The 144,179-nt window shown below is 37.4% G+C and overlaps 9 protein-coding genes and 1 non-coding gene across 14 annotated transcripts; 6 read left to right on the plus strand and 4 right to left on the minus strand.

Moving 5' to 3' along the window:
* The first annotated feature begins 473 nt into the window (after positions 1-473).
* LOC107784814 (uncharacterized) lies at positions 474-4,044 on the plus strand. Its single transcript, XM_016605996.2, has 6 exons — positions 474-937; positions 1,026-1,062; positions 1,745-1,981; positions 2,068-2,115; positions 2,914-3,362; positions 3,725-4,044. Exons 1-6 carry the CDS (start codon positions 606-608, stop codon positions 3,798-3,800), a joined length of 1,179 nt encoding a protein of 392 aa, XP_016461482.1. The 5' UTR covers positions 474-605; the 3' UTR covers positions 3,801-4,044.
* Positions 4,045-20,126: 16,082 nt separating this feature from the next.
* LOC142178021 (uncharacterized) lies at positions 20,127-26,489 on the plus strand. Its single transcript, XM_075247338.1, has 7 exons — positions 20,127-20,145; positions 20,253-20,858; positions 20,984-21,853; positions 21,969-22,170; positions 25,620-25,755; positions 26,004-26,103; positions 26,227-26,489. Exons 1-7 carry the CDS (start codon positions 20,127-20,129, stop codon positions 26,487-26,489), a joined length of 2,196 nt encoding a protein of 731 aa, XP_075103439.1.
* Positions 26,490-31,384: 4,895 nt separating this feature from the next.
* LOC107784813 (uncharacterized) lies at positions 31,385-32,185 on the minus strand. The gene has a single exon (XM_016605995.1). It carries the CDS (start codon positions 32,183-32,185, stop codon positions 31,385-31,387), a length of 801 nt encoding a protein of 266 aa, XP_016461481.1.
* Positions 32,186-60,078: 27,893 nt separating this feature from the next.
* On the plus strand, positions 60,079-67,915 carry LOC107784815 (heat shock protein 90-5, chloroplastic). Its single transcript, XM_016605998.2, has 19 exons — positions 60,079-60,547; positions 61,101-61,174; positions 61,559-61,684; positions 61,754-61,847; positions 61,962-62,045; positions 62,134-62,277; positions 62,609-62,725; positions 63,316-63,360; positions 63,474-63,554; positions 63,684-63,788; positions 63,885-64,025; positions 64,999-65,091; positions 65,259-65,336; positions 65,441-65,695; positions 66,048-66,150; positions 66,364-66,538; positions 66,652-66,757; positions 67,333-67,422; positions 67,522-67,915. Exons 1-19 carry the CDS (start codon positions 60,269-60,271, stop codon positions 67,726-67,728), a joined length of 2,397 nt encoding a protein of 798 aa, XP_016461484.1. The 5' UTR covers positions 60,079-60,268; the 3' UTR covers positions 67,729-67,915.
* Positions 67,916-81,638: 13,723 nt separating this feature from the next.
* Positions 81,639-97,810, plus strand: LOC107784816 (DNA-directed RNA polymerase 1B, mitochondrial). Of its 2 annotated transcripts, NM_001325389.1 has the most exon segments (19): positions 81,645-82,698; positions 87,207-87,416; positions 87,549-87,676; positions 87,837-87,903; positions 88,019-88,077; positions 88,600-88,717; positions 88,871-88,984; positions 89,085-89,216; positions 89,304-89,720; positions 92,586-92,636; positions 92,778-92,848; positions 93,469-93,553; positions 93,746-93,898; positions 94,634-94,708; positions 95,829-95,918; positions 96,033-96,080; positions 96,431-96,545; positions 96,654-96,757; positions 96,987-97,804. In NM_001325389.1, coding segments are annotated over 19 exon segments (3,009 nt in total). In that variant the 5' UTR covers positions 81,645-81,837; the 3' UTR covers positions 97,098-97,804.
* Positions 97,811-97,978: 168 nt separating this feature from the next.
* Positions 97,979-98,086, minus strand: LOC142178765 (U6 spliceosomal RNA). The gene has a single exon (XR_012707019.1). It is a non-coding gene; the product is annotated as a U6 spliceosomal RNA (small nuclear RNA).
* Positions 98,087-100,614: 2,528 nt separating this feature from the next.
* Positions 100,615-104,789, plus strand: LOC107784817 (putative U-box domain-containing protein 42). Its single transcript, XM_016606000.2, has 4 exons — positions 100,615-100,755; positions 101,254-102,408; positions 102,603-102,912; positions 103,081-104,789. The coding sequence occupies exons 1-4, from the start codon at positions 100,717-100,719 to the stop codon at positions 104,673-104,675; spliced, it is 3,099 nt and encodes a 1,032-aa protein (XP_016461486.1). The 5' UTR covers positions 100,615-100,716; the 3' UTR covers positions 104,676-104,789.
* A 1,726-nt stretch (positions 104,790-106,515) lies between these two features.
* On the plus strand, positions 106,516-109,667 carry LOC107784819 (uncharacterized). Its single transcript, XM_016606002.2, has 5 exons — positions 106,516-107,097; positions 107,418-108,040; positions 108,438-108,546; positions 108,621-108,941; positions 109,027-109,667. The coding sequence occupies exons 1-5, from the start codon at positions 106,945-106,947 to the stop codon at positions 109,078-109,080; spliced, it is 1,260 nt and encodes a 419-aa protein (XP_016461488.1). The 5' UTR covers positions 106,516-106,944; the 3' UTR covers positions 109,081-109,667.
* LOC107784818 (putative pentatricopeptide repeat-containing protein At1g68930) lies at positions 107,908-112,473 on the minus strand. Of its 2 annotated transcripts, none has more exons than XM_075248267.1 (2): positions 109,677-112,473; positions 107,908-108,036 (listed from the first exon to the last, which is right to left on the minus strand). In XM_075248267.1, the coding sequence occupies exon 1, from the start codon at positions 112,330-112,332 to the stop codon at positions 110,101-110,103; it is 2,232 nt and encodes a 743-aa protein (XP_075104368.1). In that variant the 5' UTR covers positions 112,333-112,473; the 3' UTR covers positions 107,908-108,036; positions 109,677-110,100. The 2 variants fall into 2 exon arrangements, with proteins under 2 accessions (XP_075104368.1, XP_016461487.2); XM_016606001.2 differs by having other exon boundaries at positions 107,921-108,059.
* A 9,299-nt stretch (positions 112,474-121,772) lies between these two features.
* Positions 121,773-125,496, minus strand: LOC107830397 (transcription factor bHLH49). Of its 3 annotated transcripts, none has more exons than XM_016657942.2 (9): positions 125,221-125,376; positions 123,938-124,759; positions 123,651-123,860; positions 123,500-123,565; positions 123,327-123,395; positions 122,893-122,964; positions 122,608-122,796; positions 122,349-122,436; positions 121,773-122,267 (listed from the first exon to the last, which is right to left on the minus strand). In XM_016657942.2, exons 2-9 carry the CDS (start codon positions 124,727-124,729, stop codon positions 122,230-122,232), a joined length of 1,524 nt encoding a protein of 507 aa, XP_016513428.2. In that variant the 5' UTR covers positions 124,730-124,759; positions 125,221-125,376; the 3' UTR covers positions 121,773-122,229. The 3 variants fall into 3 exon arrangements, with proteins under 3 accessions (XP_016513428.2, XP_016513427.2, XP_016513426.2); XM_016657941.2 differs by having other exon boundaries at positions 123,938-124,774; XM_016657940.2 differs by having other exon boundaries at positions 123,938-125,496.
* Between the last annotated feature and the right edge of the window lie 18,683 nt (positions 125,497-144,179).

Raw genomic sequence — 144,179 nt, forward strand, 5'->3', positions numbered from 1 at the left:
TCGGTTTTTAAAATTGGAAACCAAAATCAAACCAAACCGAAAAAGTATCGATTTTAGTCAGTTTGGTTCGATTTTTCGAGTTCTTATGAACACCCCTATATGGAAGAAATCGTCTCACATTTTTGTGTCTGCGCTTGGATTCGAACCTAATTTTTCACGATTACATTCACTTTATCGACTGTTAGGATATACCCTTATATACTTAAATTTTTTAGTTATTGATAACTCAAAAAGAATATAAAAAACTTGCAGATTTGAAAAGTTCTGATTTAAACTAATATTTCTGGTGAGAATCAAACATACAACCACTTTATCACAAGTCCTCAAAACTAATCCACTTAAATTAATTTGAGATTTTCATCAAAGTAGCTTTAACCATTTTATTAGTGTTATTATGTTTTTGTTTAGCACACTTTTAAAGGTAGTGTCTTTTTAAGGACATCTCTGCTCTTTAGTCCACTTCTCCATTTGACATTCTAGTCTGCAAAAACCAGCCAATTTCCCCTTATAACATGACAAGAACAAATATATCAAATTCCAAAATGATCCATATATGTTCTTGAAAATCCTTTCAACATAATATCTATTGTTCTTTTCTTCATTATATGAACAAAAAAGACTTAGAAAATCTTGTAAAAATGGGTGGCGCAGCTTCAACAATTGCAGCAAAGCTAGCATTTTTCCCACCAGAGCCATCATATCAAGTTGACTTAGATGAGCAAACACAAAAGCTAAAACTCTTAGGTGTTCCTCAAAGTGAAAAGGGTGAAGTTTCAATTCTGCAAACAAAGAGAGGTCACTATATTTTTGCAGTTTTTGTAAGAAACAAAGCTGCAACTTTGACACTTCTTTATTCTCATGGTAATGCTGCTGATATTGGCCAAATGTTCCAGTTTTTCGTCGAACTTAGCGTTCGATTACGCATTAATATCATGGGGTAATTAGATCACATTCTTGTTAATTCCTCTGGTCTTTTTAGTTATTTTCTTGATTCATCTTTAAGCTGAATGTATTGATTTTTGCAGATATGATTATGCTGGATATGGAAGGTCTAATGGAGAGGTAAGCATTTTCATTTTTGTACATGTTATGCCTTATTTTATGAGCTGGAAGTATAATAAATCAAACTACATTTTGAACTTTACAACCAGACTTAGCCACTATAATATATTAACACTAAGTTTGATTAGTGGTAATCACGTTTATGTCAATGAAACATATGATTCAATCACTCCATTCCTTTCACTTTTTATTTTCTTTGGGAGGTTAACTAATTCTTGGACGGATTTAATTTATATACAATGATAAGTAATTTAATTTCTTATACTTGTTGTCTTTTTACTTTAATTTTCTTGTTATTTTGCTTTTGTTGGTATTGTTTCGTGTTACTGTTTCTTTTTCATGGTTATACACTATTGTTTTCTTTTCTACAATGTTTTCACTATGTTTTTAGTGAGCCGAAGGTCTCTCAGAAATAGTCTTTCTACCTTCACAAGGTAAGGGTAAGGTTTCGTACACACTGCCCTCCCCAGACCATATTTGTGGGATTATACTGTGTTTGTTATTTGTTGATAGCATAAAGAGCGTAATTTTACTTGTTGTCGCAGGTTGTTTATATTATTTTCGAGTTAACTAGTTTCACTTATTGTAAAAGTTACTCGTATTTATCTTTTAGATGGGTTGTAATAATTCATTTATACTGCTAATTTATTTATTTATTTGGTGTTTGCTTTTGTATACCTAGCCAAGTGAGCAAAATACATATGCTGATATAGAAGCTGCATACAAATGTTTAAAAGAGATTTATGAAGTAAAGGAGGAAGACATTATATTATATGGACAATCAATTGGAAGTGGTCCAACTCTTGAATTGGCCACAAAATTGCCTCAAATTAAGGCTGTAATTCTGCAAAGTGCAATACTTTCTGGACTTCGAGTTATGTACCGTATAAAGTATTCTCTTTGGCTTGACATATACAAGGTTAGTCAAATTCAGTTCAAGATTTATTTAAATTTCCTAATTTATGTGTTAAAGTAACAGTTTTTTTCTCTCTCTGTTTTCTGCAGAATATTGACAAAATCCCATATGTCAGTTGTCCCATTCTTGTGATTCACGTAAGTTTCCAAACACTCAACTAGTATAATAGAATTACTATTTTCGGGGAGTCTTGGCGTAACCGGTAAAGTTACTGCAAAAATACAGGGTAACATTGTGTACAATAGACCCTTGTGATTCTGTCTTTCCTTAGATCCGCGCATAGCAAAAGCTTAGTGCAAACTTTTTTTTATTTTCGGTTCCAAATATTAGTCGTTTTGATACTGTGAAATTTTAGAATATTTGACGATTTAAAAAAACTTTAGAAGACAGATAGACGGATGGACTATCAATTATTCTGGTTTTTGTGGCATGCCTTAGGCACACAGACTTTGATTAGTTTTTAGAATAATAATTAGTTTAAACATCTTAATCAGCTGGCACACAATATTTAGTGGGATTAAGTAGGCTTAAGAGTTATGACTAAAAAAAAAGGCAGTGCGGTGTACTAAACTCTCGTTATGTACGGGGTTCGGGGAAGGGTCGTACCACAAGGGTCTATTGTACGCAGTCTTACCCTGCATGAAACTGTTTCCACGACTCGAACTTGTGACATCCTGGTCACATGGTAGCAATTTATCACTTACGATAAGGCTCCCCTTCAGACTTATGACTAATTCATGAATAACTGCATTTCTACAAGAGGCTGCTTCCACCGCTCGAACACGTGACCTCTTGGTCAAATGATAACAACTTTACCACCTACGCGGATGCTCCCTTCAGGCTTATACTAAATAATGGATAAGATTTTGTTGACTGTCTCCCATTTATTTTGTATTTGCATATAATAAATTCTTAGAAGATACATACCATTGCAGGGAACAGAAGATGAAGTTGTTGATATTTCACATGGTAAAAAGCTTTGGGAGCTCAGTAAAATGAAGTATGAACCCTTATGGGTAAATGGAGGAAATCACTGTGACTTACAAGTCTTTCCTCAGTTCTTTACTCATCTCAAGAAGTTCATAACTTCAGTGGAAAGACAATCAGATTGCCAAACTATTGAGGAAAGTATAATTGACTTAAATTATACTCTTGATATTACAAATGAAATTAAGTGCAGACCAAGTATTGAAGAGGTAGAGAAGTCAAGAATCAGTACTGAACAGAAACAGATCATAGCAATAAGGCCTAGCACAGACAAAAGAGTACTAAAGCCAAGAATTAGTGTTGACAAGAGGGAAAAACCAAGAAAAAGCATGGATTACTTTGGCAAAGCAAGAATTAGCACTGATCTAGCTGAGAGAGGGAGGAACAGCATCGACCGGTAAAGAATTTTTACACTATCAACGTATTTTAACAGATATTACTTGAATCCTTCAAAAATATCATGGGGTGTGTTTTGGATCCTCCAAAAATTATTCATCTTTGGAGGATCCGACACAGGTGCAGTGGCAATTTTTGAGGTTCCGAGCAACATATTTGTTAACATGTTGTAGCAATTGACCTGCCTTATTTTTCATGTTAACTGATCCCACTTATTATAGATGATTATCCGCAGTAATCTTTTAGGTGATCTGATTGTATAAAAAAAATTTACACCGTAAACACTTTTTAACTTATTGTGTTACAATATGATTAGCAATATCATCATGCTGTATTTTGACTATTGATTTTGAATAATTGCAGGTTTGGAGATATGATGAGATCAGTAGCATATTGCAATATTGACTGTTTGAAGCAGACACTATCTGAGGAGGACTAATACAATCAAAGTCTTTAAATTGTTAATCCTATTAGTGTCTGTAAAAGCAATTCTTTTGTTGTTCTTTCCCTTTGTTTGAATTTCTGATAATCCTTGTGTAATGTGAGTGGCACAATACAAGAAAAGGAAAAGGGAAAAAAGAAGAAGAGATCTGTAAAGGAAAGAATGTTGAAATTGAAGCCATTTTCATAATGTATGGTCTACATTGAATATTATTTCATTACCTACATGTTTGTGATTTGAATATGTCTTCTTTATTCAAAATTTAGTACTGGTCCCTACATTTGCAGTCCATATTTCAAGATTGTTAATTCTTTTAGAAACATTCTTCACATTCTTTATAATGCAAATGATTTCTGGACCCCCATTACATGATTTTTGTTCTAAACTTTGTTTTCGAAGATTAGAAAATCTAAAATAAAGAAGCAAAAGCAAGATAAAGTGATTAAAGAACCAGTAAATGAGCTTCTTAATTATAAATAGAAGAAGAATATGCTTTTACACTCCAGAATTTGCTCTTTTAAAAGGGGCCACAGAGATCATGATTTCTTTGTTGGGGAATGGGTTGGGGACAACCTAAATGGAGTAACACCTTTACTATCCATTGACAAACAAAAAGCATAGGACAGAACTTATCAATGCAATATTCCAAAATCTTGTTTTATAACAAACATTTGACCATGATTTTGATTTGATAGCTTGGTTAGCATTTCCGAGGATAAGGATGTACCCCATGCTATACTGATCATATCACTATTCCCTTGCATAATTCTTAGTAGCTAATGAGTTAAAGAAGTTTAAATAAAGCATACAATCAAGAGTTTTTAAGGCAAAGACCAAGAATTTTTCTTGGTAGTTCAACTATAGAATAGCAGTGGCGGATCCAATCATGAGTTGTGTAGAATCCTCTGATTTGAGGTCTAATTCTATATATATGTGCTAAAAATAATAGTAATAGATAGGTCTATTTTGTATATATTCTGCATAATAACAGACTATTTAGTATATTTTTATATAATGACAGTCTATTGCATATAAATTGTACAATGACAGTTTATTTTGTATATTTTTGTATAGTGGCAATCTATTTTGTATAGTGACAGTCTATTGTTAATTGATTGTATATACATTTCAGAATTCACTCTCTCAATTTAGAACTTGCAACGTCTAAATTTGATCCGCCACGGCGAACAAGGCAACACAAGTACACAACAATTCAAATTTATGACCACTATCATTTTCAACTAGCTGATCTATTCTTGATTGGTAAAAATGGGGGGTTTAATTAATCAATGTTTCACTCATTTGTAAACAAACTTGGAAGAGTATTGATTTCTTATAGTAGGAGTGAGTATTCAACTGCTATGGTCACCACTAAATTTTACTGCTATAGTACACTATTTGAATGTTAGAGTCTGATAAGTTATGTGTCATGCTATGTTTTGATGATCTGACAAACTTAATGTTAAGAACCATATGGGAAACTTGTTCCACATCCTCTGAGTACTCAAAGATCAACAAGTTTCAAATATGGGACATGCTCCAACTTTCAGAGTCCAAGAAACACCAGAGGGAAAAGATCGACATCAGTTCCCTTGCTGACAGTAACAATAACTCCCCACAGCTGTAAAGTGACTGCAATTGTTCCTCTGCACACACGCTGATGTCGTCTAAATTCACACCACTGATTAGGATTGTGAAGCGGTCGATGCAATTATAATTACCCAACTTTGAGTCGGGGTCGATTCCTCAGAGAGCTTATATTGGATTAGGTATATACTTAGACTAAGTGTATGACGTGCCTAAAATGCACTTCCACATACTTGGTTGTTTCTTTCTACTTCTAAAATTTATGCTATTGTTTGTAAATGTAAAGCTATAGAATGATATTTTTGGTGTTGTTGTTTTTCAAGTTTATAAAAGATCTAGGGTTGTGACTTCCACCTAGGTGGTTACCTAACGGGTTATGGGATTTAGGGCATGTTTCGTTGGTCGGGGTGTAATATACCAATCAACACGCGATTACTCACTCGATACCTTTCGGTAGTTAGAATGATTTTGCCCAATTTGACTTTCTCAAGTCCAAATGTGTAGTTCACAAAACTGTTGATATATGCTCAAGTCGGGTCTTACTATCTCTAGATTCAACCCTTTAACTGGGGCTATCAATTTCTTGAGTTCACCCCAATTTCTTGTTAGCCAAGTTTTCCTAGATTTAGTCTCTCTTTCTCAAGTAGAGACTAAGTCAATTAGGCATAAATCAATGTTTGCAACCATTAATTCCTAAATTCAAGCAAGAACTAGGCTAAATATCATACACCCAACCTTAAACAAGTCTTAAATCAAACACCCATTAGGTACCCATACTAGGTTTGGGTCAAAACTTTAGCTAGAGATTTAGCTACTCATAGGCAAAAATGAAGAAACTAAGGAAGAAAATAAGATTAAACTCATAATAAATAATAAAGGGATAAAAATCCAATGTTAAAATGATAAACTAATACAAAGTTTCCCAAAGTAGTAAAGGAAAAACAACTATCTACTTTCTGGAGTTCAAAAATTGACCTAAATTTGACAAAAAGAACTATTAATACACAGCTGAAATTATCAGACAAAATTGCCCATGCAGAGGTTCTGACGCCGCACAATTCTGTGTACGGTCTTCACTTTGAAGTTGGGCTTGACATGATGGACTTATGCGGCCGCACAATTCTGGGTTGCGGCCGCAAGTCTTCAGATTATGTGGACCGCACATTTCTGAGTGCGGGCGCACTCTTGAATTTGAGCTTCGTATGAGGGATTTCTGCGGACCGCATATTTCTAAGTGCAACCGCACTCTTGAATTCTGCGGCCGCACAATAATAGTATGGTCTACACTTCTTCATGGACTCAGAACTCCATCTCTCTGAACCTCTCTTCTGCGGCCGCACAATAATTATGCAGTCCGCACTTTGCAAAGGCATTCTGTCAGAGGTCCTTCATAGTCTGTGGCCGCACTCAATATTGTCTGGTCCGCACTTTACTCTTTTTGCTTGGTTTTAGTCCTTGTCCAAAAATACTCCTTCTTGAGTTGAATTTCATCGTTTTGGCACTTTTTCTAATGCTCCTGCAAGTAAGTACATTTTATCAGTTTTCGGGAATACCTTTAAGTATTTTTTTAACTAAAACTAAAGTAAAAGAGTGCAAATAAGTAGTTAAAATCTCTACTTATCAACTCCCCCAAACTTAAGCTTTTGCTTGTCCTCAAGCAAATAAGGTAATTCCCACCTCCACAAGAAAAAAGCTATTTCAGCTGGCCTAAGTTGCATCAAACACACATCAATTGAGACCAACAATTATCCACACACTCATGAATTATCAACAAGGCATGGTTTTGAATGTTAAAGCACAAATAGCTCTAATGTGACACTTGAGCATCAAAAGTTGACTTTACTCATCAAGAAAGTTCGCACTTTCATGTAGATCACTGTGGATCCCAAACTCCTCCTCTTATACTCTCTGTAAGCTCATATCACTCAAGAACATAGCACTCAATTCAATGATTCATGAAAGGTTCGCTCATTGCTCTCAAAAGAATGTCACAAGTACGGCTCTAAGTACCATATGTTTGCCCCACATGTAGATCACCACTAATGTAAGCTTACTCATCTTGAAATCACGTAGGGATTTTTCGGCATGTAATGAAGGCTTTTGAACTAAGGAGGGAAATGTTGGAATGGAACGGGTTCATCTTTCCTGTAGCACTCCATTTTCTCTTTTTGGCTCATACTCTGCCGACTCTTTGAGTAATTTTCTTTTTCCTTAGAGAAAATAGAGAGACTTGACATCATTCTTTCTTGATCATGATATTCATATTATCCTTCTTTGTTTTCTCCATGCTTTGCATTTTTGCTTTCTTTTGAATCATTTCAACCCTTCAAATTATTTACTTTCTTTTTGTGCTTTTCTTTTGTTCTTTCTTTCTTTTTCTTTGCCTTTCCTTTTTTTCATTTCTTCTCTCTTCTTGTTCCTTGATACCACTTTCAAACTCCTCATCTCTCCCCCAAACTTATGTTTTCGCCATTTGTTTCTCATGAGTGCTAAGGAAAGCTCGGGTGCCAATAGAAGGTCACTATAAAATGTGTAAAGGCTTGTAACATGGTTATCGAATGAAAAAAAAGGCTTTAGGCTCAAAAAGGTTGACTAAGAATAGCATCATTAGTGGGCCATGGAAGGTTTCATAACGGGTCAATGAGAGCCTACAATCACTTCTCAATCCAAGAAAATTTAGAATTTCGCCTAGAAACACATTCGGGGCAAGTTCTAGACCATTCGCACAGGTACTTGGACTTGTAACAAAATATCTCACCTCTCACACAACCGGATTGTTAAAGAGGATAGAGTCGAGGGCCCACAACAACCGTATTCAAGATTGAAGATTGTTAATGGTTCAACTAAACCACCTGATAATTGCCTAAGTCAATACAAGAGTCACAAGGTCACTGACTAGATCCATTTCTTTCCAAAAGCTTGTTTTTAACCATAAGCGTGTAGTTAAGTGTGTTGGTACCAAGTGAAGCATGCTTGACCCTTTTTTATTCATTAACACTACTGTTTCTACCTAAACATAAAAAACAGACTCAATCCCTTAAGAAGGTTCTCACGCCATCCATCGTTGGGAAGAGCCACCCGGTTCACACAGAACCCACCTTTGGAAAGAACCGTGGCATTAAGAAAAACAAAGGCTTATTGCTCACTTAAACATAAAAAGAAGATACTGAATCAAAAAAGAAGCTATTAACATAAATAAGAAGCTAGACTACTAAGAAAACAAAATAAAGAAGCTATGAAATAAGCTACTGAAAGTAAGACAAATGAATATACAAACCGAGGGGAATAAAATATATACATCAAAAGAGAGGGAGGAATATATACATAATGAAAGAAAAAATAAACCAACCAATGTCATTGTCAATGTCATCAAATCAAACCAACCAAAATAGACCACCCCCCTGAATAAAAATAAGCATTGTCCCCAATGCTTAGCAAAATCAAAATAAAGGGAGGGTAGAGAGTAAATAAAACTCCCTATGTGGTCTCAGGGTGCATGGCAGCATCACCACCCTCGGACTCCTACAACTGGATCTCATCATCCTCTGCTCGAGGAACAACGGGGTTGGTGGACATCTAAAGCACCTCCTCGGCAATATGGACAACAAGGTCTGGCTCGTCAGACTGGCTAGCTGGTGCCTCTATTGATGGTGTTGCTGGTGATGTTGATACTGATGGATCTGTCTCCATTAGTAGGTCAAATGGTAAATCACCAGCTGTTGCAATCTTTGCCACTTCCTTTCTCAATCTCTCCACTGATTTCTTCGAGGCCTCGGATTTTCTCATCCTCTTCACCTGTTTGCCCAGCTCCTCAATAGCTCCCACATGTGCCACCAGTGTACCCATAATTGTCTTCTGGTTCTCTAGGATCTTCTTTAATGTTTCCTCCACTGAGAGAGGAACCTGTGGTGCTGCTGCTGTAGAAGACTATGTTGCAACAATACTGGATATGTCAGACAGCTTTGAAGTAGTTGTCTGCATCTAGTTGTTGAGACTCGCCAATGTCTGGGAGACTCACAGAGCAGCGAGTGGATATGTGGATGAGGCAGTCACTGGTACTGATGATGATGGTCTAGAAGATGGGGGTGGTGGCATGGAAGCTGTCTCGGTGGAAGGACCAGCCGTTGTGGAAGGCATGGGAGCTGTAGATGGCTCAGCAGTAGAATTTGTAACCACCATCGATGGCTCATCAGACTGGCCAACGGTGGCAGTTGCCTTACCCTTGAACTTTGGGTTTCCCGGACCTTGCAAGGAGTACCATGAAAAAGGCTTCTTGGACCGCACTTTTGTATCAAAACTCCTCTGCTCCACCTTTGCATCTGTGAGATATTCTGTGAGGGTGTTGGGATATAGGTAAGAGCTTTCACCTTTCCAGACAACCACTGATATATTGGCTGACATGATGGCACCCACATTGATTGGGTACCCGACCATGATAGATGCCACCAAAATTGCTCGGGGAATCATAAGATTGTTCTCATTCCAGTTTGGGTCAATACGGCTGCACACAAAACTTTTCCACCTCTTTGCTTCAAAGTTGAGGGTGGCCCATGCAATGGGAACCCCTGCTGTGATCCACGATGGTGGTGGTCGTGGAGGAGCCAAAATCTCTGCTAACCAAGGGCGAGTTTCATCACCCATAGCAAGCTTCTCCAAGTACTGGATTGCCTCTACCTCCTCGAATCCCATGTAAGTGTTCAAAGTGCTTGGGTCGAATCTGAGTTTCAAATTTCTCACTTTGGTCACTTTGGTACCCTTCTCGATGTGTTCCACATTGGCATAAAACTCCCGTACCAAGTGCTCTTTGGTATACATAACACTCTTGGTGAAACACATCCACCCCTTGCGCTCTCTGAACTGCTTAAGGACATTTGGGTTGTATTTATCCAATTCCTTCAGCAAGAATTATCGCTCGAGTGTGATCTATCTCTGAGGCCACCACTCTCTAAACATTATGAAGGCAGTCAAACTCACGAACCTATCTTCCCATGTTTCCTTTTTCTTCGAACTCCCTAGGCCGCCCACTCTAGTGTCACCTCCCCTACCATCATCAGGAACATCATCATCATCATCTACTGCAACCGGCACAGAGGGAGTGTGTGTAGAGGAAGGCTCTAAACCATGGCTACCGATATCGGAACCCTCAGAAGAACTTGTTGTGGTGGAGGGTTCGTTGCGCAGTTGGTATCTCCCAGTGAATTATGGTGGTTGGGACTGGGCCTCAGGCTGTACCTCCACTGAGTGACCCTCAGAGGCTTCCCTAGATGGGACATACGATCTTGATTCTGAGGGCTCTGTGGACCTACCTCTCCCAGTGGCCGGCTTTTTGGCTATTGCTTTTCATTGCACTCCCAGAGGTTGAGTGCCATTTCCTCGACCTCGGGAGTGTTCACCCCTCCCTTTAGATGTACCACCTCTGCCTCGTGATCGAACCATTGTCTGTAATACGAAGCATATAAGTCAGTTTAAGTTCAAAAGCATGTTAATAGTTGGAGGAAATTAGTGTACAAAAGAGACAGTGCAGACCGCAGAATATTGAGTGCGGTCGCAGACTGCCTTGTACAGACCGCACAATTTAAAAGTGTGGTCGCACATGCTGAAGTGCGGACCGCAAAATTTTGAGTGCGGCTGCACAAAGCCAGGTTCAGACTACTAGTTCTCTGAAGTTCCTAAGTGCGGTCGCACATATTTTTTCGAAGACCGCACAATATTTATGCGGACCGCACAATTTTGAGTGCGGCCGCACAAAACTAGGTTCAGACTACTGGTTCTCTGAAGTTCCAAAGTGATGTCGCACACAGTTTTCCGCGGATCGCACAATTTTTCTGCGGACCGCACAATTCTAAGTGCGGACTACACTTTTCATGTATCACATTTTGCCCTAACTAGATCTGCGGACCGCACAATTTTGTGTGCGGCCGCACAATCAAAAATAAAACGGCACTAACTTAGGTTTTGCAATTTTTTTGCACAATTTAAACATGGTATTTGCAAATTAAACACGATGAATGATCTACCGCTTCCCCAATGAGCACACATGAACTTACCCACATTCAAGCACACATGAAGAACATTTGACATTTTAGGCCTAAAAATAACTATACTAATTAAGAACAAAAACTAAAAAAAAAATTAAAAAATCTAAACATGAATTGAACATACCAGTGATGAAGGATGCAGGTAAGAATCTACACTGATGAAATGAAATTGGATTGTGAGGTACTTTTGTGCACTGTGCTTGCTTAGGTCTGAAAAGTTCAGAGTGTGTAAAGTTGTGAATAGTGCAATGAGGTCTTTTTTATAGGTTGACCAAAGTCAGTCAAAATTGAAGCTGAGTGCGGCCGCACAATTTTGAGTGCGGTCCGCACTCTTTACCTGAACCTTGTCGAAGTTTTGCAGTTCGCACAAAAGTGAGTGCGGCCGCAGAAATTTGTGCGGTTCGCACAATTTTGTGTGCGGCCGCAGAATGGCCTTTTCTCTGCACTTCAAAAACTTCAGAGAGTTGGATTTTTTTTGGGTCTCCAGTTGTGCAGCCGCAGATTCTTCTCTGTTGTGGCATACAAAATTGTGCGGTCCTCCTTTTTCAACACTTGGCCAATTTTTTTCGAATACAATACACGCAATGCACACTCATTCATGCAATTCACTTCAAAACCAGTTAGTTCAATACAAAATCTATCTAAAGAAGAAAATAACAAAATGGAAAAACATGGGTTGCCTCCCAAGAAGCGCTTGATTTAACGTCGCGGCACGACGAAGATTACCATCAATCACTTGCCAAGATAATGCTTTACCCCGGTGACCATTGACTCTAAACACTTCATCATTTTTGTTCTTCAAATCTAATACACCAAAGGGTGTCACATTCACAACCTCAAACATACCACTCTACTTAGACTTCAACTTTCCGGGAACATTCGTAACCGAGAATTGAACAATAACACAAGATCACCTTCTTTGAACTCCTTGTTCCGGATATACTTTCCATGGAGGTACTTCATTTTGTCCTTATATAAGGACGAACTTGTATAAGCATGGTATCGGAATTTTTCAAGCTTATTCAATTGTGCTACCCTTAAATTGGCGACGACATCCCATTCAAGATTAAGCTTCTTCAATGCCCACATAGCCTTGTGCTCAAGTTCTACGAGCAGGTGACAAGCTTTCTCGAACACTAATCGGTATGGAGACATACCAATCGGTGTTTTGTAAGCCGTCCTATAAGCTCAAAGAGCATCATCAAGTTTCTTTGACCAATCCGTCAGGTTGGCATTTACTGTCTTTGACAAAATACTCTTGATCTCCCGGTTGGAGACTTCCACTTGCCCGCTTGCTTGAGGATGATAGGGGGTCAAGACTTTGTGAGTGACACCATTCTTGGTGAGTAAGGTATCAAAAGCTTTGTTGCAAAAGTGCGATCCTCCATCACTAATAATGGACCTTGGAGTACCGAATCTTGTGAAGATGTTCTTTTTTTAAAATGACACCACACTTCAAGCTTCATTGTTGGGTAAAGCCACTGTTTCAACCCACTTTGATACATAATCCACAGCTACCAAAATGTAAGTTCTCCCACAAGAGCTCACGAACGGACCCATAAAATCAATGCCCCACATATCAAAGATGTCAAACTCCAAGATGGTGGTGAGGGGCATCTCATTGTTCTTAGAAATCCCACCGGCCCTTTGACATTCATCACAACGCTTGACGATATTGCTAGCATCCTTGTAAAGAGCAGGCCAATAGAATCCACAACTCAACACTTTTGTTACCATTCTAGCTCTACCATGGTGACCACCATATGGTGAAGAGTGGCAAGCCTCAAGAATTTCCACTTATTTTTCTTCCGATACACATCATCGAATCACACTATCGGTACAAATCTGGAAGAGATACGACTCATCCCAAAAATAGTCAAGGCAATCCTGTTTGAGCTTCTTCCTTTGGTTTGAAGAGAACTCATTCGGTACAATACCACTCACAAGATAATTTGCTAAGTCGTCGAACCATGGCATCCCGATCATTGAAATGGCTAGAAGTTGCTCGTCGGGGAAGGAATCATTTATCTCAAGGTCTCCATGTGGCCTCCCCTCCTCCTCCAAATGAGACAAGTGGTCCGCCACATGGTTTTTACTACCCTTGCGGTCTTGAATCTCTAGATAAAACTATTGCAATAGAAGCACCCACCACATTAACCTTGCCTTTGAATCCTTTTTGCTTATTAATTACCGAAGCGCCGCATGATCGGTGTGGACAATCACCTTTGTACCCATCAAGTATGGGCGGAACTTCTCCATAGCAAAGACAATAACAAGTAGCTCTTTTTTGGTCGTTGTGTAGTTGACTTGGGCATCATTCATGGTCTTGCTAGCATAATAGACAGGATGGAAGATTTTTTTGATACGTTGCCCCAAAACTGCTCCAACCGCCACATCACTTGCATCACACATGAGCTCGAAAGGCAAGCTCCAATCAGGTGCGGTGATAATAGGAGTAGTAGTCAATTTGAACTTGAGCAATTCGAATGCCTTCATGCACTCCTCATTGAAATAGAACTTGGCATCCTTCTCCAATAGTTTACACAAGGGGTTCACCACTTTGGAAAAATCCTTGATGAATCGGCGATAGAACCCCGCATGACCCAAGAAGCTCCTCACTCCCTTCACGGATGTAGGGGTGAGAGTTTAGAGATCACCTATATTTTGGCCTTGTCAACCTCAATACTATGCTTTGAAATTTTGTGGCTGAGGACAATTCCTTCCTCGACCAGGAAGTGGCATTTCTCCCAATTCAAAACCAAGTTTGTCTCCCCACATCTTGCCAATACTTTATCCAATTTGTCCAAGCAATCATCAAAAGAATTTTCGACCACAGAAAAGTCATACATGAAGACCTCAAGAGAATCCTCCACCATGTCGGTAAAGATAGCCATCATACACCGTTGAAAAGTCATTGGTGCATTGCATAACCCAAATGCCATTCGCGAGAATGCGAAAGTACCATAAGGACAAGTGAAAGTAGTCTTCTTTTGGTCCTCCGAAGCAATAAGAATTTGATTGTAGCCGAAATATATATCAAGGAAACAGTAGAAAGCTCGGCCGGCCAACCCATCAAGCATTTGATCAAGGAATAGGAGTGGGAAATGATCTTTCCGAGTGACTTTGTTGAGCTTCCGATAGTCCATACACACTCTTTACCTGGTCACCGTTCTTATGGGGATCAACTCGTTCTTGTCATTTGTGACCATAGTCATGCCCCCTTTCTTTGGGACACATTGCACCAGAGAGGTCCACGAGTTATCGGAAATGGGGTAAACAACCCCGACATCCAACCATTTTATGATCTCCTTCTTTACCACCTCTTGTATTGCTTCATTTAATCTTATTTGATGTTCAACATAGGGTTTGGCATCCTCCTCTAAAATAATCTTATGCATGCAAAGGGCGGGGCTTATACCCCGAATGTCCGCCAATGTCCATCCTAGCTTTCTTCCTCTTTTGTAGCATCGCCAAAGTAGAGTCTACCTGTGCGTTGGTCAAATAAGAGGAAAGAATAACCGGTAAAGTAGAACATGGCCCAAGGAATTAATACCTGAGATATGGAGGCAATGGCTTTAACTCCAAAGTGGGAGGCTCCTCGATTGAGGGTTTTGTTGGAGGAGTCTTCCTGTTCTCAAGATCTAAGGACAATTTTCGAGGTTCATAAGTGTACGACCCCATTCCTTGTAGTGCATTTACACATTTCACATAGCATTCCTTCTCATCATCATCATGATTAAGCAATACGGCCTCCTAAAGTATCATCAACATTCATCATAGCACTAGCATCATCAACAATCACCTCGGTCACTAAGTCCGTAAACGAAAAAACTTCATTGCTATTCGGTTGCCTCATAGATTTGCATACATGGAAAACCACTTTTCATTACCCACCCGAAAGGTGAGCTCACCGGCTTCCACATCAACAAGAGCCTTCCCCGTAGCAAGGAAAGGTCTACCCAAGATAATAGTCACCTCATAGTCCACTTCGCAATCAAGAATCACAAAGTCCGCCGGGAGGATGAACTTATCAACACGAACCAACACATCATCAATAATACCCAACAGTCTCTTCATAGTACGATCCTCCATTTGTAACCTCATATATGTGGGTCTTGGTTACCCAATTCCCAAAGTTTTGAACACCGAGTAGGGCATCAAGTTGATACTCGCCCCTAGATCACATAGAGCTTTGGCAAAGTTGGCGCTTCCAATAGTGCAAGGGATTGTGAAAGCGTCGGGATCTTCCAATTTCGGAGCCATTGAGTTCACAATAGCACTCACTTGATGTGTCATCTTGATAGTCTCACAATTCATTGATCTTTTCTTTGTCACCAAACCCTTCATGAAATTTGCATAGCCGTGCATTTGTTCCAATGCCTCAACCAATGGCACATTAATGGATAAGCTCTTCATCATGTCAATAAACTTCTTGAATTGGTTCTCGCTATTTTGTTTGGCGAGCCTTTGAGGGTATGGAGGAGGAGGCCTTGGCATTGGTGCCTTGACCTTTGGCACTACCGGTTCCGGTATGTCAATCATGTGTTCCCTAGACGGGTTCACTTTTTCTTGAGTCTCCTCCACATTTTAATCAATACCAATTCTCACTTCTTCATTAGCTTGAACCACATTTCTTGGAATTTCATCTTCTTGAATCACTACATCATCATCCACAATTATTCTTCGGTTTGAGGTTGTTGCCTCCCATCTTTTGCACTCCATGTGGTTACGGGCATGGCATGTCTCGTGTTGTTCCTACCCTTCGTATTCACCATAGTGTCACTAGGTAGTTCCCCCTTAGGACGAGTGTTTAAAGCTTGCGAGATTTGCCCTAATTGAACCTCCAAATTGCGAATTGAAATATTGTGAGAGGCTAGTTGAGCATCAGAGTCAACATTTTTCTCCATCTTTTGCTTGAACATATTTTCAATCCGTCCCATCTCATTATTGGAAGAGCTAGAACCATGAGACATATAAGGAGGTGGGTTGCTTGGTTGTTGATACATCGGGGGCCTTTGAAAGCCCGACCCCTGATTCCCTTGGTTATTATTCCAACCCCATTGGTTATTGCCTCCCCAATATCCTTGATTGTTGCCACCCCAATTGCCTTGGTTGCCTTGATTATTCCAATTACCTTGATTGTTGTTACCACCACTCTAATTGCCTTGGTGGTTTTGATTGTTCCTATTTTCTTGACTTCCTTGAGATCGTCATTGTTGTTGATTCGGGACTTGAGAGTTATTTCTTTGCCCTTGGTAGTTGTTCACATATTGCACATCTTCTTCTTGCTCATTGTATGATTCATCTTGGTCAATCCCACTATCATCTTGCACAAATTATTCCACACGGTTTTGCACTTATTGACCATTTTGTTTTCGCTTGTTCACCATCATGTTGACACATTCCATTGCATTTACTTGCTAAGGACCTTGAACTTGTCGAAGTTGAGCTTTGTCTAATTGATTCATTGTTGTGGTCAACTCGGCAATTGCTTTCCCATGACCATGCAATTCTTTGTGTAGGTGAATCACATTTGGATCACCTTGAGGAACATTAGCTCTACTTTGCCATGCCGATGAAGTATCCGCCATTTCATATAAAATCTCACAAGCTTCGGCATATGGTGTTGTCATGAAATTTCCACTGGCAAGTTGGTTGACCACGCATTTATTAGTAATATTGATAACCCTATAGAAGGTTTGTTGAATCATAGCCTCAGTCATATTATTATTCGGGCACTCTTTCACCATAGTACGGTACCTCTCCCAAATCTCGTGCAAAGGCTCATTGGGTTCTTGCTTGAATGTTAGAATCTCGTCTCGAAGAGTAGCCATGAAAAGAACTTGGCAATGAATTTTTTCACCAATTCATCCCATGTATGGATATAATAGTTTGACAATATTTCTAACCAATCCAAGGCTTTCCCGTGTAGAGAGAAGGGAAATAGCCTCAACCTTAGAGCATCCTCGGAGACATTGGTCTGTTTACTCCCCCAGCAAGTGTACACAAACCCCTTCAAGTGTTTGTATGCATTTTGACTCGGAGCCCCGGTGAAGAATCCTCGTTGCTCTAGCAATGTGAGCATAACATTGGTGATTTGGATGTTGCCCCGCCCTAATGCGGGGTGGGATTATGGCACTTGCGTATCCTTCGTTTGGCAACACCCGGTGTGGAGCCGCTCTTGGTGGAGGTGGGGGAGGTACGAGAATATTTTATGAGGCAGTCAGCCTCGCCTATTTGCTTGAGGTTGAGAGCCATTTTTATTCCTACAATCGATTCACAAAAAGGTTAGTAACTTGGAAGGAAGAGAATACAAGTCATACACAAAACCAAATATATAGCTAAATCCGTTTTTTAGCTCTCCGGCAACAGTGCCAAAAATTGATGTCACCCAAATTCACACCACTTATTGGGATTGTGAATCGGTCGATGCAATTATAATTACCCAATTTTGAGTCGGGGTCGATTCCTCAGACAGCTTATATTGGATTAGGTATATACTAAGACTAGGTGTATAACGTGCTTAAAATGCACTTCCACATACTTGGTTGTTTCTTTCTACTTCTAAAATTTATGCTATTGTTTGTAAATGTAAAGCTATAGAATGATATTTTTGGTGGTGTTATTTTTCAAGTTAATAAAAGATCTAGGGTTGTGACTTCTACCTAGGTGGTTACCTAACGGGTTGTGGGCTTTAGGGTATGTTTCGTTGGTCGGGGTGTAATATAACAATCAACATGTGATTACCCACTCGATACCTCTCGGTAGTTAGAGTGGTTTTGCCCAATTTGGCTTTCTCAAGGCCAAATGGGTAACTCACAAAATCGTTGATATATGCAAACTCACAAAACCATTGATATATGCTCAAGTCGGGCCTTACTATCTCTAGATTCAACCATTTAATTGGGGCTATCAATTTCTTGAGTTCACCCCAATTTCTTGTTAGCCAACTTTTCCTAGACTTAGTCTCTCTTTCTCAAGTATAGACTAAGTCAATTAGGCATGAATTAATGTTTGCAACCATTAATTCCTAAATTTAAGGAACAACTAGGATAAATATCATACACCCAACCTTAAACAAGCCCTAAATCAAACACCTATTAGGTACCCACACTAGGGTTGGGTCATAACCCTATCTAGAGATTTAGCTACTCATAGGCAAAAATGAAGAAACTAAGGAAGAAAATAAGATTAAACTCATAAAAGATGATAAAGGGATAAAAATCCAATGCTAAAATGATAAACTAATATAAAGTTTCCCAAAGCAGTAAAGGGAAAACGGCTATCTACTTTCTAGAGTTCAAAACTTGACCTAAATTTGACAAAAAGAAATATTTATACACAGCTAAAATTATCGGACAAAATTACCCCTACGGAGGGCTCGACAGTATGGACTTCTGCGGCCGCACAATTCTGGGTTGCGGCCACACGTCTTCAGATTCTGCGGACCGCACATTTCTGAGTGCGGGAGCACTCTTGAATTTGAGCTTGACATGAGGGACTTGTGCGGACCGCACATTTCTGAATGCAGCCGCACTCTTGAATTCTGCGGCCGCATAATAGTGCGGTCCGCACTTCTTCATGGACTCAGTACTCCATCTCTCTAAACCTCTCTTCTACGGCCGCACAATAATTGTACGATCCGCACTTTGCAAAGGCATTCTGTCAGAGGTCCTTCATAGTCTGCGGACGCACTCAATATTGTGCGATCCACACTTTACTATTTTTGCTTAGTTTTAGTCCTTGTCCAAAAATACTCCTTCTTGAGGTGAATTTCATCATTTTTGGCTCTTTTTCCAATGCTCCTGCAAGTAAGCACATTTTATCAGTTTTCGGGAATACCTTTAAGTATTTTTTAGCTAAATCTAAAGTAAAAGAGTGCAAATAAGAAGTCAAAATCCCTACTTATCAACACGCAACAATGCAAACAGTGGAGCAGTCACTTTATAGGGAATGTCTTTGTACCAAGCATGTTTGCATCATTCAAGTAATGTCACTTATGTAATATTAACATGAAGCAAAGCAAAAAATAATACACTTGCACACTCAGAATCGATCAAGCTCTCTCTTAAGTGTATTGCCAACTTGCAAGTGACATTCAAGGCATCAAGAACAAAGAGCAACATAACGAAGGACCAGTTTCCTGCATTGAGTCATCCTATGTCCTTAGTTATGTAGCACCTTTGTCAAAACAATTTACTTATCATTCCTACTTAGCTTAGTTCGAAGCATTGTGTAGGAAACCCTTGTAAAATCATAAATCATACGTTTGTGTCTTGGCTAGAGATAGTCGAGTTGTAAGCTTTGTAATAAAGTTAGTACAAAGGGGCTTATAATAGAGTTGTTACAAGTTAGTGAGGGATTAAGAGGTTAATTCCTAGGTTACAACAGTTTGTAATATGAAGTTTGCTCAGTAGTGAAGTTGAAATCCTACAAGGGTAGGTCGTAGTTTTTAATCCCGAGAGCTGGGAGTTTTTCACGTAAAACTCTACTGTGTCATTTACTTACTGTTCTGTGCGTGCATTCTGTGGAAACTGGTAGAGAACCTAGTTCTCTATATAGTTTGGTGGACCCTTAGTTTCTATCAATTGGTATCAGAGAAGGTTCTTTCTAGTAGGCTAACACCTAGAAAGGATCCTCATGGCTGCTCCACCAAACTTTGAAGAAGGTCAATCAACCTACAGACCAACACGATTTAATGGCCAATACTATGGATGGTGGAATACAAGGATGCATGATTTTATCATGGCTAAAGGCTAAAATATTTGGGATGTCATATGCGATGGTCCTTTTGTTCCTATGAAGACCATTGGAGAGCCATAAGGGTCAGTTCCCAAGACGAGGAATAAATACAACGATGCTGACAAAAAAGTGATAGAGAAGAACTTCCGAGCCAAAAAGATCCTCGTCTTTGGTATTGCACCAGACAAATACAACTGGTTTTCTGCCTACCAATCTTCCAAGGAGATTTGGGAAGCTCTCCAAACAGCATACGGAAGGACTACTCAAGTCAAACAGTCAAAGATTGATATTCTAACCAGTGAGTATGAGCTATTCAGGATGAAAGACGATGAGTCCATTCACGAAATGCACACTCGCTTCACTTTTATCATCAATGAGATCCATTCTCTAGGAGAAATCATTCCAAGAAAATCTCTTGTCAGAAAAATACTCAACGTATTACATGGATCCTGGGAAAGCAAAGTAAATGTTATCACAGAGGCAAAGGATCTACAGAAGCTGACCATTGATGAACTCATTGTCAATCTGAAAACTTATGAAATTAAGAAGAACAAGGATAATGAGAGAATAGATCCCAAAAGGGAGAATAACCTGGTCCTCAAGACATACAAAAATGACACAAGTGGTGAGGATGCTGATATGGCTTACTTGACAAAGAGATTTCAGAAAATGGTTCGCAGAAATGGAGGTATTCCAAAAAGGGGTAGCTCTAGCAAGCCAAGGGGATATGACCTATGTCATACGTGTGGGAAGCCAGGACATTTCATCAAGGGTTGCCCCTCCTCAAGCAATATCAGTACAAACATAACACAGACAAAGCAACTAAAAGGAACCCGGTTCCTAACAAACGATTCAAGAGAAAAGATGTCGCTCACAATGTTGTGAAGCAAGCTCTGGCTGCATGGGGAAACTTCTCCAGTGAATCTGGAGAGGATGATGAACAAAGTGATAGCTCCATGATGGCAGTAAAGAGTGAAGCAGTTAAATATGACTATATCTTTGCCCTGATGGTAAAATCGGACGATGATGAATATGAGGTAAACTTTCTGGACAGTCAAAGAAATTTGAAGTCCTACTCTCAGAAAAGACATATATCTTTGGCAAATATTGTAATTGATGCTTATCATAATCTTATAAAGGATAAAAATGCACTAATTGTGGAATTAGGAGAAGTTGAACATGAGAGAGATGACTTATTAGTAGTAGTCGTGGACCTAAAGGAAACAACTATGAAACTAAAAAGGGGAGGTAGGCATGAGATCAACCAAAAGGGAAAAGGAGTTGCAAGTGAGGCACACATTAAGCTTGAAAATGAACTCCAAACTGTGAAATCTATTATGTGTGTAGAACTTGAAAGAAATAGGCAACTTCAAGAAGACCTAGGCAGAGTTAAAAGTGACCTTGAAAAATCTCTAAAGTGGACCTGGTCCTCTAATGCAATTGCCGCCATGTATACAAGCAATGGTGGGAACAGGCAGGGAGTCGGATTCCAAAGGGAAAAAACTCCCTACAATCCACATAGCAAGTATGTTACTGTCCCTGATAACTGGTTTTGCACTCACTGTGGCAACACTGGTCACTTTAAAGAAAATTGTAAGGCTAGAATTCAGTCCCAACAGAAAAATAAGGTGTTTGTTGAAAAGGTAACTACTGCTAAGGAACCTGGTCCCTCAACTAAAAAATGTTTATTGCCTGCCTGGACAAGAAGAAGTCTGATTCACCCTTTTCCTCACTACAAGGGACCCAAACTTGTTTGGGTTCCTAAATCTAACCCTTGATTTTCTTATGCCGGGAGCAGTGAAAGAAAGCAGCCAAAAATGGTACATAGATAGTGGTTGCTCCAAATATATGACTGAAAGCACAAATAATTTCCTTTCACTCAAAGCCCTACAAGGAGTGTCCTTTGGAAATGGTAAAAAGGGATTCATTCTGGGAGTTGGAAGGATTGGGAAGTCTCTTGCTCACTCAATTGAAAATATGTACTATGTGAACAGATTGAAGTACAGACTACTGAGTGTTTCTGTAATGATCCGATCGGTCATTTTACATATTATAACCCTATTTCCCCACTTAGTGCTCAATTTATGTGTTACGGCTATTTTATGACGTGTCGGGGTAGTTGGTTCGGGTTCGGAAGGAATTCGAAGTGAAATGAGACACTTAGTCTCATAATTAAAAGTTTTAGTTAGAAAAGTTGACCGGATATGGACCTACGTGTAAAAGACCTCGGATGTGAATTTTTATGATTCCAATAGCTCCGTATGATGATTTTGGACTTAGGAGAGTGTCCGAAAAATTAATTGGAGGTCCATGGTAGAATTAGGCTTGAAATGCCGAAAGTTGAAATTTTGGAAAGTTTGACCGGGGGTAACTTTTTGATATCGAGGTCGGAATCCGATTCTGGAAATTGGGATAGGTCCGTAATGTGAAATGTGACTTTTGTGCAAAATTTGAATTCATTTCGGATTGATTTGATGTGTTTCAGCACAAGATACAGAATATGAAAGTTAAAAGTTCATAGATTTTGATTTAAGGTACGATTCAACGTTTTGATGTTATTTGATGTGATTTGAGACCTCGAGTAGGTCCGTGTTATGTTATGGAACGTGTTTGTATATTTGGTTGAGGTCCCGAGGGGATTGAGTGTATTTTTGGGTCATTGGTTGAGAGATTAATAAAGTTAAGAAATTTGGGAGTTTGTCCATGTTAATATCAGGTCAAGATGACCTCTTTTCAGTGTTTTTAGTGCGCGAACAGATCCGTAGCATGTTTTATGATTGAAATGCATATATGGTTTGTGTCCGGGAGGTTCCGGATGAGTTTTGAGCGAGTCCGGACATTTCGGCACTCTAATATTGTTCTGCCACTTTCGGAGATACGGACCGCGCATTTTTGGGCGCTGAGGGAAAGGAGGGATGCGGACAGTGCATTTTTGGGCGCTGAGGCGAAGGTGGGACGCAAAATTTCGCGGCCGCGCTCAAAATTTCACGGAGCGCGCAATTCTGTCCTTGGCCGCGCTCCGGGAAGTTCTGCAGATCCGCTGGTCCGATTTCGAAAGCCTATATCTTTTGATCTACAAGGACTTTTGAGATGATTTAAAAACGAAAGTTGTAGCCCCTCATGTCTAGTTTCCAGAAAAGTAAAGAAGTCATCATTTGGATATCTTTAGAGAATATTATGGCTAAAATACTAAAGCCTGGCAGTACAGCCCCAAGAATTTCGCGGACCGCACCATTTTTTCACGACAGCGAAACCTGGGGCGTGGCCGCGCGTGGAATTTCGTGGACCGCGCATGGTGAGTTCAGATAATGGGCTATATAATCGAGGTTTAGGTTATTATTTTATTTTTTGACTTTGAGAGCTCGGTTGGAGATGATTTTTCGTGGTGGGGTTTTCAAGAAATTCATCAGGATAAGTGATTTTAACTCAGATTTGGTTAATATACATGAATACATCAATGCTTTCATCACCTGATTAGTACTTTGAGAGGGAAATTTGGGGGAAATTGTAGAAATTTCATAAAATGAATTTTTGGGAGTTGAACACCGATCCGTAGTCGGATTTGAGTGAAATTAGTATGGTTAAACTCGTAATTGAATGGGTTGTCGGATTTTGTAACTTTTGTCGAGTTCCGAGACGTGGGCCCCACAGGCAATTTTTGAGCTAAATTTCGGATTTTTATGAAAAATTAGCATTTTCTTATGGAATTAATTCTAATGAATTTTATTGACCGAAATGAATTAAGTGTGACTAGATTCGAGGCATTTAGAGGCCGATTTGTGAGGCAAGGGCATAGCAGAATAAAGAATTTCACACTCTGAGGTAAGTAACAGTTTTAAATCTAGTCCTGAGAGTATGAAACCCCGGAATTGGTATCATGTGATTACTTTGGAGGTGACGCACATGCCAGGTGACGGGCGTGTGTGCGTGCACCGAGGGAATTGTGACTTGATTCGTCCCGTGAGACCTTAAAGTTGAATAACTTGTTGTTAGCTATGTGCTCTCTATGTGTTCTGAAAATTTGACTAGAAAACATGTTTAGACTATATATTGGTAATGTTGGTAATGTTGGGACCCACAGAGGTTGCGTACTTGTCGAATTACCTGCTAAATGCTATATGTACTCAGTCTCGATTTTTACTTCCACATTTTATCTCAGTCTCTATTGTTCATTATTGATGCATCATATCATTGTTGTTTGGGCTGATTTTCATGATTTCTGAGAGCCCGAGAGACTGGAGAGATTTATGACTGAGCAAGGCCGAGGGCCTGATTGTGAGATTATTATACTATAGCACGTGAGTTGGTCGTGCATCACGTGAGTTGGCCGTGCAGATCCTTATATTATACTATAGCACGTGAGTTGGCCGTGTGGGTCCTTATATTATACTATAACACGTGAGTTGGTCGTGCGGATCCTTATATTATACTATAGCACATGAGTTGGCCGTGCAACACGTGAGTCAGCCGTGCGAATCCAGATATCTATATTATGGCACGTGAGTTGTCCGTGCAGCACGTGAGTTGTCCGTGCAGATTATAGCGCTTGGGCTGTAGGAACCCCTCCGGAGTCTGTACACCCCCAGTGAGCGCGTGTACCCATTGATTGTGAGTGTTGAGGGCTGAGAGTCGAGTGATGAGTTTAGTGACTGTTACTTGAGAGGTTGACTTGCTTTGCATTTGTTGTTGCACTTGGTTGCTATCTGTCATTATTGTAAAATCTCTGAAAGATTTTATATTCGGATTAAATGAACTTGAACTGTTTAAAATTGATTTGACTTAAACTGCCGGATTTGAAAGCATGTCTATTCTTTGCTGGAATTACTGAAAGTGAACTATAACTGTGTAGCTCTTCATTATCTTCAGTTCCTTAGTTATTATTGTTACTTGCTGAGTTGGTTGTACTCATACTATACCCTGCACTTCGTGTGTAGATTCAGGTGTTCCCGGACATAGAGGGTGTTGATCCTTACACGCGGTTGATTTTCAGGAGATTTTGAGGTAGCTGCCGTGTTTCGCAAACCTTGTCTCTCATTCTTTATTTTCTTGTTTACTGTATTTGGTCTCAGACTATTATAGACCATATTTTTCAGACTTGTATTCATATTAGATGCTCATGTAGTTAGTGACACCAAGTTTAGGGAAGTGTTCGTATCAGTATTTTTGGGATTATGTATTGTATTTAAAATATTATATTTTCAGACTTAAAAAAGAATTTGTGGTTCATTGAGATTTTGGGCTTGCCTAGTATTGAGATATGCATCATCACGACGGGTGGGTTTTGGGTCGTGATAGTTTCCTAAATCTGTGACAAGGGAAACAAAATGGAATTTGTGTAAAAAATATGCACGGTCACAAATCTTGTGACTGGTGAGGTGGTTCTTGTGGCTAAAAGATACAAAAACATTTATGTTGCTGATTTTGAGTCCTTGCAAAATGGGGATCTCAGTTGTTTGAGCGATGTTGATGATGATGCTGAACTGTGGCACAAAAGATTGGGTCATGCAAGTTTTACGTTGCTCAACAAATTGGTCAAGAAGGACCTGGTGTGTGGCCTACCCAAGTCAAGCTTGAAGGATCACAAGGTGTGTGATGCATGTATAAAAGAAAAACAAGTCAGATCATCCTTCAAATCCAAAAGGAAGTTAGTACCTCAAGGCTGCTTGATCTCCTTCATATATATCTGTGTGGACCTATGGGGGTGCCAAATAGAGGAGGAAAAAAGTACATTTTTGTTATAGTGGACGATTATTCCAGATTCACATGGACAATGTTTCTTAGAAATAAGGATGAAACCTTTCAAGTATTTGCTACATTTGTGAAAAAGATCCAGGTGAAGATGAGCCATAATGTAGTATGTATAAGGTCTGATCACGACACAGAATTTGACAATGCCAAATTTGACGAATTCTGTGCTGAAAATGGCATTACTCGTAATTTTTCAGCTCCAAGAACACCTCAACAAAATGGTGTTGTGGAGAAAAAAAATAGGACTCTTGAAGACATGGCAAGAACAATGTTGATTGACAGTGGCATTGCAAAAACATTCTGGGCAGAAGCAATCAACACTACATGCTACTTGGTGAATAAGTGCATGATCAGGTCTCTACTTAACAAAACCCCGTATAAACTATTGAACGGGAGGAAACCCAAGGTGACACATTTAAGGACATTTGGCTGCAAATATTTTGATCTCAACAATGGCAAGGAAGCACTTGAAGAATTCGGTGCCAAAAGTGATGAAGGAATCTTTCTGGGCTATTCATCACAAAGCAAAGCTTACAAAGTGTACAATAAGAGAACTCAATGTGTTGAGTAAAGCATACATGCGATCTTTGGAAAAGATTCACATGATAAGTTGATCAAGACGGAGAACAATCAGTTGTTCCTGGTGAAGTCATAGACATGGCAAATGGTAAGCCTGACCTGATGAGTCAAGTCAAGGAATCAAATGATGATGGTGTATATGTATATCCAACTGATGCGTAAGAAGTTGGTTCCGCAATCACAACAACTGAACTTGAGAACAGAGTTGTTGATGTTGTCCAAAGAACCCCACATACTGAGCTGAGAAGCGGAACCAAGGATCACGTTCAGAAATACCTAGACCCACTCAAAATGAGATTTAGGTGTCTAACTGGAAGCACAAAAGTTCACACCCTCTTGAAAATGTGATCTATCCTCTTAACTCAGGGATTCAAACGAGGTCAAAGTCAAGAAATGCGCTTGCCTTCTCATCCTTTCTTTCTCAAATTGAGCCCAAAAATATCAAGGAAGCATTGAAAGATGATGACTGGATTACGGCGATGCAAAAAGACCTCCATCAATTTGAGAGGAACAATACATGGCACCTGGATCCTCGACCTAGTGATAGAACTGTTATAGGAACCAAATGGGTATTCAAAAACAAGCTTGATGAGGTTAGGAACACAACAAGGAACAAGGCAAGGCTGGTAGTTCAAGGGTACAATCAAGAAGAAGTGATTGACTATGATGAAACTTTTGCCCAGTTGCTCGAATGGAGGCCATCAGAACCCTTATTGCATTTGCTTCTCATATGGAATTTAAATTGTTCTAAATGGATGTCAAAAGTGCGTTACTGAATGGCTTTCTAAAAGAAGAAGTCTTCGTCAAGAAACCTCTTGACTTCGAATGTCATGAGCATCCTGAGCATGTGTTTTAAATTAGACAAGGACTTATATGGGATGAAGCAAGCTCCTCGCACATGGTATGAAATGCTGTCCAAATTTCTCCTAGAAAATGGTTTTACAAGAGGAAAAATTGGCAACATCTCATTTCTGAAAAAACGGGGGAGGAATCTGTGCAAGTTTATGTTGACGACATCATCTTAGGTACAACAAATGATTCTGTGTGTGAGGAGTTTGCAAAGCTCATGGGAAGTGAGTTTAAAATGAGCATGATGTGGGAATTGAATTTCTTCTTAGGCCTGCAAGTCAAGCAAACTCCTAAGGGCATAATGATAAGTCAGCAGAAGTACATCAAAGAGCTTCTGAAGAGATTTGAAATGGAAAGCTCAAAACTCATTGACACTCCTATTGCCACTGCCACTCGACTGGATATGGATGAACATGGTTCCCCTGTGAACAAGACCATATACAGAGGTATCATTGGGTCACTCTTGTATCTCACAGCAAGCAGACCAGATATTGTTTTTAGTGTGGGACTATGTGCCAGGTTTTAATCAAATCCAAAGGAATCTCATCTGAAGGCTGCCAAGAGAATCGTGAGGTATCTAAAGGGAACGCAAGACCTAGTTCTCTACTACCCCTCAGGAGACAACTTCGACTTGATCGGGTATGCTGATACTGATTATACTGGTTATCTAGTGGACAGGAAAAGCACTTCCGGCATGGCACACTTTCTGGGTTTGTGTCTAATTTCATGGGGTACAAGAAAATAAAATTCAATGGCTCTTTCAAGTGTATAAGCTGAATATGTGGCGGTTGCCTCTTGCTGTGCTCAACTGCTGTGGATCAAGCAACAACTAGAAGATTTTGGTGTGTTTCTGATTGTGTGCCGTTACCATGTGACAACACCAGTGCTATCAATATGGAAAAGAACCTAGTTCAACATAAGATAAGAAATCACATTGATGTGTGACATCATTTTCTTAGAGACAATAATGAAAAAGGGCTTATCTGCAAGAAGTTCTGTAACACAAAAGATCAAACCGCACACATCTACACAAAAGCACTAAGCAGAGAGCACTTTGAAAAGAATCATTTTGCACTAGGGTTGATAAAATCAAGCTGAGTACCTGGTCCCTCGATGATTGGCTATGAAAGAAATATACAGGTGAAATTTCTAAAAAGTGTTTTCTGACAAGGTCTAACTCATTTCTATACTGTTACAGGTAGACATGCATGACGATTACAGAGCAATTAAGGAGCTAATGTATTTCATCTTTGCAAAAGGATGAGGATCATATTTACAAAATCTATCAAGGAATCTAGTTCCTGTGACACAAGTTAGTAGTTCCTTTTGTACTCTCACGCACAACTTTTTAAACGACTAAAAATGGTGCCGTGTCATTAAATTGTTAGCTTCTTTTTTGGGTAACCCAAGCATCCTACCCATTACAAAACGACCTGTCTACCCAAAAAATCAATACTCATTCCCAACCGACCCCTCACCCTCTTTTAATAAATCAAACTCGGTCACTCTCACAATTGTTCACATCAAAAGCTAAAATTTCCCTTTTTCTCCCAACAACCAAACACTCTCTTCTTTCATAAACTCTTATTACACCCTATAATGTCTGAGAATATCGAAGCCTCAAATGTCCCCAGTATCCTCCCCACTGTATCTTCATCTCTTGAAGTACCAGTGACAGAGTCTACGCACTTTACGCCACCCAATCCAAACCCTAAGCAAGATTCCCAACCACCCACTGCCTCTTCTCCACCCCAATCAAGTTCTGATTCTCATCGAAGTTGAAAAACTTCAAATCCCAAGAGGTTTGTGGCTATGATCTCTCCATCTGCCTCACCAGAAAAAATGGTTGAGGGGGAAAACGTAGAGGGAGAAGAATATCATGAAGTTTCCAGTTTGCGTTTAGAAGAGTGTTCTGAGGCACAACAAAGTGTGGTTATCACAATGACTACCCCAAGTCTCAATTTGAATGTTGCATATCTGACATGTAATAATTTTTTTGTGCCTTCCGAGTTTCCTTTGGTGTTAGAAGAATAAGAGGCCATAGAAAGTATGTTGTCAATAACTGCTGAGAGGTGTATGGATAGTTTCTATGAAGGTGTGTCTGAAACCAATAGGTCTCAGGGGGAAGGTTAGAGTCTACAAGAAAAGGGTAGGGAATTGATGCCTATCAAAAATTTGGCACCTGAAAGTACTATTTGGGAACCACTCGAGGGATCTGATCCTTCCGCCCATGAGGAGCCCTCTCCTCCTACTTGGGATGAAACCCTCATGTTCATCAAAAAAACAAACCCAGGTCAGTACTGATCTCGCTCCCTCTCCTCATTTCTATGCTGAACCATTGGCCATTGTTACTCCGAGATGAGACCTCTGTCTGAGGAGGAGAATGAGGGTAGTGAAGAAGACTATGATAATGTTGCTCTTTCAAGCTTTATTAGTGCTAGGAGTAGCAGTGCAACTCCCAAAACACCCACTCCTAAAAGTCTTACTACTAGGCTGTAACAGAAGGAGGCTCTTGAGTCAGCTCTGAAGAAAAATAAGAAATAAAAGAATAGTAGAAGGTTGGTGAAGGGTGGAAAGTTAGTACATGAAGAGGGTGGTGCCTACAGCTCTTATTGTGGACATTGATGATGAAGTGGATGAGGAACCCAGTCCCTTAATCCAAATCCTCCAAGAAACCTGCGGTTCAAAATTCTGGAAAAGAGTCATCTGTGAAAGTGATGGAAGTTAGTAATGTTGAAATGGGCGAGTTTGGAGAAAAAGTGGATGAGGGGTCTGGTAAGAACGTGTCTGAGAAATCTATGTCTGAGAAGCCTACAGAGTAAGCTAAAAGTGTGAGAAAATCAGTAAAACGGAAGGGTAGTGCCAATGAGGGACCTGGTTCCTTAAAAAAGGACCAAGGTGAGGGTGGCTAAGAATGAAGGAAGGGAAAACCTGAGAAATCAGAAAGTGTTGTGGGGCAGAACATTTGCCCCTGATATTCTCGCCATGGCAGGAATTCGCCAACAATTTACTTATAATTTCTACTTAACTTAGTTAGAAGCATTGTGTAGGAAACCCTTGTAAAATCATAAACCATACGTTTGTGTCTTGGCTAGAGTTAGTCAAGTTGTAAGCTTTGTAATAAAGTTATTACAAAGGGACTTGTAATAGAGTTGTACAAGTTAGTGAGGGATTAAGAAGTTAATTCCTAGGTTACAACAGTTTGTAATCTGAAGTTTGCTTAGTAGTGAAGTTGAAATCCTATAAGGATAGGTCGTGGTTTTTAATCCCGTGAGCTGGGAGTTTTCCACGTAAAACTCTATTGTGTTATTTACATACTGGTGTGTGCGTGTGTTCTGTGGAAACTGGTAGAGAACGTGGTTCTCTATATAGTTTGATGGACTCTTAGTGTCTGGTTGTCCAGGATCTTCTTTAATATTTCCTCCACTGAGAGGAACCTGTGGTGCTGTTACTGTAGAAGACTGTGCTGCAACAACACTGGATATGTCAGGTAGCTTTGAAGTAGTGGTCTGCATCCAGTTTTTGAGACTTGCCAATGTCTGGGAGACTCACAGAGCAGCGAGTGGATATGTGGATGAGGCAGGCACTGGTACTGATGATGATGGTCTAGAAGATGAGGGTGGTGGCATGGAAGCTGTCTCGGTGGAAGGACCGGCCGCTGTGGAAAGCATGGGAGCTGCAGATGGCTCAGCAGTAGAATCTGTAACCACCAATGATGGCTCATCAGACTGGCCAACGGTGGCAGTTGCTTTACCCTTGAACTTTGGGTTTCCCGGACCTTGCAAGAAGTACCATGAAAAAGGCTTCTTGGCCCGCACTTTTGTATCAAAACTCCTCGGCTCCACCTTTGCAAAGAGGCGGATCCAGGATTTAGGGATTACGGGTGCCGACCTAATCGATGTGATCAACTCGAGCATCGATTCGGGACTTCGGGGTATATAGACAAATAGATCAAACGAAAGAAAATATAATAACTATAACTAATTGACGCAAAGCATAAAACTTCTAACAATATTTTTAGTATCATATACAATCTATTTAAAATTGTCCTCGACGAGCTTTCAGATTTTGAAAACGATCAATAATGACATCATTACTTACATTTGTAAATACATCACGCTCTATGTAACAAATTAAACAATCATTTAAATATTGATCACCCATGTTGTTCCTCTCTTCATTCTTTATTTGCTTCATGGATGAGAATGCTCTCTCCACAGTTGCGGTAGCAACAGGTAAAATCAGAGTTAACTTCACAAGTAAATAAACATATGAATAAGTCTCCACAAGATTTGTCTCAACCAATGCTTTTGCCAAATCACTAATTCCTTGCAAGTTGGAGAACTTGGGATTGCCAACTCGCATATGAATTATGAAAGTATCTAGTTGATAACTCAAGTCTCGAATGTGTATTTCATCAAACTCATTTGGGTAACATTTTGCTAAAGTCATTATTCTACCTTTATCAAAATTAGCAAAAGAATTGGCTTGATTCAAACTAGCCATCCCAAGAAGCAAATCGCTACTCACTACATCAAAACGGTCATTAAGTTCTTGAAGTTGCACATCAATTACAACATAAAAGATATCAACACGCAAGTGGTGTGAATAACAAATACCAGAAGACTTACGCTTCGACTTTCCAGGAAAATAGGATTCATCCATCTTGGGAATCATAATATCATGCATATGACAAAATGAGAAAATATCATCTAGCAAAGATTCCCATCCAGTTTCCCTCATATCTTGCAATCTTTTCTTTGTAATATTAAGAAACTCCACGGCATAAACAATATCTTGATCTCTCTTTTGTAGGATCTTGTTCAACTCGTTTGACATTGCCAAAACTTTCAACATCAAGTGAAGTATAAAAATAAATTTGAATGTTATTATCTCACTCAAAAGATATTTTGCTTGATTTCTCTCATTTGAGGTAGAACCTTCATGTTCAATCACTTCAAGCACACGAATAATAGATGAGAAAATAATAATAAAGTTATCTAATGTTTTGAAATGTAATCCCCAACGAGTATCACCTGGTCATTGAAGCCTGCGTTCTTGATTTAGTCCTCGCCCGGTATGAATTTCACCGGACTCAAGTAATTGCTCCAGTTTTTTAGCTTGAAGATGGCGAAGCAAATCTCCGCGCTTAAAATATAATCCAATGACATTCAACACATTAGTAATATGACAAAAGAAGTATTCGACATCCAAATGCTTTTTAGACATAGCTACAAGTGTTAATTGCAATTGATGAGCAAAGCAATGAATGTAATATGTCGATGAGCTGTCTTTCATAATCAAAGTCTTAAGACCACTTATCTCTCCCCTCATGTTACTAGCTCCATCATAACCTTGTCCACGTATTTGAGACGGACTTAGTAAGTGGTCCGAAAGCAAAGAGTAGATTGCTTCCTTCAATGAGCATGTCGATGCATCACTAACATGGACAAGACCAACAAATCGCTCTACCACTTCACCATTTTTATCAACATAACGCAAAACAAGAGCCATTGTTCTTTGTGTGAGATATCTTTGGACTCATCAACTAATATACCAAAATAATCTCCATTCAAGTCTCCAATTATAGCCTTTAATGTTTCTTTTACACAAGCATTGATAATATCCTTTTGGATCATAGGGCAAGTCAAAGTATCATTTTGTGGAGCATTTTCTAATATTACTTTTCCCACATCCGGATGCTTGTCCCCATGCCATCGTAAGAATCCTAGAAAGAGGCCTTGATTTATCGAAGATTCAATTTCATCATGGCCCTTAAAAGGCAATCCATACAACAATAGGAGTCTTGCCACATCAATTTATGCTTCTAAACGCATTCGATACTCATTTTTCAACTTCTCGGAGTGCTTATCAAAAACAACTTGAATTGATTGATGGTGATTTGATAAATCTAGCATCTTCTTGAAACATTTATCATGGGCACTATTAACATCACCAACATGTAAACGCAATCTTTCAAGACCCTTATTCTAAACCCTAAAATCATTTTTTGTATAAAATTCACCCGCACTTCCATGAATAAATTCATTTTTGAACAAATAACAACATAAGCAAAATGTAAAATTGACCATTGAACCAACTTGGAACAAATTGACACATTCTTCCTCCTATTTGAGTTTTGGGAAATTGATGCTTGGAAGGTTGACAGGGACCATGTTGAATGTAATATTTTCTTACTTTATCTCGTATTCTAGGGTTATAGTCAGCAATAGGTATTCTTTCTCCTAGATCGTCTTTAAGTGACCCCAAATCGAGTTCATTTATAAGATAGGAATGATTGGCATTCGCTTGGATCAAGGATTGACAACTAGGACTTGGTTGAGAATGGTCCAACCTCGTGACAAATTTATCAATCTCAATCAATTCCTATAAAATAGAAGTTCATTCCAGTGAGAAATATAGAACGATTTCTACCAAGTCATACCATCAATAAGTTTAGAAATTTTAAATTCTACAGTGAAACCATTTAAGAGGCATTTGATTTTCAAACACAACCAAAGAAATACATAACAAAAAAATCAAAATAGTAACAATAAATTTTAGCAAGAACACTAATATCCAACTAAATACAAAACAAAAACATAGCAAGAACATATATTTGATGGGGAAAAAATAGCCACATAGGGTTAAGAAATAAACATGAGGAGGTGAGGATTGAGGAAACATTACAATGGTGGGCGTAGTGCAATGACTAGTGACTAGTGAGCAATGAATGTATGAAGCATCAAGCATCCGCAAAGGTAAAGAAAAATAAATGCTTACAGTAACAGTCTAACAGAGAAGCAAGAAGCAGAAGCAGTGGCGTGAATGAAGGTTGAAGCAGCGAGAATTGGAGAAAGGGAAAGGGGAAAGTGGACTTGGGGAATTGGGGCATGGTTTTACCTTTAATTATAAGAGAATATTCTATAAAGAGCACTTTTATTATTATTTTATCTTATTTGTTTATACTTAAAATAACAAACAAACAAACAGAAAAGTAAAACATTTACTATAAAATATAGAAGAGTGTGTTGTGTAGTGTACTAAATTTTCTTAAACAAACAAACAGAAAAGTAAAACATTTACTATAAAATATAGAAGAGTTTGCTGTGTAGTGTACTTAATTTCCTTAAATTGCAACTGAATGTAAGCCAAAAATTTATTTGCTCCCCTGGATTCGAACTCTTGCCCTGCTGAACGAAAAGGCAGACCTTTGCCACTGGCACTTTTGCCACTTTTGTTCTACGGGTGGCACTTTAAATATATATCCTATGTCTTATACATATTTACATATATACATAAGGTTTTTGCCGAAGCTTGCGGGTGGCGTACCACCCCGAACCGTGTACATAGATCCTCCCCTGTCTTTGCATCCGTGAGATATTCTGTGAGGGTGTTAGGATATGGGTAGGAGCTTTGACCTTTCCGGAAAACCACTAATATGTTGGCCGACATGATGGTACCCACATTGATTGGGTACCCGGCCATGATAGATGCCACCAAAATTGCTCGGGGAATCGTAAGATTGTTCTCATTCTGGTTTGGGTCAATACGACTGCACACAAATATTTGCCACCCCTTTGCTTAAAGGTTTAGGGTGGCCCGTGCAATGGGAACCCCTGCTGTGATCCACGATGGTGGTGGTTCTGGAGGAGCCAAAATCTTTGCTAACCAAGGGCGAGTTGCATCACCCATAGCAAGCTTCTCCAAGTACTGGATTGCCTCTACCTCCTCGAATCCCAGGTAAGTGTTCAAAGTGCTTGGGTCGAATCTGAGTTTCAAATTTCTCACTTTTGTCACTTTGGTACCCTTGTCGATGTGTTCCACATTGGCATAAAACTCTCGTACCAAGTGCTCTTTGGCATCCATAACACTCTTGGTGAAACGCATCCACCCTTGCGCTCCATGAACTGCTTAAGGGCATTTGGGTTGTATTTATCCAAATCCTTCAGCAAGAATTATCGCTCGAGTGTGAGCGATCTCTGAGGCCACCACTCTCTAAACATTATGTAGGCAGTCAAACTCATGAACCTATCTTCCCATGTTTCCTTCTTCTTCGACCTCTCTAGGCCGCCCACTCTAGTGTCACCTCCCCTACCATCATCAGGAACATCATCATCATCTACTGCAACTGGTGTAGAGGGAGTGTGTGTAGAGGATGGCTCTAAACCCTGGCTACTAACATCGGAACCCTCAGAAGAACTTGTTGTGGTAGAGGGTTCGTTGTGCAGTTGGTATCTCCCAGTGAATTGTGGTGGTTGGGACTGGGCCTCAGGTTGTACCTCTACCGAGTGACCCTCAGAGGCTTCCCTAGATGGAACATACAATCTTGATTCTGAGGGCTCTGTGGACCTACCTCTCCTAGTGGTCGGCTTTTTGGCTATTGCTTTTGATTGCACTCCCAGAGGTTGAGTGCCCTTTCCTCGGCCTTGGGAGTGTTCACCCCTCCCTTTAGATGTATCACCTCTGCCTCGTGATCGAACCATTGTCTGCAATACGAAGCATATAAGTCAGTTTAAGTTCAGAAGCATGTTAACAGTTGCAGGAAAATACTGTACAAAAGAGACAGTGCAGACCGCAGAATATTGAGTGCGGTCACAAACTGCCTTGTGCAGACCGCACAATTTCAAAGTGTGATCGCACATGCTGAAGTGCGGACCGAAAAATTTTGAGTGCGGCCGCACAAAGCCAGGTTCAGACTACTGGTTCTCTGAAGTTCCTAAGTGCGGTCGAACACATTTTTTTGAAGACCGCACAATTTTTATGCGGACCGCACAATTTTGAGTACGGTCGCACAAAACCAGGTTCAGACTACTAGTTCTCTGAAGATCCAAAGTGAGGTCGCACACATTTTTTCGCGGATCGCACAAATTTTCTGCGGACCGCACAATTTTGAGTGCGGACTACACTTTTCATGTATCACATTTTGTCCTAACTCAAGATCTGCGGACCGCACAATTTTGTGTGCGGGCGCACAATCAAAAATAAAACGGCACTAACTTAGGTTTTGCAATTTTTTTGCACAATTTAAACATGGTATTTGCAAATTAAACATGATGAATGATCTACCGAGTCCCCAATGAGCACACATGAATTTACCCACACAATTTCAAGCACACATGAAGAACATTTGACGTTTTAGGCCTAAAAATAATTATACTAATTAAGAACAAAAACTAAAAAAAAATTAAAAAATCTAAACATGAATTGAACATACCAGTGATGAAGGATGCATGTAAGAATCTACACTGATGAAATGAAATTGGATTGTGAGGTACTTTTGTGCACTATGCTTGCTTAGGTCTGAAAAGTTCAAAGTGTGTAAAGTTGTGAATAGTGCAATGAGGTCTTATTTATAGGTTGACCAAGCTCAGTCAAAATTGAAGCTAAGTGTGGCCGCACAATTTTGAGTGCGGTCCGCACTCTTTACCTGAACCTTGCCAAAGTTTTGCAGTTCGTACAAAAGTGAGTACGGCCGCAGAAATTTGTGTGGTTCGCACAATTTTGTGTGCGGCCGCAGAATGGCCTTTTCTCTGCACTTCAAAAACTTCAGAGAGTTGGATTTTTTTTGGGTCTCCAGTTGTGCGGCTGCAGATTCTTCTCTGTTGTGGCATACAAAATTGTGCGGCCCTCACAATAAATGTGCGGTTCGCCTTTTTCAACACTTGGCCAATTCTTTTCGAATACAGTACACGCAATGCACACTCATTCCTGCAATTCACTTCAAAACCAGTTAGTTTAATACAAAAACCTATCTAAAGAAGAAAATAAAAAAATAAAAAGAAACATGGGTTACCTCCCAAGAAGCGTTTGATTTAACGTCGCGGCACGACAGAGATTACCATCAATCACTTGTATTGAATTAAAACCACAACGTGACCATCATCAACTTTGCCAAGATAATGTTTTACCCTGGTGACCATTGACTCTAAACACTTTATCATTTTTGTTCTTCAAGTCTAATGCACCAAAGGGTGTCACATTCACAACCTCAAACACACCACTCTACTTAGACTTCAACTTTCCGAGAACATTCGTAACCGAGAATTGAACAATAACAAAAGATCACCTTCTTTGAACTCCTTGTTCCGGATGTACTTTCCATGGAGGTACTTCATCTTGTCCTTATATAAGGACGAACTTGTATAAGCATGGTTTCGGAATTTATCAAGCTCATTCAATTGAGCCATCCTTAAATTGGCGACGACATCCCATTCAAGATTAAGCTTCTTCAATGCCCACATAGCCTTGTGCTCAAGTTCTACCAGAAGGTCACAAGCTTTCCTGAACACTAACCGGTATGGAGACATACCAATCGGTGTTTTGTAAGCCGTCCTAAAAGCTCAAAGAGCATCATCAAGTTTCTTTGACCAATCTGTCAGGTTGGCATTTACTGTCTTTGAAAAAAATACTCTTGATCTCCCGGTTGGAGACTTCCACTTGTCTGCTTGCTAGAGGATGATAGGGGGTCGAGACTTTGTGAGTGACACCATTTTTGGTGAGTAAGATATCAAAAGCTTTGTTGCAAAAGTGCGATCCCCCATAACTAATAATGGCCCTTGGAGTACCGAATCTTGTGAAGATGTTCTTTTTCAAAAATGCCACCACACTTCAAGCTTCATTGTTGGGTAAAGCCACGGTTTCAAACCACTTTGATACATAATCCACAGCTACCAAAATGTAAGTACTCCCACAAGAACGGACCCATGAAATCAATGCCCCACACATCAAAGATATCAATCTCCAAGATGGTGGTAAGGGGCATCTCATTTTTCTTAGAAATCTCACCGGCTCTTTGACATTCATCATAACACTTGACGAGATCGCTAGCATCCTTGTAAAGAGTAGGCCAATAGAATCCACAACTCAACACCTTTGTTACCGTTCTAGCTCCACCAAGGTGACCACCATATGGTGAAGAATAGCAAGCTTCAAGAATTTCCACTTGTTCTTCTTCCGATGCACATCGTCGAATCACACCATCGGTACAAATCCAGAAGAGATACGTCTCATCCCAATAATAGTCAAGGCAATCATATTTGAGCTTCTTCCTTTGGTTTGAAAAGAACTCATTCGGTACAATACCACTCACAAGATAATTTGCTAAGTCGGCAAACCATGGAATCCTGATCATTGAAATGGCTAGAAGTTGCTCGTCGGGGAAGGAATCATTTATCTCAAGGTCGCCATGTGGCCTCCCCTCCTCCTCCAAACGAGACAAGTGGTCCGCCACTTGGTTTTCACTACCCTTGCGGTCTTGAATCTCTAGATAAAACTCTTGAAATAGAAGCACCCACCACATTAACCTTGCATTTGAATCTTTTTTGCTCATTAATTACCGAAGCGCCGCATGATCTGTGTGGACAATCACCTTTGTACCCATCCAGTATGGGCGAAACTTCTCCATAGCAAAGACAATAACAAGTAGCTCTTTTTTGGTCATTGTGTAGTTCACTTGGGAATCATTCATGGTCTTGCTAGCATAATAGACCGGATGGAAGATTTTGTTGATACGTTACCCCAAAACTGCTCCAACCGCCACATCACTTACATCACACATGAGCTCGAAAGGCAAGCTCCAATCTGGTGCGGTGATAATAGGAGTAGTAGTCAATTTAAACTTGAGCAATTCGAATGCCTTCATGCACTCCTCGTTGATATGGAACTTGGCATCCTTATCCAACAGTTTACACAAGGGGTTCACCACTTTGGAAAAATCCTTAATGAATCGGCGATAGAACCTCGCATGACCCAAGAAGCTCCTCACTCCCTTCACGGATGTAGGGGTGGGAGTTTAGAGATCACCTATATTTTGGCCTTGTCAACCTCAATACTAGGCTTTGAAATTTTGTGGCCGAGGACAATTCCTTCCTCGACAAGGAAGTGACATTTCTCCCAATTCAAAACCAAGTTTGTATCCCCACATCTTTCCAATACTTTATCCAATTTGTCCAAGCAATCATCAAAAGAATTTACGACCACAAAAAAGTAATACATGAAGACCTCAAGAGAATCCTCCACTATGTCGGTAAAGATGGCCATCATACACCGTTGAAAAGTCGCGGGTGCATTGCATAACCCAAATGACATTCACGAGAATGACGAAAGTACCATAGGGACAAGTGAAAGTAGTCTTCTTTTGGTCCTCCAAAGCAATAAGAATTTGATTGTAGCCGGAATATCTATCAAGGAAATAATAGAAAGCTCGACTGGCCAACCCATCAAGCATTTGATCAAGGAATGTGAGTGGGAAATGATCTTTCCGAGTGACTTTGTTGAGCTTCTGATAGTCCATACACACTCTCCACCCGGTCACCGTTCTTGTGGGGATCAACTCGTTCTTGTCATTTGTGACCACAGTCATGCGCCCTTTCTTTGGGACACATTGCACCAGAGAGGTCCACGAGCTATCGAAAATGGGGTAAACAACCCCGACATCCAACCATTTTATGATCTCCTTCTTTACCACCTCTTGTATTGCTTCATTTAATCTTCTTTGATGTTCAACGGAGGGTTTGGCATCCTCCTCCAAAATAATCTTGTGCATGTAAAGGGCGGGGCTTATACCCCGAATGTCCGCCAATGTCCATCCTAGCTTTCTTCCTCTTTTGTAGCATCGCCAAAGTAGAGTCTACTTGCGCGTTGGTCAAATAACAGGAAATAATAATCGGTAAAGTAGAACATGGCCCAAGGAATTCATACCTGAGATATAGAGGCAATGGCTTTAACTCCAAAGTGGGAGGCTCCTCGATTGAGGGCTTTGTTGGAGGAGTCTTCCGGTTCTCAAGATCTAAGGTCAATTTTCGGGGTTCATAAGTGTACGACCCAATCCTTCCAGTGCATTTACACATTCCACATAGCATTCCTTCTTATCATCATCATGATTAAGCAATACGGCCTCCCAAAGTATCATCAACATTCATCATAGCACTAGCATCATCAACAATCACCTCGGTCACTAAGTCCACAAACGAACAAACTTCATTGCTATTCGGTTGCCTCATAGATTTGCATACATGGAAAACCACTTTTCATCACCCATACGGAAGGTGAGCTCACCGGCTTCCACATCAACAAGAGCCTTCCCTGTAGCAAGGAAAGGTCTACCCAAGATAATAGTCACCTCATAGTCCACTTCGCAATCAAGAATCACAAAGTCCGCCGGGAGCATGAACTTATCAACACAAACCAACACATCATCAATAATACCCAATGGTCTCTTCATAGTACGATCTTCCATTTGTAACCTCATATATGTGGGTCTTGGTTACCCAATTCCCAAAGTTTTGAACACCGAGTAGGGCATCAAGTTGATACTCGCCCCTAGATCACATAGAGCTTTGGCAAAGTTGGCGCTTCCAATAGTGCAAGGGATTGTGAAAGCGTCGGGATCTTCCAATTTCGGAGCCATTGAGTTCAAAATAGCACTCACTTGATGTGTCATCTTGATAGTCTCACAATTCATTGATCTTTTCTTTGTCACCAAACCCTTCATGAACTTTGCATAGACGGGCATTTGTTCCAATGCCTCAACCAATGGCACATTAATGGAAAAGCTTTTCTTCATGTCAATAAACTTCTTGAATTCATTCTCGCTATTTTGCTTGGCGAGCCTTTGAGGGTATGGAGGAGGAGGCCTTGGCATTGGTGCCTTGGCTTTTGGCACTACCGGTTCTGGTATGTCAATCACGTGTTCCCTAGACGGGTTCACTTCTTCTTGAGTCTCATCCACATTTTCATCAATATCAATTCTCACTTCTTCATTATCTTGAACCACATTTCTTGGAATTTCATCTTCTTGAATCTCTATATCATCATCCACAATTATTCTTCGGTTTGATGTTGTTGCCTCCCACCTTTTCCACTCCTTGTGGTTATAGGCATGGCATGCCCCGTATTGTTCCTACCCTTCGGATTCACCATCGTGTCACTAGGTAGTTCCCCCTTAGGACGAGTGTTTAAAGCTTGCGAGATTTGCCCTAATTGAACCTCCAATTTGCGGATTGAAATATTGTGAGAGGCTAGTTGAGTATCAGAGTCAACATTTTTCTCCATCTTTTGTTTGAACATATTTTCTATATGTCCCATCTCATTATTGGAAGAGCTAGAACCATGAGACATATAAGGAGGTGGGTTTCTTGGTTGTTGATACACCGGGGGCCTTTGAAAGCCCGACCCCTGATTCCCTTGGTTATTATTCCAACCCCTTTGGTTGTTGCCTCCCCAATATTTTTGATTTTTGCCACCCCAATTGCCTTGGTTGCCTTGATTATTCCAATTACCTTGATTATTATTATTGTTCCAATTATCTTGATTGTTGTTACCACCACTCCAATTGACTTGGTGGTTTTGATTGTTCCAATTTCCCTGACTTCCTTGAGATCGTCATTGTTGTTGATTCAGGCCTTGAGAGTTATTTCTTTGCCCTTGGTAGTTGTTCACATATTGCACTTCTTCTTCTTACTCATTGTATGATTCGTCTTGGTCAAACCCACTATCATCTTGCACAAATTGTTCCACACGGTTTTGTACTTATTGACCCTTTTACCTTCGCTTGTTCACCATCATGTTAACACATTCTATTGCATTTACTTGCTTAGGACCTTGAACTTGTCGAAATTGAGCTTTGACTAATTGATTCATTGTTGTGGTCAACTCGGTAATTGCTTGCCCATGACCATGCTATTCTTTGTGTAGGTGAATCACATTTAGATCACCGTGAGGAATATTAGATCTACTTTGCCATGCCGATGAAGTATCCGCCATTTCATATAAAATCTCACAAGCTTCGGCATATGGTGTTGTCATGAAATTCCCAAAGGCAAGTTGGTTGACCACGTATTTATTAGTAGTATTGATACCCCTATAGAAGGTTTATTGAATCATGGCCTCAGTCATATCAGTATTCGGGCACTCTTTCACCATAGTACGGTACCTCTCCCAAATCTCGTGCAAAGTCTCATTGGGTTCTTGCTTGAATGCTAGAATCTCGTCTCGAAGAGTAGCCATGAAAAGAACTTGGCAATGAATTTTTCAACCAATTCATCCCATATATGTATAGAATGGTTTGACAATCTTTCTAACCAATCCAAGGCTTTCCCTCGTAGAGAGAAGGGAAATAGCCTCAACCTTAGAGCATCCTCGGAGACGTTGGTCTGTTTACTCCCCCAGCAAGTGTCCACAAACCCCTTCAAGTGTTTGTATGCATTTTGACTCGGAGCCCCGGTGAAGAATCATCGTTGCTCTAGCAATGTGAGCATAACATTGTGAATTTGAAGTTGCCCGCCCTAATGCGGGGCGGGACTATGGAACTTGTGTATCCTTCGTTTGGAAATACCCGGTGTGGAGCCGCTCTTGGTGAAGGTGGGGGAGGTACGAGAATATTTTATGAGGCAGTCGGCCTCGCCTATTTGCTTGAGGTTCAAGAGCAACCTCATCACCTTGGTCATCGTTCACTTCTCCCCCAAAGGCAAGTTTCCGAGAGAATCATTATTGAGAGCCATTTTTATACCTACAATCGATTCACAAAAAGGTTAGTAAATTGGAAGGAAAAGAATACACGTCACAGACAAAACCAAATATATAGTTAAATTCGTTTTTTAACTCTCCGGCAATGGCGCCAAAAATTGATGTCGCCCAAATTCACACCACTTATTGGGATTGTGAATCGATCGATGCAATTATAATTACCCAACTTTGAGTCGGGGTCGATTCCTCAGAGAGCTTATATTGGATTAGGTATATACTAAGACTAGGTATAAAACGTGCCTAAAATGCACTTCCACATACTTGGTTGTTTCTTTCTACTTCTAAAATTTATGCAATTGTTTGTAAATGTAAAACTATAGAATGATATTTTTGGTGTTGTTGTTTTTCAAGTTAATAAAAGATCTAGGGCTGTGACTTCCACCTAAATAAAAGATCTAGGGCTGTGACTTCCACCTAGGTGGTTACCTAACGGTTTGTGGGCTTTAGGGCATGTATCATTGGTCGGGGTGTAATATAACAATCAACACGCGATTACCCACTCGATACCTCTCGGTAGTTAGAGTGGTTTTGCACAATTTGGCTTTTTCAAGGCCAAAAGGGTAACTCACAAAATCGTTGATATATGCAAACTCACAAAACCGTTGATATATGCTCAAGTCGGGTCTTACTATCTCTAGACTCAACCCTTTAATTAGGGCTATCAATTTCTTGAGTTCACCCAAATTTTTAGTTAGCCAACGTTTCCTAGACTTAGTCTCTCTTTCTCAAGTAGAGACTAAGTCAATTAGGCATGAATTAATGTTTGCAACCATTAATTCCTAAATTTAAGCAACAACTAGGATAAATATCATACACCCAACCTTAAACAAGCCCTAATCAAACACCCATTAGGTACCCACACTAGGGTTGGGTCACAACCCTATCTAGAGATTTAGCTACTCATAGGCAAAAATGAAGAAACTAAGGAAGAAAATAAGATTAAACTCATAGTAGATGATAAAGGGATGAAAATCCAATGTTAAAATGATAAACTAATACAAAGTTTCCCAAAGCAGTAAAGGAAAAACGGCTATCTACTTTCTGGAGTTCAAAACTTGATCTAAATTTGACAAAAAGAAATATTTATACACACCTGAAATTATCGGACAAAATTGCCCCTACGGAGGTTCTGCGGCCGCATAATTATGTGTGCGGTCCGCACTTTGAAGTTGGTCTTGACAGTATGGACTTCTGCGGCCGCAAAATTCTAGGTTGCGGCCGCACGTCTTCAGATTCTGCGGACCGTATATTTCTGAGTGCGGGCGCACTCTTGAATTTGAGCTTGACATGAGGGACTTGTGCGGACCGCACATTTCTGAATGCAGTCGCACTCTTGAATTCTGCGGCCGCATAATAGTGCGGTCCGCACTTCTTCATGGACTCAGTACTCCATCTCTCTGAACCACTCTTCTATGGCCGTATAATAATTGTGCGGTCCGCACTTTGAAAGGCATTCTGTCAGAGGTCCTTCATAGTTTGCGGCCGCACTCAATATTGTGCGATCCACACTTTACTCTTTTTGCTTAGTTTTAGTCCTTGTCCAAAAATACTCCTTCTTGAGTTGAATTTCATCGTTTTTGGCTCTTTTTCCAATGCTCCTACAAGTAAGCACATTTTATCAATTTTCGGGAATACCTTTAAACATGTTTTAGCTAAAACTAAAGTAAAAGAGTGCAAATAAGAAGTCAAAATCCCTACTTATCAATACGCAACAATGCAAACAGTGGAGCAGTTACTTTATAGGGAATGTCTTTGTACCAAACATACTTGCATCATTCAAGTGATGCCACTTATGTAATATTAACATGAAGCAAAGAAAAAACAATACACGTGCACACTTAGAATCGATCAAGCTCTCTCTCAAGTGTATTGCCAACTTGCAAGTGACATTTAAGGCGTCAAGAACAAAGAGCAACATAACGAAGGACTAGTTTCCTGTATTGAGTCATCCTATGTCCTTAGTTGTGTATCACCTTTTGTCAAAATAATTTACTTGTAATTCCTACTTAGCTTAGTTTGAAGCATTGTGTAGGAAACCCTTGTAAAATCATAAACCATACGTTTGTGTCTTGGCTAGAGTTAGTCGAGTTGTAAGCTTTGTAATAAAAGTACAAAGGGGCTTATAATAGAGTTGTTACAAGTTAGTGAGGGATTAAGAGGTTAATTCTTAGGTTACAACAGTTTGTAATATGAAGTTTGCTCAGTAGTGAAGTTGAAATCCTACAAGGGTAGGTCGTGGTTTTTAATCCCGAGAGCTGGGAGTTTTTCACGTAAAACTCTACTGTGTCATTTACTTATTGTTGTGTGCGTGCATTCTGTGGAAACTGTAGAGAACTAAGTTCTCTATATAGTTTGGTGGACCCCTAGTTTCTATCAATTGGTATCATAGAAGGTTCTTTCTATCAGGCTAACACCTAGAAAGGATCCTCATGGCTGCTCCACCAAACTTTGAAGAAGGTCAATCAACCTATAGACCATCACGATTTAATGGCCAATACTATGGATGGTAAAAGACAAGGATGCATGATTTTATCATGGCTAAAGACTCAAATATTTGGGATGTCATATGCGATGGTCCTTTTGTTCCTATGAAGACCATTGGAGAACCATAAGGGTTAATTCCCAAGACTAGGAATGAATACAACGATGCTGACAGAAAAGTGATAGAGAAGAAATTTCGAGCCAAAAAGATCCTCGTCTTTGGTATTGGACCAGACAAATACAACTGGATTTCTGCCTACCAATCTTCCAAGGAGATTTGGGAAGCTCTCCAAACAGCACACGGAAGGACTACTCAAGTCAAACAGTCAAACATTGATATGCTAACCATAGAGTATGAGCTATTCAGGATGAAAGACGATGAGTCCATTCAGGAAATGCACACTCGCTTCACTTTTATCATCAATGAGCTCCATTCTCTGGGAGGAATCATTCCAAGAAACAAGCTTGTTAGAAAAATACTCAACGTATTACATGGATCCTGGGAAAGCAAAGTAAATGCTATCACAGAGGCAAAGGATCTGCAGAAGCTGACCATTGATGAACTCATTGGCAATCTGAAAACTTATGAAATGAAGAAGAAGAAGAAGAAGAAGTATAATGAGAGAATAGATCCCAAAAGGAAGAAGAACTTGGTCCTCAATACAGACAAAAATGACACAAGTGGTGAGGATGCCGATATGGCTTACTTGACAAAGAGATTTCAGAAAATGGTTAGCAGAAATGGAGGTATTCCAAAAAGGGGCAGCTCTAGCAAGCCAAAGGGCTATGACCTATGTCATACGTGTGGGAAGCCAGGACATTTCATCAAGGGTTGCCCCTCCTCAAGCAATATCAGTACAAACACAACACAGACAAAGTAGCCAAGAGGAACCTGGTTCCTGACAAACGATTCAAGAGAAAAGATGTCGCTTACAATGTTGTGAAGCAAGCTCTGGCTGCATGGGGAAACTCCTCCAGCGAAGCTGGAGAGGATGATGAACAAAGTGATAGATCCATGATGGCAGTAAAGAGTGAATCAGTTGAATATGACTATATTTTTGCACTGATGGTAAAATCGGATGATGATGAAGATGAGGTAAACTTTTTGGACATTCAAAGAAATTTGAAGTCCTACTCTCAGAAAAGACATATATCTTTGGCAAATATTTTAATTGATGCTTATCATAGTCTTATAAATAATAAAAATGCATTAATTATGGAATTAGGAGAAGTTAAACATGAGAGAGATGACTTATTAGTAGTAGTTGTGGACCTAAAGGAAATAACTGTGGAACTAAAAAAGGGAGGTAGGCATGAGATCACCCAAAAGGGAAAGGGAGTTGCAAGTGAGGCAAGCTTGAAAATGAACTCCAAACTGTGAAATCTATTATGTGTGTAGAACTTGAAAGAAATAGGCAACTTCAAGAAGACCTAGGCAGAGTTAAAAGTGACCTTGAAAAATCTCTAAAGTGGACCTTGTCCTCTGATGCAATTGCCGCCATATATACAAGCAATGATGGGAACATGCAGGGAGTCAGGTTCCAAAGAGAAAAGACTCCCTACAACCCACATAGCAAGTATGTTACTATCCTTGATAACTGGCTTTGTACTCATTGTGGCAACACTAGTCACTTTAAAGAAAATTGTAAGGCTAGAATTCAGTCCCAACAGAAAACAAGGTGTTTGTTGAAAAGGTAACTATTGCTAAGGAACCTGGTCCCTCAACTAAAAAACATTTATTGCCTGCCTGGACAAGAAGAAGTCTGATTCACCATTTTCCTCACTACAAGGGACCCAAACTTGTTTGGGTTCCTAAATCTAACCCTTGATTTTCTTGTGTCGAGAGCAGTGAAAGGAAGCAGCCAAAAATGGTACATGGATAGTGGTTGCTCCAAATATATGACTGAAAGCACAAATAATTACTTTTCACTCAAAGCCCTACAAGGAGTGTCCTTTGGAAATGGTAAAAATGGATACATTCTGGGAGTTGGAAGGATTGAGAAGTCTCTTGCTCACTCAATTAAAAATAAGTACTATGTGAACGACTTAAAGTACAGTCTGCTGAGTGGTTCCGTAATGACCCGGTCGGTCGTTTTGCATATTATAACCCCATTTCCCCACTTACTACTCAATTTATGCGTTACGGTTATTTTATGACGTGTCGGGGTAGTTGGTTCGGGTCCGAAAGGAATTCGGAGTGAAATGAGACACTTAGTCTCATAATTAAAAAATTTAGTTAGAAAAGTTGACCGGATGTGGACCTATGTGTAAACGACCTCGGATGTGAATTTTTATTATTCCAATAGCTCCGTATGGTGATTTTGGACTTAGGAGCGTGTCCAAAAAATTAATTGGAGGTCCATGGTAGAATTAGGCTTGAAATGCCGAAAGTTAAAATTTTGGGAAGCTTGACCGGGGGTTGACTTTTTGATATCGGGGTCGGAATTCGATTCTGAAAATTGGGATAGGTCCGTAATGTGAAATGTGACTTGTGTGCAAAATTTGAAATCATTCCGGATTGATTTGATGTGTTTCAACAGAAGATACAAAATATGAAAGTTCAAAGTTCATAGATTTTGATTTAAGGTGCGATTCGACGGTTTGATGTTATTTAATGTGATTTGAGGCCTCGAGTAGGTCCATGTTATGTTATGAAACGTGTTGGTATATTTGGTTGAGGTCCCGAGGGGATTCAGTGTATATTTGGGTCATTGGTTGAGAGATTAATAAAGTTAAGAAATTTGGGAGTTTGTCCATGGTCAATATTTGGTCAAAACGACCTCTTTTCAGTGTTTTTAGTGCGCGAATAGATCCGTAGTGTATTTTATGATTGAAATACATATATGGTTTGTGTCCGAGAGGTTCCAGATGAGTTTCAGGATGAGGTTTGAGCGAGTCCGGATATTTCGGCACTCTAATATTGTTCTACCACTTTCGGGGATGCGGATCGTGCATTTTTGGGCACTGAGGGAAAGGAGGGATGCGGACCGTGCATTTTTGGGTGCTGAGGCGAAGGAGGGACGCAGACCGCAGCAGAATTTCACGGCCGCGCTCAAAATTTTGCGGACCGCGCAATTCTGTCCGCGGCCGCGCTCCGGGAAGTTCTGCAGATCCGCTGGTCCAATTTCGGAAGCCTATATCTTTTGATCTACAAAGACTTTTGAGATGATTTAAAAACAAAAGTTGTAGACCTTCATGTCTAGTTTCCAGAAAGGTAAAGAAGTCATCATTTGGATATTTGTAGAGAATGTTATGGCCAAAATATTAAAGCTTGGCAGTACAACCCCAAGAATTTTGATGACCGCACCATTTTTCGCGACCGCGGGACCTGGGGCGCGGCAGCGCTTGGAATTTCGTGGACCACGGTTGGTGAGTTCAGGTAATGGGCTATATAACCGAGGTTTGGTTTTTTTTTTTTTTTTTGACTTTGAGAGCTCGGTTAGAAACGATTTTTTGTGGGGTTTTCAAGAAATTCATCAGGATAAGTGATTTTAACTCGGATTTGGTTAATATACATGAATATATCAATGATTTCATCACCTGATTAGTACTTTGAGAGGGAAATTTGGGAGAAATTGTAGAAATTTCATAAAACGAATTTTTGGGAGTTGAACACCGATTCGGAGTCGGATTTGAGTGAAATTAGTATGGTTGAACTTGTAATTGAATGGGTTGTCGAATTTTGTAACTTTGTCAGGTTCTGAGACATGGGCCCCACAGGCGATTTTTGAGCTAAATTTCAGATTTTTATGAAAAATTAGCATTTTCTTATGGAATTAATTCCAATGAATTTTATTGACCGAAACGAATTAATTGTGACTAGATTCGAGGAATCAAGAGGCCGGTTTACGAGGCAAGGGCATAGCAGAATATAGAATTTCACACTCTGAGGTAAGTAACAGTTTTAAATTTGGTCCTGAGGGTATGAAACCCCGGAATTGGTATCATGTGATTACTTTGGAGGTGACGCACATGCTAGGTGACGGGCGTGTGTGCGTGCACCGAGGGGATTGTGACTTGATCCGTCCCGTGAGACTGTAAAGTTGAATAACTTGTTGTTAGTGTGCTCTCTATATGTTGTGGAAATTTGACTAGAAACCATGTTTAGACTATATATTGGTAATGTTGGGACCAACAGAGGTTGCGTACTTGTCGAATTGCCTGCTAAATGCTATATGTACTCAGTCTCAGTTTTTACTTGCACATTTTATCTCAGTCTCTATTGCTCATTATTGATGCATCATATCATTGTTGTTTGGGCTGATTTTCATGATTTCTTAGAGCCCGAGAGACTGGAGAGATTTATGACTGAGCAAGGCCGAGGGCCTGATTGTGAGATATATTATACTATAGCACGTGAGTTGGCCGTGCGGATCCTTATATTATACTATAGTACGTGAGTTGGCCGTGCAGCACGTGAGTTGGCCGTGCGGATCCTATATTATACTATAGCACGTGAGTTGGTCATGCAGATCCTTATATTATACTATAGCACATGAGTTGGCCGTGCAGATCCAGATATCTATATTATGGCACGTGAGTTGTCCGTGCAGCATGTGAGTTGTCCGTGCAGCATGTGAGATGTCCGTGCAGATTATAGCGCTTGGGCTGTAGGAGCCCCTCCGGAGTCTGTACACCCCTAGTGAGCTCGTGTACCCATTGATTGTAAGTGTTGAGGGCTGAGAGCCGAGTGATGAGTTGAGTGACTGTTGCTTGAGAGGCTGTACTTGCATTGCATTTGTTGTTGCACTTGGTTGTTATCTGTCATTATTCCGAAATCTCTCGAAGATTTTATATCCGTATTACATGAACTTGAATTGTATAAAATTGATTTGACTTAAACTGTCGGATTTGAAAGCATGTCTATTCTTTGCTGGAATTACTGAAAGTGAATTATAACTGTGTAGCTCTTCATTATCTTCAGTTCCTTAGTTATTATTGTTACTTGCTGAGTTGGTTGTACTCATACTATACCCTGCACTTCGTGTGTAGATCCAGGTGTTCCCGGACATAGAGGGTGTTGATCCTTACACGCGGTTGATTTTCAGGAGATTTTGAGGTAGCTGCCGTGTTTCGCAAACCTTGTCTCTCATTCTTTATTTTCTTGTGTACTGTATTTGGTCTCAGACTATTATAGACCATATTTTTCATACTTGTATTTATATTAGATGCTCATGTAGTTAGTGATACCAAGTTTTGGGAAGTGTTCGTATCAGTATTTTTGGGATTATGTATTGTATTTAAAATATTATATTTTCAGACTTAAAAAAGAATTTGTGGTTCATTGAGATTTTGGGCTTGCCTAGTATTGAGATATGCGCCATCACGACGGGTGAGATTTTGGGTCGTGACAGTTTCCCAAATCTGTGACAAGGGAAACAAAGTGGAATTTGTGTCAAAAATATGCACGGTCACAAATCTTGTGACTGGTGAGGTGGTTCTGGTGGCTAAAAGATACAAAAATATTTATGTTGCTGATTTTGAGTCCTTGCAAAATGGGGATCTCAGTTGTTTGAGCGATGTTGATGATGATGCTGAACTGTGGCACAAAAGATTGGGTCATGCAAGTTTTACGTTGCTCAACAAATTGGTCAAGAAGGGCCTGGTTTGTGGCCTACCCAAGTCAAGCTTCAAGGATCACAAGGTGTGTGATGCAAGTATAAAAGGAAAACAAGCCAGATCGTCCTTCAAATCCAAAAGGAAGTTAGTACCTCAAGGCCACTTGATCTCCTTCATATAGATCTGTGTGGACCTATGGGGGTGCCAAATAGAGGAGGAAAAAAGTACATTTTTGTTATAGTGGACGATTATTCCAGATTCACCTAGACATTGTTTCTTAGAACTAAGGATGAAACCTTTCAAGTATTTGCTGCATTTGTGAAAAAGATCCAGGTGAAGATGAGCCATAATGTAGTATGTATAAGGTCTGATCACGACACAGAATTTGACAATGCTAAATTCGACGAATTCTGGGCTGAAAATGGCATTACTCGTAATTTTTCAGCTCCAAGAACACCTCAACAAAATGGTGTTGTGGAGAGAAAAATAGGACTCTTGAAGACATGGCAAGAACAATGTTGATTGACAGTGGCATTGTAAAAATATTCTGGGCAGAAGCAATCAACACTGCATGCTACTTGGTGAATAGGTGTATGATCAGGTCCCTACTTAACAAAACCCCATATGAACTATTGAACGGGAGAAAACCCAAGGTGACACATTTAAGGACATTTGGCTGCAAATATTTTGTTCTCAACAATGGCAAGGAAGCACTTGGAAAATTCGATACCAAAAGTGATGAAGGAATCTTTCTCGGCTATTCATCACAAAGCAAAGCTTACAAAGTTTACAACAAGAGAACTCAATGTGTTGAGTAAAGCATACATGCGATCTTTGATGAATCTCATCATCTTTGTGGGAAAGATTCACATGATATGTTGATCAAGACAGAGAATAGTAAGTTGTTCCTGGTGAAGTCATAGACATGGCAAATGGTAAGCCTGACCTGATGAGTCAAGTCAAGGAATCAAATGATGATGGTGTATATGTATATCCAACTGATGTGCAGGAAGTTGGTTCTGCAATCACAACAACTGAAGTTGAGAACAAAGTTGTTGATGCTGTCCAAAGAACCCCACATACTGAGCTAAGAAGCGGAACCAAGGATCACGTTCAGAAATACCTAGACCCACTCAAAATGAGATTTAGGTGTCTAACTGGAAGCACAAAAGTTCACACCCTCTTAAAAATGTGATCTATCCTCTTAACTCAGGGATTCAAACGAGGTCAAAGTCAAGAAATGCGCTTGCCTTCTCATCCTTTCTTTCTCAAATTGAGCCCAAAAATATCAAGGAAGTATTCAAAGATGCTGATTGAATTACGGCGATGCAAAAAGACCTCCATCAATTTGAGAGGAACAATACATGGCACCTGGATCCTCGACCTAGTGATAGAACTATTATAGGAACCAAATGGGTATTCAAAAACAAGCTTGATGAGGTTAGGAACACAACAAGGAACAAGGCAAGGTTGGTAGTTCAAGGGTACAATCAAGAAGAAGTGATTGACTATGATGAAACTTTTGCCCAGTTCCTCGAATGGAGGCCATCAGAACCTTTATTGCATTTGCTTCTCATATGGAATTCAAATTGTTGTAAATGGATGTCAAAAGTGCATTTCTGAATGGCTTTCTAAAAGAAGAAGTCTTCGTCAAGGAACCTCCTGACTTCGAATGTCATGAGCATCCTAAGCATATTTTCAAACTCGACAAGGCCTTATATGGGTTGAAGCAGGCTCCTCGCGCATGGTATGAAAGGTTGTCCAAATTTCTCCTAGAAAATGGCTTTACAAGAGAAAAAATTGACAATACCTTATTTTTGAAGAAACGAGGGAGGAACCTGCTTATTGTGCAAGTTTATGTTGACGACATCATCATTGGTGCAACAAATGATTCTCTGTGTGAGGAGTTTACAAAGCTCATGGGAAGTGAGTTTGAAATGAGCATGATGGGGGAATTGAATTTCTTCTTAGGCATGCAAGTCAAGCAAACTCCTAAGGGCATAATGATAAGTCAGTAGAAGTACATCAAAGAGCTTCTGAAAAGATTTGAAATGGAAAGCTCAAAAGTCATTGACACTCCTATTACCACTACCACTTGACTGGACATGGATGAACCCGGTTCCCCTATGAACAAGACCATGTACAGAGATATCATTGGGTCACTCTTCTATCTCAAAGCAAGCAGACCAGATATTGTTTTTAGTGTGGGACTATGTGCCAGGTTTCAATCAAATCCAAAGGAATCTCATCTGAAGGCTGCCAAGAGAATCGTGAGGTATCTAAAGGGAACGCAAGACCTGGTTCTCTACTACCCCTCAGGAGACAACTTCGACTTGATTGGGTATGCTGATATTGATTATGCTGGTTATTTGGTGGACAGGAAAAGCACTTCCGGCATGGCACACTTTCTGGGTTTGTGTCTAATTTCATGGGGTACAAGAAAACAAAATTTAGTGGCTCTTTCAATTGTATAAGCTGAATATGTAGTGGCTGCCTCTTATTGTGCTCAACTGCTGTGGATCAAGCAGCAACTAGAAGATTTTGGTATGTTTCTGATTGTGTGCCGTTACCATGTAACAACACCAGTGCTATCAACATGGCAAAAAACCTAGTTCAACATAAGAGAACAAAGCACATTGATGTGTGACATCATTTTCTCAGAGACAATATTGAAAAGGGGCTTATCTGCATGAAGTTCTGCAACACAGAAGAACAAATCGCACACATCTACACCAAAGCACTAAGCAGAGAGTACTTTGAAAAGAATTGTCTTGCACTAGGGTTGATAAAATCAAGTTGAGGACCTGGTCCCTCGATGATTGGCTATGAAACAAATATACAAGTGAAATTGCTAAAAAGTGTTTTCTGACAAGGTTTAACTCATTTCTATACCATTACAGGTAGACATGCATGACGATTACAGAGCAAACAAGGAGCTAATGTATTGCATCTTCGCAAAAGGATGAGGATCACATTTACAAAATCAGTCAAGGAATCTAGTTCCTGCGACACAGGTTAGTAGTTCCTTTTGTACTCTCACGCACAACTTTTTAAACGATTAAAAAGGGTGCCGTGTCATTAAATTGTTAGCTTCTTTGTTTTGGGAACCCAAGCGTCCTACCCGTTACAAAATGACTCATCTACCCAAAAAATCAATACCTATTCCCAACCGGCCCCTCACCCTCTTTTAATAAACCAAACTCGTCACTCTTACAATTGTTCACATAAAAAGCTAAAATTTCCCTTTTTCTCTCAACAATCAAACACTCTCTTCTTTCATAAACTCTTATTACACCCTATAATGTCTGAGAATATCGAAGCCTCAAATGTCCCCAGTATCCTCCCCACTTTATCTTAATCTCTTGAAGCACCAGTGATAGAGTCTACGCACTTTACGCCACCCAATCCAAACTCTAAGCAAGATTCCCAACCACACACTACCTCTTCTCCACCCCAATCAAGTTCTGGTTCTCATCGAAGTCGCAGAACTTCAAATCCCAAGAGGTTTGTGGCTATGACCTCTCCATCTGCCTCACCAGAAAAAATGGCTGAGAGGGAAAACGTAGAGGGAGAAGAACATCATGAAGTTTCCAGTTTGCATTTAGAAGAGTGTTCTGAGGCACAACAAAGTATGGTTATCACAATGACTACCCCAAGTCTCAATTTGAATGCTGCATATCTTACATGTAATAATTCTTTTGTGCCTTCTGAGTTTCCTTTGGGGTTAGAAGAACAAGAGGCCACAAAAAATATGTTGTCAATAACTGCCGAGAGGTGTATGGATGGTTTCTATGAAGGTGTGTCTGAAACCAATGGGTCTCAGGGGGAAGGTTAGAGTCTACAAGAAGAAGGTAGGGAATTGATGCCTATCAAAAATTTGGCACCTAAGAGTACTACTGGTGAACCACTCGAGGGACCTAATCCCTCCGCCCAAGAGGAGCCCTCTGCTCCTACTTGGGATGAAACCCTCATGTTCATCAAAAAAACAAACCCAGGTCAGTATTGATCTCGCTCCCTCTCCTCATTTCTATGCTGAGCCATTTGCCATTGTTGCTCCGAGATGAGACCTCTGTCTGAGGAGGAGAATGAGGGTAGTGAAGAAGACTATGATAATGTTGATCTTGCAAGCTTTATTAGTGCTAGGAGTAGCAGTGCAACTCCTAAAACATCCACTCCTAAAAGTCCTACTACTAGGCTGAAACAGAAGGAGGCTTTTGAGTCAGCTCTGAAGAAAAGTAAGAAATAAAAGAATAGTAGAAGGTTTGTGAAGGGTGGAAAGTTAGTACATGAAGAGGGTGGTGCATACAACTCTTATTATGGACATTGATGATTAAGTGAATGAGGAACCCAGTCCCTTAATCCGTAAATCCTCCAAGAAACCTGTAGTTCAAAGTTCTAGAAAAGAGTCATCTGTGAAAGTGATGGAAGTTATTAATGTTGAAGTGGGCGAGTCTGGAGAAAAAGTGGATGAGGGGTCTGTTAAGAACGTGTTTGAGAAATCTGTGTCTGAGAAGCCTACAAAGAAAGCTAAAAGTGTGAGAAAATCAATGAAACGGAAGGCTAGTGCCAATGATGGACCTGGTTCCTCAAAAAAGGACCAAGGTGAGGGTGGCTAAGAATGAAGGAAGGGAAAACCTGAGAAATCAGAAAGTGTTGTGGGGCAGAACATTTGCCCCTGATATTCTCGCCATGCCAGGAATTCGCCAGCTGGTTGATATATGTGACTTTTAACAGTGGACACCATTGTTCACAAATGAGAGTCCTACAATATATGAGGTCGAAGTGCGCAATTTTTATGTTGATTTTTTTCACAGTTGAGGATGATAACATCTGTATGAAAGTGAATGTGGTTGATTTTGTGTTGGATGAAGCTGTGTTGGGAACCATCTTGGGTGTGCCTACTAATGGAATATCCTCTATTGAGAGGACTTGTTCGTCAAACTTCAGAAATGCCATTATGAAGGATGATGCAGTGTAGCAGGGGGAACAGGTACACAAGAAGGCCCTCATTCCAGTGTACCGACTGCTATTCGAAATGGTGAACAAGGTGTTGCACCCTCGTGCAGAAAGATGTTCTATTACTTCACGAGTAGACTTGTTCCTTATGGAAGCACTGGAAGCATACTCCACTATGGGTTTCTTCTCACAAAAGTTTTTAAGTTCTTCAAAGTTCCCCTGGGAAAGGCCACCATGGGTACTCGCAAGCAAAGTTTCTCCAAAACCACCTCGGAAGAGTGTGAGTATATCGATAAGAAATGAGGGGTTGACAACAATTCCACTATCTCTCAACTGATTGAAGCTCAGAATATCACTAATGAAGAGATCATGAAGTTGAAGGGAAGGAATGTTATCCTTGATGGTCAGATCAGTCAAGCCCAAGAGGCACCTGGTTCCAGTAGCTCACAAAGCGCAGAGGTTGCTCGCCTGACCAAAGAAAATGTTAATCTCAAGAAACAGGTCGAGGACCTAAAGGAAAGGTTGCTCAACGAGCAAGGGTCTGCAAATGCTCGAATGGATATCCTCCTTAGAACTCTTACCTCTTCATCTCTGCCTCCCTCTTCCAGTGCTCCTTATAGTCATTCCCTTCCCAGTGTCAAGTTTAAGTTCAAGTTGTTTCTATTTCCTATTTTTGCTTATGGTTGATGACTGGTACCTCTTTTTTGCTGTTTTTTATTTTGTGTTGATTATGTAACAATGGAACCACTCCTTGTTTATTTCCAAAATTAATGCATTTATCGTCCTTTTGTTGTGCATATCTTGTTCTTCTGCTATGTTTTTAGTCATGATTGTATGCACACATGTGGCATTAGTTAACCAGGCTAGACTTCTTTTTGCTTGTTGATTGTGCCTAATCTTTTTATGATGACAAAAGGGGAAAAAGTAATTGAGGGGGAACATGCACATGCTCAGGGGAATTTATTAATTGAGGGGGATCAAGAGGGGAAACAACACAGGCTCATGGGGAATTTCAATTACAAGTTTGTCATCATCAACAAGGGAAAAATTGATAAGGTTATGTGGCATGCTATGTTTTGATGATTTGGCAAACTTAATGTTAAGAACCATATGGGGAACCTGTTTCACATCCTCTGAGTGCTCAAAGATCAACAAGTCTCAAGTATGGGACATGCTCCAACTTTCAGAGTCCAAGAAACACCAGAGGGAACAGATCGACATCAGTTCCCTTGCTGACAATACCAGTCAACTCCCCACAGCTGTAAAGTGACTACAATTGTTCCTCTGCACACACACAACCGTGCAAATAGTAAAGCAATCACTTTATAAGGAATGTCTTTGTACCAAGCATGCTTGCATCATTCAAGTGATGTCACTTATGTAATATTAACATGAAGCAAAGCAAAAATAATACACTTGCACACTCAGAATCGATCAAGCTCTCTCTCAAGTGTATTGCCCACTTGCAAGTGACATTCAAGGCGTCAAGAACAAAGAGCAACATAACGAAGGACCAGTTTCCTGCATTGAGACATCATATGTCCTTAGTCGTGTAGTACCTTTGTCAAAACAATTTACTTATAATTCTTACTTAGCTTAGTTAGAAGCATTGTGTAGGAAACTCTTGTAAAATCATAAACCATACGTTTGTGTCTTGGCTAGAGTTAGTCGAGTTGTAAGCTTTGTAATAAAGTTATTACAAAGGGGCTTGTAATAGAGTTGTACAAATTAGTGAGGGATTAAGAAGTTAATTCCTAGGTTATAACAGTTTGTAATATGAAGTTTGCTTAGTAGTGAAGTTGAAATCCTACAAGGCTAAGTCGTGGTTTTTAATCTCGTGAGTTGAGAGTTTTCCACATAAAACTCTATTGTGTTATTTACTTACTGTTGTGTGCGTGCGTTCTGTGAAAACTGGTAGAGAACGTGATTTTTTATATAGTTTGGTAGACTCTTAGTTTCTATCAGAATCCCACACCACTTGGGTGGGAGGCTATTTGTCTCCTTATATGATATTAAACAATCCTCACCTCTTGAGCTAGATTTTGGATTGAGGTACGCACGAGGTCCATTTGTTTATCATGGTATCATAACCACATTCACTCATTTGTTATTTCACTAGAATTTCTGCTCACCTATTCTTGGTAAAAAGAGACTAATTAACTGTTGATCATATACTTTTTAATGCAGAAAGCCTGAAACTTGTCTTACTGGCACGGACTCTTGATTCTTGAAAGGTATTTTCTTGTGCATGTTGGACTGTTGGTCAAGACGTTATTCATTAGGTTCGAGAGCATCTTTGGGGGAGCAAGAGATGGTAAATGATCCTTGAGGTTATCACAAAGTTTAATTACAGAAAATATGTCAAGAGCAAAGCTAGCAAATGGAACTCGCTCTCTTCATCTAGTTAGCAAATTTAAGAATTTCAAGCATGGTAAAATCAGTGAATCAAAATTTTGTGCAAGTGATGTCGGCTGCGGTTGCCCATTATCACCACTTGACTTGTATGTCGGTTTGAATATGAATTTGTAGAGGTTCTATGATTTTAATTCTTATACCAAAAAGCCTTAAAAAGACTTGTCATAAAGTTTTAAAAAGGAAATAAAAAGGAATTAAATTCTACATTGTGTACAAACAGATACAAGGTTCTTCACTTAAAGTTGCAAGCAATTAAACAGATAATGGATGGCCGATAGTTTGAACATAAACAACCAGGAACCATAGGCGGATCCAGGATTTAGAGGCTCCGGGTGCCAAATTTTTTAAACGTAGTCATATTACAATTTACATTGTCTAATATGGTATAAATTTAATCGGCTTGGTCTATTTGGGTTTCGGTTCGGGTTATTCGTCTTTTGAGTTAATATAAACAAATCGATCGAGCAAAAAGATTACGTAATAATTATGATAACTTGAAAAAAAAAAACATAAAAATTCAACTGAATTATGCATTTTGTACAAGAAAAAAATTCGTTATCACTTTATATTTAGATACTTAAGGCAAAACTTGTACTAATAAGCACTCTAAATATTAAGTAAGTTTACTGACATTTTTCAATAAATATTTTTCATAAAAATTAACTCACTCGATATTATATACAATTGTCCTACTCTAGAGCAATCTGACAAAATAATAAACTTTCATCATTGATTAAAACAATAACTTATTCAAGGATTCTTTTTTTTAATTTTTTTTTGGTTTCTGCAATTAGATTTTCAGAGTTGTGGTCCTGGAGAAAACAATTAATTTTTCTTTATCTATTGATAAATCACGGAGGAGTTAGGAAAGTGCAACAATGGAGATTTCTTTGAAAAAATATAAACTAATAAGATCAAAGAAAAAGTCAATATGACCTATTAATAAACAAAAAAGAGCAATTAAGTAAATAGAAAGAAGAAACAAAGGATCCTCCTTTAATTGTCTTAAATGCACCAAACAAAAGCTTTTAAACAAGTGAGCTAGGCTAGATTCAAACCCCCCGCCATTTGGGTGAAAGTGGCAATACCTTGCGAGTGGCACCTTGAGCGTTTTTGTTACTAAGGGTGCCACTTAAAGTATTTGTATACATTCCTTCTATATATACATGCATGTATACATACTATTGCATAATTTCGACCAAAACTTACGGGTGGCGTACCATCCTGTCTCTTGCACGTAGATCCGCCCCTACCGAAACCATGGAATGGATCCTCATGTTTCACATTACTGTAATCTAAATCATTTTAATACGTATTGGTCCCTTATGTTTGTCAAAAAGCTCATTTTAGGACCCCATAACTTTTTCCTTTAAACTAGTGAATAAATCGTTTCTATCATTATACAATGTTAAATTATGCAATAAATATTTCATGAAAATCATTAGTCATAATTAGTTCACATAAATTTTAATATGCAATGTCTAACTCCTAACACGAGCATTGAATTATACAAAAAGTATTATTTTCAGTACAACAACAAATACAGTATAAGAGTAATGTGTACGCAGATTTTACCCCACCTAAAAGATAGAATGGTTGTTTTTGACATATACTCGACTCACGAAAAATAATTAAAAAATAAAATAAAATAAATCATAGCACAAAGCAGTAACAATAATTTTAATTATATTTTCGATACAAATAATTAAAATTAACATAACAGGATATTGTAATTGCTGACATGGCAGCATCCTCACCTTATAATTCCCCACACACAAACTTCCAAACTAACCCCCCCAATTATATTTCCAGTTCTAGAACATTCCTCTTTTTTCCCCTTAAACCCCCTTCTTCACACTTACAGGGTTTTTACACAAACCCTCAAGAATTCTTGCCCCATCTTCACACCCTTTATCCACACACACACAAACACACAAAACACACACTGAAAAACTCAATAGAAACACCAAATAGGTTTAGCTAATGGCCCCGGTAGTTAGCAGGAGTTTGACCTCTGCTTCTATGGCGTCAGTGCCTTATTCCCCTTCTATTGTATTGGGGAGTGGTAATATCAATAGGGTCTGTCTTAAAAATACTTTTTTGCCTAAAAATAACATAAAGAATGGATTTTTACAATCTGGGTTGAAGTGGAAATTACAAGAAAAGAGGGACAGTAGAGTAGTGGTTAGATGTGAGGCTTCTGCTGTAGCTGAAAAAGAAGCTTCTGAAAGTCCTGGAGAGACTCGTGAGTATCAGGCTGAGGTGGGGTTTTTATTTTCTTGAGTAAAGTTTAAGTTTTAGTTTGTATTTTTCAGTTTTTAGTTGTATTGGGTGGATTTGGATTATACATGAATTTTGGCTAGTTATAATGTTATGAATTTTGTATTCGCATAATATTGGCATGAGATAAGTTTGAATGGAGTAACGTGGTCCGTGATGATTTAGCCGACCCCAATTTTGTTCGGGATTGTTTGGGACCGAGACATAGTAGTAGTAGTAGTAGTTGTTGTTTTCTAATATCATGAATTTTCAAAACATTGAATGGATGCATGCATAATGTCATTTCCAGCCAGTTTGTTATTGTAGTATAGTTGAATGAAGAGGAATTGGCAGTTAGAATTTAGATGGTCCTTTTTAGCAATAAGGAAATCAATCTATGAAATGTTGTGGTTTCCAACATATTAAAGATTTAATCTTTAGTTAATTTTAGGAGTTCATGAATTCCCAATATAATTTAGCTTAAAGTCCTTTGTCCATAATTGTTTCTCTAACTCTTTTATTCAGATGTTAAAACTTAGAATATTGTTTTTTGCAGGTCAGTCGCCTATTAGACTTGATTGTTCACAGTCTTTATAGTCACAAGGAGGTTTTCTTGCGAGAGCTTGTGAGGTGAGGACATCTCTCTCCTTCTTTTCTTTTCCCAAGTGGCGAAACGTTTGAATACTACTTCATTGTTTTCTTGATAAAATCAACAATTGTTGATCGTGTAACGTTATGCATTAAAAGTTACTGCTTGTAGTCGGCATTGACATCATGATGCATGTTTGTGTCAAAAGCCATCTATTTGTCATAGATTAAGTGTCTTATTTTCTTACTTGCTGTTGTTATCTGACTCTCGCCATTACCAAAAGATTGTTTCTTTTTTTATTCATAGGGTTCTTTTTTTTTTTCCAATGCACTAGCAAGTCTTTAGGATGCTTTGTAATTGTTTTTAAAATTTTCCTCTTGTCCTTTTATGTGCTATTGCTGACTTTGGCTTCTTCTTTTGGACAGTAATGCTAGTGATGCTCTCGATAAGTTGAGGTTTCTGAGTTTGACGGAGCCTTCTTTACTTGGGGATTCTGGTGAGCTAGAGATTCGCATCAAGCCTGATCCAGACAATGGGACTATTACCATAACGTATGTGGCTTATTATTTAGCTGCATTAATGTTTTCCTTTGAAAAAGGACTAATTAATTGATAATGCAGAGATACTGGTATTGGAATGACTAAGGAGGAGCTCATAGACTGTCTCGGGACTATTGCCCAAAGTGGTACCTCAAAATTCTTAAAGGCACTTAAGGTACTATAGGGTATCTTCATGTAGTGGAGTAACTTCACAAGGTCTCTGACGTTGGTTGTTAATTTGTGATTTGAAGTCATTGTCTCTAAGAATTATGCCGTTCTCCTTTTGTAGGAAAACAAAGATCTTGGAGCTGACAATGGATTGATTGGTCAGTTTGGTGTTGGTTTCTATTCTGCATTTCTGGTTGCTCAAAAGGTAGCTGTTCATTCTATATGTTTTTTTCAAAAAATAGCCTCTGCATTTCCACTGATTTTGTTATCTTTTGATCTTTTTGTACAATCAGGTCGTAGTATCCACAAAGAGCCCAAGGTCAGATAAACAGTATGTTTGGGAGTCGGTGGCTGACAGTAGCTCATATGTCATCAGAGAGGAAACTAATCCTGAAAACCTTCTATCTCGAGGAACACAAATTACACTTTATTTGAGGGTACTGCAGTACTTCTGCGCCTTTCTCTTGGTGTCTTTGCTCCTGAACCCCCCGGGTTTGGCATGTGCTAGTGTCGATATTTTATTTAGATTCATCTCCTAATTTTATTCAACTATAGACCATTATAACAAAGTAAAGATAAATTCATAATATTCATCACTGACCATGTCATCTGATGTCTTCTCTGCATGATAATGGGTTGAGAATTGTAAGACCATCATAGCATTGTGATATATTTTCTTCCCTGTATTAAGAAGGATCAGTAGAGAGCATTGAGAACAGTTTTGTTTCCTATTGTGGATGCATTCTGATAGGCTATCATCTTTTGTAGGACGATGACAAATATGAGTACTCGGAGCCCAAGAAGATCCAGGATTTGGTGAAGAATTATTCACAGTTTATTTCTTTTCCAATTTACACATGGCAGGAGAAATCAAGAACAATTGAGGTAAGTTTCTTGTATGTTCTAAAGCTGTTTTAACCTTATCTCATCTATTTTCTTGGTGTTTGAGAAATTGTTTGTGGTTTCAGCTAATGGGTACTTTCCTGTTCATGAATATATTTTCCAGAGCTTTAGATATTTAATGCCCTCTTTCTATAACCTTATGAAAAGATCATCCATACTACTACTCTTATTAGCAAAGCTACCTCAGCACTTATTTTGATGATGTGAAGGGGGATCAGATAAATTTCTAATTTTGAGACCTTTAGAAGTTTTCACGTTCGAAAAACCATTGCCAGGGGCAGATAGCGGGGGCCAGTTGGTGCTTAGAAAATTGATACACTTGCATCTTTTATACAATATACTTCTTATAAAAAAAGTTAGAGGTTGTGGTACTGCTTGTGTTATGATTAAGATGAGTATGTCTGATTTGCATTTTCATGTGATAACTTTGTTGTTGTTGTTGTTCTTGTTGTTATTAATATTATTATTGTTATTAATATTAGGGGATGTGAGGGGGTTTCAACTCGTTATCCAATGCTAGTTTCTATTCACCTATCCTTATGGTCCTAATTTTCAATGGTAAATTTCGACAGGTAGAGGAAGAGGAAGAACCAAAGGAAGGAGAAGAAAAAACAGAGGTGATGGTTTCAGACTTATTTGCTTACAGTGTATTATCTTCAGTGTGTGTCTATACCTCTCAGTTTATTGATGGCAATGGGGTTCTTGTTTCCTTTTTCTTTTATAATGACAGGAAGAAAAGAAAAAGACAAAGAAGACCAAAACTGAGAAGTACTGGGATTGGGAGTTGACAAATGAGACAAAACCTATATGGGTGAGTTATTGGCTACAATGAGAAGCCTGTGTGTTCTTGATGTTGTATTCCTATTTTGATGCGTGATATATGTTTTAATGGTTATTCTAACTAGGAAAATCCTTTTTTCCTCATAATAATAAATTGTAGATGCGGAATCCAAAAGAAGTCGAGAAAGAACAGTACCAGGAATTCTACAAGAAAACTTTTAATGAGTTCTTGGATCCACTTACCTACACTCACTTCACTACAGAGGTATTCACTTCTCATATTGGATTGATGACTTGTCATTTTGTCGGGTTTTAAAACTGGTATTTTAATTTTGATATTACAATTTGTCAATTTGTGCAGGGTGAGGTGGAGTTTAGAAGTGTCCTGTATATACCTGGAATGGCTCCTCTTAACAATGAAGATGTCATAAATCCCAAGACTAAGAACATACGCTTGCATGTGAAGCGTGTCTTTATTTCTGATGATTTTGATGGAGAGTTGGTGAGTTCTACGTTTAGCTCTATTTGCAAATTGTAAAGGAGATGTCATGAGAATTAATATGTATTTCTTGTTTCATTATGTAGTTTCTCATACATGGTAGTTGTGTTTCTTTATATGACCCTCCATTATCGGCATTGCTCTGGATGGTCAAATGGTCCTGCTATATTATTTGTGTGGAACTCTTTAGAATAAGCTTCTGATGTCACTTCAACTTGTGTGTTATTCATTGGTTTGCTTCACCAGGCCATATCAAGAACTTAAATTTGATTATAATAACTGGTAAAATGTCAAACTAATGGAACAAGCCAAATAATCAACAATAAGCAGTTTTTTCATTTTCCTGATAATAATGATTAGTTGGTCTTTTAGTTTTGTTGTCTTTCCTGTTTTCTATTAGACATTGTTGCTTTATCAAATGAGTTACTAGTTTTATGAGTCACTAGTTTTTGTACTTTGTGGGTTCAAATCAGCACAAAATTTTAGGCACATACAAGGGCAATTAGGCAACTGATTCTCAGATCCTGTTTGTTTTGTACTTCTGCACCAACTGCCTGAGAACATGTTGCTTCGTGTGAAGGAGGTTGTCACATGAACCCCTTCTGTCTGGTGTTTGGACGGCTGTGTTGTGGTTTCTAAGTTCTGCTTTTCTATCCCCTGCAAAGTATATATCTGCAGTAGCGGTCGTACTGAGGCCCATTTGTAAGACGGTCATCAGGGACGAACAATCGACTAAACGAACTCATAGTCTCTCATTCTTTGAGCTACCTATTTGACATTAATATGCACGTGAAGAGAAGTGAGGTTTTCGAATCACGTTCAACAAGTGTACTGCAGAATAAAAGAATGATGTGTGTTTAGTGGTTGAAGAAGAGATTGTGCTGTTCTAAATTGACTTTTGAGTGCCTTTGGTTGCCAATTAGGGTGCAATCTAGTGGCTTTTATCAGTTGATGCTAATTTCTGTGCATTTTTCAGTTTCCGAGGTACCTGAGCTTTGTTAAAGGAGTGGTGGACTCAGATGACCTTCCTCTTAACGTTTCACGAGAAATTCTGCAAGAGAGCCGAATTGTAAGAACAAACTTTCGTGCTTCAATGAATTACATTTTATATCTCAATTGTATCCTTGTTGCGCAGTTTGCAATATGGTCAATTACTCAAGCTGCCCTTTGCAGTTTGATTGAAAAGGAAAATTTTCTTTTCTTAGATTAAGACACGTTTATGTTATTTCATCCCAGGTTCGGATAATGAGAAAGAGACTAGTGAGAAAAGCATTCGACATGATTCAGGATCTCTCTGAAAGTGAGAACAAGGAGGTAAAATGTCATCAAAGCTTTCTTTACCTTTGTAGTTTCCTTTGGTTCCTTATCAAAAAATAATTTTCTTTGAATTCTGTAAGAGCGCTGCTATTTTGTTACAGGATTACAAGAAATTCTGGGAGAACTTTGGTAAATTTGTAAAATTGGGATGTATTGAAGACACTGGTAATCACAAACGAATAACCCCATTACTGAGATTTTTCTCTTCCAAGAGCGAAGAGGAGTTGATAAGCTTAGATGACTATGTTGAGAACATGGGCGAAAACCAGAAGGCTATTTACTATTTGGCTACTGATAGCTTACAGAGTGCCAGAACTGCTCCTTTCTTGGAGAAGTTGGTTCAGAAAGGTATTGAGGTATGTACTTCATCCCCCCAAAAATGGAACAAAAACGGAGGTGTATATGTGTATATCACAAGAAGTTGCACGAGTCCTGCTTTTGAACTTGTCAATCTATTTCTAGATAGAGCAAAAAAGAACCTGTGGCCAGTACATTCTCCCTATATGGTACTAAAACAACACATAATTTCAACTCTTATCTTAATCTGCATGACATGTCGTAGTAGGATGTCCAATGGAAGACAAAAACATGCATTTAAGGGGGAAGCTGTGTCGTAGAATCACCTTATCTGGCTTAAGTTCTCACTAGAATACCCTCTCTTTGTACACTCTTCTGACATTTGCTTGTGTTGCTGTGAGTGTGATATAGGTGTTGTACCTTGTCGAACCAATAGATGAGGTGGCTATCCAGAATCTACAAACATACAAGGAAAAGAAGTTCGTTGACATAAGCAAAGAGGACCTAGAGCTTGGTAAGCTCAATTTTTCTCACATTGACTGGGAATTCAGTATAGAAATTCTTTCTTTTCTATATTTTCTGCCTTTTCTTTTAATTTGTATTTCCCACTCTGTAAACACGCAAATAAACAACAGAAGGGTTATTGGAGAAATAGAAATGAAATGGTCATTGAAGTTTGACCTCTTTCCAGAGTGTTAACATATTTTAATCCCCGTCATTGATTCAGATGATGACGATGAGGTGAAAGAAAGGGAAACCAAGCAAGAGTACAATCTTTTATGTGATTGGATAAAGCAACAATTGGGTGATAAGGTGGCGAAGGTACAAGTTTCGAAGCGTTTAAGCTCATCACCGTGTGTGCTTGTATCTGGAAAGTTCGGTTGGTCTGCCAACATGGAAAGGTCTGTGGGTTATGATTTCTATCTTCTTTTTCTATTCTTTGTCAGTTCATTTAATTTTAGAAATTGCAAGACTATGTGCTGAAGATCTTTGTTTCCCTTTGTGTATGAAATAGGTTGATGAGAGCACAAACATTGGGAGACACTTCAACCCTTGAGTTTATGAGAGGGAGAAGAATATTGGAGGTTAATCCTGATCATCCGATCGTCAAAGACCTAAATGTAAGTTTGCCCTGCTGGAGTTGCATAGGCTAGTTTCTTGGTTTGGACTCTGAGAACAAGTGTTGTGAAATAAAAAAAAAAGGTATCTGAAGTTGTAAGAACTCATTAATGATAAAATATATTGAGCTTATCATTTAGTAATATTTTCTATTAGAAATTAAAAAACAAAATTGAAACAGAAAGTTTATATGGAAACAATTTTACATACACAAATTTGGTAACATGTTGGAATGTTAATTCTGATCATCTGAACTATGATGATCACTTGATGCTCTAGGGAAGATAGTTCTGAGATAGTGTCGTGAAGTTTCACTCATCTAATTCTATTAATTCGTTTAAGAATATTAACCTTTTAAGTTCATAAGATTTTTTTTTATTTTTTAAAATAATAAATGAAGTAGAATGATCAAACGTACAATGATTACTGTGCATTGCTAATAAGAACTGTTTTGCCCCCCATTGTTAAAAGAAAAAACAGTAACTTATTAAAAAAAGAAAAAGAAGAAAAATACAGTAAAATTTGACTAAGAACCCTACGTATTTATCAACCGATGATTTTGTGGAACTTCTTGCAGGCTGCATGCAAGAATGCACCCGACAGTTCTGATGCCAAGCGAGCTGTAGAACTATTGTATGACACAGCATTGATCTCCAGTGGATTTACTGTAAGTACTGTGGAACATACTTTTTTCTTTAATAGAACAAGGATAAGTAAGTTATTTCTACTGAATACATGAATTTTTAACATTGGAAATGGGAAACAGCCTGATAGTCCAACTGAGTTGGGTAACAAGATCTATGAGATGATGGCAATGGCACTTGGAGGAAAATGGGGCAGATCCGAGGAAGACGAGACAGAAACACCAGCAGATACTTCAACAGAATCAGATGCAGGCTCTGCTGAAGTCTCAGAGGCACAAGTCGTCGAGCCATCAGAAGTAAGGACCGAGAGCAACGATTATTGGGAGTGATTTAAAGTGTTGTCATTCTTGTTTAGGCATTCTTTCTGGCATGTCATCAGGAACTTCCAGAAGATTAGAGCATTTTTGGTTTTTTGGAGGGGGTACAAGAATGTTATAGGGGAGAAAATGGAAATTGTATTGAAGAAATTTTGGAATGAATAATCAGTTATAGAATTAGTAAGATTTGGTTGGTTTCCCCCCTCTTGCATTACCATTTACTATGGTCTCACATTGTAAACACAAACCATTATACGAGCACAAAGGTGGCAATATAAAATGCATCATTCTCCTTCTTAAATGTTTTTCACAATCGAAAAATTCCTTAAATCATTAGCGGTGGCAATATAAAATGCGTCATTCTCCTTAAATGTTTTTCATAATCGAAAAATTCCTTAAATCATTAGCGTCCGGTTCAAAGCATGGTGAATAATAGGGTCTGTTTCTCTACCTTTTTGCCTTAAAATTTAGGCTTTTGGTTGCAGCAGAATTTGACACGTTGTGTTCTTATTATTGGACCAAAATCGAGAGTTTTTTGTTTTATAGCTTAAGGCTCACAAATTCTGTAAACGTGTTCCTTTTGGAATGATTCTTACTGCTCGTGTCTGAAAACGTTCCTTAAGGGTCTGTTTAGAAAGCTACCCAATGATGCCTACGGCAGCAATGAAACAGTAAAGGAAAAGGAAAGGAAGCTAAGAAGTAAAATTAGGGCAAAAACTAAAAAGGGTTTTCAATATATCATCTGAAGCTCAATGATACTTACATATAGACTCCACTACTCACTACAAAACAAAAACTTAAAACTACTTCTCACAGGGACTATAAGTGTCGGATTAGAATAAATCTATGGACCTAATTACAATTTATTAAACTTGCTTTTAGAAACTTAGAGGGACTAAACTGCTCACTTAACAACTTTCATTCTATCCATTAATAACTAACTCTTAATGGCTAGGTACAACTATTTAAGCTCCTTGTACATGCCACGCAAGCTGAAGCCATTCTTGTTTGCATCAGTTCCCTCCCTTGAAAGCTTTCTTGTCCTCAAGGAAGGAAAAGGGGAAAGCGAGTCTTCAAGGCTGAATAGTCCTCCCATGTAGCTCGATCAGGTGGCAGTTGGTCCCATTGTACTGGAACCTGCGCCACAACCTTGTTTCCCTTTTGGATCATACGCCTCTTTTAGATTTTGTGTGGTTGGGGACAGTAAGGGCTGGACAATTCAATTATAGGGGGATGTGAGGTTGTTTCTGGTAATTCATGGCATTTCTTGAGTTGGGAAACATGAAAGGTAGGATGTAGCAATAGTTGCGGAGGAAGGGAGAGTTTATAGGGCCCGTAATACCTAGCTGAAAGCTTAGAGAATTGCTCTCCTGACATGGTGATTTGCCTATATGGTTGAATCTTAACATACACCCAGTCACCTTCTTTGAATTGTTTGTCTGACCTATGCTTGTTTGCTTGGTTCTCCATCCTCTGTTGAGCCCTCTTAAGGTGGTATTTAAGAAGTTGTACCTTGAACTTTCTCGTGGGTAAGCTTCTATCTACTTCCTCCATGCTTGAATCTCCAGCAGCATAAGGCAAGTGCAAGGGAGGAGGTTGACCGTATAAGGCTTCATATGGTGTACACTGGATGGCAGAATGAAATGTGGTATTGTACCACCACTCAGCTGCTCCTAGGTAGTGCATCCAATCTTTTTGAGAGTCTGAGCAAAAGCATCTCAAATAAGTCTCCACACACCTGTTAACTACCTCAGTTTGACCATCTGTTTGAGGGCGGTAAGCTGTGGAAGTATTAAGACTCACTCCTAATATGGCAAACAATTCTTGCCAGAGCTTGCTTGTAAAGATAGGATCTCTATCACTTATAATATCTTCTGGCAGCCCATGCAACTTATAAACCCACTTCATGAAAAACTTGGCCAATTCATTGGCAGAATAAGGATGAGATAACCCTATAAAATGAGCATACTTTGTGAGCCTATCCACTATTACCCAAATAACTGATTTCCCTTGAGACTTGGGTAGCCCTTCTATGAAGTCCATAATTATGCTACTCCAGGTTGCAACATGTATTTTCAGAGGTTGTAGCAATCCTGGGTAAGGGGCATTGTCATACTTGTGCCTCTGACATGTATCACAACTCTTCACAAGGTCTTGAATTTCCTCTTTCATTCCCTTCCAATAGAACAAAGAAGATATCCTTCTGTAAGTATTATCCATTCCTGAATGCCCCCCAATAGTAGAATTGTGCCACAACTGTAGGATCTTCTTCCTTATTTGTGGGTCAGGCCCTATCACTAACTTACCATTCTTTCTTAGTTGCTCATGTATGAAGGTGTACCCTATATCATTGGAACCCTTATTCTTGAGGACCTGGATTGCTGCCTTTAGTTCATCATCTAACTCCCAACTTTTCATAATAGCTTCTAACATGTCAGTTTTCACAGTTGAGAGTGTCATGGATGACAACTCAATTAGTGGAAGTCTGGAGAGTGCATCTGCAGCCTTGTTTTCCTTACCTTTTTTGTATTTAATCTCAAAGGCATATTGCATCAATTTGGTTATCCACTTCAACTGATTGCCTGTGTGTAACTTCTGTTCTAGCAAGTACTTAAGAGCCTTTTGGTCTGTTTTAACAATGAAAGGCTTCACTGTCAGATACTGAGACTATTTGTTTACTGCCATGACCAAAGCTAATAGCTCTTTATCATAAACTAATAGGGACTGGTGCTGAGTGGATAACCCTTTATTGAGGTAGGCAATTGGTTGGCCTTGTTGCATTAACACAACTCCAATACTTACATTGCAGGCATCCGTTTCAACCACAAAGGTTAAAGAGAAGTTGGGCAGGGCTAGAACAGATGCTGAAGTTAAGGCTAGTTTCAGCTTGTCAAAGGGTTCCTCAGCCTTCTTAGTCCAGCAAAAACTATCTTTTTTTTAGAAGATCAGTAAGAGGTTTACTAATGTTGCCATACCCTTATATAAACCTCCTGTAATACCCAGCTAATCCCAGAAATCCCCTAAGTTGGGTAACAGTTTTTGGTTCAGGCCAATTCTTCACAGCCTCCACCTTTCTAGGATCAGCTGACACTCCTTGTGAAGATATGTAGTGCCCCAAATACTCAACTCTTTTTGCCCCAAACACACATTTGCTCTTCTTTGCTAATAACTGATGTTGCATCAACAGATCAAAGGCAATCTTAAGATGATGTACATGTTCCTCTAAGCTCTTACTGTAGATTAAAATGTCATCAAAGAACACAAGAATGAACTTTCTCAAACATGCTTGAAAGATGTGATTCATTAGTCCTTGAAAGCTTGAAGGAGCATTGGTCAGCCCAAAAGGCATAACCGGGTATTCATAATGCCCAGAATGTGTTTTAAAGGCAGTTTTGGCCACATCTTTAGGTGCCATTCTGATTTGATGGTATCCTGCCCTGAGGTCTATTTTAGAGTATATCTGAGAACCACATAATTCATCCAACTACTCCTCAATAATAGGGATAGGAAATTTGTCCTTGACAGTCATTTTGTTCAAGGATCTATAATCTACACACATCCTCTATGTCCCATCCTTCTTTCTTACTAAGACCATAGGTGATGCATAGGGGCTTGAACTATGTTGTATTATCCCTTGTCCTAACATCTCTTGTACCAATTTCTCTATAACATCTTTCTGTACAGGGGAGTACCTATAAGGCCTGGTATTGGTTGGAGAAGTACCCTCCAATAAAGGTATGTGATGATCAAACACACCTCTAAAGGGGGGCAGTTGAGTTGGTTCTCCAAACACCATGTCATATTGCTTCAGGCCCTCGGTGATTGTCCTTGGTTCTTGAATGTTTTCAACTCCTTCAACATTTGATTCTTCTTCCTTGGCACCTATAACCTTTACCATAAAGAACATTGATTCATTTCTATTAACCTTCCCCAAAGCCTTGGACTGAACAGCCTTGAGTTTAGGTTAGATTCCTTGTAGAGTCAGTAATTTGCCCTCATGTTCAAACTCCATTATTAGCTTTTTGAAATTGAACTTGATGTCTTCCAATGGATACAACCACTGAATGCCCAGTACAATGTCATTGTTGCCAATAGGGAAGACCAGGAAGTCACCTTGGAACACTGCACCTTGCATGAGCCACTAAAATCCTTTACAAATTTTCTTTGTAGGTAACTCTCTACCATTAGCTACTTGCACTAATGTCACGACCCCAAATTCCCTCCGTAGGATGTCGTGATGGCACCTAGTCTCTAAGACTAGGTAAGTCTATCAATGCGGAATAATAATAAATATCTGAAATAAATAAACTACAATTCAAACAATTTCAACTCCCAAAACCCGGTAGAAATAAGTCACAAGCTTCTAAGAATTTATTCTTAATGTCTCTATATGTCAAGGTCTAGATAAAATATAAGGAAGCAACATAAAATAATAGAAGGGGACTTCGGAGTCTGCGGACGCTGGCAGATATACCTCGAAGTCTCCGTGCGCAGGTAACTCAATGACGTCTAGGCTGGTAAAATGTACCTGGATCTGCACAAAAAGATGTGCAGAAGCGTAGTATGAGTATACCACAGCGGTACCCAGTAAGTGCCAAGCCTAACCTCGGTAGAGTAGTGACGAGGTCAGGTGAGGCCCTACTGGAATATAATAATGGCATGGTAAAATGTTTATCAATGTAGTAAAATAAAATGACATTGAAAATGAATCAAATAGTATGTCACATTTAATGACACCAAATAATTGCAAATAATATCTCGTGGAAATCAAAACAGAATTTCCTTCAACTTTATGAAAATCACAATAATAATCAAAGGCAACTACGGCCATAAATCAATATCAACAAGGGCACTCCCGAGGTACCGCCTCGTAGTCCCAAATCATAAATAAATTCACAATATCTCATTTTCTTATATCACCGCGGGAGCCTTCACAATTTATTTAAAGAAAAGATTTTTTCCGAAATAGCATCCCGCGTTTTAGCCACCCTTATCACACCGCATGACTTCTAGTAGTTCCCCTACTAGCCACGCGTATCAAGTCACCCTTATCTCATCGCATGCGTTTCAACACCCAGACCTTATACCACCGCATGCGTATCAATATCACAATTTGCACCTCAAGTGCTCAAATAATTTAACTTGCCAAAATAATTCAACAACAATATTTTTTCACAATAAAGAGCTCACGGCTCATGCCAAAATAAATCATCAATAATAGTTTGCCACAATAAAGAGCTCACGGCTCATGCCAAAATAAATCATCAATAATAGTTTGCCACAATAAAGAGCTCACAGCTCATGTCAAAATAATTCATCAATAATATTCTTCCACAATAAAGAGCTCACGGCTCCCTCACAATGAGTATAAAAATATTCAGGAGTAAATAATTTAGGAAAATAATATTTCAAAATCTTTACTACGTTGCTTCAATATCAAGTTTAAAAATGTCAAATACTTCATATTAATAATATTTAATTTAAAGAAAATCAACCTTCAAATAATGCACAGAATAAAAGAAACCAAGTTTCAACTAAACAGGTAAAACAATTAGTAAGAAAAGATCAAACAAATTTGAAGTATATATCTCACATCAATGATGAAGAATATAACAAGATAAAATAATTTAATAAATGCGCAACAGTGATCTACACAATTTAAAAATATAATCTTTCGCAATTTAACCCGTGTACACACTCGTCACCTCGTGCACACGACTTTCAACACATTTCAATAATCACATCAATACCAATCCTAGGAGAAATTTCCCCCACACAAGGTTAGACAAGTCACTTACCTCGACTTGCTCCAATTTAACCAAGTATTATGCTTTTTCCTCGATTTTCCGACTCCGATCGACTCGTATCTAGTCATAATTAATTCGACACGGTCAACAAAAATTATAGTAATCACTTTCATAAGAAAATATTACATTTTCATTAAAATCCGAAATTAGCTCAAAATTTGCCCGTGGGGCCCACATCTCGGAATCCGGCGAAACTTATAAAATCCGATAACCCATTCAATTACGAGTCCACCCATACCAATTTTACCAAAATCCGATAACAACTCGACCTCCAAATCTTAAATTTTCGTTTTTGGAAGATTTTGCAAAAATCTTGATTTTTCTTCCATAAATTCACGGATTCATGATATAATTGAGTATGGAATCATGAAATATAATCAATATAGGATAAGGAACACTTACCCCAATGTTTTCCCTTGAAAATTGCCCAAAAATTGCCCAAGAACCGTGCTCCAAAAATCCAAAACGAAATGAATGAAATGACCATTTTTGGTCCTTAAGTTTATGTCAATCCATCACTAAAAGTCCATTTTTCGTCACTAAAAGTTCACCAGAAACAACTCTACCAGTCTTACTTCAATTGATCATAACTTAATGTACAAATGTCCAAATGATAACTGGTTTAACTTTCTGGAAACTAGAATTCACCGACTACAACTTTTATGTTTTGTAATTATTCCGATTCCTTATGCATTGCGAGATATAAGGTCCCAAAGTCGGCTGCATGCATCAGAATTTTTGGCGAAATTTCTGGCTAAACTGCTCTACTAGCTTTCATTCAATCCATCATAACTTTCTGTACAAATGTCCAAATAATGCATAGTTTAACTTTCTGGAACCTATAATCCAACGACTACAACTTTCATGTTTTGCACATTTTCTGATTCCTTATGCATTGCGAGATATAAGCTTCCAAACTTGGCTCCACGCACGAAATTTCTGCAACAGAAATTTCTGCAAACAGAAATTTCCAGCACTTTGTCCGAAATCCATTCCGTTTACCTTCCGAAATCCACCGGAGACCCTCGGGACCTTAACCAATTATTCCAACATGTCCCAAAATACCATACGAACTTAGTCGAGGCTTCAAACTACATCAAACAACATCAAAACGACGAATCGCACCTCAAATCAAAATCAATGAACTTTGAACTTTCAAATTCTATATCTTGTGTCGAAACACATCAAATCAATTCGGAATGACTTCAAATTTTGCACACAAGTCATAAATGACATAACTGAGCTATAAAAATTTTCAGAATCAGATTTCGACCCCGATATCAAAAAGTCAACCCCTCGGTCAAACTTCCCAAAAATTCAACTTTCGGCATTTCAAGCCTAATTCTACTACGAACTTCCAAATAAAATTCTGATCACGCTCCTAAGTCTAAAATCACCATACGGAGCTGTTGGAATCATCAAAATTCTATTCCGGGATCGTTTGCACATAATTTGACATCCGATCACTATTTAAACTTAAACTTTTAATTTTTTATCAAAATTTCATATCTCGGGCTAAGGACCTCGGAATTTGATTCCGGGCATACGCCTAAGTCCCAAATCACGATACAGACCTACAAAAATTGTCAAAATACTGACCCGGGTCTGTTTGCTAAAAATGTTGACCAAAGTCAACTCAGTTGAGTTTTAAAGCTCTAATTCATATTTTAATTCATTTTTCACCTGAAAACTTTCCGAAAATTTTTTACGGACTGCACACTCAAGTCGAGTAATGGTAAATAGTGCTTAGATCACATAATTAATTATTAAATTTAAAGATGACATTTTGGGTTATCACATTCTCCACCTCTAAAATAAACGTTCGTCCTCAAACGGGCATCTTCATCAATTAAGTTATGGGTGGATCCACAATCAATGAAAATCTCTAATGGCTTCTGCTCAGTAAACCCCCTAAGCCTGGGTGTTTGGTATTCGGGTGTGCCATTGAGTGCTTGCAATGATATGGCATAATTCTCAGTTGTATCTTCCACCACTTCTTCATTGACTTCTGCTACTTCCAAGTCCTCTTCCTCATCTGCTTCTTTCTCCTCCACTTCCTCTATAGGCGCCAACTCCAATGAATAGATATGTCTCTTGGCCTTGCATTTATGGCGAGGAGTAAACTTCTCATCACAAAAGAATCATAAACCTCTTGCCCTCTTCTCATCCATCTCAGCAGAGGTCAATCTCCTCCTTCTGTTGGGATCCATTCTGGCAGCAGGAGGTTTCTTGAAACCTGAAGAGCCATCTCTTTTGCCAATTGTTAGAATGGAGTCCACTTGATCCTCTACTCATAGAAGATCCTGAGCTTAAATTCCTGATGGCTCTGGTTTGAGCTGCAAAGTTGGCTTCTTGTAACTTAGCCAAGTAGTAAGCATGGGGCAAGGTGCTTGGGTTCCCCACTCTGACATTATTGCTCAGCTCTGGTTTAAGGTTGTTGAGAAAGATACTAATGGCATGCCCTATTGATATATCCAACCTAGTCATCACACTATTGAATGCTTCTTAGTACTCTTTCAATGTTCCTGTATGCTTAACATTCATTATTTCAGTCATGGGATCTGTGTATTATGCACCAAGGCTGTCATATAATGCCCAAATGTATTCATCCCACGTAGGAAGGAGCATTTGACCTCTGCTTCTCATGTACCCAAAATGACACTGTAGGGCATCACCCTCAAAGTGCATAGACACTAATTTCAGCTTCTGTTGTGTAATAATATCTTCCTCAGAGTAGAATTGATCCACTTTATACAGCCATGTCCTCAAGTCCTCACCATTGAACCTTGGAAATTCAACCTTAGCATACTTAGTAAATGGAAGTGTTGGCAGGGAAGTATTTGGTGGATGAGTGGCAGCTTGCCATGAGTTGTTTCTAGGTATGTTTTGGGATAGGTTAGGGAGTGACTCATAAGGAACTTGGTGGTATATAGGCGGGGTTACATATGTGTTGGATACTTGGTAGGCTAAAGGGTAGTGTGATGGTTGATTATAGGGGTTGTAAGGATATTGAACTCGATTGGGGTGTTAAAATGCTGATAAGGTTGAGTATAATAATTTCTGTTAGCTTCAGGAGTAAGATAAGAGGGAGCTGGTAGAGTTCTGGGTTGATGGGAGTAAGGTCCTTGTGTGCCTAACATAGCAGGCTGGGTTCTCATTGTTGTGTTGGAATTTTGTAAGCTAGGGTTCAGTTGTGTTTGAGTCGAAGGTCCAGGAGAAGTCTAATTTACTCCCACAACAGTATTTCGAGCAGGGGGTACAAGGTTTGAGGTTGGAGTACTGCTAGGAAGTGAAACACTTGCTGAAACTGAGCAAGTACCTCCCATGGAGTTGGAAGTTGCCATTTCTCCTATACTGAGGGGAAGATCACTAGGAGAATACAACTCACCTCCTCGTGGATCTGTGTCCTTGCCGCGTTCAGGTCTTCTGGTGCCATGTATAACCTTATTAAGCACTTATCTCAAGTCGTTGACAACTTCTTCATGGTTCTTGCATGTCTGCACTTGAAAAGCTTCGAGCTCATCTTGACGAGCTGTGAAGCTAGGAATATATGTAGACATCTTGTGTAGCATCTCCATAACCTCATTGGATTCTCCATACATGGTTTTCCACAGAGCCAAGAAGATGCTCTGATACCACTGATGCCTACGGCAATAATGAAACAGTAAAGGAAAAGGAAGCTAAGAAGTAAAATTAGGGCAAAAACTAAAAAGGGTTTTCAATATATCATCTGAAACTCAATGATACTTACATATAGACTCCACTACTCACTGCAAAACAAAAATTTAAAACTACTTCTGAAAGGGGATATAAGTGTCGAACTAGAATAAATCTATGGACCTAATTATAATTTATCAAACTTGCTTTAAGAAACCTATAGGGACTAAACTGCTCACTTAACAACTTTCATTCTATCCATTAATATATATCTCCTAATGGCTAGGTACAACTATTTAAGCTCCGTGTACATGCCACGCAAGCTGAAGCCATTCTCATTTGCATCACCCAATAATTGGTATTGGTGTAATTACTAGGGTAGTAATTAGTAATTACACAATCTAGTAATTACGATAACATGTTTGTTTGTCATAACATAATTACAGTGTAATTATAAGCGTACTGTTTGGTTGTACAAGTGTAATTACACGGTTAAATTAAATTTTAAATGAAGTAATTATCAAAACTTAAGAGTTTATAGAATAAGTGTATGCTTATAAATGATTTTTATGTAAATATAAATGATACTAATTTAGTATTTAAGATGCATATTTTTTCTTGAATATACATTAATTAATAATCATATATTTATAACTAATATTGTCGAGGTGCCCAAATTAATAATATTCAGTTTAATTAATTATAAAAACTAAAAACATATATTTTGTAAGAATATCATAGAATCCATGTTTGATAAATTAAATTAATATTTATAAATATAATGTCATAACATTATTCAAATATTTGACAAAACTAATCTATCAATTATGACTAAAAATGAATAACACGCAATGTGAAATAGCAAGCCAATACTACTAAAACAAGTAAATTGGAACCATAAATATAACAATTTCAAAATCCAAGAAAAAAAAAATAGTTTAACATATGTCAAATTCTAACATAATAAAAATAAGTTCCAATATAACTTAAGATTAGGAAACATAATAAGCTTATAACCTCATTCAATAGCGAAATTCTACTTTAATGACATCACTTATTATATGCCAAGTTTGTTAATGGCTCATTGTTTCTAATATTAGGAGGTGTAGTTTCAAAAATTAGCTAGAATAATAACACATTTACGCTAAATGAAGAAAATAAAATAAATAAGAAATAAAATATACGAGCAATTACATGAAATCACAATAAGTAAATGTAGAGAAATAAAAATTAAATAATGTACAAAGAAAAATATATTTTAAAATATAAAAAGAAATTTAAAAGTAAAGTTAAATTTTTTTAAAAATAAATTAATGGAAATAAAAAGTTATAAAGAAATTAAATTAAATTAAAATAAAATAATAAATTAAAAAGTAACTTTGTAATTACACAGTGTAATTACCACCAATTATCACCTCTCCTTTGAGAATTGGGTAGTGTAATTACACCTCTCCAATTACACCCAATTCCATGATGACCGAGTAATTACTTGGCCAAACAAACATGCCAAACTGTGTAATTACACCCAAATCCAAATCCAAGGTGACTTTCCAAACATGCTCTAAAATTTTAACTTATACATGGGCGGTTAATATTATTTGTAAAATATCTTTTTCCTGTAATTTGACTAAATTGAATAGATTATTTACCATTCTCTTTAGATTGCAATCTATGTTTCATGTAGACAATTATTTAATTGATTTTTATGTGATTTAATAGTGTGAATGTGCAAAAAAATTAACTTTTGTTACTGGTGTTAAAATAGTAGTAAGCTTCTTTTCGAAGAACGTTATATTAAAAGAAAAACTAAAGTAAACTAAAATAAAGAAAACAAAGCGAGTTTATGAAAATGGTGGATAAAAAGTGTGGTTCAAACTAAATAAGAATTTAAGTTATAGAAGTGAAAATCACAGACTGAAATTGTAGGTTATTTGTGATTGTGTCATGTGTGCATCTGTCTAGACAGAAAAAGAAAAATATAAAATGAGTAACATTTCCTTAATATTTGTTAACATGTAAGTGGTCTTAGTTCCATGAAAATTGTTTGGTTAGAAAGTCAAATTAGGTTTAATTATTTCTTAGCAAATTTACTTTTTTCAAAATCGAAAATCTGATAACCTTGTATGTGCTGTTTGAAAGTTAATATTTTACTCATATCACTTAATGTATAGTGTTTTGTTACTCATTTTATTTAATTTGATGATAAGCGAAAAAGAAAAATAGGAATTACTTAACTTCAATTTCACCGCTACATTTTTAAGTCCTAATTTCAATCGAGTGATAGTAAAAGGTTATTATAATGATAATATTTTTTATAATTATATGGTAGTTTTGTGGAATACTTTATAGAGAAAATATCTATTCTATAAATTATTTTCTGTTTTTGATGTTGGAGGACATGCTGAATTTTATTTGTGCAGAAATAAGTTTTATTTGCTTAACCATTTAATAGTTTAGGGGCTTATTTGGACTTTTTTTTAACTCAGAAAGAAATATTATTTTATACGAAAAATGGTCAAATATGCCTCTGAACTATTGAAAATAGAGCAATTATGTCCTCTATTTGTATTTGGGTACAAAATTATCCTTGATGTGGAGTCTGTCAGTCTACTAGTGGGGAGGGGCAAAAATGAACAACTTTATTAACGGCAACGGCAATTTTGTATCCAAATACAAAAGAATGACATAATTACTGTATTTTCAATATTTCAGGGACATATTTAACCTTTTTCCGTATTTAGGTTTTAAGGTTATAGCCGTGAGTAGGGGTGTGCATGGTTCGATTTGGGTCGGTTTTTCCCTAAAAAGAAACCAAACCAAATAAGTCATTTTTTCAAATATTGAAACCAAACCAAACCAATTAAGTCGGTTTTTTATCGATTCGGTTTTTCGGTTTTTTCGGTTATTTGTCGGTTTTTTCTTAAATATGAGACATATACTACCAAACGCATATTCCGGCGAGTACATTTTCAACGTAACGCTATCAAACCAATTGCTCTTTGAGAAATCTATCATTTACCAAGATATATTGATGATAATTGACTCAAATAGTGATGAATAACTTAAGTACTCAATTAAAACTCGACTATTTTTAACATGAAATAAATTCTTGTACTTAATAAAAGAAAACTACCAATCAAACTAGAAGGAAAAGAATTAGATTATTATAATAGCAAAGAACTAGACTAAAAATACAAATGACTAATATGTACCATAAAATTTTAGAAATTTTATATAAAAATATACATATATATAGGTGTAATAATAAATTTAAATAGCTACTTTTATAGTCGGTTTGGTTCAGTTTTTTTTTTATTAAAACCAAAACCAAACCAAATTTGATCGGTTTTTAAAATTTAAAACCAAAACCAAACCAAACCTAAAAATATCGGTTTTTTTGGTCGGTTTGGTTTGGTTTTTGATTTTTCGGATTTTTATGAACACCCCTAGCCGTGAGCATTACAATTCATCAACGATTGGTGCAGAATTGACCATTCAGTTAAGTTTTGTATAAAAGACATATTTTGAAGTTTTTCCCTGTCGTGAGTAGGGCTGCTTATCGGGCGGATTGGGCGGTTATTTACTCTTAACGGTTTGGCTTATCGGTTATCGGCTTTTAAATGTATTAATCCGCTAGCCACCCGATAAGATATCGGGTGGATTGGTATCGATTTAGCTCTTATCGGGCGGTTTATCGGATTGTTTGCTGACCGTTGTGACTCAAAATAAAATTCATATGCTCAGCAGACTACATTCCAATTTATAGAATATGGCACCTAAGAAGAGAGCTAAATAGAAGAAATATAGAGCTACATTCCAGCGTATTTCCCAGTAAAATCATTTCTGGGGATGAGCCTATTAACAACTTATAACTATCAGAAGAAATAGAAGAGAACACTGGGTATAACACATGACATCAAAATTATCTAATAGTAACTAACTGGAATAGTAAATTATAACTAAATGTCTAATAGTAAATTAGTAATAGATAGAGTACTGGAAGTGGAAGAAGGGTTTTTGATTATTTAATATATATATGGATAAAAATAAACTTAGAGATGGAGTACTGGAAGAAGTGAAAGGGTTTTTGATATTTTATATATATATTCTTAACGGGTTAACGGATTATCCGTTAAGAAAATTGAATAATCCGCCCCCAAACCGATAAGCCGTTAATAAAAATATTTCAATCCGTTCCCCGTCCGTTAAACCGTTAAACAGATACCAATAAGCCATTAAATTTCGATTTCGGTTCGGTTTTCGGTTTCGGTTCGGTTTTGAACACCCCTAGTCGTGAGGGCACACTTGGAGTGCCAAATAAGTTACCCCATACCTTGAAACCACTGTAAAAAAAAGTTACTGTCAAACGGGTCACCCAATAAGGTAAAAGTAAAACCCGATTTAAACCCGAATATGATTAGTTAATTCCTAGCAAAGAAAGAATAGGTTTTTGGAAGGGTTTAAGGCAGCCTCCATTGCCAACCCCCTCTTCCTCCTCCTTCCCTTTCTTCTCTTTTCCCCCATTGTTTCTTCTCCAAGTTTACCTTTTGATGCTATCTTCACACTTTACTCAGTTCTCTACACCTTTATTTCGACTTATCAGTCAATTCGACTAACCTTTTTTCTTCAGTTTTCCAATAAAAAAGATCCACTGAATATGTGGAGATATATATCAAAACACGCTTATTCAAGAAAATTCAGAAACAGCCATGATTCAGCTTTATTGGGTTTTTCTCAGTATTCTTCTTCTTTTGGAAAAACTAGACCTTTACAATGCTTGTGTGAAGAAAGTACCACACACCCCAACTTGGGTTTGTCTCAAAATTCAATATTTTCTAGAATTAGTAGAAAAGTTAGGCATTTAGAAGGCATTTGTGAAGAAAGTTCTAAAAATCCTCACTTGGGTTTGTCTCAAAATTCAACCTTTTCAAGTGTTAAAGGGGATTTTCGCATTTGCGGTAAGAGGGGTAGTGGATCTTTAGGACGTTTAAGGAGTTATGGTAGTGCTGCAGAAGCTATTGTGTCTACATCAGAAGAAGATATTGATGAAATTCAAGAATTAATAGAGGAAATGGACAAAGAAAATGAGGCTTTGAAGGCCAATTTGCAACCAAAGCAGCCTAAAACAATAGGTGGGATGGGGGTTGGGAAGTACAATTTTCTTAGGAGAAGGCAGATAAAAGTAGAAACCGAAGCGTGGGAAGAGGCGGCGAAGGAGTATCAGGAGCTATTGATGGATATGTGTGAGCAGAAGCTGGCACCGAACTTGCCTTACATGAAATCGTTGTTCTTGGGTTGGTTTGAGCCGTTGCGGGATGCTATAGCTGCTGAGCAGAAGTTGTGTGATGAAGGGAAGAACCGCGGGGCATATGCTCCGTTTTTTGATCAATTGCCTGCTGAAATGATGGCTGTGATTACAATGCACAAGTTGATGGGTTTGCTAATGACTGGTGGAGGAACTGGTAGTGCTAGAGTTGTACAAGCTGCTTCCTACATTGGAGAAGCTATTGAGCACGAGGTTCGTGTCTCTCCGCGCAAAATTACATTTTATTGCTTTGTTTGAATATGTATATTGCATGCAATTTTATGTATTTGGATAAGATTCTAGCACATTATATTGACCAAAGATAAAAAAGAAGAGGACGATACCAACACTCCCTATATAGGTTGCTCGCTCCTGTATTGGTTTTTTCCTCTCTAGGTTTCTTTGGGTCCTTTTCTTCGACCAACAGAGCAATGTAGTTAGATGGAGAGTTTTCTTTATTTGTAAGTGCAGTTTATGATCTACTAACTATTGCTGCCTGTACATTTGTTTGGATGTTACTTATTTTTTGGTGACCATGTGCTAAGGCACTCCCCTCACATCTAGAAAGGATAGGTAGTCAACAGAGAATAGAGCGATAGCACAAACACATTAACTGAAAGAGATTAAAAGATTACATCTGTAGAGGAGAGGGGAAAGCTGCTTAGATAGTCCGGTTGATTTGATATGCTGTCCTGCACTGTCTTTTATTGATTATGCGAACTTGTTTTTTTTTCTTCTTTCTGGCCATAGCTTGCTTAATCTTTATTGGAAGTCTTTTCACCAAAGTTTGCTGATGGAACTAGGGAGAGGTTGCTGTAACTTTTCATTTCTTTATTCAAGTGTAGTATGTTGCAGCATCAATAGGGGTGAAATGATGCTGCAAAATTATCTCTTTCTTGTTGATAAAGCAATAGTTTCATTGATAAATTCAGAGGAAAACTTGCTATACAAGTGGTATACATTGGTGGTAGAACCTGCAAGAAACCATGGCTCCCCACAAGAGCACCCAATCATCAATACTCACAGAAATTTCATGGGTGCTCCAAAAATTGACCAAAAATAGAATATGCACAAGTGTATTTTCAACACCCTTAAGAGCTCTCCTATTTCTCTAGCTCCAAGGAACCAAAGCCCATGCCAATCTCCCAAGCCTTCTTCTCTTACTCCAATTCCTTTGTTTAATGGTGCAGCTGGCCTAGACATCTTTCACTCTCCTTGGCACTACCCATTAAATTCCAAAAAGGTTCAAAGGTGTTCACGTAAGTGGTTCACTACTTGACAATGGAGCAACACATGATTCGCGTCATCTCCACAATTTGCACATACAACACCAACTAGTATATAAAAGTTTCCTCTTCTCCAGATTATTTGCCACGAGGATAGCACTCCTAACCTATGTTAATCAGACTCTTCAAAAATGTTGTTGGGTGCGTGTCAGATCCTCCAAATTTAGTACATTTTTGGAGGATCCGACACGGGTGCGACATCACTTTTGGAGAGTCCGAGCAACATAGCTCCTAACCATGTGAAGAACCAGCCATCCTTGTTCATAGTGGTTGGGGAGTTCTCTCCAAACTACTAGGTCAAGGGTTCAAGGTTGGTAGACAATCTCAACAAACCATGTGAAGAAACACACATTCCCTGAGCTCCGGTATCCAACTTGTGATATGCAAAACCACTTCCCCTTCTCTTATGAGGAACATGCAATAAAAAGATTTCATAGAAAAGATACTCTTGTTGTTCATGTCAAGTGTCCTTTTTCGTTGGCATCATTCATTGATTATAAAGCAGCTCCAGTATTCTTCGAAAGTCATCAAACTACTCTCAATACTACAAGTATCTTTTGAAGCCCAAATCCCTAAATATTTCTCCTCGCTGCAACCTGCACATCTGTGCCATTGATGGTCTTTTGGCTCGATATGTTGTATATTGAGGGAAAAGTATTTTGCAAGTTGTTGCTCAGAACTGTCTTTGCTTCCAAAAGCGTACTCTATGTTTACCAACTCTAAATGTTATTTTCCCGCCAATATTTTCTCACCCTTTTATGATGCTCCTCCATAAACTGCATCCGTACAACGTTTACTGCTCTCATTCATGCTCCAATCTCTTCCTGTGTGTCATGCTTGTTAGCTATGACCATTCTCCACGGGGATTCTTCTTCATTTCCTAACCTCTATATCCTGGGAGTGCTTTGTCGAAAATCCCCAAGTCCCTCAGCCCAAGTCCTCCAAACTTCTTTGGGGTTGTCATTGTCTTTCAATCTTCCAAGTGGAACTTCTTCACTCCTTCTTTAGCATATAACTCAAGACTTCCTGGTGACCACAATCGGAAGTTTGGAAGACTCTTCGACATCATATAGTAAGTTTGGATGTGCAAGATATGCTCTTGGTAACCTTATAAAAAAAAAGATATGCTCTTGATTAAAACTTCATTTTCGATAAGTATCGCTTCTGCTAACCTTCTCGTTTTCTCCACTCTTTCTATCGCTGTGACTTCCTTACTTGAAGCTCATAACGACAAACCTAGGTTGAGTGCAATGAACCAATGTTGCAATTGGTGACTTGCCATTTGTGCAATGTTGTCCACCTCGTTTACTCGTATGATTTCACATTTCTTCGAAGTGATCGTCAACCTTGATATTTAAACCATATCACTACCTATCTGAGGGACTGTAGCTATGTATGATCTGCATTGCACGAAACTAGTCATCAACAAAAAATAGGTGCAAGATTGTGATTCCGTCATGTCCTCCCACATTAGCTTTAAAGCTGTTTATGTATCTCCCCATCATGGCCCGACCCATCATCTTGTCGAATGCCTCTATCACCAAGATAAAAAGCATCGAGGTAGTAGGTCTCCTTGTCTCAGGTCTGTGGTAATAGCGGAGGAACTGTTTGGAACTGACGGATAAGCAAAAGAATGTCCACTTCCTCCAATTTTCCTCGAAGCCCGTCATCATCATCATAATGGCCAAGAAGTTCCAATTGATATTGTCTAGTATTATTAAAGGCTCACTTAAGGTGCGCTTAATTCTGGAAGCTGAGTGAAGCCCAGGTTGTGCGTTTTGCCTCGCTAGTTGGCGCTTTAATGTTAGCATCAAGGTGTTAAGGCGTGTGCACCTTCACCGATGAGGTTATGTCCTTGAAATTCGCAAGGAATATGAAGGGGATAGTATGGGACCTCTCTTTTAGAAGGAACATGCAAGATTGGGAGATTGCGGAGCTCCAAAATTTGTTGGCACTGCTATACGGGCAAGACATGCCCCATCCATCTTGCGATTCTTGGAGATGGGGGTTGCGTGGCGATGGTTTGTTTTACCGTAAAGTCCTTTTACCAGAGTATGTTGGTGAGAGAGGAGACTACTTTTCCATACTCATCGATCTAGATTCCTAAGGCGCCCACGAAAGTGTGCTTTTTTGCATGGCTAGCAGCGAGGGGAGTGATCTTGACAACTGAAAATAGAGAAGAATTACGCTTGTTAGTTGGTGCTACATGTGTAAAAGCTCAGGGGAAGAAGTTGATCATCTTTTGCTGCATTGCCCTGTGTCCTGGGGTTTGTGGAGAGCAATCCTGAATCTTTTTGGTGTTCAATGGGTGATGTCAAACACTGTAAAGGAAATGCTATATAGCTGGGCCGGTTTCCTTAGAAGAAGCAAGCAAAAGGCGTGGAGTCTGGGGAGAGAGAAATAAGAGAGTTTTTGAGGGGATTGAGTCTCTTTTTTCACATCTTAAGAATAGTCTTTTATCACTTATCGCTTTTTGGTGCACACATATAGCCCCTACTTGTGTAGAAGATTGGGCGTCTTTTGTAGAGAATCATGTTCTGATGTAAATTCTCTACTTTTTGGTATACTTCTTGTATGCGGGAGTTTTTTCTCCCTTTTGATTAATACAATTTACCTTATCAAAAAAAATTATTGTTCTTGCATTACATTTCTATTTTTTATTTTTTCTTCGCCCATGTTTTAATTGTGCTTTCCGCTTAAAAGCTCCAACAAACTTTGGCCTTTTTTGGGGGCTTTTCGCTTTGACAACTCTGTCATAAGCTTCTCCAATTCCAAGAATCCCTTGGATGCTATCCTTTCTCTTGGAGTCCACTAGCTCGTGCCACCAAGGCTGCATGTTTCTCTTCCTTTGCACAAAAACACTTTGTGAAGTTGACAGTGTCTTCCAGTACCTTGTGCAGTCTATTTGCAAGCACCTAAGAGATTATCTTTTAGATGCTTCCTCCAGACTAACATGTCTGTCATCTTTAGTATTCTTTGTGCCCTCCTCTTTCAGAGTTTGGGCAATGAATGAGGGCGCCATTATTTCATCATATGACCTCTGTGAGTGCTTTGTATTTATTTACTAATTTACTGCCTCTCCAATTCACAAGAAAGTTGCTTCATCTATCACATTGAGCCCAGAATTATGGTTCTTGACCCGTAGTATCAGCTAAAGTTAATAAACATTGTGCTGTTCTTCTGAGTTCTTGTATTGTATGTTCTTCTGCTATATCAATAGGCTATTTGTATATAGTGCCATCATATCATGGCTTTTTCTTTAAGTGAATCTTTTAGGCTATTGGGAACTTTATGGTTTTTGGTTTGTTGTCTCAATTTGTCAGCCGAAGTTTAGAAGCGTTTCTCATGTCTAATTAAATATTAGTATATATAAAAAAAAGAGCTGTTCAGCCAGGCTTGTCTAGTTCATTTACTCCTCTTTCAATTCCTTCTCAGGCCAGAATACATAGATTTTTGGAGAAGACCAAGAAAAGCAATGCATTGAGTGGTGACTTGGAAGAAACACCTGGTGATATGATGAAAGAAAGAGAGAGGCTAAGGAAAAAAGTAAAAATTTTGATGAAGAAACAAAAGCTGCGGCAGGTTAGAAAGATAGTGAAGCAGCAGGATGATGAAAAGCCTTGGGGCCAGGATAACCTTGTCAAGGTTTGTCTTTAACAGTCTTCCCTTTATCACCTTAGTAAGATTAGTATTGAAGTTTCCTTTCTATTGGCCTGCCCTTGTGGTTGTACTTATCATAATTTATGATGCTTTTGCTGAAATAATACCTTTTTATAGGTTGGGTGCCGATTGATTCAGATATTAATGGAAACTGCGTATATACAGCCTCCAAATGATCAGTTAGATGATGGTCCACCAGATATTCGGCCAGCATTTGTGCACACCCTCAAAACTGTAGAAACAATGTGAGTACAAACTTAATACGATGAAGCCCTTCCCCTCAGTAGCCCCAATTGAGACGTAGAGGAAATGAAGAAAAGAAATCCACTCTTTTCAACAAGGGGTTTGCTGTAGATAACATCTCAGATCATTGTTGATATCTTTTTGTGGCTTCTGTGATTACAGGAAAGGTAGCAGGAGATACGGCGTGATTCAATGTGATCCACTTGTTCGTAAAGGCCTTGATAAAACTGTGAGTACAGTATTTCGTGGGTATTCATTGCCTGCTGGGTGATAATGTGATTCTCCTGGTTAATCAAATTTTCTTAGAGGAATTGTAATTACAGTAAATTTGTGCTCGTGAACAGGCTAGACACATGGTGATTCCATATATGCCGATGCTGGTTCCTCCACAGAGTTGGTTAGGGTTAGTTTGTATATCTTTTCTTATTTCCAGTCTGTATATTAGATACTTGAGTTTAGATGGTTACTCTATTCTATTTTCTCCTTTCTGCCCTAGTGAATAAAGGCTTCTGTTTTCTTTTCAAAAAAAGAATAAAGGCTTTTGTTCCCTGTTGGCTGGAATTTTAGTAACTTTGAGGTGTGTCAAGTCCATTCTCAAGATAATTTATGGAATGAGATTTCTCACTTATTCTCAATGCTAGAATTATTGATCGAAGTGCCTATGAGCCACCGTTGGTGTGTAATCTGTTATTGGTATTTGCTTCTTCCTGAAGCATATGGTTGAGCTTTAACGACTCATATGATAATTTTGCTCCAATGGTAGTTAGATGTGTGTTCAGATAAAGCTTAACTGATATGTGAATAAGGCGTATTGACTTTCTGTGGTTGGCAATATGAGCACATATGAGCATCAGTTGCCTGGTTTAGTAATATTGGGTCTCAACACCATGTATGAATTGGGTTAAAGTTTCATATTTTCTGGCAGGTATGACAAAGGTGGTTACTTATTTTTACCATCATACATTATGCGGACACATGGAGCAAAACAGCAGCGTGAAGCAGTTAAAAGAGTTCCAAAGAAGCAATTGGAACCTGTATTCCAGGTTTGTCAGGCAGATGTTCCCTTTCTGTTTTGTTTCTTCTACATAGTATTCAATAGATTTCGAGCTCAACTCCATCTCATACCTCCCCCCCCCCCCCAAATGGAGAAAAAGAATTCAGGCCTCGTTTTTCACTTCTATATTTTGGCGGTTCAGGCACTTGACACTCTTGGTAATACCAAATGGAGGGTGAATAGAAAGGTACTTGGCATAGTAGACAGAATATGGGCTAGTGGAGGCCGTCTTGCTGATTTAGTTGACAGGGAAGATGTGGGTGACGACACTACATGATGTTGAGATTATGTTTTCCCTTGCTTCTTGAGGTTTGTTTAACTACATGCATGTTTTCTTAGAGGTGAGTTGATTTCAGGTACCTTTACCAGAAGCGCCGGACACAGAAGATGAAGCAGAAATCAGGAAATGGAAGTGGAAAGTTAAAGGTGTGAAAAAAGAGAACTGCGAGAGGCATTCTCAGCGGTGTGATATAGAACTCAAACTAGCCGTAAGTTGTATCCTCATCTTAAATTCTTTTACTTTTTTTTCTTATGTTGATGAACAGAACTCCATGACCTTTTATTTTGAAGAGCAGGTTGCACGGAAAATGAAGGATGAAGATGGTTTTTATTATCCACATAATCTTGATTTTCGTGGTCGTGCATACCCTATGCACCCGTATTTGAACCATCTTGGCTCTGATTTGTGCCGTGGAATCCTCGAATTCGCGGAGGGGCGCCCACTTGGAACGTCCGGTTTACGCTGGCTGAAGATACATCTAGCGAATGTATACGGTGGTGGTGTTGATAAGTTATCATATGAAGGTCGTGTAGCATTCAGTGAAAACCATCTGGAGGATATTTTTGACTCTGCAGAAAGGCCACTGGAAGGAAAGCGGTGGTGGTTGGGGGCGGAAGATCCTTTTCAATGCTTAGCAACATGTATTAATATAGCTGAAGCATTGAGAAGCCCGTCTCCAGAGACCGCTATATCTTATATGCCCATTCACCAGGTAATAGATAATGTGAGAATGTTTGTGGTATATAATGTATGTTCACTTAGTTTGAACTTATTGAAAGCTCCTTAGATGAAAAGGACTGCAAGAAAGAAAAGCTAACTCTTTGGTGTTGCGTGATTTTTCTAGATTTACTAATTCTAGATGATGCGCACAACTAGTGTAGATGGTCATGCAGGGTGTATAGCTTGTGACTGTATGGTATATTGCTGTGAAGTCATTCTCATGGTTTTAGGGCTTCCTCAATCACTTTGAGAGGTTGATCAAAATTGCTTAGCCTTTTGTGGGGGTGGGGGAGTGCCTCTACGAGTGGGATTGATTGACTTCGGTTTGTGTGACTGCCCTCAAATTAATGGTGCCATTTAGATAGTTGAGGTCTCACTGTCATGAGATCTAATAGTCCATTAGTTTATTTTTTTTTAAAACAAGGTAGCAGGAATAGTCCATTAGTTCTTTTGTGCCAAATAACTACTGTGCCCTTTAATGTTATAAAAAACAAATAAAACAACAACAACAACATACCTCGTACATTCCCATATGTGGGGTTTGGAGAGGGTAGTGTGTACGCAAACCTTACCCCTACCTAGTGAAGGTAGAGAGACTGTTTCCAATAGACCCTCGGAGAAGAAGAATAAGAAGTAGAGGGAGAGAAAGAAGAAGAGAAAGGAAGAAAGGGGGGTAGAAGGAGGTGGAGAATATAGTGAGTAGCACCAAAATAGTAATAACAGGAGAATACGATAACTGAAACAAACTAAACAATGCGGTGTAATATAAATATGAGAGATATAAAAGTACATGCGTGCTACTAGTACTAATGGTAAGAAAGGGGAAAACTCTCAACTACCTGCTAACCTTCTACCCTAATCCTCGACCTCCACACCCTCCTATCAAGGGTCATGTCCTCAGTGATCTGAAGCCGCGGCATGTCCTGCCTAATCATCTCTCCCCAGCATTTCTTAGGTCTGCCTCGACCTCATCTCGAACCCGCCATGGTCAACCTCTCACACCTCCTAACAAGAGCATAAACGCTTCTCCTCTTAACATGCCCGAACCATCTCGGCCCCGACTCCCGCATCTTATCTTCCACGGAGGCCACTCCCACTTTGTCCCGAATAGCTTCATTCCTAATCTTATCCATCGTGGTACACCCACACATCCATCTCAAAACAAATAAAATGCTGAAATCTGTTGGGGCTTTAAGAGGAACATGCTAATAAAGTACGGGTTTTAATGAATAAAGGCGCCACTGGAAAAAAGAAGAAATATATGTGTTGCAAGAAAGATAACTCTGACCCAAACCACAATTATGCAGTCGAAAGAATTGAAAACCATAGAATTAAGTGAAATGTTTTTATTTAATGTCGCTCTCTTCAAGGCAGAGGTCAAGGGCAATGGGGTGCATGCCTTAATGCCTGCATTTATTTGGTCAAGCACCTTAGTGCCTGCATTCAAGTGCTGCTTAAACAAGGAGTAGCTCAAAACCCAATTTGCACCTGGCTTTAGGGCTTAAGCGCACCCCTCAAGAGAGCCTTTGACAACACTGGTACCATAGCCATGTGGCATTCTGCTACAATCTGATTGTTTAGAGTACATTTCACTTGCTTTGGCCTGAAAACTATGACTGGAATCTGTTTTAGAGAGTTCCAAAAGGCACGACGCCGTTCTATCAATAAGATTATTTATACAGCTTTCACAAGTTTTGGTAATTCAAATTTTAACCAAATTACTTACAAAAAACCCATCAACCAAATTTAACCTTTGGTGTGATCTTTGTTTGATAATTAACTTTTGAATTATAGTTTCCTTGTACATAAATCAAACTGATATCTTAAATTGCATGGCATTCATATGCTATCACATAAAATGGGAGTTAATGTGCCCGTTAGGCAAACATATTAAACGTGGGCTAAGATTTTGCAAAATACTCTTTAATTACATGCAACAAGTTCCAACTTGTGACTTGTAGAAATTTTGTGCTGGTTCTAATTTTCTGAATGAAAGCTTCTGAAGCTGAATTATGCACATTGAGTTTCACAGTGAAAACTGGTTAAATTCCCTTGAAACACTGAGGTGATATGGTTTTCTTATTTATTCAGGTCAGATAGTGCTTTTGCTCGATGACAATTTTATTTTAGTTCTGTATTATTGGAGTTACTGACACCTACATATGTTGGCTCTTCTTTTGCATTTTCGGCATGTTTACATAAGCAGTAAGACATTTGAGTAAAGTGATTCTTGCTGTAGAACTGCCAACATACTGCTGTGTGATTTTTTTTTTGGTAACTAATTTTTTATTAATCACCGTTTGTAAACTTTACAAAGCCATAGCTCGACAGTGTGATATTTGTTTTAGCTTACTGTCGATGGTTGTATGATATAGGCTGTAAACTCTCCTTTCGTTTTGTTGTTCTGGGTTATCCCTTTATTTTTTCATTAATTTAGTGAAATAGAAATCTCACCTAAGAGGTGAGATTTCTAAGTGGTTTTGTTGAAAAGGAGAACCTTAGAAAAAAACCGTGCTATTTTATTTGATTTTAGTGTCCGTGCTTTATGAATAATACATTTAGTTAATCGTTTTTAGTTAGTAAAAAAATACATGATAACTAATATTTCTCGTGAAATCTATAGAAAAATTAAACTCGTGAATAAATAAATCCCCATCTGTTAAGATTAACAATTGTTGAAGAGCCAACGGTTAATCACAAGGATGAGGCTGAACTATACATTTTAATCTGTGGTAGCCTTACCTAAATGTTTTTTATGTTGAGCCTTACCTAAATGTTGAGTTGCATGCATATGACATGTTTTGAAGTTTTACCTAAAATTTGAATCTGATTGTCTGCTTATAACTTTTTAATGAAGGATGGTTCGTGCAATGGGCTACAACATTATGCTGCCCTTGGTAGGGATAAGGTAAAGCATGTCTTTTTTAGTTGTCTTCTTTGAGACTTTGTGAGATTGACTCACTGAACAAGCTGTCTCTGTTTGATGCGAAGTATGCCTGCTCTGGGCTTGAGTTGGCATAGTTTTGACTCAGTCTGGATTACTTTACAGTTAGGAGCAGCTGCAGTCAATCTTGTTGCTGGAGACAAGCCTGCTGATGTTTACTCTGGAATTGCTGCTCGGTGAGTTACTATTTGACCACTAAACCCGTAAACCGTACTTTCCGTCCTTTCTTTTCTTCCTTTCTTTTGCATTCACTCCTTCACAACAAGTATGCCTCAGTCCCAAACAAGTTGTGGTCGGTAATATGAATCTTAGAATCTTCAACGTGGCTCTCAGTTCTAGGAGATTCCAATCTGAGACGAGCTGTAGAAAACGCTGAAGTATGTTTGTTAAAATTCACTGTGTCTCGTCTTTGACGTAAGAAGATTATTGATTGATATCATTCTACAAAGGCTAACTAGTGATAGCTAAATACTTAGATGTAAGCTGTTGTAATTGTGATTCATGGGCTCAGGATTAGATGTAAATTGCATATATAGAGAGGATCTTTTTGTGTAGTAATGGTAACAGTATTGTATTACTAGTACTGCATGAAAATGATTCTCCTTTCCTATTTCAGTAACCTATGTAAAAGCTTCTGGATTTAGTTGCCAAAACAGCTTGGTTGGAACAACAATCACCCTGTCCTTGGTTGGCGGTTGATAGGAATGCCTTTGTGATTAATCTTAGTTCTGAGTCAACCTTTGACAGGACACTATGCTTTTCTGTATCATGATTGTAAGTTCCTTTCTTTAACCAGAGTTCTTGATATTATGAAGAGAGATGCAGCTAAAGATCCAGCAAATGATCCAAATGTGATGCGTGCCAGGCTGTTAATTAACCAGGTTTGCCTCTGACGTGTCTAAATTCTTCTGGTTTATATACTGTCCATGATGGAAAATTGTAACTTTTTGGAATGTCATGGAGTAATACACAATGAGCCTACTTCGATAATTGGTTTCTATATTCTAATAATTGCTCATAGATGCTGAATTATATTTCTTCTGTATTGTATTGCTTTTGATGTGCTAACTCAGGTGGACAGGAAGTTGGTCAAGCAAACAGTTATGACATCAGTGTACGGTGTCACATATATTGGTGCTCGCGACCAAATCAAGAAAAGATTGAAGGAGCGTGGTGTTATTGAAGATGACAATGAGTTGTTTGCAGCTGCCTGCTATGCAGCAAAAGTATGAACTTATATTATTTTAATCTGCTTGGGCCTTTCTATATGCATATAGTGGATTTATGGTAAATGTTGTGCATGGCGTAGTAAAAAATTCTCTATATATCTCAAAAGGATAATCCTTTCCTTGTGGTTAGTCCTGAAAGTGTGCCTACATTCTTTGGAAGGAAAAAATATTATGCTTTTAATATTATCTACTAGTAATATGGGGTCATCTTTTCATGATTCTCGATGCAATTTTTCTTCTATTCTATCCCGACTAAACACAAAGTCAATGTAGGGGTCCAACATATTCTCCTAGTTAATGTTAACGCCTTATAGGAAGTCATATCCTATAAGGCTTGCATCCATTCTCCAACAGTCAAATTTAACTTTGGTTAAAACGCATTTCAGATAAATTTATGCTGTCTTACAAAATTTTAAATCTTCTACATAATAGTACTTCTTCCTAATTTATCATTTTTCCATTCGGAGAAACATTTTTTGACATTAAGTCTTGAATTTGGCTTTGGCCGGCACCAACCTTGATCTTTGGTGTCAAATTGGGAAATGTTTTGGGATGGAGTGAGTAGTTTGCAAAATGTGTAATTACATTTAGAGGTCCATGCAATTGCTGTTGAATTTCGTGTCTATACTTTCTGATGTCTATTTAGCATCAATGTTTCTGCAGTATGACCTTCCAATGCTGTTCTGTATCTGCTTTTGTACTTGTTCTAATTATCTTTTGTCACATGGTCAGACCACCTTGACTGCCTTAGGAGAGATGTTTGAAGCTGCTAGAAGTATCATGAGTTGGCTTGGAGATTGTGCAAAGGTTTGCTTTTATCCAGTTGTCACATTGAGTAGTTAGTACATTGATTATATTTTGAGTTAAACTAAAGTTGGCGTAGTTAACCCGTTGTTCAGAATTTTAAGTTTGATGTATGATACATAATTTGTGTCAGTGGTTTGTTTGTTTATTGGCTCTGTAGCCTATCCGCTGATCCTAGTTCAGTGACTTCCTTCTTGTGATATTAGTACATAAACTGGTCTTTAGGAATAAATAAAAGGGAATTAAAAAATTATCTGATGCTTCTGCTAGTTCTCTTCTCTACTGGATGTGAAAAGCAGTAGCATAGGCTAAAATTGTATATAACAAAAAAGGCTAAAATTGTATATGACAAAAAAAATAAATTGTATTGCGTTACCCTCACTCAATGTGGTGTTAGTCTATGTTGCTCGGACTTTCCGAAAATCTCGCCGGCAGGGGCGGATTTATAGGCAAGTAAATGGGGCACGTGAACCCATGGTCTTTTCCCCAAACTAAGTATTTTTATGTACATATTTTTTAGAATTGGTCTAATATTATCTGCTGTCACCCGTTCTCCAAAGAGACTAAATGGTGCACTTAGTTGAATGGTGAGTTATTTAGCTAGAGTAGGGATCAAATCCCACTTATTACATTTTTTTCTCCTTTCTTTAGTGGTGCACCCATGTTATAAAAATCCTAGATCCGCCTCTGCTCGCCAGGTGTGTGTCAGATCCTCCAATAGTGCATTTTTGGAGGATACGACACGGGTGCGGCAACATTTTCGAGAGCCCGCGCAACATAGGTGTTAGTCAATGAATTTGAAAGTACTTTGTTGTTCCTGTTTTAAGTTTTAACTTTAGGGAGAAAAACCCTCTTCAGATGGGGAAGATTTTGAAGGTAAAAGAATGAAAAGAAATGTCAGGCTAGTACAAACATTTTTAAAAGCTGCATCATGAGTTCAGTTAAATCCCCTTTCTTCAGTAGAATTCAGTTAACTTCGACTTGCTCTGATAACATATCTGTTTTACTCTGACATCAGTATCACCTGAATATGTTGCTACTGCTTTTTTCCTTTAGGATGGATTTGAAGTTTTTATGTTGGATAATTTGCTTTTTTACTAATGGTTAAAACTTCATTCTCCAGATTATAGCCATGGAAAACCATCCTGTACGATGGACTACTCCACTTGGACTTCCTGTTGTGCAACCTTACCGCAAATTAGGAAGGCATCTTGTAATGTCCTGATATATTCAACCTTAAATTGCATGAAATTTCAGAACAGTCTAGTCTCTAACAAAAATTTCATATTTAAATGTCACTAACTATTTGTCAATGAACTCTCTGCAGATTAAAACTTCCCTTCAGATTTTGACATTACAGCGTGAAACAGATAAGGTTGCCTCTGCATCCATTAAAACATGTCTTTTCCCTTTTTGCTTTTTCTTCATTGATGATACTTTTCCGGATGCAATAATTTGGATTCTAGTGAAGCTATTCTTGGTTCATAGCACATTGATTATCTTTCTATGTAACTTTCTCCTTGTACTATCCCTTGGAGAAGGTGAAAGTTTAAAGACGTATACAATTAAAAGATGGACAGAGTCAACATACAATACCACTGTTCGAAAGTGTGAAACTAATTGGAGATGTTGGATCATTGTACTATGAATTGCATATCTTGGACTTTAAGTTGTATGTTTCAAGTGGTGCTATCAGTTATTCATGCTCTTTATCATAAATTACAGGTAATGGTTAAGCGACAGAGAACAGCATTCCCTCCAAATTTCGTTCACTCTCTCGATGGCTCCCACATGATGATGACTGCCATTGCCTGCAAAGAATCTGGCTTAAGTTTTGCAGGTTTGTAGTGCTGCCTATTTTCGTTCCAGTCGCATGAAATGTCAAGCGTCCGTGTGAATAAGCATCTGACTAGACTTGCTAATGCTTTTTACCCGATATTGGTGGCAGGGGTGCATGATTCATACTGGACACATGCCTGTGATGTTGATCAAATGAACAAAATCTTGAGAGAGAAATTTGTTGAACTCTACGACGCACCCATATTGGAAAATGTAAGTTTTATGGGGAAAAAGATAATCATTTACTGCTGCTTTTGCAGAAGTTTCCCTTGAAGACATTCATGATTCTCAAAATAAAGGAACTTTAACGTATATATCCTGCTTGTAGCTTCTCTTATCCTCGTCAAATTTGCATTGGATTTTGGTCATGTTTTTTTTCAAGTCAAGGCTGCTAAAGTTTATTGTGTTACAAATTATTAACGCCACTGCTGATTGTTAACAGTTACTGGAGAGTTTTCAGCAGTCATTCCCTGACTTGCAATTTCCTCCCTTACCGGAGCGGGGTGATTTCGATTTAAGAGAAGTTTTGGAATCTCCCTACTTTTTCAACTAGTCGTGCAGTCTTATATTTTGATTTTGTGTGGTCGAGTATTTGCTTTGTCCCTTATAATGACGAAACTCATGGGAACTTCAAACGCTTGGATCCATTGCGCTGCAAGTGAGGGAACACGAGCCTGTACTGACACATTGGCTGCTCAGCCTAGATGACCATGCCATATGCTAGTGTAGAAGGCGGTATTGACCATTCATGTTAGACAAGGAAGGATTTCTGGGTATGAGTTGGGCTGCTATGCCTATATGCTATTGGGAAATATAAGCTGCTCTACAAAAAGTTGCACCGGGTGAAAGCAGTCGGCAACTGGTTTCGATGAAATATTATTTGTGTACAAGCATCTAGAGGTGTAAGCTAAAGCGAAAAAGCCTCCGGCATGTGTACATAGAGCAAGGAACCGGCATGATTGTGATGGAATGCATCAACTTCCTTCAATAATACTGGAAAAACAAACTAATGAAGACTGACCTAGATGGCTCTACAGAGTGCTGAGTAGAACAGTAAGATAGTTTCTTCCCTTTTTCCTCAATAAAAATTGATTATTACTTGCTTTTGTACCATTTACATAGTAGGTTGTATATATGTTTTGTGGTGGAATGTCACCTCATTTTTTTATACCTCTGAGCTTTGTCCTGAGCTTTGTCCTGAGCTTTATTGTAATAAGAACACAGTTCTCATGTTTTAATAGAAAGGAGATATGTTCTTGTTCACTTTTCATACAATTACATTTTATGCCAAGCAAAGATCTACTCTTTTCTTTCCCCTCTCCCTCAATTCAGTGATAGTCCATATTCTACTAAATAAGAAAAAAGAACAAGACGAAAACACTAGTAGTTCACACCAGAGGAGCCTTGTAACATCTCTGTCCACTAGTGATATTGTCCGCTTTGGGCTATTTCTCGATTTGTGCGTGTCTTCCTTGCGTAGGGGCTATGCTAATCTTCTCTGTATCGTTCCAAGTGACGCATTTTAAAGCCGTGAGGGCCTTGGGCCAAAGCGGACAATATGACTAGTGGACAGAGATCTTACAAGCCTCAAGCTTGTAAGGTATATGCAGTTTTACCTAAAAGATTTAACTATCAAACCAAGTGCAAGCCTCAAGCTTGTAAGGTATATGCAGTTTTACCTAAAAGATTTAACTATCAAACCAAGTGATTCTTAGCCAAGATAGTTGCAGACCATTTACAGAGAAAAGTGAAGAAAGATCAAATCCGCGGATACATGTTTCTTATGACCAAAGTAGATACATCACAATAAATGGCTACCAAAATTGCAAACACAGCCAAACCAACCACTTAGACAAGATTTGTAGCTATGCCATGACAACATGAAACGACGATTATTTGAAAGTAGAGGCCCTGCAGATGGAAAGAGGAGGCCATCGAAGTTGAGACGAAGAGGGTAAAAACTGGTATTAGGCCTATCACAGAAATTTAACAGTCGTTTCGTATAAACTGAATAGCAAATCATTGAAATTTTAGTTTGTAAATCCAACTGAATAGCAAATTGAAATGCTAGTTTGTAACACTACGGTTCAAGTTGTGATGGTCAAGGACATGCCAACTATCCTTTGATTAATGAAAGATGAGCTCAGAATTTGTTATATGTGATAGGCTTATGCTCTTATATGTGAAAACAGATAATATAGTTGTTTTCCAACCAAAAAAAAAAGGACTCATTAACTGTAGCAATTACCTGGATTTTGCATTTTGGCCACCTTTTTGTTAAAAAAAAGAAATTTATTTTCATACACGAATCATGATAATTTTCATATGAACCACAAAATAGTAATGATTAAATGAGGCAAGTCATTGACCTAGTACTATTTACTGACGAGATTAACTTTTGTGCACTGATAATGCATAGTTTTTTATATATCATTGGGTGCAAATAAGTGGTAGAGCCAGAATTTTCATCAAGGGGTGTCAAAAGATAAATAATTAGATATATCGAAAAATTAAGGGGAGTCAATGTATAATAAATATACATAAAATAAAAAAATTATCTAGCAATATAGTGTAATTTTACGGCGAAGGGGTATCGCTGGACACCCCTTGGTTCAATGTGGCTCCGCCACCGGTGCAAATGACCTACAACCGTAGGTAATTGTCTACCATGATTATAATTTGGTAACGTCCGAAAATGCAATAAACAACATGCTATAACCAATAAAAACATGATAACGTAAAACTTTTTTACATTGTTAGCGTATATAAGTTAAGCCGTTTACCGATTTAGGTTAGTAGAAGTAACTAGAGTTAGAATGAGCAACTTTCACAAACTTCTAGATCAACTGTAACTTGAAATTTAATATCCCCCCTTCTAGACATAAAGTCAGTGAGGATAATTAAAAAGAAAAGAAATTGATGATATTAAGATATAAAATTTCATTCTCAACAATTATTTAAGCTACTAAATAAAAGTGGCAGCCATTATAAGATAATAAAACACGCCAACAGGCAGGAGATTGATAACACATCAATCATATCTTATGAGTTGAATTGATCAAAGTTGATGCAACTCTCTACCCACTCAATATCTACATGATAACTCCATAGAAAATGAAGTCCAATTAATAATTTCTTCTTCTCTTTTCTTGTTTTCCCCTTTTTTTGGGGCAACTATCATGACCCAAGTCCATGAAACGTATTGTCCGCTTTGGGCTTAAGCCCGCACGGATTTATCTTCAGGGCTGCGCCACATCGAGCCCCAAAAGCACACGTACCTTGTGAAATTCTTTTATGCCTTATAAAACTCTTCACTTTACTCTCCCATTTCAATGTGGGATTCGCCTGAGGTGATATGTGCACCCCTTCTTGCCAGCCTAGAAGTCTGTCAATCATGCTTACCCGCCCTCGTCAGCCTTGGAATCACATTCACCCCCTCCTCGTCCCCCGGGACTCGGCGTCCTCGCTGAGGTTTGCCCACCATCTTACTGAGGGAGATTCGGCTCTAATACCATATTTGTCATGACCCAAGCACATGTCACACATTCTCCGCTTTGGGCCTAGGCCCGCACGGATTTGTCTTTCGGACTACACCATATCGAGCCCCAAAAACGTGCGTACCATGTGAACTTGTGTCATGCCTTATAAAGCTCTTCACTTTCCTCTCCCATGTGCGATTCTCCTACGGTGACATGTGTACTTTTTTCATAAGCTTGCCAACCTAGAATCCTGTCAGTCCTGCTTGACCCGCCCTCCGTCGTGGGCATCACAGCTACAAATTGTTAATATTAAGGTGCTGAGATCAAGTTGATGATCCTACTTGCTCAAATACTAAAGTCAAATATATCAAAATAAAATAAACTAAAACCAATGGAAAAGTTAATAATATCTTGTCTTAGCACAGCTGACTAAGTCCAAGTCTTTGACTATTGATTGCTTCATCAGACTAACTACATAAGCGAAGAAACCTCGAATTGACATCAGAAGATTTTAGTATACAGTAATTGTCCACAGGAAAGACAAATTTACACTCAGTGAAATGAATAAATGTACCAAGGAGATTTAGAAGTGACTGATTCAAAGTCATCCCTTAAAATGTCTTCTTCTTGATTTGGAGAAGTACCATATTAATATAGTTATAGAACTTGCAACACACTGAATTCACTGAGGAGATGGCAATTTCTGGCAGTACAGACTCTGATTTCATTCAGGTAAGTTCTCTTTTCTTTCCTGCAAATTTTCCACATTCAAACAAGATGCTTTTAATTGTTCTCGCTCATGTTTGATTGATTACATAGTAGTAAGAGATTCTAAATAAGTATATGATAATAGTGAAGTCCATTACACTGATAACCAATTGTTTAGTTCTCATCCAACTTTTATCAAGCTTAGAAGTATTCTTGTGAGAATTTTTTTTCCAATGACTCCAAGAAAATCTTTCAAAAAAAAGGGCAGCCAGGTGCACTCTCGCTATGCGCGGGGTCCGGGAAGGGCCGGACCACAAGGGTCTATTGTACGCACCCTTACCCTCCATTTCTACAGGAGGATGTTTTCGCGGATTGTGACTTCCTGGTCACATGGCAACAACTTTACTGGTTACGCCAAGGCTCCCTTCCAATAAATTCTTTAGTTATAACTTATAAAAAGGGTGTGGTTAAATTCTCTAAGCTCGGATTTTAGCTGAAACAATGTCACATTTTCTTCTTCAGATCAATGGAGAAAGGGACAGAGTTGGCCTACTTGCTGAATCTTTATTGGTAAATATTTCAGAGTTTACAAAATCAGTGGTTTCAATAGATATAGAAAAAGAGAATTTCATTGAGATAGGAAGCTACTTATACCGCGCTTCTGCAGTCATAATGGAGTTGCAAATAGGAGCAAATGCAACATCAAATGTGATAGACAAATTACAGTCTATGTTAGAAAGTGTGCATTTAGCTAATCAGCTTATAAAAAAATGCCAAAACTATAGGCAGAAGAATCAGTTAATTGAACCAACTTTTGTCATAGAACAACTTCAAGTTGTGAACAGACATATCGCGGAAGGATTAAGTCTCATACCATCCTCTATTTATGGAGAACAAGAATGTGCAGAAATCGCAGCTAAGTCTCTCTCGAAAGATATGAATGGTGCAGCATTTGTAGCCAGAAAAATTCTGGTTTCAGACCAAAACGAGCTTGAAGTTCACATGTTAACTTCAAGGGAATTTTTGACAAATGAAACAGCAGAAACAGATCTTTACTCAATCGATATTGAAGTTTCCATGGAAAACATTCGGTTAGCTGATTCAACCAATATTTATATAAGTGACAATTCCAGAAGCAGTATCAGCAGAAGCTTAAATCTTCAGAATCATGGAAACTGGAGCGCTCGTTCTGAATCTGAGTACGTGGAACCTCTATATGAAACATTCTTTTGTCCGTTGACAAAGAAGATTATGGAGGATCCTGTCACAATAGAAAGTGGAGTAACATATGAGAGGGAAGCCATTTCAGAATGGATCAACAAGTTTGATAACCGCGAAGAAATATCCTGTCCAAAGTCAGGCCAGAAGCTAAAGAGTACAAATCTGAGCACTAATGTGGCGTTGAAAGCAACGATAGACGAATGGAAAGAAAGAAATGAAGCAGCAAGAATCAAGGCTGCAAGAGCAGCTTTGTCTTCAGCCAGTAGCACACAGGATATAATACTCAAAGCAATCGAAAATTTGCAAATCATCTGCCTCAGAAAGCCATACAATAAGGTACAAGTTCGTAGCATTGGTATAATACCACTGCTTGGAAATTTACTGGACAACAGAAGCAGAAGCATAAGATGTGCAACACTGGAATTGTTGCGACATTTGGCTGAAGATGATGATGAGGTATAGGCCTTTTTTTTCTATCCTTGAAAAGTTTTAAGTTTTAGTAGGCACACAACTACTACTAACATTTCACATTTTATTTGTTTACTCAACATTTGCTTTTAACACTACTTTTCATGTATATATACAACAAGAATTACAGAATTAGAGTATCCTGTAGACATGTACTGAGTTGAGATACTTCACAAATGCAGGAATTAATTGCCCAAATTATCGATATTTCTACAGTCACAAGGATGCTGACGAGTAATCACAGACCTATTAGGCATGCATCACTACGCCTTTTGCTTGAGGTTTCGAAATCCCAGTTTCTGTGTGATAATATTGGGAAAGTTCCTGGAGCCATCCTCATGCTGATAACAGCCAAATATAGGCATTCCGGTGATGCATTTGTCGCAGATAAAGCTGACGAAGTCTTGAAAAGCTTGGAGAAATATCCGTGCAACATCAAACACATGGCTGAAAATGGATATCTAGAGCCACTTTTAAATCATCTTCTTGAAGGTAACCACATATTCTTTTCTTTTAAGGGTCAATCACTAAGTATACTAGAATAGAGACGACATGAACTAAAGACAGGTATCAAAAAGTAGAGACCAAATTGAGTTTTTTGGTGTCAATTCTGAATTCAAGGAACTGACTGTTACTTCTACTACCAAAAACTTGATATAGGCAGTGAAGAGATGAAAATGGAGATGGCACGATACCTCGGGGAAATAGTGCTTGGACTTGACAGCATAACCTACGTTGCTGAGAAAGCTTCTCCCTCTTTGATCAAAATGGTAGAGAGTGGAAATTCCTTGAGAAGGAATGCAGCATTTAGAGCTCTACAACAAATCTCCTCTCACCATTCAAATGCTAACACACTTGTGGAAGCTGGCCTTGTCCAAATCATGGTTGAAGAGATTTTCACTCAAGCAATTCACGATGAGCAAATCAACTCGAAGAAAGAAGCAGCTGGTATACTTGCAAATGTGCTCGAGTCTGGATTAGAGCTAGAGAACCTTCAAGTTAATGGGCGTGGCCACACATTGGCTTCGGACTACATGATATTCAACTTCATTCAGAGGATCAAAAACTCGACTCCTGAAGAAATGAATTTCCACCTTGTCAGAATCCTAATATGCTTGATGAAGTATCCCAAAGCATCATCTACCATTATTTCTGTGATCAAAGAGACAGATGCGAGCTACAATCTAATCGAGCTCATAAATAATCCCAATGAAGAACTTAGCATTGTAGCGCTGAAGCTTCTTATCGCTCTCTCTCCTTTCATGGGGCATACAATTTCAGACAGATTATGCAAAACCAAAGGACAACCCGAGAGCCTAATTCATGCTCCAGTTGAAAATCCTCGAATCACAGAAAAACAAGCAGTCTCTGCCACTCTTTTAGCAAAGCTTCCCCACCAAAACATGACACTCAACCTAGCATTGGTCAATAAAAACACAATTCCTACAATCATAGAACAAATCAACAAAATCCATGTAAGCGGGACAAAAACAAGCAGGTACACAAGTGCATATTTTGATGGTCTTCTAGGAATTCTCGTCAGATTCACAACAACGCTGTACGATCATCAAATTTTGCACATAGTAAGAACGTTCAACTTCACGTACATATTCACAGAGTTACTCGTGAAAACATCAAGCGATGAGGTCCAGAAGTTATCCGCGATTGGGCTAGGGAACTTATCAAAGCAATCAGTCAATTTATCAAAACCACCACCAATCAAGAACAACAAGTCCATTAAATCTTTTCTGCTAAGAAGATGTATGTCTCTTCATTCTAAGTCTGAGAAAGTACCTTTATGCTCAGTTCACCGCGGCGTTTGTTCTGCTGAAGACAGTTTCTGTTTAATTGATGCTAAGGCAATTGAAAGGCTACTATCTTGCTTGCATCATGAGAATGTTGAAGTAGTTGAAGCAGCATTATCAGCTATATCGACGTTACTAGACGATAAAGTTGATATGGACAAGAGTGTTAACTTACTGATTGAGATGCAAACCGTTCAGCATGTGCTGAATGTGGTGAAGGAGCATAGAGAAGATGTTTTGTGGCACAAATCATTTTGGTTGATTGAGAAGTTTCTTTCAAAAGGTGGGGACAAATCTGCTTCAGATATATCACAGGACAGGTTGTTTCCTGCTACTGTTATCAGTGCATTTCAACATGGAGATGTTTGTACTAGACAAATGGCTGAGAAAATCTTGATGCATTTGAACAAAATGCCATATTTTGCCAATACTGCCAGTTTTACCACATAAAATCTGTAGTACCATTTTTGTAAAAAAAATGTTTCACATCACTTTTTGTTCAGAATTTGTTACTCCATTTGTCCCAATTTATTTAGCACCGTTCGATTTCGAGATTCAAACATATTAGTTTTGACCGTTTCGGACGCGAAATCTTTAAGTTTTTGAAATACAATTTAGATATTTGGATATAAGTCACAATGATTAACAATTCAGAATATTTAAAAAACATATGAAAGAATTGGTCAAAGAAAAACTGACTCTCAAAATCCGAATGTGTGCCACACAAATTGAGACTGGGGAAGTATAATTATAGAAATGGTGAACTGTTATACCATGTTTGTGTCAAGTGGTTTTCTTTATATTTCTATGTGTAGCAATTACTTAAAAATATTGCCCCATTATTAATGGTGAAAATCTTGAATCTTGATCATTATGAAAATATATAATTGGGTAACTGGTATTTACATTTCTGATTTCACAATAGTCTGTGGGTATACTCTTTTTACGTAAATAAGTTCGGTAAAAGCAGCTGTTATTTGACAAAGAACGAACTTGGTCAATATCGTATGACAATTAATGGTTCCATACTTAATGGAAAAAGAAACCAAACTTACAATGTCAACTTAAAAAACATACAATAGTTTAAATTCTATTCATGGACGGTGTAAAAAAAATATTTACACAATCATGTCAATTATTCGATAAATATCTTGATAATCATTAGTTGATAATCTGGTAAAATTTAATGAGCGTCCAATATACAAACCAAAAATTCTTACACTGTGGATATACAACAACAACAACAACCCAGTGAAATCTCACTAGTGGGGTCTGGAGAGTGTAGTGTGTACGCAGACCTTACCCCTACCCCCGAAGAGGTAGAAAGTTTGTTTCCGAAAGACCCTCGGCTCAAGAGAACAAAAAGACAAAAGGAGACAGTATCAGTATCACCACAGAAATCATAGGAAAAATAGGAACATGAAATCTAGAAGAAAGATGCAAAGCAAAAACGATAGCTAGTAAATAGGTTCGGCACTGAGACGCAAAATAGTAAAACATGTCATTGCCACTAGCTAGCTTAGACAAAACCCTACCAGGGTAGTCTTACAACGGTACGAAGTAAGGCAAGACTTAACTATCTCCTAACCTACAACCCTAATACTCGACCTCCACATCTTCCTATCAAGTGCCATGTCCTCGGAAATCTGAAGCATCGCCATGTCCTGGCTGATCACCTCTCCCCAATACTTCTTCGGCCGCCCTCTATCTCTTCTCGTGCCCTTTACAACTAGCCGCTCACACCTCCTTACCGGGGCATCTGGGCTCCTCCTCTGTACATGCCGAAACCATCGGAGCCTCGCTTCCCGCAGCTTGTCATCAATGGGAGTCACACGCACCTTCTCCCGAATATCATCATTCCTGATCTTATCCATCCTAGTGTGCCCGCACATCCACCTCAACATACTCATTTCTGCTACTTTCATCTTCTGGATATGTGAGTTCGTAACAGCCCAACACTCAACCCCGTACATCATTTCTGCTACTCAGTGGATATAAGTTTTTTTAAAAAAAACATGTCGATTTTTTTACAACGAGGTGGTTTTTTAACTTGAATTTCTTTTCGATTTTTCTTGAACACCCTAAATGATGAACAGTCGATAGTGAACTTGTCTGACCAAACAGAAAAAAATTAAAGAGCACAACTGGTTCAGCTTTGGCAAAAATGTTTGGCCGGCAGTTGTGACATAATCGCCAACAAAGATTTAATTTTTTTTATTTAAAAGCTTTAAATATTCAATTAGCCCCTCTGATTAAACTAAAGAAGATTTCAGAGCAAAGTTATCTTTTTCCATTTGTCAATATTCCCATTTTCCAGCCTTTATTTCATCCTTCTAAGGTCATGACTAAAACCCCAAATCTTAATTTTTGGAAAATATTCTACCAACAGTATACCGTATGTCAAAAAATGCTTCAGTGTTAATATATAAATGGCTATAACGTCTGCTACGAAAGTAGATATCTTTATAGAATCCTTCAACAAAAAGATAAATTTGTTTATCGTTAGCAATTGAAAGATCTTATGAGTGAAGCAGTTCATCAATCACTATAAGAATGCACAATACATTGGGACAGGAGTTAACCACAGCCATAGACATTGTCGAAGTGAATGTATTTCAAACTTGGACATATAAACTAATAAGTGTGTACATTCATTGATTGCATATATACACAGGTCTTTCTTCCAAGTCTCTCTCTGTTTCTCTGCTTCAGAAAGGAGATGGCTTCTTTCGCGATTGAGGACTTTATTGGAAATGGATCGCTGCAGGGACTTATTCCAAAGCTGTTGGAGGAAGGGTGGGATGATGTACCAACACTGAAGATTATGACTGCAGATGATATGAACGAGTTGAACATGACTCAACGGCAAAAGGTTCTCTTTACTGATAATTCACCCTTCTTGTATATACCTCAAGAAAATCATCTGGGGTTCTTCATATTCTTTTGCAAATCTTTGTAAACAACTAAGTAATTCTTGTATTTCCCTAGAACAATATAAAGTATCAGAAAAATAAAGTTCCAACAAAAGAAATAAGAGATCATTAAAACATCTTTGTGCGCAATCAAAAATCCTAAACTCCTCCATTCCATTTCTACGTTTTTACTCAAAATAAACTTTCAACAGGCACATCTGAATAAAGGTAAGAAACAAAATAAGATATTGTTCTGATTTCTATTTCTTTCTTACTCAAGGATGCGCTGGAAATAAGGTCATACCTGCATGATCATGCACTGATGCAATATGCAGATAAGCTTGAGGAGTCTGGGAATTCCCTTTCTGAGCTTCTTAACTTGAGTGCAGTAGATCTTACTGCAAAGTATGGAATGAAAAGGGGCCATGTTGCCCGTTTTACAGACAGAACTGCAGCTTGCGGGGGAGATTCTTTGCCAGAAGCCAACGATCTCCAAGTGAGGAGAAGAAGTGCCTCGAGGAATGAGAGTCTTTACAGGAGAGAGATTTCTGCTGTCAACTCCAGGAAGCAGAGTATGACGAGATCCCTTAGGAGAACCAATACAGCTAATGATGTATCCCTTGAACAATCATTGGCTGATTTCAAAATTAAAGATGGACATGTTTTTAAGGGAACAGTAGCTTCAATGCCAGATGAGCCTAGAGCATGCGGCTGTGTGCAGGCCACCCCAGTAGTTGAGAATGTTGCTCCTTATTCTACCATTGAGAATATCTCAGTTCAGAAACTAACGCCAGAGTACAAGATTGGAATGGAGCGTTTGGTGAAAACAAAGACTCCGCCACTGAAGGCTTCAGAGCTCTGGCGTGATAAACCAGCAGTGATTATATGCATTCGTCGCCCTGGGTAAAGCATCAAATCATTTCTGCAATTAACACCTATAATTTGTTAATTGTAGTTCAATGGATATGCTATGTCTCAGACACAGTATATGCAATGTCTCGGACGCTGCCTCTTATAGGATATAACAGATACTAGGTTAAACAGAAATAAAGAAACCTCTTGCAAGAATTTCACAGGGAAACTCAAGTCAATACCTGCATAAAACTTCAATCACAATAGAAGATCCAACAATGCATGTGATCCCACTAGACTCTGGATACATTGATGAAGGATATAACCTAGGAATGTTTTTCCCCTTTAAAGAACAAATGGTATTTATATTTTTATAAGAAGATGAAATTAAATCTTTTTCTATGAGCATGAATTACTGAATCTAATCCCAAAAAGATGATGGAAACAGGTGCATTATGTGCAGAGCTGAAGCCCACCAACTTTATGCAAAGAAACCAATATTTGACGCATTGGGGTTTCAATTATTTGCTGTTCTTCATGAGCAAATAGAATCAGAGGTAACTTTTTACTACTTTTTTGCTGACATTTCTTTGGAAGGACCTGGTTCATTATGCTGGGTTTTGTAATCCAGTTAAAGGATTTCTGGCCACGATACTGGGGTGGCGTAGTCCTCTTTGACAAAAGCATGGCATTTTATAAAGCTCTGGGAGGAGGAAATCTGCTAAAAGACAGGTTCATATCAGGCTTTCTATTTAATCCTCGAGCTATTGCAAATTATAAGAGAGCGAAAGCCATGGGGGTGGAGCAGAACTTCAGGGGTGAAGGTGAGATAAAAGGAGGACTTTTCATTGTCGGCAAAGGAAAAAGTGGAGTTGCTTATCAATTTATTGAAAGGAATTTTGGAGACTGGGCACCCCTTGCTGAAGTTTTTGAGATTTGTCACCGCTTGCAGGTAAAGTTTTCTAGCTTCTCTAATAATCTCATTATCGCATACCCCTAAATTTTAGTCTAATGAGATTTTTCTTCAAATATTCTAGAATCCGCCGGAAAGTCAGTCAGAGTTGTTCCCATCATTACTACAACGGGATTAGATATGGTTATTGCTTCTATGGAATAAGCCCTTGTTTGAATCTCAAGCTGAAAGAAGCTATATCTCTTTCAAACTTAAAATTTTATGTTTCATTATCACAGCTTTTTTGTTGTATGTATAACTACCCACAGTAAATTCCTTGATGATACTGGAATTGTATTGGTGTTAGAATCTAGTCAGACTGGCAATATATCTATTTCTTTTGAATCACATAAGGCAGAAGTGCCGATATGTAGATTGTACTCAACTAGTACATCAGGTATGCATTGGTAACTTATAAACACTTAGGACAAAGATTGTAAATCATCTCATATAACAATATAAAAGGCAAATAAAGAAAATTCCCAAAAATCAGTAGCTTTTCATCCGAAGAGCAGAAGACTGACTCCCTTTTACAAGATAAATAAAAATCATCTGCTTCTCCTATCCAAAAGCCAATAGCTGCAAGTTAAAGCTTTCTCATATTGATGTGTTTATGAATCAAAAGTTACCAACAGAACTATATTTTCTCCCAAAACTAACAGAATTAGATAACAACGTCAATGTCTAAAGGGCTGTAATTTGTCAACATAATCAGCTATGTTATGGTTAACTTACGTTGTCAAGAGGATTGGTAGCCTCATAAATCAGATACTCCATGTTTCACGCTTGCATGCTACTCAATATGGAAATTGATGAGCTCTGAGTCGTGGTGCTTCTGAGAATGGCTCCGCAGTCTTCTGTAATTTGAGCTAATATATAGCAGACATAGCCAAGTCCTCTCATGGGAAGCAAATGTATACTTTTAAAAGAATCAGTGAGATTATTCGTCTCTCATATAACGTGCAAACACAGGAACCAGCATGATGCATGTAACAGTTCCCTTTGATCAAATGGAAGGATGGATTCCTGCCTTTAGCGACTTCATTCTATCACTCCTTTACTTGTTCGCTATGGCTTGAAAATTAATCGCATGAGAGAGTAAGAGATTGAAAAGAGGATAAGTGGACCTCGTTACTGATCTGAAATTATGGGCAAATTATCACCAGAAATCTCCACAAGAACATTTTCCATCCTTAAATAAATGAAATCTAACTGCATCTCTTACAAGAATTTCTCTTTGGGTGATCTTAGAAATGATTTTAGTTGCACTATGGCAATCACCACATACCCTTAGGTTTTTAACCACTCTTATTGGGAGCCCAGGGGGGATAAAGATCAAACCAAAGGCAATAGCAAGCCTCTCGCTGTGGTGGTTAAGCAATTTAATTTTATCGGACACTTCAACGTTATGCATGACATGAGTTACATCCGGTACATAACCCTCGTCTATCATTTTAGCGTTCAATTTCTCCAGTTCTGCATATATTTGATTTGAAAATGGACTTGACTTGTCATCAGCAGAGAAAATGTGCACTCTGTTTTTATATTTGATCCAACTACATCCTGGCTCCTTCCTCACACCTCTATCTCTCATGGCCCTCCTTAAACGAGCCACTTCAGCCCAATTTCCTTGCACAGCATACATGCTTGTGAGTAAGACATAGCTGGCAGGATTTTCTGGCTCAAGTTCTAAAAGGGACTCTGCTGCCCATTTGCCAATTTCCATGTTACCATGGGTTCTACATGAGCTCAACAGTGTAGCCCAACCAATTGCATCTGGCGTGCAAGGCATCTTCTCTATAAAATCTTTTGCTTCTACTAAACGACCAGCTCGGCTGAATAAATCAATCATGCAAGTATAATGATCAAGAATTGGCGTAATTCCATGTTTTTTCACCATCGATTCAAAATAAACTTTCCCTTCTTCCACAAGTCCTGCCCTACTGCAAGCTGAAAGAACCCCAACAAAAGTTACTCCATCTGGTTGAAGACCATGTACCAGCATTTTCTCAAATAACTCAATTGTTTCGGTTGCTTTTCCAAACTGAGCATATCCTGACACTAATGCTGTCCAAGAGACCTCGTCCTTAACATACATCTCATCGAAAAGCCGGTGAGATTCTTCTATGCTGCCACACTTACCATACAGGGTCACAAGTGCATTAGAAACAGTAATGAAAGATATCAAGCCTGATACTGATGCTCGACCATGAAACTGGGCTCCTTCTTCCAAGCTAGCCAGATTTGCACATGAGCTTATAACACTTCCTAAAGTAAAATCATCTGGCTCAACCCCATTTCTTTGCATATCACAGAAAGCCTTAACAGCTTCTTCGCTATAACCATTCTGTCCATATCCAACGACCATTGCAGTCCAAGAGATGATATTTTTGTTCGACATTCTACTAAAAGTGGTCTCGGCGTACTTGATGTTTCTACACTTGGAATACATGTCAACAAGGGCACTACCTACAAACACGTTGTCGCTGTGAGAGGTTCTGACTATATAAGCATGAATCTGTTTGCCTTCTTCAATAGCCTGGAGGCCTCCACAAGCAGTCAAAATGCTCCCAAAAGTGAACTGGTCAATAGCCAGCCCCTCTAACCTCATTTTCCTAAACAATACAAGTGCTTCCCTATCAAGACCATTCTGTGTTAACCCCGTTATCATCGTTGTCCAAGAAATGGAATCTCTCTCAGGCATATCCTGAAACAAACTTCTCGACTCTCTTACCATCCCACACCTCAAAAAACCCATAATCATCGTATTATACATCACCATATTCCTCTCTGGCAACTCACTGAAAACCTTTTCAGCCTCGTAAATAAACCCTGCTTTGGCATACATATCGACCAAAGGATTACCCACGAAAACATACTCCTCGAATCCACATTTCTTTATCTGCCCATGAATTTGCCTACCCATCCGAATCCAATCATTGTCTGAAGACAATATAATCACTGCCGAAAATGTTATTCTATTCAAACTCATTCTTCCATCTTCTAACATCAACTTATACGCCTTTAACGCATCGATACACAAACCCTGAGATGCATACCCCGAAATAATCAAATTCCAAGACACCCCATCTCGTTTTGGCATCAGATTAAATACCTTCCGCATTTGTACGAAGTTTCCGGACTTGGAATAAACAGAAAGAACGGTATTCCATGAGAACTGGTTTGGTTGGGGAATTTGTTCAAACACTTTGTGTGCATACTCTTTGTTGTTGAGTTTACTATACGTGTTTATGAGATTGTTTAGCAAAAAGGTTTCTGGGTTTGCTATGGTTTTGAGAATGAAGCAATGGAGCTTCTTGATTTGGTTTTGGTTTTGCGCTTCACACCAAAGTTTGAGCAGAGAGCAGTAGTGGTTGGAAATGTGAGACATATTGTTCAAAAGGGAAATTGGCGGGTAGTTGGGCAGTTTTATACTCGACGGATTCGAACTCACGTGGATCGATCACGTGCTATTCTAAGAACAAAAGGAGAGCAATGGCCGATGGCTAAGAAATCACAAAATCTTTTTCCTTTTTTCTTTACAAACTATAACATAGAAGTTATAAAAATTATTTTTTGTTCCAATAAAGTAACTGAGCTTTACTCACTATACAAGTAAAGTTATATAATATTTACGGTTAAAATAACTTAGAGGCAGCAAAATTTGTGACTCTTTAATCTATCGATTCATTTTGTCTTTTTAATATCCTTGATATTTTTCAAATATTTGTTTTGTAATTTGATTGATCTGTTTTGTTCAAAAACAAAGTACAAATAAAACGTGCTTGGACAAGAAAAAATAGTTTTATAGCAAAACAAATCATTCTGAGAATTTCTAATTATATATGGTAACTTTCTTGCTTTAATATATATATATATATATATATATATATATATATATATATATATATATATATATATATATATATATATATATTTCATTAAAAAAAGTAAAAGCAAAGCTAAGTTACGGTGTATTTGGCACTTAATTACAATTAGCTCTTATCATATAGCCCTAACATGAAGTTAATTTAATATATGTTAACGTGAGATGACACTCAAACTAAAAGCTTAAAAATAGAACAAAAGTTAAAGGGAAAAATATTTTTATTGATGAAACATAAAGAAAATGAAACAATAGGTCCCAGTTATCAACTTCGAAAACTTTTCCATTGCTTACTAGAGGAAAAACAAATATCATAAAAAGGTAAAATCTGTTATGAAAATAATTATATTGTGGATGTTCATTTATTACTCCGCTATAGATAATTTTCCTGAAGAAGATTATCCATTTAGTATTCTGTTGAAGTTTATCTACAAGCAGCTGATGCAGGCAGGTTGCAAGCAGCTCAATGAAATGATTTGCAGCAGCTTCTTATTAAACAGACAGCTTACAAGCAGCTAAAGAAAAGCTTTGCAGCTGCTTCCTTTCTTCTATAAATAGAGGAGTCTTCAGTTCATTATGTACATAAGTTTGAAGTCAGAATAATATATCAGTTTCTCTCTATACTTGTCTTTACTTTATAGTCTTTATTTTATAACACGTTATCAGCACGAGACTCTGCCATCTCGAGAAAATACTTTGAAAGTATCAGAGGTACGAACTTTCTTTTTCTAAATAATGTCAAATCTTTCTAAACTTGAGTTTGTAGCCCTGGATATATCGGGCAAAAGCTACATGTCTTGGGTGCTTGATGCCGAAATTCATCTTGATGCGATGGGTCTGGCAGACACCATCAAAGATAAAAATCAGGCATCAAACCAAGACCGTGCCAAAGCAATGATATTCCTACGCCATCACCTTGATGAGGGCCTGAAAATGGAATATCTTACTGTTAAAGATCCAGTCATACTGTGGAATAATTTGAAAGATAGGTATGACCACCTGAAGATGGTCGTTCTTCCACAGGCACGTTATGATTGGACTCATCTAAGGCTACAAGATTTTAAATCTATCAGTGATTATAATTCTGCTATATTCAGAATTATTTCCCAATTGAAACTATGTGGTGATAATATTACTGATCATGATATGTTGGAGAAAATTTTCACCACTTTTCATGCCTCGAATATGCTCCTGCAGCAGCAATATCGAGAGATGGGATTTAAAAAGTATTCTGAACTTATCTCACATCTTCTTGTAGCCGAGCAACATAATGGGCTATTAATGAAAAACCATGAAAGCCGACCTACTGGTTCTTGTCCATTCCCTGAAGTGAATGAGACGAACTTCCACCAAGCTAAGCGTGGAAGAGGACGTGGCCCCAGTCGTGGTCATGGCCGTGGTCGGGGAGGAAACTCTAATCGTGGTAATAACAATGCACCAAAGAACCCTCCTCACCACCAGCAGTGAAAAAGGAAGGAACAAAAGCATGAAGCGGTGCAAGAAGTAAAGCAAGAAAATGCATGCTATAGATGTGGAGGAAAAGGGCACTGGTCACGTACATGTCGTATGCCAAAGCACCTGATTGAGCTGTATCAAGCCTCCCTGAAGAAGACAAAGAAAAATGCTGAAGCAAATTTTATTTCTGAAGATAATTTAGACTTCATGCATTTGGATGTAGCTGATTATTTTGCACTCCCATAAGGAGAAACAAGTCATGTGATCGGTAGTGAATCTGTAAAAATGTAAATATTTTAATTTTTGTTGTTTGTAGTATATAGTATGGTTATGTAATTGTTGTATATAAATAAAAGTTATGCTTTGATAATACTGTTTACTATCATATTTATTTTGTTTATGTCATTTTAAAGAATATGAATAATCTTCAAATTATGTTTGGATCAAAGACCAATCATGAAGATATTTGTGTAATTGATAGTGGAACAACTCATGCCATATTCAAAGATCAGAAATACTTTTCTTATTTGCATAAGGAAAAAGTAAATGTTTCTACAATTTCTGGTAATATAAGTTTGATTGAAGGCTCCGGAAGAGCTATTGTATTTCTGTCTAAGGGAACAAAACTTATTATAGACAATGCATTATTCTCCTCCAAGTCCCGAAGAAACTTGTTGAGTTTTATAGATATCCGCCGAAATGGGTATCATGTTGAGACAATAGATGAAATGAACGTGGAATATCTTTGTATTACAAAGAATATTTCTGGCCAGAAATGCATTGTAAAAAAGTTACCAACTTTATCTTCTAGCTTATACTATTCAAAGATTAGTACAGTTAAAGCACACTCTATCGTAAATCAGAAGTTTACTGATTCAAATACTTTTGTACTTTGGCATGGCCGTTTGGGCCATCCTGGATCAATAATGATGAGACGAATTACTGAAAATTCGAGTGGGCATCCATTAAAGAACCTGAAGATTCTTACAAATGATGAATTTTCTTGTGATGCTTGTTATCAAGGCAAAATGATCACTAGACCATCACCAATGAAGGTTGACATTGAGTCCCCTACCTTTTTAGAACGTATACATGGGGATATATGTGGACCTATTCACCCACCAAGTGGGCTGTTTAGATATTTTATGGTCTTAATAGATGCATCTTCAAGATCGTCTCATGTTTGCCTACTATCATCTCGCAACCTGGCGTTTGCAAAGTTATTAGCCCAAATAATTCGATTAAGGGCACAATTCCCAGATTATCCTATAAAGGCTATTCGCCTTGATAATGCTGGAGAATTTTCATCTCAAGCTTTTGATAATTACTGTCTATCAGTTGGAATAAAAGTTGAACATCCTGTAGCTTATGTTCATACTCAAAATGGCCTTGCAGAGTCATTTATTAAACGGCTGCAATTGATAGCAAGACCACTACTTATGAAAACAAAATTGCCCACTACTGTTTGGGGCCATGCTATCTTGCATGCAGCATCACTTATCCATCTCAGACCGACACATTATAATAAATATTCTCTGTCACAATTGATTTTTGTTTATGAACCAAATATTGCCCATCTACAAATTTTTGGATGTGTTGTATATGTGCCAGTAGCACCACCACAGCGCAGTAAGATGGGCCCCCAAAGAAGATTAGGAATATATATTGGGTTTGAATCACCCTCTATTATTCGCTATCTTGAACCATTGATGGGAGATTTATTTACTGCTCGATTTGCAGATTGTCGATTTGATGAAACAAATTTTTCACAATTAGGGGGAGAGAAAAAGGAAATCAAAAGAGAAATTGTGTGAAAAGTTTCATCATTATCTCACTTTGATCCACGTACCCCTATATGTAATCAGGAGGTCCAAAAAATCATCCATTTACAGAATATAGCAAATCAAATGCCAAACACATTCACTGATTTGAAAAGGATAACTAAGTCGCATATCCCTGCAGAGAATGTGCCTATCCGAATTGACATCCAAACAGGACCATCTACTAGCATGAGAGCTAGTGAACCTAAAGCACGCCTGAAGTGTGGTAGACCTTTGGGTTCTAAGGATCGAAATCCTAGAAAAAGAAAATCGACAAATGATCAAAATGATATTATGAAGGGATCTCCTGAAGAGACCCAAGATCTGATTAGTTCTGAGATTCCTAAAGAAATCAATGAACCCGAGACTCAAGTGAGTGAGGAACTTTTAATAAGTTCTACTGGTGATGGGATTAATTTAAATCGATCTGAAATAGTGGTGGATAATATTTTTGCATATAATGTTGCACTTAACATTATGCAAGATAATGAGAATCTTGAACCCCAATCTGTCAAAGAATGTCGACAAAGATCCGATTGGCCAAAGTGGCAAGAGTGAATTCAATCGGAATTGAAGTCACTTGCTAAAAGAGAGGTCTTTGGACCAGTAGTCCAAACACCTGCTGGTATAAAGCCAGTTGGTCATAAATGGGTTTTTGTGCGAAAAAGGAATGATAAAAATGAAGTTGAAAGATACAAGGCCCGCCTTATTACACAAGGATTCTCACAACGACCCGGAGTCGATTATGAAGAAACATATTCACCAATTATGGATGCCATAACATTTCGATATCTCATCAGTTTAGCCTTACGTGAAAGGCTTGAAATACATCTAATAGATGTGGTTACAGCTTATCTGTACGGGTCACTTGATAATGAAATTTACATGAAAATCCCTGAAGGATTTAAAATGCCTGAAGCATATTCAAAATCTCGGGAAATGTACTCAATCAGATTACAAAGATCTTTGTACGGTTTAAAGCAATCTGGGCGCATGTGGTATAATCGCCTCAGTGAATATTTGCTGAAAGAGGGTTACATAAATGATGTTATTTGTCCATGCATTTTTATAAAGAAAATGGCTTCAGAATTTATTATACTTGCTGTTTATGTTGATGACATAAATCTTGTTGGAACTCCAGAAGAGCTCCAAAAGGCAATTGAATATCTTAAGAAAGAATTTGAGATGAAAGATCTTGGAAAGACAAAACTTTGTCTTGGTTTGCAAATTGAACATTTAGCAGACGGGATCTTTATCCATCAATCTGCCTATACAGAAAGGGTCCTAAAACGTTTTTACATGGACAAAGCGCACCCATTGAGTACACCAATGGTTGTTAGATCACTTGAAATGAATAAAGATTTGTTCCGACCTCCAGAAGAGGATGAGGAACTCCTTGGTCCCGAAGTACCCTATCTCAGTGCAATTGGTGCACTAATGTATCTTGCTAATGCTACAAGGCCTGACATAGCATTTTCTGTTAATTTACTAGCAAGATATAGCTCTTCTCCTACACGGAGACATTGGAACGGGATTAAGCATATATTGCGATATTTAAAGGGAACTCTTGATATGGGTTTGTTTTATGCTAACAAAGATAGTGCAGATCTTGTTGGTTATGCAGATGCAGGTTATTTATCTGATCCCCATAAAGCTAGATCTCAAACCGGGTACGTGTTTACATGTGGAGGTACTATCATATCATGGCGCTCCACAAAATAATCTATTGTTGCTACTTCTTCAAATCATGCTGAAATAATAGCTATTCATGAAGCAAGTAGGGAATGCGTATGGTTGAGATCAATAATTCATTTTATTCGAGAAAAATATAGTTTGAAATGTGAGAAAAGACCCACAATTTTATACGAAGACAATGCGGCATGCATAGCCCAATTGAAGGGAGGATTTATAAAAGGAGATAGAACGAAGCACATTTCACCAAAATTATTCTACACACACGATCTTCAGAAAAATGGTGACATTGATGTGCAACAAATCCGTTCAAGTGACAATCTGGCAGATTTATTCACTAAATCTTTACCAACTTCAACTTTTGAGAAGATGGTATACAAGATTGGAATGCAGAGACTCAAATATTTGAAACAGGGTTTTCATGAGGGGGAGTGAAATACGCGATGTACTCTTTTTTCCTTACTAAGGTTTTTTCCTACAGGGTTTTCCTTATAAGGTTTTTAATGAGGCAGCTAGCAATGCGTATTACTAAATATGTGTACTCTTTTTCCTTCACTAGGATTTTTCCCACTCGGTTTTTTCTAGTAAGTTTTTAACGAGGCACAATACCTTTTAATGAACATCCAAGGGGAGTGTTATGAAAATAATTATATTGTGGATGTCCATTTATTACTCCGCTATAGATAATCTTCCTGAAGAAGATTATCCATTTAGTACTCTGTTGAAGTTTATCTACAAGCAGCTGATGCAGGCAGGTTGCAAGCAGCTCAATGAAATGACTTGCAGCAGCTTCTTATTAAACAGGCAGGTTGCAAGCAGCTCATGCAGACAGCTTACAAGCAACTAAAGAAAAGCCTTGCAGCTGCTTCCTTTCTTCTATAAATAGAGGAGTCTTCAGTTCATTATGTACATAAGTTTGAAGTCAGAATAATATATCAGTTTCTCTCTATACTTGTCTTTACTTTACAGTCTTTATTTTATAATAAAATCCAGTATATTTTTAAACTGTTGAATTGTAGGAAGATGTTTGGTCAGTTGGCCTTGTATTTACTAGCCAAAAAGTGTAAGAATATATACATATACATATACATACATTAAACTGTTGAATTGTAGGAAGATGTTTGGTCAGTTGGCCTTGTATTTGCTCGTTAACCCGTTAAGAATATATATATATATATATATATATATATATATATATATATATATATATAATGCATGCTCGACTCATGGAATTACATATTGTTGACTATTAATTTTGAAAGAGGCTAAAAATATACATTTCTCTTTATTAAATCCACCTAGAAACCCAACAAATCACTTAACTAAAACGTATAACATTATCGGTCCATATACAAGTTAATTCAGAAAATAAAAGATTTAAACTATATATATTGACAATGGAAAGAATTCTTATATTATCGATAAATTTTAACCTATGATAACATGTTAATACCATTTTTATCAGATTATTAATGAATACTTATCATAGAAATTTATCAGTAATTACCTTATAAAAATTACCTGAATTGTGAATATTATTTACTGTCAGTGCATATAATTTAAACTCGATACAGGAGCAAGTACATTTTCATCCATATCTTTCTTCCATCTCTCCTCTCCAATATAATCCTCGATCAAACTTGTGTTCCCCATGCACTATGAAATGATGGTCTTTTCTTTGCCTATCGTATGTATCATCTTGGCTTCGTCCCGAATCAAGGAGGTATTCTGACGGACACATGCGTGTAGGGAGGCCGACGACTACATAAACTAAAAGACTGCGATTGTTTTTTAATGTGAAGTTTCATGAACAGCATGTACTCGATCAAACTTGCGTTCCCCATACACTATCATGAAATGATGATCTTTTCTTTGCCTATCGTATGTATCATCTTGTCTTCGTCCCGAATTAAGGAGGCATTGTGGCGTACACATGCGTGTAGGGAGGCCGACGACTACATAAACTAAAAGACTGATTGTTTTTTAATGTGAAGTTTGATGAACAGCCTGTAATAGCACAACTCTTGTCTTTACATGTCCAATGGAGAAATTTAATTGTAATTAAGTACGTTTCAAGTCATTATTGTTCAGTCGTAATCAATAAAAGGACAGTCACTTTAACAATCGTATTCTCAAAACTAAAAGTCATTTCGTGTTTAAATAGGTACATCTTCACTTACACATGAATTTTGATAGAGTGAAGAAAAATTCCTGTAAAATTACTCTTGGTACACTGACCGTACCTCAAGGCTCAAGCCGACTCTTAGTTAAAAGTTTCGGGTTCGAATCATGCATGAAATAGCATTTATTAGAAAACATTTTACCCTTTAATGTAAGACTTTTGTGCGCAAATTCAAGTTTAATCTTGCCCAATATGAATACTGAACAACGACTATCAAATCGACTTATTTGGTTGTTTACTTGGGCCTTCTCAACATCATGAAACTAGGTTAAAATAGCACTAGCTAGCCAGTTTTCGGACTGTTAACTAAAAAATAGCCAACATTTGTAAAGTCATTGAAAAATAACCATTATTTTGCTGAAATACGGAAAGTTCCAGCATAATATGTGGGATTATGGAGCTCATGCGTATAAATTTCCAGCATATTATGTTGGAACTCCAGCACACGCATAGTTCCAGCATAATATGTGGATCATGAAGTTCTTGCGTATAAACTTCCCGCATATTATGTTAGAACTCCAGCACATTATAAAATTTCAGCACATTATGCTGGAAGCTCATATGCAAAAAATACGAATTCAAGCTTATGCTGGAATATTTTCGAATTTTTAAAGGTATTTTTATTTAGATTTTATCTTTACATAAAAAAAAAGTGACTAAATTTCGATTACTTTTGAAACTGTGGCTATTTTTTAATTATCAGTTATAAATATAGTTATTTTTATTTTTTTCCCTGAAACTAGTAAGAAGATGTTACACCAAGCTGAACAATTAAAAAAAATAATTATAATAATAATTATAATATTAATAAAACTTAATGGCACCGCCATTTGGCAAGTAGACTTGAAAATTATTTTTTTCCCACATTGGAAGTCATAAAAGATCAGATAATTGATGAATCTGGGGACACAGCAATACTACCAACTTTAACTTTAGGTTGTGTATATCATATCTGATTCTGCTATCCATATAGCGGCTATCTAAGAAATATGTATGTGCCACGTATAAATAACAATGGTGTCTGATTATTTCACGAAATAACTGCTACCTCCTATGTAATTCTATCTTTCAAGGTGTAAGTAGATCGAAAAAAATCACCTTACGTTTTTTTTATCTCTATAGGAATTTAAGCCTTATTCTCTAGTGATTTTGTTGACCGCTAGGCCTATTCATTACTTTGATGAGCGCTAGGCTACACCCTTAAATGCATACGAATATATTAACATCCCTTTGGTTCTCTCCAGAAAGTGAACTATTTCCATTTGATATATTTGGAGATACGATCAAACATATCGAAACTTGTCTCTTCCTCTTGTCCTACCAAGATTTTTTTTTTTTCATTTAAATTCTGGAATTTGTAAGATGATCAAACATCTGACACACAGAATCTTATCAACTCAGATTTTATTTCAATTATTTATGAATTCCATGGTCCCCTATTTCCCTGATTGAAATGATAATGCATGTATGAAAGTTTCAGACCTTTTCTACCATTTTTCAGTATTTATAACAGATAAAAAAGGACCACTGATGAGATAGGCCACCTTGCAATTAACATATCAAGATTCCAGATTTTATTCCTCTACAGTAACAAGACAACTGATCCAGTGTTCACTAATATGCAACAACAACAACAACAACAACAACAATAAACCCAGTGAAATCACACAAATGAGGTCCGGAAAGGATAGTATGTACGCAGAACTTACCTCTACCCTAGGAGGACATAGAGGTTGTTTCCGATAGACTGTTCATTAATATGAAGTAACTAAAAAAGTTTTTTATGTAAAGAATGCTTTGGAAGAAAAGAAGTGTGTAACTTCATTTACTTTTCCCAGGCCATACAATTTTCAGGTTCTTTCACATGGAATGAACAAGAATATAACCATCCCCTCCCCCTCTAGCTCCAAAACAAAAGATTCAAGAAGCAAAACATCAATTCTTGATTCTTCATTTGTTGTTGTTGATGGGAGAACGTCAATCTCGTGGAACAAATTCACTCTCGTGGCAGCCGATTGTGTCACTTATATAAAAAGGAGGTGAATGCACCATTAATAAAAACTCATCTTGGACTTACTGTACAGGATTTCACTGATAACTACTTGATGGGGGTGTCGCGCAATGTGAAATAGGAAGAGCTCTCGATGCAATAGCTTCTCGGATGTTTTTCTTTCCCCAACACAAAAAACATAGTCACCGCACATCAATCCCCCAACAACGGGTAATTTTAAGCATTTGGTATCTATAACGAGTTCAAGGTTCTGCTTTCATCTGGCATGCTGGCAAAGAACCTACAAACAAAGATGTTTGAGATTATTAGAGAAGCTGATGCTAATTCAGAGAAGAAAAATCATGCAGGAGCATTAAATTACCACTTAAATCTTCACTAGATAGAGGTATACTTGAATTTAACCCCATTTGAACAATATTATGTAGCTCATTATCCCATACACTCGGTCCCTGGATTATACAAATTAATGCAAATGGTTAGTCAGACCACCGATCAAGATTGCTTATGCTACAATAGTCCAAAGAATCATGCATAAGCCAGCATTACAACTTGCATGTTATATTCCTCAAGAATATGATCACTACAACCTAAAGCACTCATACAGGAATCACAAATGTTACCTCAGATGAAGGATCCTTGTATTCACTAGGCCCACCACTAGTAGCAGCTAAATGGGGAGTGATAGCTCTACGAAATGCATCACTAGGAATTCCATAACCAGGCTGTGGTGGATGTAAGGGAGGATACTGCATGGTCATATCAGGTGGAAAAGCGAACGAAGATGAAGGACCTGCTCGAGACTGGAGGATCTGCAACAAAAAGGTATATATTTATCTCAAGCATTAGGAGGAAACTTATCCACAATGTTCAGCTACATGTCATTCTCAGAAGAGTGAACTACTTACATTTTTGGCCAGGAGCCCATCAATATTAAAATCAAGCTGTGGGTTTACTGTTGCAAGCTTCATTGAGAGGAACTGAAATAAAAAGGAGTCTAGTCATCCTTAAGCACAGACTAAAGGATAAGATACGATACGAGTGCGGCGGAAATTTAGGAAGATCCGAGCAACATAGATTATAATACAGATTAACAAAAACATTTAGACCAATCAAAAGCTAGAGTTCACATATTAGTAACTCGAACGCATGTATTAAGAATTCATTAAGACTACATATTATGCAGCCACCAGGATAATCAAGACAGCACTATGTGAAGCAATTAAATCATCAATAAAAATTTTGAAATTGGGGGGGCTTCTGAAGGAAAACAGGCATAGTTATTAACGTGAAAAGTGATATTGGGAAAAATGTGAAGAAAAATAAATTATTAATTGCATACCTCAACCTGCCTTTGCAGAGACTGTACATAGTTAATGATTTCATCCAGCATTACAGCTTTGCCCGTGACCTGCAAAGTCACCACCTCTTTCTCTAGTAATTTAAGACAGAAAATGCCTACTAAAATTTCTAATATATGATACACCATTGCTAGTTGATTCCAATAATACCAACCTTGTTGCAACCAGGTACAAGATCCTGAAGAAACTTCATCCGTTCGCTAATTTTCTCCCGCCTTATCTGCAATCAAAATCACTTAAAGTCAATCCCAAAACAGATAAACTATGAGATTCCATAACTTATAAGTTTTAATATGAAGTCTTACTCTTTCTGCAAGACTATGGCTATTTGTTGCCTGGCCTCTTCGAGCTCGAACATGTATGTAATCTTCTTTTGTTGGATCTGACGCTTGAGACCCCTGTTTAACATTCTTTCCGCCGGACTTGCCGGTAACTGAATTCAAGTTTTGTTCCCCTTTCTGAATTTCAATTTGATCCTTACCAGATTCAGCCAGTGGCTGCTGTGGTTCAGTATCCTGCCAAAAAGACAGAGAACTTTCAACAAGGAACTATCTTGTGGACAATCAAACAAAATATACCAACAATGTCCTACCTTACCACCTCTTTTCCTTTTCTTTGAGCCAATGTTCTTTCCATAAGACTCCTCACCTGCACCATCCATCTCTTCTTGACGGCCGCTACATTCGGCCTCACCAGACTCATTACCAGAGACTGCAGCTACTTCATCAAAATTTTCACTCTTCTTCTCATTTTTGAGGGGGCTTCTTTCTGTGCCCCTATGGTCAACAGTTAAAGAAACATCCTTGGAACTTTCAGCCACATTACTCAAATGCTGCTTCTGAGCAGAAGGTGATTTCAACCCATTACTTGCTAAAACCTCTTGAGGACCCTGCATTGGTGGGGGTCCCCTGTAGTAAGGATTCATCGACTCGGGCAAGCTAAAAGGGTTCATCATGTCACCAAAGTTCCCCCCACTAAAGCAAGAAAACCTTGCAGCTCTTTCAATAAAACCCGAATCAGCCGGAAACTGAGCTAAGCTTTGAGGGAGCATCATAGGAGCAGGAGGTAAAAACATTCCCCCTTTCAACATTGCATTTGGAGTCCAATTAGGACCGAGTGTTACCAATGGATTTGAAGTGCTAGGATTTATTTGAACATTAGCATCACAAAAGCCTAAGCTCGGCGAATTGGTAGGCTGATCCCAAGAAGTAGGGCAAAATGAATCAACCATTTGATTGTTACTTTGAATCATCCCCATAGATACATTAGTCAAATTGCTCCCACTTAATTGCCATTCTGAGGAAACATTTGGTGACTGATAGTTCATAACTTCTTCATTATTCCTCTTTTCTGGTTCACTATCATTGTTGCTAGCTATATCCATATTTTGAAAGTGTAGCAAATTTACCCAAACCTAAGAAAAACTCCTCTTTTACCACACCACAGCACTTTTAAGTATCAAGAAAAAAACCTAAAACATTGAAATTCAACATGCTGGATACTTAAAAAAGTTCTCATTGTCCCTTATTTGACTGTCTTCAACAAAGATCAAGGCTTTTCTTTATATCCTAACTTTTGAACCAAGACTAAGTTAAAAAAACAAAATAAAAAATATTAAGAGAATTACATAAAAACCCAAGTATCAAAAGTTCATACAAAAAAAAAGGAAACAACTAGTTCCAAAGCATTTCACAAAATCCCACCCCCCCCCCCTAAATGTCCAAGAAAACACAACCCCAGTTCAACAAAGAGCTCAAAAAAGTGTTTCAGAAGCAGTAAATTGAACAAAGTCGTTAACTTGGAGCATCATAAATATAACTCATTTAAGGTAAAAACCCTAGTCAGAGTAAAAGTGGGTGAAGAGGAAAAAGATACCTTAGTTCAGATTGTGTACTACTTTTGGTACTCTAGTACACCATTCTTGAACTTGAACAGCTTTTTTTTACTGAAGGGAAGGGATAAAAATCAAATCTTTTAACTTTTTGGCTACTGTTTTTCTTGAAAGAGTTATTTACAGTTAGTTTCTATATTGAAAAAAACAAAATAAACGGGCAATAAAGATATATAAAGAGATAAATTGAAAAAGTAGAGTCAAAAGGGTCCAAAGAGGAGAGGAAAAGAAGTAGAAATTTGGGTATTTGAGGAAACCGAAAAAGAAAGATTATTAACTTAGGTCCCCTCCTGCATTTATACCCACGCCTGCATTAAAAAAAAGAGCTCTTTGAATGATTAACCACCGCCTCTTCTACTGCTAATCAAATTAAGTATTCAAAGAAAACATTAGTAGTAGTAATTTATAAAGATGGAGTAAAATTGGATGTACGAAGTATTTTGTATTTATGTAATGTTTGGGAAGGGTCGCACTCCAAGTAATAATGTAGACAACATATTTTAATATAAATATTAATGACTAATTTCATTGTTCGAACTCGTAATCTCTAAGTCACACGAAAATAATTTTATCCTTGTTCGACTCCTCTTCATGCAGGATCCGAGAAATAACTATACTCCATGAGATATGATGTGTATAATTTATTCTAATACAAGTATTTTGTGGCTATTTTCGCAACTCAAACTCATCCCAAACTTCCCTTCAAAGATGGAGTAAAGAAAAGAGAACAGTAAGTCAGTAATTATCAAAAGTTTTGATAGAGTAATAAGTATCTATCGATACTTAACTAGAGGTTCGAATTCTAAGTTATGGGAATAAGATTATTTTTGGAAGGAAGCATTATACTTTCAAAGTGAAACTTAATCCAGATTAATCATATGATAACTGAATATCGAATAAAAATAAAAATAAAATAAAACAGTGGAACTTTCCCTTTTGTTTGTTTTTTCTAGTATCTTTTTTGAAATACTTGTTTATTTGTTTGTTTCTTTAAGCTATCTTGTAACTTTATAGCCTACGCTAGCTTTATTTACTTGCCTAGTGATGTGTACCTCGCTTTAGGTCTATGACATTACTGGTCACTACTTTAGGGGTCGTTTGATTTGAGTACGCAGTTTATGGCAGGATAAGTTATGATGGGATAATATTACTCTCATAAGTTATGCTGAGATTAGTTATAATAAGATTAGTTATACCAATATTATTTTTTATCTACTGTTTGGTATGTTGTATTAAAAATAATAATTGCACAATTTCTAAGAAGAAGGTATAAATTATCCCGACACTAATTACCCCACCCCCTATAAGGTATAAGTTATCTCGATACTAATTTTAATCCTGGATAGCTTATACCAGGTTTGCTAGCCAAACAAAGTATTAAAGTGATATTAAAATTTTATACATGCACTATATCTACTTATACCCCATACCAAACGACTCCTTATAGTTTATGGAATAGTAGTTATATTAACTATTGATATTTTATAGTAGGGGTGTAAAAAAATCGATAAATCGCACCAACCCGATAAATCGATTCAAATCGAAAAAAAAACCCGATTGTGGACTCAATCATGGTTTGGTGTTGAAAAAAATCCGACTATAATTGATTTGGTTTGGTTTTAACTAAAAAAAAGTCAAACCGAAACCAAACCAACCCGATATTACATTTATACAATTTTTTAAAATATTTTATACATATAAATATTTATTGTAATATAATTTATAAATATTTTTTAAACTTATTCATAGTTTTATTTTTAAACGTATTATTTAAATTTTGGACTTAACATTCTTGAATGGTCCAGTAAATTTTATAGCTCATAAAGGTAGTAAGTCAAATAAAGTTCAAATCAACACTAATGCTAATAAGGGAAATTCAATTCAACACTAGGAATGACAATAGTGTTGGATATCTATTTTTAAGTTTTGCATTGATTTATAATGAAAATGTATAACCTAGTTTATTTTTTTCTTAGTGCTTAGTTGTGTAATTAATACTAGTACTTATTAGTTGCACTTATTTTAGCATGACCTATATAGTATTTTTAGATTATGTTAATTTTTATTATGGTGAATTAATTAGTAATATTTTTTTTGTGCGATTTTATTATCTATGTTATTGAATATTTTAGTACAATGTTATGATTCATCTCATATTATTATTTTATTTTCTTGAAAAATATATTATATAGTTGTATCCTACTAGGACTAAAATAAATATTTGGAGCACAAGTTACATATTTTGTGCTATTAAGACTTTACCGGAAAAAAAAACTGAAAACCCGAGAAAAACCGAGATTGAAAAACCCGACTTTATTGGTTTGGTTTGGTTTATAAATTTAAAAATGCGACACCATTGGTTTGATTTGGTAATTGAAAAATCCGAACCAATTTGACATATGTATACCCCTATTTTGTAGTACTATAATTTAGACTCGCATTTCAATTTACATGGCTTAGTTTATTTGGCAAAATATAAAATTGATCAATTCGCCGAAACTACTTGCATTTACTAGTCAAAAAATATATAAAATATGTATATTATATGCATATAATACATATATATACAAAAATATATAATATTTTATCAGCTAATTATTTGTTGGAGGCGATAAAAAATATGAATTTCTCTAATTATTGGACGTAAAAGTTTCAAAAAAGTAAATTTTGAAATTTATAATTTTGAATATGTTTGAACATTTACGTGTCGATAAAAATTTTAAAACTTGTTATAATTAAACGTCATATTATTTGTGGAGCAATAAGATTTTGTTCATTAAGTGTAAAATAAAAGCTCAAGCTAAATTCTTTTCAAGTTTAAATGTTGTCATTCTTTTATTAAACATATTAATAAAGAAATAATTTCATTCTTTTTTAAAGAGGGAATAATACTTTTCCTGTAGTGTTTAAATGTTATACTAATTGTCATTCTAAAAATTGATTTTTTTTTTACTTTTAGCCCGCGCCAGAAACTATTTATATTCGGAAGTCGGAAAAGTATAATAAAATTTGTATAATTTTTGTACATAGCATACAGAACATACATATATATATATATATATATATATATATATATATATATATATATATATATATATATATATATATATAAATATTAAATTATATTTTGAGAGCGGCTATACATTGTCATTTTCCCTTTTTAATTTATATTAACATCCGAAACTAAATGAGTACACACTCTCTTGATCCACGACTAACCGATGGTTTTTGCTGTAGTAATATTTCTAGTGATGATCTCTTCTAGCAATTGTATTTTTAGACGTGGGATCATAGATTTAAAGATTCATACAAATAACATGTCAAATGTTTGCTTATAAGTAATCAACTAAAAAGAAAATGAAAACGAATCGTGATTGTACGTTCTGGAATCGTAAATTATTAAAAAATAAAAATGAGCAAAGTGTGATCAGCAGAGAATGATGAGTTCAGAATTCAGACAATGGGAAATTAAAGGAGGGTACATGTTACTTGATACCTACATTTAACTCTACGATAGTATTTACACTTCAAATATTATTGTGATGATTTTAAAATTCGATAAATCATTTGCAAATATTTGAAGATGAGACTACTAGAAGCCATATTGGAAGAGAATTTAAAAATTATACCGAACACACAAGGTGTGTGCTGATGGTTACATTTTCAATTAGAGATCTCGAGTTTAAACTATGAAAATAAAAAAAATTAGGAAAGACGTGCTTATTCACATAAAAAAAACGAATTTGAATTAATTAAATCTGTGAAGTTCAAATACGGAATAGTTAAAGAAAACCCTAATAGAGACTTAATAAGCTAGCAATAGAGACTTAATAAGCTAGCACCTAACGTTGCCAACTCTTGCCAGTGATTAGTTTTAATTATCTCTATGATAATTATTATATTGTCCTGCCCTTTCTCTACACCTAGGAGGAAGAGCTTATAGTATAATCTTAATTAGATTTATATATTTAATTTGGTCAAGACACCTATGGTATAGCTTGTTTTCACACACACTTTTATAGCCACTTGTGTTGCTTCTAGAGGTGTAGCTACACTTAGTTTTTTGCATCGTTAAACATTGATAACTTCCCCAGCTTATCCATGCTTCAGGCTAACGTAAATGTAAACTGCAACAAAATGAAAGATACACTAGCCATTATTACAACAATAATAAACTCAATGTAATTGAATAAGTGGGGTTTGAGAAATATAGTATGTGTGCAAATATTACGTACATTTACCTGAAAAGATAGAAAAGACTGTTTCTGATAGACCACCGGCTCAAGGAAAAATGAAAAAAAAGCAGTAGCAACAAGTACTAATAACAACAAGATAATAAGAAAAACGAAGCGAAAGAAGCAACAGAAAGTAATAGGATTTTAAGAATAAGAAAATAGAAGACTAACACTAATACTATTGGTATGGATCGAAAAGAAAAATGCTTGACTACCTCCTTACATTTTACCCTAATTAGTGACCCACACACCCTCCTATCTAGGGTTATATCATCAGTAACTTAAAGCAACATCATGTCCTACCTAATTAATAATGACCTCCAACACTAGCCATTATTAATTATGATAAAAACATAAAATGAAAATTCTTCTAGGTTTAGTTTTTCAATCTGTTATTATTGCTCATTGTGCAAATTTCTTGACTAATGGCAGCACGACTACTACTACTATACATTATACAATACTTGAAATCAAGGATTCTCTGTCTTCAATTCCACCTTACGTAGATTGGAATTTTTCTTTGCCTTTCTCACCAACTTTTATAGTCCCGTATTTGGTAAAGTGGAGTGTTTAGAGAAGATAAAATAACATATAAATAGAAATATAAAAGAAACAGAATTTAATCCGAGCCCACTGAATTCACAGTATTTCATTAAAGAATTTAATCCTCTCTTAGTACTCAAGGTTGTGGATTATTTCCTCCCAGGATAGAACGAATTACACACTGGTGTAGCGATACTTCAAACCTCAGTGTTTCAGCGAACACAAAGATCGGTAGCAAATCACACTTACTGTTGCTTTCTTTGTAGTTAAAACAATGCAGAAGAAAGGAGGAGAAGTCAGAAATTCGTATGAAAAATCTGAGAGAATGGACTGGTATTTATAGCCAATGTTGAGCTCAAACTGAAGAGGTACAACTCTTCAAAACTGAAGAGGTGCAACTCTTCAGAAGGGTTGTTTGTGTAAAACGGCCATAAATTAAATGACTTTTACAAAAAACAAAGGGCATATACTATTCCGTTGGATTTAATATTAATTTTTTATTTTAAAAAATGGATATTTAATAACATTTCTGTTAATATTTACTATTAACAAATAAATTTGGTCCAAAAAATTAATTAATAAATCGATCATTTGACCGAATCCGAATCCGAAGCTGAAGCCGAAGCCAAAGCCGAAGCCGAGCCGAGCGACAACGACGACACGAGGCTTGCCTTCTTCTTAACTCTTTAAGAGCTAGAAGAAGTGCAATTGTATATATACCCATCAAAACCTTTTCTTCTTCCAATATGGGACAATGTCACTTTGTGAAGGAGGGAAACTCAAATATTTTCAATTTTCCTCCATTTTTCATTCACCCTCTTTTAAGCTACATTTAAGCTTAAAACCCCAACAATCCCCCACATGAATGGGGAATGGCTATATCATGAAAATATGCATGAAAAACTGTGTGATTCGCAAGCAAGGATTAATTACATCTGGATAAGTAGGTTTCCCTTTGAACTTTCCGTAGTGAACTTATGTCGGATATACTCGGTCAATAGGTATATTTGATATCTTTGAATCGTCGAACTTTGGTGTATAACTAGACAACCATAAGTTACACAACCAACCCTTAACCGTTTTTGGCTCTCATTGTTGTGTTCGTTTCAGCCATGAACACCGCCTGATTTCATAAGTGCGTAGAGAATTGGCCTTACAAAATTCTCCTTGAAGCAGCTAACACTTCACACTTACATAGGTGATTCCTAAAAGTGGCATCCCGTAGATACACTATTTGATATACCCCGTATCAAATTTAGAAATCATTAAAAAGCCTTAATGCTTTATCCTTGGTACTGAACATTATCTCATCACGAGAATGGACTAAACTTTTTGTTGACAATGTTGAACCATCATTAATGACTTTGTTTGATCTCCTTGAACCTAGATCTTGGGATCTCTAGTCTTCTAGGTAGAGTTACCACCACGATGGCTTGTTCTCGGCCATAGTCCCATTCCTCTTGATAATTTCTCAACTATCTTTCTAGTTAAACCTTTTGTAAGTGGATCCGACACATTATCGCTTGACTTTACATAGTCAATCGTGATAATTGCTCTAGAGAGTAATTGCATAACAGTTTCATGTCTTCATCATATATGACGAGATTTACCGTTATACATCACGCTCCCAGCCCTTCCAATTGCCACTTGACTATCGCAATGTATGCATATTTGTACCAATGGTTTGGGCCAAAATGGAATGTCTTCCAAGAAATTTCGAAGCCATTCAGCTTCTTCACCGACTTTATCTAAGGCTATGAACTCAACTTACATTGTAGAGCGGGCAATACAAGTTTGCTTGGACGATTTCCAAGATACCGCTCCTCCATCAATATTGAATACATATCCACTTGTGGACTTAGAATCAATTGAACCGGTGATCCAATTTGCATCACAGCATCCCTCAATCACCGTATGATATTTACTGTAGTGCAAAGCAAAGTCTTGGGTATGTTCTAAATATCCCAAAACTCGTTTCATTGCCATCCAATAAGATTGACCTGGATTGCTCGTGTATCGACTCAATTTACTTATAGCACAAGATATATCTGGTCGTGTACAATTCATGATATACATTAAGCATCCCAACACACGAGCATAATCCAATTGTGATATGCTTTGGCCTTTGTTCTTTGCTAATGCAAGATTCACGTCAATTGGAGTCTTTGCAACTTTAAACCCTAAGTGCTTGAATTTTTCAAGTACTGCCTTAATATAATGAGATTGTGACAATGCCAGACCTTAAGGAGTCTTATTGATTTTAATCCCTAGAATTAAATCACCAACTCCAAGTCCTTCATATCAAACTTGCTAGTTAGCATACGCTTAGTCGCATTTATGTTGGCAATGTCATTACTCATTATCAACATATCATCCACATATAAGCAAACAATGATTATGTGATTTGAAACATTTTTAATGTACACACATTTATCACATTCATTTATCTTAAAATCATTTGAGAACATTGTTTGGTCAAATTTCACATGCCATTGTTTGGGTGCTTGTTTTAGTCCGTAAAGGGACTTAACAAGTCTACATACCTTCTTTTCTTTACCTTAAACCACAAACCCTTCAGGTTGTTCTATGTAAATTTCTTCCTCCAAATCTCCATTTAAGAAGGCCGTCTTAACGTCTATTTGATGAATTTCAAAACCATAAACTGCAGCTAATGCTACTAATATTTGTATGGACGTAATTCTTGTAACTTGAGAGTATGTATCAAAATAATCAAGACCTTCTAACTGTCTATACCCTTTGACTACAAATCTTGCCTTATATTTATCAATAGTGCCATCATCTTTCATTTTCCTCTTAAAAATCTATTTTAAACCCAAAGGTTTATTTCCATGAGGAAGATCAACCAATTCTCATGTATGGTTGTTCAATATGGATTACATTTCACTATTGACTGTCTCTTTCCAAAACAATAATTTCGAAGAAGACATAGCTTCTTTAAATGTTCGAGGCTCATTTTCCAATAAGAAAGTCACAAAATCAGGTCCAAATGAATTAGACATTCTTTGACGTTTACTACGTCTTGGATCCTCCTGATTAAATGTACTTTCTTTTTGTTTCTTCCTGAGGTCGTTTAGATCCTTCACCAATCGACTCGTATTCCTTTTTATATGGGTATATATTTTCAAAAAACTCAGCATTATCTAATTTTATAACCATATTATTATGAATGTCGGGATTTTCTAATTTATGAACCATAAATCGATATGCTTTACTATTGGTCGCTTATCTTATGAAAACACAATCAATGGTTCTCGATCCTATTTTTATTCTTTTGGGTTTAGGAACTTGCACTTTTGCCAAACACCCACACACTTTGAAATAATTCAAGTTGGGCTTCCTTTCTTTTCATTTTTCATATGGAACGGATTGTGTTTTGCTATGGGGTACTCGATTTAGTATCCGATTAGCCGTAAGAATGGCTTCCCCCTACAAGTTCTGTGGCAAACCAAAACTTATCAACAATGCATTCATCATCTCCTTTAATGAACGATTCTTTCTTTCTGCAATCCCATTGGATTGAGGCATGTAAGGGGCCATTGTTTGATGAATTATTCTATATTCTAAACATATTTCTTCAAAAGGATATTCATATTCACCACCCCTATAACTTCTTATCATTTTGATTTTCTTGTTAAGTTGCGTTTCAACTTCATTTTTGTATTGCTTGAATGTGTCTATTACTTCATCTTTAATATTAAGTAAGTAAACATAGCAATATCGAGTACTGTCATCAATAAAAGTTATGAAATACTTCTTTCCACCGCGAGATGGTATTGACTTCATGTCGAAAATATTTGTGTGAATTAAGTCTAAAGGATTTGAATTCCTTTCAGCTGACTTATAAGAATGTTTAACATACTTAGATTCCACACATATTTGACATTTTGATTTGTCGCAATTAAAAATAGGCAATAATTCCAAATTAATCATTTTTCGCAAGGTTTATAATTGACATGACCCAAACATATATGCCATAATTCATTTGACTCAAGTAAGTAAGAAGAAGCTGAAATTTTATTATTATTCTCAACAACCATTACATTCAGCTTGAAAAGGCCCTCAGTAAGGTAACCTTTTTCCTACAAACATCTCATTCTTACTCATTACAACCTTATCGGATATAAAAACACACTTAAACCCGTTCTTAACAAGAAATGCAGCAGAAACTAATTTCTTTCTAATCTCGGAAATATGAAGGACGTTGTTCAAAGTCACCACCTTACCAGAAGTCATTTTCATAAATATCTTCACATATCCTTTAATTTTTGGCCGTTGCAGAATTTCCCATAGAAATCGTCTCTTCGGGTCCAACAAGAGCATATATAGCAAATGCGTCTCTAACAGCACAAGCATGGCGAGTGGCTCCAGAATCAATCCACCACTCCTTAGGATTTTCCACCAGGTTGCATTCAGAAAGCATGGCACACAAGTCATCGATATCTTCGTGCTTTTCAACTATGTTTGCTTGACCCTTCTTCTTGACTTTCTTTGGAGCATGACAATCTGCAGATCTGTGTCCAGCTTTTCCACAGTTGTAGTAATTTTTGTTGAACAGCTTCTTGCTTGGATTGTTTTTCGGTCCATAAGCCTTCTTCCTCTTTCTATTCTCAACAATGTTTGCTCCCATTATTGTTGAGTTTCCATGGTCTTTCTTTTCAGCAGCTTTGTTGTCCTCTTCGATTTTCAACCGAACAATGAGATCTTCAAGGGACATCTCCTTGCGTTTGCGTTTCAAGTAGTTTTGGAAGTCCTTCCACAAAGTAGGCAACTTCTCAATCGTTGCTGCAAATTGGAATGCTTTATTGATGACAAGACCTTCAATAAAAATTCTGTTAGTAGAAATAATATAATTAATACTTTCAACATTACTATTAATTTGACGTATAACTTCAGCAAGGAGATCGTGAATAGTCACTTATAATTCATGGACTTGGGTAATAACATACTTGTTATCTACCATTTTATAGTCCAAAAATTTAGCGGCAGCGAATTTCTTTAACCCGGTATCTTCCGTTTTGTATTTCCTTTCAAGCGCTATCCACAATTGTTTTGACGTCTCCATATTATTATAGACGTTATACAGATCGTCCTCTAGTCCGCTAAGAATGTAATTCTTGCATAGAAAATCAGAATGCTTCCACGACTCAGTCACGAGAAAGCGTTCATTTTCTGGAGTTTCATCGTACAGAACAGGAACATCTTCCTTAATGAACTTCTGCAGACTTAAAGTCGTCAAGTAGAAGAACATCTTCTGCTGCCACAGCTTGAAATCAATCCCGAAATTTTTTTTGAATTTTTCTGCCGGTGCCAATGCCGGTGTTGTTTGGCTTGTCGATGCATTGGCAGTCACCATAGGAACAGTCTGGTTCCCGTTGTCATTTATCATTTCTGTAAAAGAATGACACAAATAAACGTTAAAATCACGTAGATTTTAATCTCCACTGGAGTAGAAAACCGCACAGGTTTTAGTCTCCAGAAACAGTGAGTATAACACAAATACAGAAAACATTAAAATCCTTACGTTTGTTATTATTCTGTATTTGTAAAATAATTATGGAGAAGATAAAATAACATATAAACAGAAATGTAAAAGAAACAGAATTTAATCCGAGCTCACTGAATTCACAGTGTTTCCTTAAGGAATTTAATTCCCTCCTAGTACCCAAGGTTGTGGATTATTTTCTCCCAGGATATAACAAATTGCACACTAGTGTAGCGATACTTCAAACCAAGTATTTCAAAGAACACAAAGATCAGTAGCAAATCACACTTATTGTTGCTTTCTTTGTAGTTAAAACAATGCAGAAGAAAGGAGGAGAAGTCATAAATTCGTATGGACTGGTATTTATAGCCAATATTGAGCTCAAACTGAAGAGGTGCAACTCTTCAAAAGTGAAGAGGTGCAACTCTTCAAAAGGGTTGTTTGTGTAAAACGGCCATAAATTAAATGATTTTTACAAAAAACAAAGGGCATATACTATTCCGTTGGATTTAATATTAATTTTCTGTTTTAAAAAAATGGATATTTAATAACATTTCTGTTAATATTTACTATTAGCAAATAAATTTGGTCCAAAAAATTAATCAATCAATCATTTGAACGAATCTGAATCCGAGTGAGCGACGACGACGCGAGACTTGCCTTCTTCTTAACTCTTTAAGAGATAGAAGAAGTGCAATTGTATATATATATACTCATCAAAACTTTTTCCTCTTCCAATATGGGACAATGTCCCTTTGTCAAGAAGAAAAACTCAAATATTTTTAATTTTCCTTAATTTTTCATTCACCATCTTTTAAGCTATATTTAAGCTTAAAAACCCAACGCCGTTAAACAGACCTAGCCCTAAAAAAAGAAGAGGAAAATAAGCACTATTGCGCTGCTTTAAAATAATGAGTTGAAGTGCACTTTGCTTTTATTCCTTGAGACAAAGTACAATACATTCGTTACGCTAGCTTTTATCTTAAAGTTTTCATTTTTAAAATTCAAGTTTCAGTTAACGTAAACTAAGCCAGTGATCTTGTTTTAGCATGAGTTGTTTAAAGTTATGTGAAAAAGAAAAGTTAGAAAAAGGAAACCTCCCATGTTAAAAGAATAATCTAAAAACACATAAAAACACATTCCCCCCCCCCCTCCCCCTCCCTATTTGAACCGGTAAAAGATAGCAAGTACATAATAGAATAATCGTACTTGCAAATTAGCTCGGACACTACATTCTATTTAAAAAAAGTTTTTGACCTTATGCTCTCAATGCATTTTCTTTAGAGATATTGTCGGATTTATTGTTTACCTTTTCTAACTGCTATACATAAATTATACATGATTATACATATATTATACATGGTCATACATATATTATACATCAATCGAGTATATATAAAGTGTGTGTTTGGACATAAGAATTGTAAAATTCCAAAATAGGGAGAAAAAAATTCAAGTGAAAATGATATTTGAAATTTAGAGTTGTGTTTGGACATGAATATAATTTTGGGTTGTTTTTGAAGTTTTGTGAGTGATTTGAGTAAAAATTTGAAAAATAACTTTTTGGAGTTTTTTAAATTTTCGAAAATTTCTAAAATGCATTTTCAAGTAAAAATTGAAAATTTTATGAACAAACGCTGATTTAGAAAAAAACTAAAAAATTTTGGAAAAAAAGGAAAAAATTCTTATGTCCAAACAGGCTCATAATTTAAGTGGTTGAGTAGACGACTATTTAGTTAAATTCTCTTTTCTCCTTTTTAACCTCCCCATTTGCATCTCACACTTCATAGTTACATTAGCTTAAGCAAGGTGCATTTTGAGTTCTAGAGAAGTCAAATTGAGACTTGAAAATTGGAGGAAATTATTTATATATATATATATAATAAAATAAAATAAAGACAGACAATTGATTGATTCCATAGCTGGCAAGAGCCAAAGGGGATCGGAGTAGCAGATAGCCAGCTTCTCTAGCAGCAAATGGTCAAACTTGCCAGATGACTTTCTCTTTACCACTTTGATTCTCTATGTTGTTTTTGACTGAAATCCCTTAAGCTTTTTGCAGGGGGGGTTTGGTAACAACTTCAAGAAGGTAATCTAATTAATCTCGAGGCTTAGATCTTCAAAATCTTATTATCAAAGTTGACTCATGTTTAAAATTCTTAATCACTTTGATCACCCCATTAATACTAAAGATCTTTTTTTAGTTTTTCATCCGGTTTTCGATGCATGCATTAGGTCCGACTAAATTTGAATTCGCGTTTGGAAACCCCGTATTGAGTGGTAATTAAACATTCCTTTACGAAGACAACTATATATCTGGAGCTCAAATCAAAATTATTTGGTAAAAAATGAAATAGTACTTACCACTCTATCATAACCTATATTAGTAATATTAAAAATTTAAGTTATATATGGCTATGCTACCAATATAAGGCGTTTTATACCGTCAATATGGTTTAATTAGTGATACGAAATTAGTTATTGCTTTGATTTTGATTTTTGGATATAATCTTAATTTTAATTTTAATTTTCAGGCGAGTTCTCACCAGCTTTGAGAACTCGGTATTTTCTGCTTTTGTCCAACGCATTGATAGTGAAGATCGCCCTGAGCTATTTCGTCTTTTGATAGATGTTCAGTATGAGTATTCAACGCAAATTCGAGATCTTGAAGCTCGAATTGACAGAGACCTAAACCTTATTAGTAATTAGAATAATGAAATCTCCTCCACACTTTGCTTTATAAAAATTCCTAGTACTCTATGTTTAAGCTACAAGAGTAACATTATTAAAATTAATAAAAGAGACACTGTAAGAGGTGAAATGATTTGTATTGATTGGGTTGGTTTTACTAGGTGTTATCAAATGGAGAGCCAATTAAGTATTATACACCAATATAAATAACTCAATTTCTTCTTATTTTGATTCAAAAAATAGATCTCATATAATTAATATTTTCTATACGCGTACATATGCAACAACCCAAGAGCAAAATCCCACCAAAGAATAGTCCAAATAAGAAGTCAGATGAAAATTCATTGCCATTCCCTATATTATACTAATAAACTAAAGGCGATTAAGATTCCTTAATAATCTTTCTCCAATTAGAAAACCCCGAAGCTGGTTATGCCACCAATGACATACTGACACGTGTGATGAAGTGCAACATCTATTAATTGATGTCGTACAAGTGAAAAATACTAAATAATTTTACAAATAATCTCTCCGATCCACAATAAGTAATTTTTGGTTATTTTCACACAGATTAAGAAATTCACCTTTTAACATTAATTAACAATAAAATTGACCATATTAACCTTTATTATCTCTTTACATAAACACTCCTAGCACATACTACAACACTATTTACTCCAATTAATTTATTCTTAAAATCTAAAAAAATCACTTATTTTGGACCATAAAAAAAGGTCAAAAAATTACTTATTGTGGACCGGAGGAATAATAATTAAACTATGTAAAGGAGTAAAGGTTGGCATGGCTCTTCTTTTGGGAAAGCTAACATAATGAAGCAAACAAAAATAATATAAGGGAGATATTAAAGAACAAATCCATTCAAAACAAACATGGGATTGGGGTTGGGGATTTGAGATATCTTAATGTGAGCTTTAGAACTCTTTTTAACATGAATGAAAAACTGTTCCAAATTGATGATTACTCTCTTCTGTGTGTTCGAGTCGTGTAATCTACTACGGATACTTGCAAATCAAGGTACACTGCATGCATCACACTTCTAATTTGAAGTGTGGTTTTCCTAGGGTGTCTGTGTGAACGCGAGATGGTTTGTGAACCGGACTGTCCGTTTTCTCTTCTTAAAAACCTCTTTATCCACCCACTTTAGAGTAATTTAGAGACGAAATTATGACAAATTTTGATCGCTCAACTGAACTCATTATTTTTTTAATTCGAATTATGTATACATAAATGAAAAAAATTAAAATGTATATATTTATATAATAATAATATTATACAGCCATGATCTAAAGTCACCAAACCACTCTAAATTTTAGATTCACCTCACCCCAAATTCTGTGTGTATGTGCATGCCTTAGCAATATTAGCAAAGTGAAACTTTAATCAATTAAAGGTTGCACGTCTGGAGTGTTTGAATTATGTCAATCTATAGGCATACTTAAAAAAAGGTATAGAACACTGAGCTCATTATAAAAAGTGAATCTTTCGTACTAGTAATATTTAATTGAGTATGAACATGGGATTATATATTGTACTTTTAATAGTCAAACCGACTACATAACAGCTATTGGTCAATGTTTTTCCTTACAATTTGTTCTATGTAAATAATGTTTTAACTTATTATATAGGAGTATTATATTAGAGACGTAATTATTATGAAATATATATGGGAAAGTTAAATAAAGTCTTGAAAATTAGCTGGACTGACAGAAAATTGGGTGCCCCTCATAAAAAGAAAAAACACACGAAAGTATGATACTGACTACAGATGCAAAAATCAAATAAGGTCTGAAATAGATAAGATCCCTTTACCTTAATCACAAGTATCGAGTTTAAGTTTTGAGAATAGAATTTTTTTTATTTTATTTAGGGAGCAATTCTTACGCAGCATAGATCCAAAATAGATGGGACTCAATGTGAATACATGTACCGAATGAGAAAAGAAAACCTAGAGATACAATGATTAATTCTGAAGGCAGAGGACCTATGTTGTAAAAGAGAGGGTCACCGGCACCCGAAAAATTCGGCAATAAATTTATGTATGTATATCTATATTTGTGAAAAATAGTGATATATTAGTAATGTCACCTTATATACAAAATATATTTTGGTTGAATGTAATAATACCCTTGTAACATTCAAATTCTGAGTTCGCCGCTGCTCGAGAAAGGAGAAGAATTTCTGATGTTACGCAGAGGAAATGACTGTAGTACTATCCAACCTTTTCTCTTTGGTTGTTGTTGATGAATTTCATGCAAAAATTATGGGACAAACATGATTGATAGTGTATATGATTGTAGCCTAAGTCTTTCAGCTCCTTTTGGCCAAACCCTAAATTTCAAAAGAGGCCCTCCTTTTACTCGATTAAAAGGCTGTCCTTTTTAAAAACTTTTTAACTTCATATTTCGTTTTCTGAAAATGAGGGGGCCTCCAATACCTTGGTGGGGGACGAGAGTAATCGCGATGCCAAAATTCAGACGAAGGGTGTTCAACGAATCATCCTTCATTGGTGGCACCAATTCCGTTCTTAGATGTGAGATGGATTGGTACTTGTATTTATTTGGTATTTGTATGCATATATTAAAAACTAACACAATGTCGCTCCTCCAACAAAAAAGGGTATAAATATGAAAATTTCTCAGCCATTTGGATCGGAGAATTTATGGAGGAAATCGGGTTTTAAATTTCCAGAAATTAACCGCATGATTATATAGCCAAAGGGAATAGACCGCGTTTAAAATCATTCCAAGCATCGCTAATGTGGTTACTAAGCTATTTCTATGTGGTAGAACAAATCAAGAGTAAATGTCAGGCTAATTAACTCGAAATAGTATTTAGCAATTTAGCAATAGTTATTTTTTTAATTACTCAATCTTTTTTCGTATCACTACAAGAATATAATTATCATCCTTATTGCTTATTAACAGAAAAAAAATATATCACATTAAACACTTTAAAATAGAATTCACCTGCAAATTACAAAGCGTTTTCTGAACCTAAGTTCAAAATTAAGAACAAACTATGTAAGATAAGAAAAACGAAAGTATAAAATACGTAATATACGAAAAGTCTTGAATCTCAGCACAATTACTTCAACTAGTCAAAGATTTAGGTATAGAAGTTTGTTGATACAAGAAACCACCCAAAAATCATATTCTTGAAAAACATTCTACAACTTGAGTAAGAAGCTTCTGAAATATGTATCCAGAGAATTAATAGTGTTTACCATTTACATTGGCGGATCCAGGATTTGAGTATTTATTCGTTCGAGATCGGAATTTTATTTCAATCCATTTTACTTATTGGATTCCATCTAGACTTGTACGCTTGACATGAAAAGTAGAGGCAAGCGGAGTCAAAGGCCGAGCCTCAACCAGCAAAGGGGGACAGCCATGCCAATCCAAGCACAGTAAAAGTGTGCCCACTCTACCCTTCTTTCTTTACCCTAGACTTCGTTCTTCAAGGAGACCCATGTGCATTTCCTCTGTTCTGTGCTCGCTACGCCCTTGTGCCTTTAGTTGAAGTATAGGTCGTCGATTCAATCTATCTTGATGGGATTTTTCTAGTAGGTAGCGAGAAGACTAGTAGTATCGACAAGAGGCTACATCAATAGCTGAAACTTTTTTTCGGGTAGGGTAGGCTTGGAGTCAGAAGTCCTATTCTTCCCAACCAAATAAGCACTTTTGCAAAGTTCACCTTCCCGCGGTCAAAACAAGACTTACGGATAACAATCAGACCTTACCAGGGACAGGGACCAGACTATAGAGCCTAATTAAAAAGAATTCGGGCTTGCTTTTTCAATTCACATCTAACTTTAAAAATATAATGGGTTCAATGTTAAAAATCTTAAAATTGAACCCACAGAATTTAAATCATGGATCCGCCTGACCACTCATGCAAAATATTATGCATGTTGTGAAGTACTATATGGAGTTCGGTAATTTCGGGAAATTTTTCATTGTTAAATAACTTAATGATGGGATTTTGGCTGGCTTAGTACAAATTAGAGGTCAACAACTTAAGGTAACATGTAGTATTAAAGGTAAAACTAAACTATTATATATGCATGCAATTATACCAAATACAAGCAAAAATTATTAGATTCATCTGAACACGTACATAATATTATAGCTCCTTCCCGCTTATTAGCTATGCGTTTTCTGTTGTTACGTGCATATATAATATTAACGCACTCTGTTTCATTTGGGAAAACATATCTTACAGTTATTTTCGAAAAAATTTATGTGTCTTACTTGTTGCAAAGTAACGCGCCCGTGCAAGTTTTTGTCAAACAATGCCGAATTGTACATTATGCATGTGTATATAAATAGTATAATTATATATATATATAATTGATATATTAGTTTTATTTTTAATTGTATGTCAACATAACTTTTTACGCAGTAAGTATAATAATGGTATTAAATAGTCTATAAATTACAATGGTAATTTTAGTATATTAAAATACAGAGTATAGTGAATACTTCAGCCATTGTATGTATATATTGTGTTTTAATGTAATAATAGTAGATAATTAAATATATACATGGAATAAGTATATACATGGTATTATAACTGTGTGTGTATATATGTATAATAGTGGTATTTAATATACATATATATGGTATAATATATGTATAAATAATATATATGACATATTTTATTTATACTATTCATATAATATTCAGAGTACTGAAAATATTCGGAGAATATTTGAATGCTAAATTAAAAAAAAATAGAGAGATTTGAATGCTAAATTAAGCAACTATAGAATTTAGAATAGAAAATAGGAGGAGAGAGAACATAAAAAGATAAATAAGGATAAAACTGATTCCATACACTATGCTAATATTGTAAAAGAATATGCTATATATGGAATAAACAACAAATCATGCCATTTTCTTCAATACTTTTAAAAGAAGCTCAGTAGTGTATTTTTCTCTCAAATATATTCTATAAGGATCTTTACACAAATAGTGGTCGAATTAACTATTTATTTTTTCTAGACAATATACATAAATTATATACGATTATACACATATTGTACATAGATTATTCATATATTATACATATTCAGCTATTTTTAATTTAATTGATTGGATAGGCGTATATTTAAGTTAATTCTGCTGTATTATTAACATGAGTGATCTATATCAAACACTAAGAACAAGTAACCCATCTGCTTCTTGGGCCTATACCCAATTTATGGACCACTAATCACTTTCATGTTAAGGCCCATTATATTGAAAAAGACATTGTTTGTTTGATGAACTCTAGCTTCCCAAATTCAAGAGAATCTGACCAAGAAGTTGTTAAGTGTACATAACTTTAGACATAAAATACTCAGTCACACAGAGTATTTATACCAACAGGTAGGGCAGAGCTAAGTTGAAGAAAGAGGTTCAATTGAATCATCTTCGTTGAAAGGTTACATTATAAAGTAGGCAAAACCAATTTTTTTGTCATATATTAAATCGTTAAACTCTTGACATTAGAATTTTTTTTTATTAAAAATGATTAAAGAGGCTCAAAATTTGCTTTAGGTTATCGGTATGACATTCTAATACATTCTAATACATTTTAGATCTCCTTGTGTAAATTCCTTGATCCACACTCTACACCAAACAATAAGTGTAAAAATTGCATAAGACGCCTTATTTGGTCGCCCCTTCTTAACTTGTATCTGCTTTATTTTTCTGTTTGCATACGTACCCGTTTTTTATTAAAAGTATTTTAAAAAGACGATTTTGCCCTTCTTTAGCAAAAGACTACTTTCTCTCCAAGTATACGACATATTGTCTCTTGTCTCTGTCTCTCTCTCCTTCTTCACGGTTTGATTTGTTCTTCTTTAATCAAATGGTTTTTGGCATTGCATTCTGCTTGATTTTGCAATTGTTTCTTCCCCAACAACATTAAGTATAATCACAGGTAAAATTTTAATGGTTGATTTTGT

Source organism: Nicotiana tabacum, chromosome 24, assembly GCF_000715075.1.
Source record: "Nicotiana tabacum cultivar K326 chromosome 24, ASM71507v2, whole genome shotgun sequence".
In the NCBI taxonomy this organism is placed as follows: domain Eukaryota; kingdom Viridiplantae; phylum Streptophyta; class Magnoliopsida; order Solanales; family Solanaceae; genus Nicotiana; species Nicotiana tabacum.

Excerpts from the sequence above, each read along its gene's own strand:
- LOC107784815 (XM_016605998.2), top strand. The coding sequence starts at position 60,269 with ATGGCCCCGGTAGTTAGCAGGAGTTTGACCTCTGCTTCTATGGCGTCA. Across the intron at positions 62,278-62,608 it reads AAATTACACTTTATTTGAGG|GACGATGACAAATATGAGTA; the intron begins GTACTGCAGTAC and ends CATCTTTTGTAG. Across the intron at positions 62,726-63,315 it reads AGAAATCAAGAACAATTGAG|GTAGAGGAAGAGGAAGAACC; the intron begins GTAAGTTTCTTG and ends AAATTTCGACAG.
- LOC107784818 (XM_075248267.1), bottom strand. The coding sequence starts at position 112,332 with ATGTCTCACATTTCCAACCACTACTGCTCTCTGCTCAAACTTTGGTGT.
- LOC142178021 (XM_075247338.1), top strand. Across the intron at positions 22,171-25,619 it reads TACTATGTGAACAGATTGAA|TTGTTTGAGCGATGTTGATG; the intron begins GTACAGACTACT and ends TGGGGATCTCAG. Across the intron at positions 26,104-26,226 it reads TGCTGAAAATGGCATTACTC|AAGCAATCAACACTACATGC; the intron begins GTAATTTTTCAG and ends CATTCTGGGCAG.
- LOC107830397 (XM_016657940.2), bottom strand. The coding sequence starts at position 124,729 with ATGGATATAGCTAGCAACAATGATAGTGAACCAGAAAAGAGGAATAAT. Across the intron at positions 123,861-123,937 it reads AAAGGAAAAGAGGTGGTAAG|GATACTGAACCACAGCAGCC; the intron begins GTAGGACATTGT and ends TCTTTTTGGCAG. Across the intron at positions 122,797-122,892 it reads ATGGGCTCCTGGCCAAAAAT|ATCCTCCAGTCTCGAGCAGG; the intron begins GTAAGTAGTTCA and ends TTTTTGTTGCAG.
- LOC107784819 (XM_016606002.2), top strand. The coding sequence starts at position 106,945 with ATGGCTTCTTTCGCGATTGAGGACTTTATTGGAAATGGATCGCTGCAG. Across the intron at positions 108,041-108,437 it reads ATATGCATTCGTCGCCCTGG|GTGCATTATGTGCAGAGCTG; the intron begins GTAAAGCATCAA and ends TGATGGAAACAG. Across the intron at positions 108,942-109,026 it reads AGATTTGTCACCGCTTGCAG|AATCCGCCGGAAAGTCAGTC; the intron begins GTAAAGTTTTCT and ends CAAATATTCTAG.
- LOC107784816 (XM_075247011.1), top strand. The coding sequence starts at position 81,838 with ATGTGGAGATATATATCAAAACACGCTTATTCAAGAAAATTCAGAAAC. Across the intron at positions 87,417-87,548 it reads GCCAGGATAACCTTGTCAAG|GTTGGGTGCCGATTGATTCA; the intron begins GTTTGTCTTTAA and ends ACCTTTTTATAG. Across the intron at positions 96,081-96,430 it reads TACAGCGTGAAACAGATAAG|GTAATGGTTAAGCGACAGAG; the intron begins GTTGCCTCTGCA and ends CATAAATTACAG.
- LOC107784817 (XM_016606000.2), top strand. The coding sequence starts at position 100,717 with ATGGCAATTTCTGGCAGTACAGACTCTGATTTCATTCAG. Across the intron at positions 100,756-101,253 it reads CAGACTCTGATTTCATTCAG|ATCAATGGAGAAAGGGACAG; the intron begins GTAAGTTCTCTT and ends TTTCTTCTTCAG. Across the intron at positions 102,913-103,080 it reads TTTAAATCATCTTCTTGAAG|GCAGTGAAGAGATGAAAATG; the intron begins GTAACCACATAT and ends AACTTGATATAG.
- LOC107784813 (XM_016605995.1), bottom strand. The coding sequence starts at position 32,185 with ATGTCAAACGAGTTGAACAAGATCCTACAAAAGAGAGATCAAGATATT.
- LOC107784814 (XM_016605996.2), top strand. The coding sequence starts at position 606 with ATGAACAAAAAAGACTTAGAAAATCTTGTAAAAATGGGTGGCGCAGCT. Across the intron at positions 938-1,025 it reads TTACGCATTAATATCATGGG|ATATGATTATGCTGGATATG; the intron begins GTAATTAGATCA and ends TGATTTTTGCAG. Across the intron at positions 2,116-2,913 it reads GTCCCATTCTTGTGATTCAC|GGAACAGAAGATGAAGTTGT; the intron begins GTAAGTTTCCAA and ends ATACCATTGCAG.